Source organism: Dreissena polymorpha, chromosome 3 (assembly GCF_020536995.1).
Source record: "Dreissena polymorpha isolate Duluth1 chromosome 3, UMN_Dpol_1.0, whole genome shotgun sequence".
In the NCBI taxonomy this organism is placed as follows: domain Eukaryota; kingdom Metazoa; phylum Mollusca; class Bivalvia; order Myida; family Dreissenidae; genus Dreissena; species Dreissena polymorpha.
Genome location: NC_068357.1, coordinates 31,462,807 through 31,606,985, shown reverse-complemented (window position 1 = coordinate 31,606,985; position 144,179 = coordinate 31,462,807). Strand labels below are relative to the sequence as shown.

At 34.2% G+C, this 144,179-nt stretch overlaps 3 protein-coding genes and 2 long non-coding RNA genes across 6 annotated transcripts in view; 2 read left to right on the top strand and 3 right to left on the bottom strand.

The window, feature by feature from the left end:
• LOC127874735 (uncharacterized) overlaps positions 1-4,606 on the top strand; it is a 15,382-nt gene extending 10,776 nt beyond the window's left edge. The window contains exons 7-8 of the long non-coding RNA XR_008047074.1: positions 3,619-3,875; positions 4,159-4,606. This is a non-coding gene — a long non-coding RNA (uncharacterized LOC127874735). The remainder of the gene's footprint in view (positions 1-3,618; positions 3,876-4,158) is intronic.
• Positions 4,607-6,541: 1,935 nt separating this feature from the next.
• Positions 6,542-9,518, bottom strand: LOC127872959 (uncharacterized). Its single transcript, XR_008045855.1, has 4 exons — positions 9,397-9,518; positions 7,743-7,845; positions 7,048-7,081; positions 6,542-6,651 (listed from the first exon to the last, which is right to left on the bottom strand). It is a non-coding gene; the product is annotated as an uncharacterized LOC127872959 (long non-coding RNA).
• A 17,320-nt stretch (positions 9,519-26,838) lies between these two features.
• LOC127871325 (toll-like receptor 13) lies at positions 26,839-32,120 on the bottom strand. The gene is made up of 4 exons (XM_052414132.1): positions 31,970-32,120; positions 31,599-31,742; positions 28,262-28,480; positions 26,839-27,773 (listed from the first exon to the last, which is right to left on the bottom strand). The coding sequence occupies exons 2-4, from the start codon at positions 31,645-31,647 to the stop codon at positions 27,688-27,690; spliced, it is 354 nt and encodes a 117-aa protein (XP_052270092.1). The 5' UTR covers positions 31,648-31,742; positions 31,970-32,120; the 3' UTR covers positions 26,839-27,687.
• Positions 31,959-59,871, bottom strand: LOC127872131 (tenascin-like). Its single transcript, XM_052415456.1, has 4 exons — positions 59,824-59,871; positions 36,698-36,983; positions 36,330-36,509; positions 31,959-32,140 (listed from the first exon to the last, which is right to left on the bottom strand). Exons 1-4 carry the CDS (start codon positions 59,869-59,871, stop codon positions 31,959-31,961), a joined length of 696 nt encoding a protein of 231 aa, XP_052271416.1.
• On the top strand, positions 55,331-103,919 carry LOC127873539 (uncharacterized). 2 transcript variants are annotated; one of them, XM_052417421.1, is made up of 73 exons: positions 55,331-55,432; positions 55,975-56,043; positions 60,655-60,741; positions 61,500-61,553; positions 61,816-61,978; positions 62,138-62,298; positions 62,596-62,769; positions 63,229-63,391; positions 65,110-65,264; positions 65,790-65,946; positions 66,085-66,254; positions 66,411-66,557; positions 66,850-67,009; positions 68,177-68,337; positions 68,652-68,808; positions 69,191-69,354; positions 69,504-69,659; positions 71,991-72,147; positions 72,641-72,807; positions 72,960-73,121; positions 73,561-73,717; positions 73,920-74,077; positions 74,288-74,455; positions 74,698-74,865; positions 75,191-75,367; positions 75,739-75,906; positions 76,054-76,221; positions 76,354-76,530; positions 76,743-76,910; positions 77,562-77,729; positions 77,913-78,080; positions 79,092-79,271; positions 79,449-79,616; positions 79,759-79,926; positions 80,773-80,952; positions 81,080-81,202; positions 81,548-81,669; positions 82,041-82,358; positions 82,565-82,772; positions 82,937-83,211; positions 83,339-83,552; positions 83,924-84,166; positions 84,515-84,652; positions 85,500-85,694; positions 85,891-86,139; positions 86,531-86,723; positions 87,030-87,199; positions 87,536-87,685; positions 88,039-88,158; positions 88,776-88,901; positions 89,201-89,335; positions 89,456-89,569; positions 89,670-89,930; positions 90,262-90,384; positions 90,794-90,919; positions 91,151-91,276; positions 91,464-91,589; positions 91,857-91,934; positions 92,094-92,270; positions 93,763-93,882; positions 94,199-94,321; positions 94,501-94,620; positions 96,379-96,501; positions 96,769-97,029; positions 97,243-97,509; positions 98,056-98,168; positions 98,560-98,618; positions 98,759-98,898; positions 99,148-99,276; positions 100,265-100,412; positions 102,405-102,466; positions 102,642-102,712; positions 102,862-103,919. In XM_052417421.1, the coding sequence occupies exons 3-73, from the start codon at positions 60,690-60,692 to the stop codon at positions 102,901-102,903; spliced, it is 11,109 nt and encodes a 3,702-aa protein (XP_052273381.1). In that variant the 5' UTR covers positions 55,331-55,432; positions 55,975-56,043; positions 60,655-60,689; the 3' UTR covers positions 102,904-103,919. The 2 variants fall into 2 exon arrangements, with proteins under 2 accessions (XP_052273381.1, XP_052273382.1); XM_052417422.1 differs by having other exon boundaries at positions 82,041-82,362; positions 82,569-82,772.
• The last annotated feature ends 40,260 nt before the right edge of the window (positions 103,920-144,179 follow it).

Here is a 144,179-nt window from a genome sequence, read left to right as displayed (position 1 = left end):
ATAATGATACGATCTAATATACGACCAGTCCCTGTGTCTGGGAAATCTGCAATTGCACATTTCTTTGTCAGTACTACTAATTATCGTCGCTGTCAGAGAGTAAAATAAGTAAAAGTGAAAGTGTCAAGGACGTTTTAGTGATCCTGAGACCTCCAACCCACGAACCAAAAGTGTCAAACAGCGAGTCAGTGGCAGCAATATTGTCCAATGTTGTCCATGGGTAACAGAAGTTAAAGGAGGTAAGAACATCTTTACTTAACAAAACTTTTTATAAGTTTGTAGTGAAATCAACGCAAAATGAAAATCGCACGTGAATTATTATTAAAAACAGACAGATAGTGTGTTGAATAAAATATTAGACACTACAGATGATAACATTTAAATACAAGAGCATATCTTAATGTAACTTTATAAACATATACTAGACTTTAAAATAAAACAGTTATTTGAAAAAATAATCCACCCTTTTGTAGGTTGAGTGTGCTCTTTGTGTATTTTTCACATGTGCAGATCAGTGCATTCAGAAGTCGGTACTGCTCCTTGGGTACTTGACTAGACTGTCAATAATATACGTAATAACAAACGCAAATTGAGTTTTTGCTTAAGCATCTCTTAGTGTTAAGTCAATGAGATTAAACATTCGAATTTCAGAATAATTTTATATTTTGTTTGTATTTCAGACTGCGAGTAGGCTTAAGCACAATGAAACGGGGTAAACACAGAAAATTCTGCTCGCCTGAAGTCTGCTGTCCTCAATACTCTGGTGATGGTCAGCATTGAAGCACCTGACAATGAGGCAGTGAACTTAGTTATTTTATAATATAAAATATGACTTTAATATAATAAGTTGAGGAAAAATAAACAAACAATAAAATAAATTTTAATGCTTTCATAGCTCCAAATTGGTGTGTATTTTATACAGGAACATGTAGAAAAAAGTGGTTAAATAGCTCCTAAGTATTGTGTTTTGTGATTAAGAAAATGTAGAGATAAAAAAGATAGGTTAATGGGCACCCTTTAGAATCAACCCCCATTCCGCCATGTCTTGCCGCTGTGCTTGACCAAAATCCTGGGGAAATGCCTGTATATATATATATATATATATATATATTTATTTATTTATTTATATATATATATATATATATATATATATATATTATATATAAAATGGCTGAACTAAAATGTGATCAGATCAAGAAAATAGCATGGAAGGGTGCTGCGCCCTACCGTTAAGGCCTAGCTCATAGTTTGAGATCAACCTTAATTATTGTGAAAAATGTGTCTCTTTTTTTTACTCACCTGAGCACAAAGTGATTATGGTGAGCTTATGTGATTGCTTTTTGTCCGTCTCATCATTGTGCGTCCGTCACCAACATTTATCTTGTTAAAATTCTAAGGCAACATTTATTTTATGATCTTTATGAAACTTGGTCAGAAGATTTGTCCCAATGATATCTTGGCTGAGTTTGAAAGTGGGTCATGTGAGGTCAAAAACTAGGTCATAACATTTGTTCTAATGATATCTCGGCTGAGTTCCAAAATTATTCGGTGGGTTGAAAAACATAGCCGCAATAGGCAGGGCAGTATTCCTTATATGGCTTTAGTAAAATCTTGTTTACACTTTAGAAGTCTAATCGATGAAACTGGGTCAGAAATTGTGTATTTATTACATTTCATATGGTCAGAGTTTAAAAATGGCTCTGGTCGCCAGGTGGCGGGGTATTTTTTTTTTGTAAAATGGCTATAGTGAAACCTTGTAAACACTATTACTGTAAGTCACAGTTTGAGTTTTATATTCATGAGACTTTGTCAGAAGATTTTTTCAAATGATATTTCGATTGAGTTTAAAACTGGATCATGTTAGGTAAAAAAAACTTGGTAAAATTAAAGAAACAGATAGTTAACACTCAAGTCATATCTTGGACAGAACATTTGTTGTTATGATATTTTGGCAAAGTTAGAAAATGGCGGTAGTCTGCTGAAAAACATTGCCAGCAGGGGGTAGAGCAGTTTTAATTATATGGCTATAGTGAAACCTTGTAAACAGTGTAGACTTCACATTTTTAGTCATTTAGTTCCTTTAGATCTCAGATGAGCGCCTTAGGGTTTATGGCCGGCAATCTTGCTTATTTGTTTGTCATGATGATTTTAAATTTTTAAACAGATAATGTAAAAACTGAAAATCATACAAAACCCTATTATATATAACAATGTGTAGCTGTAATTTCATACAGAAATACATGCGGTATCATGTAGTTTTAAATAAGTGGATGCAATTCATGTGTAGTGCTTGTAATTGTACTGTTTACATCAAAATTATGTACATCATTGAGTGTCAAATTTAGTAAGACAAGCACATTTTGATTAAACAAATCTGGCCCCGTGTTCACAAACGATTTTGCAATCGAAAATCGATTTTAACTGACATCGATTTTCATTTTTGCCTATCAACTACAATGGAAATCCATTTTCAATGACAAGCAAAATTGATTTTCAATTGCAAAAAATGTTTTGTGAACATGAGGCCTGACTGTCTGACAGATTGGTGTGTCCTATTTGTTTCTACAGTGAAAAGGTTAATTTTGTTGAATAATACAATCATATTAGACTCCATCAAGCATACAAACTGTTCGACGATGAGGCCTTCCGAGCTCTGATGAATGCATTCAGAGAGAAAGCATCCGTTCCACAATCACCAATGTCTCTGTTTTCACCTCTTCGGTCACCTGTCTCTTGGCTGGCACAAATGCAATTTATTTCGTTCATTCCGAATAACCATAAATGGCAGTTAAAGAAAGTTAACTTTTCTCACAATGGTTACCCCTTTGTGACAAGAAATATAAACCAGCCTCAGCACGATATCAAATTCTATATTACTTCCATGATGGTTACCTGTCAGAAGTGTTTGATGTTTGCTTGAAACTTAAACACATGAAAACCCTACTATCAACCTCCACTGTGAGACTGTCTCCACCAGTGTCATCTGATTTAGTAGCTGATGACCAGCACCCTCCACAAAAACGATCTCGTAGAGAAGTTAAACGAAGGTTAAGGCTTGCAGATTTAGAAGTAAATATAAGGTCTGTTGACCCAGACTTCTCTCAAGAATCCAAAATTGAAAACGAATCGGCTTATCAACTATTTAAGTTTGCATTAATTACAAATGGTAATGTCATTAGGCGCCATTCATCAAGTTTCATATACATATTTGCAATGAACGATATAAGCTTGTCAACTGGCCTTTTCCAAGAAGATTCATATGTTTATCTCTCATATTCCAATGCTAATGAACATACAGACATGTCTTGTTCCTGTGACATATACTCGACATTGTTTCATTTGGAAACAATAAACATTCCTGGTCAAGAATTGGCCACTATTGATGTCTCCAGGGTCAAATGTTGCCATATGCGTCTCTTCAAAGAAATGATCAAACCTTTCATGAATTTGGTTATTCGAAATGTCACTGACCCTGTACTTCCAGAAAATAAATTTGTACAAAAAATGAGAGCTGACTTAGGAAAAGTGAATGAGTTGATTTGTCCACTTCTAACAAAGTCACAAAAATATGAACAGTATTCTGTATTTTACTTGACAACAGATTTCATTGTCTTTCAGGTTACTGCGATGCAATGTTTTCGTCTTCGAAAAGACACATTGTTTACATGAACAAAGCCGAAAACCTCTGCCCACATTTAGAAATATTGAAAAGTCATAAATATATCTGGGAAAATGAATTGCTCAATAGTGCTATAGCCAGTAGTTCCAATGAACAGGCCTGTGAAGATGATACTGAAGAGACAGAGGCATTGGGACTAGATGAGACGAATAAAGAAGACCTTACCGCACAACCTGTACAAGACCAAGATATTAAGGTATATTTAAATGAAGTGTAATTTTATATTAAACTAATATACTGTCATAACCAAAACTATAGCTGTTATTTGCCATGTTACTTCATTACCTTCAGAACTGACAGAATATTGACCATTATAATCATAGAAGCTTATCAATACATTGGACAAGTGCTTAACTATTAACTTTAGCAAATATCAGATTTTTCTAAAGTGCTTAACCGAAGGACCTTACTGGGTGATTCAGTTAGTGGAATGAGTTTGAGTTTTCTGTCTGATTATTACATCTGACATCTTTAACCAGGGTCATCATTTCAACCCTGAAAGCGGATTGTTGGAATATCCCAGCCTCAGCAAAGAATGGCCTCTTCCTGATGGTTGTGCCAGTCTGCGAGACAGCATACAAGCACAATCCCTAATTTGTGACAGAATGAACGGAAGGGATGGTGAAGGATTTCTGTTCACCAACCAGGGGGGCTTGGAGAAGCTGAGAGTGTGTTCGTTGCCAGCTGAATGCAGTTGTGGAGTAAGATGCACTTGCATTTTATATCCAATAACATACTCAAAAAGGTAAATATGGGAAACTAAGACATTATACATGTGTCTAAATGGTATTTTTTTTAAAGGGGATCCAAACTATCAAGTTGAGGGTTATATATACTTGCGCATTATATTCAGTAAAATGCATAGGAAAAGAAAACAATATAGTACAATTGACTTGTTTTTACTGTCCATTGTGTAGCATAACACATAATCGGATCAACATCAATGCAACGTCATGTTGTTTGAGTATTGACTATATTATTTAAATGTATGTTTATATCATATATAAATTTTGAATTAATTTGAGTTTTTACGTTAATATTTAAAACTACGATACTGTGAATTTTGAATTCAAACAGAAAGCTTTACTTATGAAAATGACCGATGTATTATAATTAATTATAATTATAATTATAAATAAATTAAATTTAATAAATTTGTGTTTGCACCGATAATCCATTTATTGCCAAGATCAACGTCAAATTTATATGATCCATATATTTATCTATAATATGTTTGATATAACAGTATATTGATTATCACAAAATTGATCCGATATCATAACAAAATGTTATGATATCCATGAGACACGTGCATTTGTTTGTAACTACAAAGCTATTGGCAACCATTTAATATAAAGGGGACTGTCTCTCATAAACAGACAATTCAGCTTAACATGAAGGATAACTTTTGTATCAGAAGATTTGAATGTTGCATATACTTTTTCATTTAACAGTCACTTTAATGTCATATACACAATTTTCTTCTTTTTTTTTTCTCATTTGATAGCCACATAAATATTACGTACACAATATTCAACTTATAGTCTCGTGAATATTACATACACACTGCGTATTGTTTTAGTCACTTGAATATTACATATAGAATTCTCATTTTAAAGGTCACTTTAATAATACATACACACTGCTCATTTTAGTCACTTGAATATTACATATACTTTTCTTATGTTACGAACACTGGAATAATACATATACATGTACAAAGTTCATTTCACTGTCTATTGAATATTACATGCACAATGACCATTTCACCACCACCTGAATTAAGCGTTTACAAATTTTATTTCGCAATCATGTGATTTAAATTTCCCACAATCTATGTAAAACATGTTCAAGTTTCAACCTCCTTATAATAAAACCACACAACGATTATATCACGCATGAATCTATGTTCAATAACAAACGATGGGTAAGCATTATTGTTTTGTGGTCATCTGCAACTTTTATTAGCACAAACTCCTCGTACCTGATTTAAAAAAGAAGTTTTTACTAATAAAGTCCTAGACGCGGAAGAACCCGGAAAACCCAAGCTGCTGACCTCGACGCTTGACACGGACGCAGAAGGCAGGATATAGGCTTTTGAACACAAGTGTCTTCGATGACTGCCCGCATTTGCTAAATTGATCAAAACACCAACGAGTACATCTGGAACATTACAGCAGCACTTGTTGGTCAACAAGCACCCCTCCTGGCGACCGTTATACGACGAAAGCTGGTTTGGTTTGGTTCGGACACATCACCAGGCACATCTCACTGTGCAAGACCGTGTTCAAGGGCATGCTGAAGAGAGATCGCCGTCGAGGCCGCCAGAAAGAAAGCTTGATGGGCGTCTCTCCCCATGGATGAGATACTCTCAGCAGCCAACAACAGACCTGATTGGCGGAGGATCTCGATGTCGTCGTTTCTGTTTTCCCCAACTGCCTGCCCGGTCAAGGGAATGATGATGATGATGATGCTTGAAACGGTAACACCATGATCATCCAGGCGTTTCAGAGTTCATTTATCAGAGATTGCTTCCCATGATAATCCAGGAGTTTCAGAGTTCCGTTATCAGTGATGGTTGCCCATGATAATCTAGGCGTTTCAGAGTTCCGTTATCAGTGATTGCTGCCCATGATAATCTAGGCGTTTCAGAGTTCCGTTATCAGTGATTGCTGCCCATAATAATCCATGCGTTTCAGAGTTCCGTTATCAGTGATTGCTGCCCATGATAATCCAGGCGTTTAAGAGTTCCGTTATCAGTGATTGCTGCCCATAATAATCCATGCGTTTCAGAGTTCCGTTATCAGTGATTGCTGCCCATGATAATCCAGGCGTTTCAGAGTTCCGTTATCAAAGATTGCTGTCCATGATAATCCATGCGTTTCAGAGTTCCGTTATCAGTGATTGCTGCCCATGATAATTCATGCGTTTCAGAGTACCGTTATCAGAGATTGCTGCTCACTCCAATGCACCTTTAAATAATGTGATAAAAATAATTGTTGAGTTAAGAGCTGTACGTTGGTACATAGACCACGATAATCGGTCTTATGCTGTATGCGGCTAGCGTAATTGCAGACCAGCTTGCGAAATGGCTGTAACGTCTCTTCAGCGAACATTTTCATTTGGTTTAGCTCATGAAAAGACTGCGCGAACTGGTCTGAAGATATGATGGTCGAATATGGCATATTTTTAAGACGAGACTCATATTTTATTTTCTTGACGTAATATGTCAAACAAACACAAGAGGCTATTTAACGACTGATTCATTATAAATCACTGTGTAAAATATATGTGTATTGTTCAACATGTTTAATTTTTGTCTTGATGCGAGATTATTAACAGTGTGAAATGGTAGAAGCACAACATACCGGCAGCGTAATAACGTAAGACAATCGCCGTTTTCTACAATGAAAACGTTGTGTACAATCATAACACTATTTTTATGTTGCAAGCATCAAACACCAATATTACGAGGGTGAGGTATATTCTTTAGTTTTATGTTTGCAAACTAAATGTGTGTGTTCTTATGATTTTTCAATTACACGTGTATGGACGCATTGCATGACACGTTTAAATAAGTGAATATTTGCTTGTCTTAAAACATAAATTCATCCATATTAAAGTAAATACCTCCGTATTATCAACATAGTTATAAATAACAATTTATATTTAAGATGTTATAGCATTTAAAAGACGAAAGAAAAATTAAGCATCTATACCACAGCGTGATAAATATGTATTTGCATTAAGCCCGCTTTTCACAGAGCGCGACTCATTTAATCTACCACGTTGTTTTAAGTAGGAATACAAACGAGTAGTTCGATCTACCGGTTTCTTGTGAAAAATTGACATGACATAAATTCTTAGGAAGTTAACTTTAATTAAAGGCCTTTCTTACAAGGTTCAAGTTCTAAAGGCTTCATTTCCAACCATAAGATACAGATGAGCAGCAAACAGCATAAAACCTGAACAGACTGCGAGTTTCTCGCAGGCTGTTCTGTCTTTATGCTGGTTGCACATAGCCATTTTCACTTTGCATCTGAGTGGGAGAGGGATAACTCACATTATTCTTCGAACACGTTTAACCACGATCAGTCCACCGCCCAGCGTTAAAAGGACACTTGCTGCAACTCCTATCCACATCGCGACACAAACATCTGGAGTGTCTGAAAATAAAATGTTGCCATAGCAACAATTACAATGACATCTAAACACCAATGTATCTTGTCAGAAGTTGCGTTTCAATAACAAAGATGTTCAACATCTAGTAAATTAGCTTCCGCACTATAAAACAGATTAATATTTATAAAAATGAGTTTCAGTAGCATGAAAGATGTCCAACGCCTTATTCACTATATATCATAAGCTTATGCTTTTAATAAATCTCCATTTTTCGCATATCGATCACAACAAAGATAGAAAACGCTTGATATGATGTGTGTCTATGATTATTAGATCATGTATACCTGCGACGATACTGAACGAACATGCATAAAGCCCCGTTTTCCCAAAGCGAGCCTCATTATAATATCTCAATCAAGTGTTTATAACAACGACTAGAAATAACTTCCGTGGTTTACAAAACACTATTGACAGAAGAAGTGAGGTGAATACGACGGCGATAATTTATGTCGTGTGCATATAATATTCCGGATATGGGCCTTATTTATGTTCCCATTTCTAACCGATAAGCCCCAAAACAGTATGATCTAAACTAGATAGCGCAAAAACGCGTACTAGTGGTTTGTTGAATGGGATATCAAATCATGCCAGATATATGTCTAAGACACAAGACAAGCAAAAACTTTCCCAAAAGGTAATATACATTGTATTCAGCTTAGTGAAATAACACTAAATAAGAAAACGTATTACCGTTTAAAGATCATCATCAATCTTTACAGGAAACGTAATAAGGCGCTGTAGCGCTTTTGAAATGGGCCGTGCTCTGTGAAAAAGGGGTTTGATGCATGTGCGTTAAGTGTCGTCCCAGATTAACCTGTGCTTTCCACACAGGCATATCAGGGACGACACTCTCCGCTTTTATGATATTTTTTGTTTCAAGAAAGTCTATTCTTAGCAAAAATGACGTAAAGGAGGAAAGTGTCCTCCCTGATTAGTCTGTGCGGACTGCACAGGCTGATCTTAGACGACTCTTTACGAACTTTCTCAGAGCGCATATATATTATTTCAGCCGAGTTCGAAGCAAGGTGAAGTCAGCACAGGCTCATCAGGAAATACACTTTCCACGTAGACGGAGTAAATAATTAGAAGAGACATCCTTTACATGAAAAAATAATAAATACGGAACGTGCCGTTAATGATCAGCCTGTGCGGACTGCACTTTACCCACATTCGTCAAGCCCAGTTTTCCAAGTGCGCGGCTCAAATAAACATGCTGCCCAAATTAGTCTAAAGTCGTACTGCGAGTATTTTTGTTGACATGTTTCGTTTAAAAAAGTATTCAAGCCAAACCTATATTTCAACTTGAACAGTGTTAAAATCAGAAGCTTAAGACAGAAACATACGGTTGCATAGAGGTGACATTCACTCCTCCTTTTTAAATTGCACTTCTCTTTTTTATATCTCGTGGCCTCGAGAGGAGTGCAATTTAAACAAGAGGAGTGTAGGTCACCTCTTTGCCACCGTAGAAACATCATATTACACCATTTAGGATTTTTTTTTATGCATACAACTTCTCTATACGGAAGCACAGGTACCTGGGGCACAAGAGCCGTTAGCAGACGCAAGCATGCGCAGAACACCGTTCCGGTCACGTGACTGCAGCTTAATCAAATATATATTATGTGGGTTGAGTGCTTCTAATACATAGGAGGTCAGCGTGTTGCTGAGGTTGACGTACGTCCCGAGACCTGAAATGAAACGACATGTCTCTTGTTGAGCGTGCAACTGTGGTGTGAACATGTATGCGTATGAAAAAAATTATAAGCCTCGTAATAGGAAAACTACCTCAATGAATGTGCGTAAAGTGTCGTCCCATATTAGCCTGTGCAGTCCGCAGGGACGACACTTTCCGCCCTAAGTTCCGTCCGCGAGATACTTCCTTTAAACGTTTCGTCCCTGAGGACTCTATGCCTAACGGACAGGCTAATCTTGGACGACACTTTTCACACATACCGGTACATTAAGCCCAGTTTTTCCAGAACGCGACTCAAACGCTTATCGGATGCCACAGTTGTGTGCTGATCAATTTTGACACATTTCAAATAAGGTTTTGAATGATACGTCTCATTGCTTTGTTGTCCACGACACCGCATCAAGAAAAAACGCACACATCAATTAGGGTTTGTAAACAAGTGATTATAAAATGTAAATGCAAAATTCGCAACTGGCTTATGAGTTATTTATCATGACAGCATATCAGAGTGCCGTTAGCAAAAAAGGGACACATTATATTTACTTTTTTTCTGATTCACTTTTTGTGAAGTATGAGGTTCAAAGCGTTGTTCAACCGGTTTAAACCTAGATACTTCTCATTGACCCTTTGAAGCAGTTTTTTTAACCAGTTTAAACCCCAACCTTTTAAATATTTTATGCCATATTGTATGTTTTAGCATGCATTACATGGGTAATGATCCAATTGCAATAAATAAATTACTAGCGTGCATTAAAAAGAAATTCTTTCCTGATAATGTTTCTGGTATTTATTTATTCCTTTATTCTACAAAGCAAGGCACTAAATTATAGTCCTTTAAAAACAGTGTCAACCGATACGACAATAGCAACATACCTGTGCAATTAGCACCCTGGTCCGAACGTTGGCAGTACCTAAGCACGAACTTGGATATGAAGTATACTGGTTCCACCTGGCCGCACGATGGCGTGGTCCATTGCACGAGAAGCGTTCGTGAAGGCATTCCATCTGACGTCACGGTCAGCGCCATTGACAGTTTTGTAACCGCTGAAATTAACCCATTTATGCCTAGTGTCTAGAAAGAAGGCCTTGGCAAACAGCGTAGACCCTGATGAGACGCCGCATGATGCGGCGTCTCATCAGGGTCTGCGCTGTTTGCTTACAGGGATTTTTGTAAGAAATATTCTAAATAAAGCATAAATATACTAGACATCCCTAATTTTGGAAATAAATTGACCCAGTTTAGAAGGATGGGAGAGTCCACTAGGCATAAACGGGTTAAGAAACGCTAATATATTAAGACTTTAGTTAATATAAGCCTCGCTCTGTGACAACGGGGCTTAAGGCATGTTCGTAAAGTTGGCCCGAGCAGACAAATCAGAGACGATTGTTTCCAATTAGACTAGGTAGAAAATACTATTTTTAAACGAAAAATTAAATGCAAGTGTCGTCATTAAGAAGCCTTTGTGGACGTCTCAATCTAAGCTTGGACGACATTTAAATCTCGTGAATTAGAATATGTTTCCTCAAATGGAGTATATTCAACTTTATTGTGTGATAAATTGGACACCACGTGACTCAAATGACTTAACTGGAAACAATTGAAGAATAGGTTACACATACATGTAGCTGATATTTGTTGAAAAAATATATTCCCAAAAATGTACGTTAAGTGCATTAAAAATAATAATCGGTCTATTGATCAATAGTAATTTTTATGAAATAGACATCTATAAATCCCAAGCAACTTTCGTTTTTACGCAAAAATGCACTAAACAAATTGTAATTCTTATTTATATTAAAACAATTAAAGCGTAAAACTTATAGATTTACCCTCTGGTTTATAATAAATGCACTTTCCCCACACTATGCCGCCTGTGTCATACGCCATGCCGACCCGGTAGCGGCCTATTTGGTAGTCCGAGGAGAGATGCAGACTTAAATGGCTGCTTGGTACAGTCACAATAGGCGAAAATTGCTGAAAAGACACCAACAGTTCATGTAAATTGCTGTAGAAACAACAACAGTTCATATGCACTGCTGTAAAAATACCAACAGTTAATATATATTGCTCTAAAAATACCAACAGTTCATATGTATTGATGTGCAAAGACCAACAGTTCATTGCTGTACAAAAACCAACAGTTCATATTCATTGCTGTAAAAACGCCAACATTTCATATGTATTGAACATCCTTCTTAATTTACTTGCAATCTTTTTCTAGCGGATGAGCCTTCATTTCAGTAATGACTTTTAAGTTTTAACGATTACGAATATGCGAGAATGCTTCCATTTTAAGTCAACGCATTGATAATTCCGCACAGTCACTTACATCACACTCGCCAGAAGTATCCTTTAAGCACTAATAAACACTTGCACGAGAGTCAGCTGTATTGCGCGTGTCTGTCACAGAGTGTGGTCCTGTCCATGACACGCTGAGACTAGAGTTTACGTCACGGTTCACTTCCGCGATAACCTCGCTGATAGGAAAATCTTCAAAAATGTAAACGATAAAAAATCGTCTGAATACTATGAAAGGGTATAAGCATAACTTGAAAGGCTATTGGTGCCTTCGGTCGCTAATATTCATTTTATTTTAGTATGAGCAATGCTCTCCCTGACTTCGGTGAAATATACATATTTATTATACTTAAGTATACACATGTACTTAAACAATGGCGTGTAATTATTGAGATTACGTATGATCTTACAATGAAATGTCGGCCATGTATAATTAACTTATAAAGTGTCGATCGTATATTGATCCTTTCTTCTAAGCCTATAACCTTCAATGAATACAAAAAAACACAAAATAAAATTCAAATTAAAAAAACTCTTGGAAACATGGGGCTCAATGCATGCGCGGACAGTGTTGTCCCAGATTATCCTGTGCATTCCGTACATTCTAATCAGGGACGACACTTTCCGCCTTGACTAGATTTTCACTATGAATATACTTTATTTAAACGAGTAATACCATTACAGCGGAAAGTGCATGACGTGATTATCATTTGCGGACTGCACAGGCCACTCTTGAACGTATCTTTGACGCACATGCATTAAGCCCTGTTTTCCCAAAGCGTCACTCACATGTTTTAAATTTTTATTCTGCAATATTACCTGAAGTGTTGATGTCAATTGGAGATTCATCCGACCAACCCGCGGAGTTCCCTGCTTGTAAGTTAACCGTATACCGCCGCCTGCACGTCAATGTCACGTGATAACGAAACACGTGACCTGGGACCGAGTATTTCGAGGAAAACTTGGAAGCAGAACTAGTGGTATTCGATACCGCCAAATTGAATTGCAGAATAAGACCGTTCTTTGCCTCTATCCGTATATCCTGCAAACAGGCTTCGAAGTATATGTTTGCTTCTAATTTCAATTTTATTTTTAAACTATGTTATACTATTTCTCAGATTGTATGAAAGGTAAAACGTACTTGCCTATACATATATTATATTTTTGATGGATAGATATTGACATGGCTTATATGCCGCTAAACTACGCTATTAAATGTACCCTTATATACATTTTTGCAGCTATTTCGCCATACAATTTTTTCCGCATACTTCGACTTGAGGGAATGAGTAAAAACAAAAGCTTCTTAAAATTAAAGTTGGCAGTCAATCAAAGCTGATTTTAAAACCATTTACTCTTTACCGACACGTAGATAAATCCTTAAAATAACCCTAAGGACAGCGTGTATCGCATTGCTATAGCTGATTTTAATCATAATGTTCGGCAGCTGAAAAACCTAGAAATGCGATACTTGTTAACCATAAACTTGTTCAAATTAACCTAGCCATTTTCTTGACATTTGCTTACGACGAGATGTGTTTAAACATATGAGCCGTGCTCTGTGAAAAAGGGGATTAATGAGTGTACGTAAAGTGTCGTCCCAAGATTAGCTTATGCAGTCCGCATTAACTAATCATGGACATAACTTTCCGCTTTTATGATTTTTTTTTACGGAAAGTGTCGTCTAAATAAAAAAAACTAGTCTATGCGGAAAGTGTCGAACTGCACAGGCTAATGTAGGAGGCACTTTCGCGCATGCTTTAAGAACCATTTTCCCAGATCGATGCTCGTATTCATCATGAAACATTAACCTTCCAATAAAGTATCACGTTGCATAGGCGTCTGTCGCTGTGTACAATGGAAAAACAATCGGGACATAACTCTGGCGCCATTGCCGGAGCTGCAATCAAAATGCAGACGTAAACAAGGTGCGCAATCTTGATGGGAAATCTCACAACTTACAATGTAAACTTTTCTGCTGAAACAATAGGATTTATAAAAAAAACAATGAACCTATGACTTTGTTATATAGGCATGAGATGACTTATTTATGTGGTTTTGTAATGTAGCACACGTTAAGTAGTTAAGTTACGGAACCAGCAGGTAATTGACTGGTAATTAATCTTACAGTGATGAACAGGAAGACATGGTTACATAATTGAATCGTTTTACTGCAAAACCCATTTACAAACATCCTAAACGCTCAGTGAATTTATTTTGTATTTTGATTAAGTGATATAAGCACATATGTCTCTGTTTTACAATCCATATCAAAACTTGAGTATGTAATTTTTTTTTAAATAAAATATTGTTCATATGTTGTTTCATGAAACGAAAACATTAAACGTAAGTTTGAGCCCTTACGTGCTTCGTCCGTCCTCGCTTCATTCACGCTGATGATGTCACTTGGGTGACCGTAGGGACTTCCGGTAGGGTCTAGTTTGCGACATGTCACCGTGAATTCGTATTTTGTGAAGGGAGACAATCCTACAACAACGGTGCTTATACCGGTTGTCGACCTTGATAGGTTGTTTTGAACTTCCCATATAAAAATAACAAATACATAATTATGCTAATAGTAAGGTATGAAATAAATAATATTATATGCCCCATTCCTACTTGCCCGTTCGTTTAACAAAATCATGCATCATATCATTGATATTTTAAGTTTCTATTAATACTTCTATGCAAATATATAAATGACAGATGACGTACCTATCCGGGATTTATTATCAGGTCCAATAACCAGTTCAAACAAGGTATGTCCGTTAATTCAGTAATGGTTTTATATGAAGCTAAATTGAGCAACGTTTTGGGAAAATCGGACTTAATGCATATGCGTAAAGCGTCGTCCCAGAAAAAAACTTTGCAATTAGGGACAACACATTCCGCATAGACTTAAATTTCGTTTGGAAGAGACTTTCTTTAAACGAAAAAATCAACAATTCCGGAAAGTGTTGTCTCTGACTAGCCTGTGCGGACTTCACAGGCTAATCAGGGACAAAACTTTACGCACATGCGTTAGACCCAGTTAGTCCAAAACGAGACTTAACTTATCGGCGATCAACTTTAGTTTTACCTGTCATTATACTGGTCAAAATACATTATGCTTCCAATGTGTTACAATAGCGTTACACTTACTTTCCAGTCTTTAAACCCATTCTTTCTGTACATGAAGTAATATTTTGCCTCCGTCGATCTAGGAATAGGCAGCTGACGTGGCCACATTACGCTAACGTTAACGCTGTGATTGTTTAATACGGTGACGTTAACCTCAACAACAGCGGGTGGCTTCTCTAGAATATTTATATCATAACTATATTTATTTATGTAATTGATATATTAAACACAATATTTGTATTTTTTAAAAGTAGTACATTGTAATTATGCACATACATATTCGCTTTTAATTATTTCAAGTTCGTTGTTATTAATTTTTTTATGTCTTTAAATTTAAGTGTTTTTTTTAAATTAAGTGCACATGAAGCCACGAAAAACCACGACACTTATCACCTACTCAACGTATAACGCTTAACATATGTGTTAAGCAAATATTTTCTATTAAGTTAACTACTATGTTATATATTCTATAATGATATTTTTCAAATAAAACATATATCGATACGAACACTTAACATATCTAACACCGTTTAAAATCGCTTATAATTTATGTCATCATAATAATATAACCCGTAATATTGGTTTGACCAACCACAATCAATCGGATCGATCTGCCATTGCTCCTCAAATATTGTCGTCTTGTTTTTCAGCATTACGTGCACGTGCAGGATGAATGGTTCCCGGAAATCAAGACAGTCTCCCAACGCCGGGTTGTATGCGCATGCACAGGAAGTAGGCGTGACGTTTTGAAATATGCCCCAGAAACCATCACTGGTCCTATGTTAGATATTAAGGCCGTTTATATGAAAAACCATAACACGTATAAATGTATGTAAACACTAAACGTATTTCATAGAACTTAACTTGTATTTTCTGTAAACAATTTGTGGCTTTTTGTCCAAGTGTCAATAACTGAATAATTAAACATTTGCCTGTGTTTGCCGCTTATAATATATAACAATAATTTGTGAAATCAAAACTATACAGTAGTGTTGTTGTCTCAAATTAACAAAGCTTGTCACACCTTTTAACAGGCTTGCTAGTATAAGCCCTACGAAGATTATATAGCTTGCAGCCTGCATTGTTTCGTTTCGTTTCGTTTCGTTTCGTTTATTTCAATATGCACATATTCACAACATGTGAATAGAATGAGCAAATACAGTTTATATAAAATAAAAACAGAGTCACGTCACTTACAGGAAACAACAATAAATTACATCTAATAAGGTGTGTGAGAAACATAAAACATGCAGGATGAAATATCGGTAAAAGTTTGTTATTTCTTATAGCCAATTGGACCAAGTTTATGAATAATAAGATGTTTACTTGTAGGTTATCATAATTAATTTATTTTAACTCGGATTCCTGAGTGTTTGTTTTTATAGTATAATGTAACCTTTTTTCATTGATTTAACACTTTAGTGTATTTTAACCGTTGCTCTCAATTAGGCGATACCGTCATGGATTGCGTGTAGTTGTATTGAAACACGTGTGTAACGGTTTTGTAAATCGGGGATTTAATCATTTAGTTACGTATTTTGTAACGTTTAGGGCATAATTTACGATGTAGCACAGTGGATTTGCTTGTAAGGAGTTCTTCGTGATTCAGGGAAAGGTATTATGGCTATTATTTTGTTAAGGTTGATTTAGGATCAAAGCATATCCAGACAATCAATAATCAAGCAAAGAGGAACATAATGTCAATTTTTTTCAGTTTCAACGCATATTTCTTCATTAACATAAAGGAGAAAGAGCATATATACACGTTAACATAAATACAGAAAATGTGAATCCATGGAACTACCCATTTGTATTTTAGAAGTGAAGTCATCGCAGCGCACTTCGGCTGAAAATAGAAGGGCATAGCATATTTTTCAAATGCAACGACGCGTATTCACTGTTTGGAAATAATTGACATGTGTAAGTTGTTTATTGTCATGTGTTCTCAAATGCAAAATATCGTCACCGATCGTCAAACTAAGATGCTGCTTAATTGTGGAAAACTAATATTACAATATTCACAACATCTTTATTCCGCAAAGTGCAATACTAATATGTGAATGTTCATGTACATCCTCATTATTCCGTGTTCATTATTAATCTAATATAGGAAAATTTACGCACAACTTTAATACTAAGTGTGCAACATTATTATAAGAATATTTACGCGAAATATCATTATTAAGTGTGCAATACAAGTACTATAAGACTATAAGATTCATGCAAACCTTTATAACTCATTTTGCAATATTATTATAAGAATATTCTTGCGAAATTTTATTATTCAATATTTTATAGTAATATAAGAATATTCATGCTCAACTTTCTATGAGAGTGAATAATTCAACATATAAAATGTATCTTTTTCGGAATTAAAGATATAAGACCGCAGGGCTCCAGATAATTTTTCGGGCAGTGAGGTATTTCACCACCTGTTTGTTTAAAGCTGGAGGTATTTTACCCCTTTAGAATTTTGTGTTGGAGTATTTCAAAATCTGAAAGGGTAATGAGAGGTAAAGTCTTAAGAACCACTCTAAAATATTATGTTCAAGAAGTATTTTTTAAACAATGGAATAGTTTTTGCTAATTTTTGTTAACTTGTTACATTTATTAAAAAAACGAGTCCAAAACCAGTGGGTATTATAAAAAGGAAAGCAGATACTTCCACAAACTTTGAACTGTGCATTATTTGCCAAGACAAAAAGAAAAATTATATCATACGAACTAACCCAACACCTGCATTAAGACAAAAACTAAAAGATAGCTATGCCCTGCGCCGAAAATATCATTATACAAATTATTTATTAACACTTGATAGATTAGAAAGATTCATAGACTCTTGCAATTGGGCAAGTAGTTCTGATCTAAAATGGCAGAAACGTTGTTACAGTGCCTTTACGTCAGGAACTAATATATCGCGCATTGAGAGACGATATCACGAGCTAAAGATCAGTCATACAAATGAAAATCACGATGAAGAACAATCAACAAGCCAACTTAGACGGTGATCAAATCCTCCAATCAGTTGGTCAATATTAATGTTCTGTCAGGCGGATACCAATGAAACATTACACGAAGTTCAACAGTTCTCCCGACTAAGTGCTGTTTTAAATCGAGTAAATTGTGATGATATAATGAGAGATCGTCTTTCGGGAATATGAGATCTTATGGCTGCTGAAGGCAAGTATTAAATCCGATATTTGAATGAATTCAAGCGGAGAGCAAATGAAAAGTCGTCCTCTGCAAAAAAACGAAGTTGACGCTGCTATGGAACATTTGATTGAACAGTTAGATGATGGACTAATGCATGGTCATGTGTTTGATATGGTTATGGTGTGGAAAACATATACAAATATTAAACAAAATATTGGTTTTCAAATTCCAGCTAGATACATTTTGCGTAGACCATCATTTTATTGTGACATAGAAGCAAGGCTCAGCGAAAAAGCTAAGTTTGTCCGTCCACTCAGACAGCATATGGCATTGCTTATGTACCCATATGACAGTTCTGATTATATGATAAGTCGTTCGTTAAACCATGAACCTGGGTCCGATCTATTTGCTTGCAGTTCGGAGTAGGAATCCGAGAATTTATCAGATGACAGAGAAAAAAGTAGCGAACGTGTCATGCAAGACACAAGTCTCTTTCGAGAAATGATCCATGTCTCTCTTCAAATAAGAAGTGACCTTGAAAAATCTCCCGAACATGAAGCAAAGTGGCAAAGTATCAACGGAGGGAGTGTGCAGAACAATATTCCAAATAGTTTGTACTTGTTTCTGGTTACTTTGTTTGGAGGTATGTCGGCAGTGGAAGAAATTATGAGTTCAGAAACATATGAAGAAAGTGACACAAATATTCAAAGTATTTTGAGTGTTGCCCAGAATATTATTTACGGTGTCTATGAAGGGAAGGAACTGACTTCTTAACATGTTGTAATTGGGCTAACGCCGCATCAAGCAACTCGCTCAGAAACACTTGCAAAATGGTTCCATGCAGCCAGTCAGTGTATTCCGATAGTTACAATAAGAGAATTTGACAATGCTATTGCTAATAACCCACTAGATAAGTACAGATAAAAAGGGTATTTATTCATTCGCGTCGGGTGTCTTTACACACTACTCGTGCGACAATATAGATGTATTCGAGTGAACCCTTGATGGAAAAATACATTTCACAGTTATGGCATGGCAACCTCAAACAGATGACCAAGAAACTCTAAAAGTAGAGTTTGTTGAAAATATTGATAGCACAAAGGCCATTGACAAAGAGCTAATGGATGTATACCAAACCATCGAACACTCCAACATGTCAGCAAATAAGCGTGCACCGCCAACATAAACCTACAAGGCTCTTGATATGAAAACTTGCACAATCGATACGATAATAGTAACAGATTACAACGTTTTGGCGTGGCTAATTTCTCGACAGTCATCATCTGGAAAACAGTCTGTACCGCTCTGGGGGGCATATAATGAAGTAACATATCAACAAAGTCAAAGTGTTACGAAACCAGGAATCCTACCTATGAGTACGACACAATCATCGTAACTATCATAAATAGATTTGAAGGAATAAGTATGCATGTTGGACAGAAATACACTGTTATAACTGCTTACCAGCCATTATACAGCAAAGGCAAAAAATTGTATGTTCAAATAAAAAACGTTTCAAGATTGTTATTTTCATGATGGAAGGACTTCATGTATGCTTCCATTTCCTTCGCGCGATCGGTCAACATATGGAATGTTTAGGATTGGAGGACATATTTTTTTAAGCAAGTGTATTTGGACGTAATGCTGCTGCTAAGGTTATGGATGGAAAGGCATATTATCGTGCGGTTAGGGGCCATATGCTTGCATATGAGGCGATTTTGAGGATAAAGTTAAGGTATGTTTGTAAGTGGTTAGAATCTAGGAAAGAAGAAATCCCAGAACGTGAACATGAAGTAAGACAGTTAGAGGTTGCTTTTGAAATGAAAAGTCGCTTGAACCAAGATGATATTCATAAAGCAAATAATAATCTTCTTGAGGCAGTCAAGGAGAAAAATATAGGTTAATTACTAGTTAAATTCGACAAAGAGAAAAGTAAAGTGAAGAACTTTTCTTTCTGGAATGCCTACCTTCATTTGGTTGACATCCTTATGAAGTTCATTAAAGCCCAAAGAATAGGCGATTGGCTGTTGCATAATGAAGCCTTTTCCGAGATGCCGTGGATAATTGTGTACGACCACACAAACTATGCCCGTTTGGGTCCTGTATATCTAGCAGAAATAAAAGCATAAGAAAATGCAGCACCTGAAGTGTTTCAAAGAGTTAATTGAAGGTCACGTTTTAGTCAGGCTGAAGGAAAAAGCATTAAACGGAGTACTTGTCGACCAAGCTACTGAGTGGATAAACAGAACGTGTAAAACGACAGGGGTTATTATTGGAATAACAAGACAGGACCAGGCAAGAGATATGATCTGTATTACATGGTTAGTAAGATCTTACGTTTCCAATAGAAACATGAAATTGTTCAATCAACATGATGATGACGAAGATATTGGAATATTCAAGAATAGAGCAGATGGAACTCGTTCGAGAGTTTCTTCAGAGAAAGAGTGCATCAAGAAAATGATGCAGCTCTTTGGTTCATATGATATATTTGGAATACGAATATTGAATATTATGAATATGAAGAGGAGAACAGACTGTTCTCAATAGCATCTAAGGACGTTGCAGTTTATGAAATCAGAAATGATTTATTAAGCTGTGAAAGTCTAGGTAAAAAATTACTCAAGGAATTTGCAGAGAAAAGGCTGAAAGAGTAGAATGTTAAATTTTATGCACCTATGCAAAAGGTACAGTTCAAAACATTTGCATATCTCTATAAGGAGACAGTCAGTGAAATGCAGAAAGTGACAAAGACTTTAAAGGCTGAAGGTAGCTAATGCAGAGACTTTTGAACGCAGCTAATTCAGGGAGAGCCGTAGAAGCAGCATCTTAACTAGAACAGGAACTTTCTGATGTGCCATTATCATTTGCAAAGGCTAGTGGGTAAATGCATAAAACCCTGACATCAAACATACTCCAAGTGCTTAAAAATGCAATGATATAGTAATTCCTCAAGTTGTTCCAACAACAACTGATGCAACATGTGCAATAATTGATGGACACGTTATATATACATAATACAGAGTTTAGGTAAGCCTAAGGCCTGTTAAACATTTGGACAATATGCGACTATTTTTGTAACATCTGTTTTAAGGCATTTCAGCGCAAACACTGCCCGAGTTGATGTGACTTTGATCGATACTTTGGAAGAAAATCTATCAAAGAAGTAACGAGAGTTAAGAGGAAAGAAAAGCGCCGACCTTTTAGGAAGTCCAAACGTTCCTCTACCGCAAATATGGGAACAGTATATCACACACGATGACAGTGGATTTCCAGGTGAAGTTGATTCAAAGTTTAGTACTTTTGATGCGACAAACCTATGTGTAAATCATGAGGAGGCAGATACGCGGATGATATTGCACACAAGGGACACTATTGATAGAGGCTACACGCGTTTAGAAGTATATTGTAGAGACACTGACGTTCTGCTATTGTTAATATACCAATTTGGAGCTGACGCCGAGGTATACATGATATCTAGTACAGGCAAACAAATAAAATGTTATCCTGTGCACACAATTTCTGAAAAACTATGTGGAAATGTCAGAAGGAACATTATGGGGTTTCACGCATTGACAGGATGCAACGCCAGGTCTGCTTTAAATGGAATACGTAAGAAAACCGCTTAGGTGAAGAATATCGCACAACCTGATGTACATTGGAGGGTGTTAGAAGAGATGGGGACGCTCTAGCAGTTTCTAAATTTCTGTGTGTGCTGTATAGATGTCAGGACCACGCACCAAACATTGACACATGTAGGTATCGGTTATTTTTAAAAGCCAGGAGGAGTTTGGATGTGTTACCCCTACAAATAATGCGCTTGAAATCCACAACCATAGCCACTTTCCCGCTTAGCCCTGATCAATTTAACCGTCCACGACGGGCTTACGGATTAGTGCAAGATACAAAGGAAGCTCCTCTTTAAGGCGAAAGCTCGTCTCTGATAAGCCTATGCGGGCTGCACCGGCTAATATAGGACTAAACTTTGGAACGCACATGCATTTAGCCCCGTTTTCTAAGATGCTCATATGTGATTTGCACTTTTTTATTGATCCGATGCATGATTGAGCATCTCTTTAGATGGTTGTTCTGAATAGTATCCCTATTATCTCTGACTAAATGTATCTTGTTCTGTGAAAATTCGGCAAAATGCATGTGCGTGAAGTGTCGTCCCAGTAAAGCCTGTGCAGTTCGCACAGGCTAATCAGGGACGACATTTTCCGCCTAAATTGGATTTTTGCTAGGAAGAGACTTCATTTAAACGAAAAATGTCATAAATTAAAGCGGAAAGTGTCGTTCCTGATTAGCCTGTCGGACTGCACAGGCTAATCTGGGATGACACTTTACGCACAAGCATTATGCCCAGTTTTCTAAGAACGCGACTCATATTGTGATGGTTGATAAGAGTCAATGTGTGGAAATAATAAGTCACATATTTCAAACATCATACAGATTTTGCAAATAACAGATAGCACATTCTTGCAAATAGTTCTTACGCTTTATTGGAAATAAAACAAGTGCACGATAAGAACAAGCGGTTTCATTTTACATCGAAGTTTGCAAGCTTACCCAACTTTTGTTTACGTATAACTCAATGAACAGGTTTAAAACGTGGATAAAATGGACATGCACGTATAAGCATTATACCATCGAAATATTCAAAATAGCTCATCATAGCTAGGTTAAGAAAGCTTGACTTGATTAAAAAATATGTAGATGATACACTTCTTTAAATAACCATAAGTGAAGTTATACACAGTTCAAGTAATTATATCGCTGTATTATACTTAAACCGTGTGCCATTCGGAAATATGTTTATCATTCAACTGTCGTGCCCGACATTGTCTTTTAGAAAAACTAAAGAAAAGTTATTGACTGTCTTCTGTGTTTTCAAAAACATACTTTACAAAGACACTTTAATTATGCGATTTATAAACCCGGTATCAGTATTAGATATTAAAGATGTCCCATTAAACATTATATTCAATGTTCAAAACTCAATAGTGAGGAAGTAACCCTTAAACTTATTTGTCCTATACAGTGTAAATGGAAATGTAAACGTATACAATAAGATACAAACACCTTCTCTCAGCCCTAAACATGTCAAAATATGTGAACATTTCCATTAATTTCTGATAACCTTAATGGATTAAATATTCCTCCCAAAATCAATATATTTGAAGGCATTTCAAAACCGCTCATAGCAATTTGGATATGGTTGAATATTGTAACCTTTACACGTAGCCCAAGGCTTCCGATGATTTGGCAGTATTGATAAGATATGAAAGCAATTTACTGTAAATCCATATCAAATTGTCAAACACTACAGTCACACAATGAGTTCGACAGAGCAGTTATCAAATCAATATAATAAACCTCCAGGAATACACTGGGGAGGGTAAATTTATTTGTGAAGCTATTGAAAAGTTTGAGAACTGAATAATGTTTCACCGTCATAATTGGAACACAGATCATTTTGAGGTATATAATTTCCCCTATATTTATTTAAATTATGTTATCAACTGAAACGATCAACCTAGCAGGATAATTTCTGTGTCATTATCGTACTAAAGAAAATTATGCTAATAGATACGTTTGCAAGTTTTTAAACATAGTTTTCACATTCCAACAATATTTGAAGCATATGAAGAAATGTAAGTATTCACAAACGCTCTCGTAAATATAACACGTAAATAGCCGTAAATCGGGTGTTAAATAAGTATTGTCGTATTAATTGAACGTGTTCATATTTTGCATCGATTGTTTTGCACTAAAGCATGGAAGCAAAACCAATGATTATGATTATTTCAAAAACATTTTTTTATAATTACTATTACTGTTAATATCTGCCTAAAAAACCCTCTTGGTAGCATAACAATAATAGTGCATGAAATATAATAGCGCTATTATAGTAAATTTTCTTTTTTTGTATACATTTGTTAAACATATTTATTCATGTTTCGATAATGGTTTTTCTACATTATAAATTCCAAGTTTTTCATAAGGATGATGATGATGATGATGATGATGATGATGATGATGATGATGATGATGATGATGATGATGATGATGATGATGGTGATGATGATGATGATGATGATGAGGATGATGATGAGGATGATGATGATGATGATGATGATGATGATGATGATGATGATGGTGATGATGATGATGATGATGATTACTATGACTGTTAAGTGATGACGTAAGAAAACGCTTCTGGGTGATCATGTGTATGAAGAAAAAGATGATGGTGGTGGTGGTGGGGATGACGATAATGCTGATGCTGCTGCAGCTGATGATGAAGAGGAGGAGGTTACTGCGGCTGTTGCGGTTGAAAGCGATAATGATGTTGCTGCTCATGCGGATGAAAATAAAGATGAGGACGATGATTATGATGATTTTGATCATAATGATGATAGTGTTATGATGCTGTTGCTGCTTCTTCTGCTGATCATGACGTTAATGATCAGAATGATGATCAGGAGTACGTTTACAATATAAAAAAAATCTGCTGTCCGGATTATGATAATTATGATGTCGCAATGAATCATTATCAGCTACCTTAACATCATAATTATCATCTACGTAATCCTCGACATCATAATTATTTGTGTGAGAGGAGAGTTATTTATCAAATACATTCATCAAGTAGCATTACAAGATTGTGTTAACATTGAAAACGAAACAACGTGTTAAACTCTTTATTACCGACCGGCACAATCAAATGAGTGGCTCGGCACGTGCCTAAAGAATAACGACTACTATTATTACAAGTATTTGCTCTACACGTTTATAGGCGATTCGATAAATGAGACATTTTATTGTCTGCCAATCGTTGTGTTTACATTATTTAAAATTTTAGATTAAAACAACAATAACAAAAATAACAACGTGTATTAGATTGAAGTCAGAATGTATTAGGAGACAAGTAGCACTTTTATGAAGAGACACTATGAAGAGATATTGATTTTGATCATGATGATGGTTTTGTTGATGCTGTTGATGCTGATGCTGATGCTTCTGCTCATAATGATCATAAAGCTAAGAACAATGATCAGAAGTAAATAATAATAATTGTTTTTTTATAATGATAATTATGATATTGCAAGAAATCATTATCAGCATAATTAACATCATAAACACCATCATCATTTTCCTCGCCATCATTATTATCTGTGTAAGAGGAGAGTTATGATCAAAAACATGCATCAAGTAGCATTACAAGATTGTATTCACATTGAAAACAAAACAGCGTGTTTATCTCTTTATTTAAGGCCGACACAATCAAATCAGTTTCTAGAAAATTTAGTTAAAATAATATTAACATCCGCAAATTAAACACTATTGCTAATATTTATTTTAACCGGAAATTTATCGACACGTGCCAAAAAAGTAACGACTTTTGCTCTACAGGTTAATAGGCGATTCGATCAATGAGACATGTTATTGTCTGTAATCAATCGTTGTGTTTACATTACATAAATTTTTATATTAAAACAACAATAACAACAACAATAATAACAATATGTATTTGATTAAAGTAAAAATGTAATAGGAGACATATAACATTTAAATGAAGAGACACTTATTAAGAAAGACCAAGATAAAATAAAATGCGTAGCTTTCATATCTTTTTATTATACCAAATGGATAAATTTATGTTTAACTCATTAATGTCAAGATATATTTCTGAATATAACAGTTTTTACGAAAACCTAAGAACACGAAATATAAGGAACACATTAAAAATATACATGTGTTTTGGATGCAATTCCAAAAATGTTTCAGGCTACCACTTCTGGGCCCTTTTACATAACAAATAATAACAAAAATAATACACACGGGGGTGTCACGGCTGATACTATCAAACAATCCATTCAAACAGGTCGTTTATGCAATTGTATCGTTTACCTATACGGCTTGAATACAATCGTGAGTATATATTTTTGAGTATTAAAAATACGTTTAATGGTCATTCTACAGAACGCTTTGAAAACAAGTATTCCATAACAAATCAAAATGAACCCACAAAGTTACAGGGTCGAATCAGAGACATAAAGATCATTACACTTGACACAGAGAATACAGAATTATAATAAGTTATTTTCAATAAAAATATGTTTGTGTCTTAATTCAAATGCTGGTTTAATACACATATTAATAATGCTCGTTTTAAATATAAAAGCAGTTTCAGCTTTTCAAAGATGAAACATTGGCTATTGTATACTTCATGTAAACGTTTAAACATAACCTTTTTGAGTGTCACTGTATCAACTAATAAACACTTCTCAAAATTAATGAAAACAAGAAAGTTGAGTACATTTTTACAAAATGCAATTCTGTTTAGAAATATTACTTAATGAACAAGGTACTCATCAATTTTTGTATTCTGCTAATATATGTAAACATAAACAGTTCTTAAATAACGCATTTTACGTCCAAACGTATAAAAGTAATTTAGGTCGAAATCGACATTCGAAAATTATAACAATATTAAGACAACAACAACTAATTAATTTAATTCGCAGAACTTGATGGATATGAGTTCCTATGTCATGTGCTAATTAACTTAAATAGTGTTTTTTTTAATGCTGCTATATGAAATTCATAGCCGGATTCATTTGCATTAATGGAATTCGAAAATAATTTTTACACTGTTGAGCAGCGATATTTGCATTAATAAAGGATCTCACAAATTTGTATGCGACGTAAAAAGTCATACACAGGCATATACACAAAACAAGTGTGTCTAAAACAAATACACATTTTAAACTGTAAAAAGAGGTAAAATAAATGTGTTTGTCTTTTTTTGAAGACGGTTAAAATAATTAATGCTTTTATGTACAACATATGGTATAGAAAATACATGAATAAGTCACAAACTAAAAGTTGTGTGTACACTGTGGTACCTGCACCGTAGATTGCAAGGCTTTCGATAAAGTTTATTTTTCAAATTGATGAAATGAATTATGTACTTTATCTATTGTTACACAATGACATTGACCCCTTTATAATATTCTGTAATGTTTTACTCTGATATTGTATTTTAATTATGTACAACCAATGCTCAAAATTAAACTATGTAGTATATTTGTTTTGTAAAGAATATATCATTCGTAACTATTGCCAAATAATATTGTGTAAGCTTATTTTATTAAAGTCTACCATACAGTACTCTCAAGGCAATTTTCAAACATCGATTTTGAAGATGTAGTCGTTTTTAATTTTTTTAGCCTCATTTACTAATGTTTTCGGTCCACAGTCATCATTCATTTCATTGTTAATCTCATTACGCCTGTGTTCGTCACTTACATGTTGAACGTCAAGATCTATTGCCCCTTCGCTAATAATGCTGTAAATTTCTTCAGGACCCAACCTCTCATTATCATTTATATGGTTATACACTTCTGTACTTTCTGAAACACTTCTTTCATACCTTGGTTTCATTGAGTCAAGTTCAAATGACTTGTTAAAAAAGTCTGAATTCTGATTGGTCGAATTTGTAAGCTGACTGAGTCCACCATTTTGAAACGAATTGCTCATGTGCTGAGGTTGCTTTTACTTTTTTGACATTGACAGACGTATTCGTTGCCAAAACTTATCAACCTTCTTGGACTGATCTCCCGGCCACTCGATGTATGTGACTGCAACAAAACCCACATAGAATACACTGTTTGCGAGAGGTATAACTGTATTATGAAACAAAAAAGTGTATGAAGCGTGCACAGTCACGCATTTTATGAATATGTCTTTACTAACACGCCGTTGTTGAATAAAAGTGTACATTCATATGCAAATAGACTTTCAGTAAATCAATTATTAAATACAAATACTTGTAGTAATGTATAGAAAAAACATAGTGGCACACAGCTAAAGACATACCTTTCCGGTGGATTTTTTTTCCCATCAAATCAAGAAGAATAACACTTAAATATATGATATCGCTTACGTCATTTGACGTAACTTTCTTTAGATAATAATCTTAAAAGAAGTTACATATCCAAAACACTGATCAATAAGTTAATACACTAAATGCATGATGCCGTATTGAATGATGTCTGTAAATCACTTAAATATAAAACACGCACGTAAACATCGACCTGGGAAAACATGCAGTAATGACGCAACTTACCAGAATCTAGACTACTTTTTAGGTTGGGGTCCATGGAGTCCTTTTGGGACGAGATATCTTCCAGAAGAATGGGGATTATCTTGTTCTTGCGCTCGAGCATCTTCTGCTGTGCCAACTGCCACTCCATCTTGGTGAAGTTTCTCGTGAGATAGTGAGGAGAGACGACCAGGATCGTGCGACGACTGTTCTCCACAGCGTAGATAATGTTGTTGGTGATCTCTGGTATAAACAAACAAAATAATTTAGCTGGGTGTTTAGAAATGAACAAAACAAATGGTAAGAAATGTTAATATCTGCATTAACCAGCATTTTTATGAATGAATTGCAAATTTTGAGTTTGTTGTGTTGTACTACGGGATATTAAATATGAGCTCTTTTTAATACAGTTGTGAATCCCGCTCAGAATAACATCATTTCTATGATGACCATGTGCTATCATTTCTTTCACATTAAACTCGGCTCCAAATGTAAACAATACATTAAACAGCCAGTAGTGATAATGCATATATTAACAAAAAAGGTTAACTGATCGGCAATGACGCTTAATTTTTTTATAAGTTGAATCTTAGAGTTAAATTATGATGGTTCATCTTCTTTGTTACATCTGTTAGCGCCTTTAAGCTTGTCAAATATAGATCTAAACATGTGTGATTCTGCATTCATCAAAGATCATCGCATATTTATTTAACTCTTTTGATAACATTTTATATTTGAAATGCATGTAACTTATATGAAAACGCGAATATAGACTATGTGAAAGGGATTTTAACGCATGCGCGAAAAGTGTCGTCCCAGATTAGCCTGTGCAGTCCGCACATACATGTGGCACATATATTCAACATAAGAGATTCGCTAGCTAATCATTTTAACGTTTGGGCAATATAAAATGAATCATTTATTACAATGGCGTTAAGATTCATGTCGTTAGCCCGATGGCTCGATAAGTTGAACTGACTTAACAAAATGTAATGTTATGACATGTCTCTAAAAAGATAAATTAATGACAGTTTACTACTAAAAAGACAAAATCATTGAAATTAAAGACGTATTTCCTTAAAATATTTAAATGTGTTGGCTTTGATTGAGCGCCCTTAAATGTGGCGGTCTATTTAGAATAAGATTTCAAATTCGTCTCTAGTTTGAATATTTATTAACTTTTTTACAATTTAGAAATAAATAATGATGGTTAACGTATATACAAAATAACAGGCAAGCCTCGCCTAAATTTTATTCTAAGCCTTGCTTGGAACTATCAGGCATTAATCTATTTTTATTTGTTTATCATACCTCTATGTCCACCATTTTATAAGAAATTATGAAAAATAATCGCTACGACGCTGCAATTTTTAAGGGAATGAATATGGTTTTAGATGTTTGGTGTGCTAATTATGAACTACCTGCAAACATTGACTGACTTAACAACTTCCTGTTGACCTGGTATAAAAATATATCAGGCAGATATCAATGCAGCGGTATGATAAATAATAATAGTACTTTCTGTTGTGATTTTCATTTCCTTTTGTGTTTGTTTTTAAATTATTTTATTAGCTTTAATACACCCTTATAAAACGTTTTTCCAAATTGGGGTGGTTCCAATCGCATCAGTATGAAAGCTAGGTAAACGTATAACAAGTCTAACTGGCCTAAAAAGTGAAATCGGAAACAAAAAAAGAGCTAAATAAACATTAAAAAGTCTGAATGAGTTGTTGTCATTCACGCGACATCACCTTACGGACAATGACGCGTGACAAGAATCTTTCGTCGCTAGTTATGCTCATTCAAGAATGTTTTGTTACATTGTATATACAACGTCTACGTACAGTGTTTTGTTAAGCTTTTCAAAACGTTTTTAATACATGGATTTGATCGAAATATATTTTGTGAAAGTTGTACGTCATTGTTTCTAGGTCAGATGGTCAAAATCGATGTTTATGTGTGCATTTCCAAGACTCTTCAGCCGCGTTAACATTTTTTTAATTACTCTGTTTATATATATTCAATTTCTAGCGCTGAATGTAATAGGAGCGCTAGTATTTAAATAATTGCAGAACATTATTCATATGAAATCCTGGATGTTGATTGCAACTGGCTGCGTTTTGTTGCTTTCTCCCTTCAGAAGAATGTAGCGCTTTGATGTTAACAACATATCCTTGATATAGACAACAATAACAAATATACAGTATATCAGTGGTCGTCGTTCCTGTATAAATCTAACTGTATTTGCTCTTAGCATCTTGCGAAAAGGAAATCGTTAACGTCAAAATGCGCGTATAACTGTTTTCTTTCTTGTTATCGTTAATTTCTACATTCTGCATATTTTCACAATATGACAACCTAATGATTTTTACAAATTCAATTATGTTTTGAAACCAATGTAAATGAGAAACGTTAAAAAAAACTCAAAGGACGATGATGCCGCCTAGCTCGTTTTGGTTAACTTGTGTAGAAATATAAACTTTTAAATGGCGCGCCTACGATACTTTGCATCAATATGTTTTGTTTATAAATGGACAGCCATATGTATAAGCTAGACCAAATGACTCTCTAAAATTAATCAGCAAAAAATATGTTCGCATAATGTGGATGAGAAACACTGTAACATCGTAAATAACAAGAAAGGCAGTGACATCAGAATATTTAGTCCCAATCAGGTATATTACTTTAACAGATTGACGTTAATATTTGTATTTGGGACGCAACTGATTATATAAAGTAAGCATTTAAAGAGACAGGACATTTTAAAATTATAAATAGATCTAGAATTTATATGTCAAAGGTGGTAGCATATGCAAATAACGTTTCACTCAGAGGAACGATAATTAACATGTACACTAATTTAAGGACGAAATAATTCGTTGCACTGTAGAAGCTGTTCACCATAATAAAACTGTAATGAAACCAACATTGGATAGTTTTATTCAAATTATGGTTTTATGTGAACCTGAGAACTATATGATACTTTTCTTGTACAGGTTTCGATGAAATAAATGTTCAGTTATAAAAAATCTGGATACTAGTAGCTGCCGAGTTATGTAGTGTACAAATATATTTAATCGTTCAATTTCTTAACATGCCATCTCGATACGATCCGGTGTAATTCGGATAAACAGTTAAAGGAATCTGAAAGGCAATCAATCATTTATTTAGGAAACAAGTAACTTAAAAATTAGCTCGTTTCATATGGCTAGTTCCATTCTTAGACTTGTGTCTTGACATGTCAGTTTTAAGAAGTCCAAGTGGAATAATTAGAAACAACGATCTTTTGACCCGGTTATTGACAAAACATGGAACAATGCTGTTTGAACCATTAATTTTACTGTCAGAAAGAATGTCTTACCATTGCCAGGAATAAAATCTTTATAATGGACGTTCACGTTGAAACCCATTTATTGCGTGAGTTTCGGGAATAACGTATGAATGAAGTAATCTTCATCCGGGGTATTAGAACGGTACGAGATGAAAGCGTCCCAATGCCGTTCGTCTGTCAGAGAAATATATAAAATAAGCTGTCAAAGACAATGATTGAAGGCCAAATAAGGAGATTGATATTCTCAAATCGTAACAGCGTTTTTTTATATTAATTTACGGTCTAGATATTTGATACAAGATAAGTTTAATTTAATGTATCTGTAATCTTTTAAATTAGTTTCAGAGTTTAATTTTAGTCATTTTTAAGCCGTATCATTCATTTCATTTTTCATTTATTACCGTCATCTTCATACGCTTGAAACAACCTGACAGCTTTCAGAACAACGATGACGCGCCGTTTCCATAGATACATGAGAAACAGTGCTGTTAGCAGCGTCATCAAGAGGATTGGAATCAGTATGACAATCAGATAGAACCACCAATGAACCTTCTCAACTTCTGGGTTCTTCACTGAAAAAACAACAACAACATCAATGTTTTGGTATTATTTGAATACAGGACACCATTTCCTCACAAAGTCTCAGGCAAGGTTATAGAAGGACTGTCTGAAGTAACAAAATTTAAATACATATTCCCATTGTTAAGCTGAAGGTGTTTACAAAATAAGAATATGTATACTAATATAAATGTTGGTTTGATCACATACACTCATCAAGTTAAGCTTCGTATCTTTCATAAAAATGACATTCTTGGAATAAAAAGTGAAAAGAAAGTATTAGCTTGTCTGTTTTGAAATAGACTTTTAAATTTGTGAAAAATCGGTGCCATAACGAAGCAAAAATGCATAAGACAAATTCGAGATTCTACAGATCTGCACGAGATCTTGTTTAGTCTTAGACATTAACATTTCATTTTTAGAGTGTCCTTTAAGAGCAATTAAACTGTTAATTACATTATGATACCAGCACCGAAATATACAAAACTAAACAAATGCAATAACAATGGGTTATCCAGGGTTTAACAATCATGTGAGAGTGATAAGCACCTACCACGAGTATTATTTAATTAACCCTTTACAACTTAGATACGTATTTAACCCTTTACCACTTAGATACGTATTTAACCCTTTACCACTTAGATACGTATTTAACCCTTTACCACTTAGATACGTATTTAACCCTTTACCACTTAGATACGTATTTAACCCTTTACCACTTAGATACGTATTTAACCCTTTATCACTTAGATACGTATTTGACCCTTTACCACTTACTTAAATACGTATTTAACCCTTTACCACTTAGATACGTATTTAATCATTTACCATTTAGATACGTATTTTGACGAATTTGTTGTCCCTTAGAAAGGTAAATTTAATTAAAGACATTTCTTACTAGATTCAAATTTTAAAGGCTTCATTTCCATCCCTTAGATACTGACGAGCAGCTAACAGCATAAAACCTGAACAGCCTGCGAGTTACTCACAGGCTGTTCTGGTTTTATGCTGGCTGCAAAAGCCATTTTCACTTTGCTTCTGATGGGGGGGGGAAGAGTAAAACATGTGTATAGAATAGGTAACTGATAAAATCACATTTATCGGTTGATAGTTTGTGGGCAATTTTGATAAATATTATCAAGAGCAAGTATTTGTTTATTGATCTATAAATGTGAAATACAGACCATCGACTAAAAATATCTCGACAAGTTTTACAAACAGTCATGTGGACACAAAGACATGGAAAGAAGGACTGTTTTTAGGTATACGCGTCATTTCTAATGATATATTTATCATTACTGCATTTGTATTACTACGATCGAGCAAATATTTTAATAGTCTGCTTTTCATATGTATGAGAAGCTATTTTGGCAAAAAGATTAAGGGATCATTAATAACAATTTTAGACGGCCCGATTAGAAGAAACCAGTGCACGTTTAACGTAACGTGCAAAACGAACAATTCCTGAATAATCGAATGACTGTCTACAATTAGGCGGCTACTTAATAAATATCGGTGTTTGTACGATCAAATAATCACAAAACTGTAAAACCCAATTATTGTACAAAATGCCGCGGGTTAATGACATGGATTATTCAAAGTGTCCGTGCACACATGAACGTTTGACCAGCATAAGTTGAAACTGAAACAAAAAAAGGCTTGAAACGCGAAACGACGCACTAATTTGAAAACTGTTTTCGTGTAATATTAAAGTAAATACGTTGTTAGCTTACATGAAAGAAATACACATTTTAATTGTTCACGCCTGTAAAAGCATATTAAATATTTCATAAGTAAGTTTTTTCATATTGCAGTTTAATGTATCAAATGTAAAGAAAATTGTTTAAACGCCCATCTACAGTTTGTGAACCAGTTCCGGATAATCAGCAGTTCCGATTAATTTGTATTTAATTGTCCAATATGTCCAAATACAAACAAAATAATATGTGTCTATGGTATACATAAGGTAAAGGAATAAATTAACAAAGTTTTAGCAAGAATGTTTTTGTATTATGCTTACAGGGGGAATAAATGAAGCAAAAAGGAAACCGGAACTGATTGAATGAGCTATGTTATGAAATGTGCTAATGGATATAGAAGGCTTTATTATTTTCAAATAAACATTTTGCTGATTGAAAACAAATGCCATGACAATGTTTTGAAATACTAATTGTGTAAGTCGAATGCTTTTTTATAATTTTCCGAAGGGTAAACTTTAATTGGTTATTTTTGACAAAAAAAACTGCATATGCTGTCTGGCCTAACCTGTTATCATACACAATAAAGTTTACCCTTTATGTTTACATCTTCTCACATTGAACTAAATCCCGAAAGAAATTATTGTAGTCAAAAGAATTAACATATTTTGTCGGGTTATTCTAAACTGGTTGACTGACTGTATTTGCACTGAAATATTGATGTCTGTTATGTTGTTAACACACAACGCAAATTTTCAAATACATGTGTGGGGTTCTATTCTTTAGATTTAGAACGGCTTAACATGACGGACATAGTATTACCCCCAACCCCAAAGGCGGCCAATTTTGAGTATCGTTATGATTATGATAACATTTGAACCATCCTATGGAGGAAAACATTAAATAGAGGGTATTTGTTGGATTTGGTGGATTATCGATTTAAATTCACAAGTGATCCATAGAAAATAGAATTTCGTTGGGATAATGACATCATTTCTTACAAAAATAACGTCATTTCACAGGAAACAGTGAAAATTATCGATAATTTTCACTGTTAATTGTCACTGTTTGAAACAGTCAAATTATCAGTTTTAATTTACTGATATTCCTCTATAAACCACCGGAAAGCATAAGATAAAATGTTCTATCGCAACAAACCTTATTGAAATCAAGTACTGAAAAAATATTGTTCAAAAATAATTCTTTCCAACACTTAAATATATAGTGTTTACGAACAGGTTTTGCAGTATTTTACGCAACACTTAACCGCAACAGTTAACTAAATTTTCAAACAACCCGTACCTACAAAATATCGTAGTAGTCACGTCACGATAATGGGCTAGCCATCGTCCCAAGACACGGACGGGACCAATTTAATGTGGGTTGGGCGGTAAGATGTTATATCTCACGCGAATAGATATACTAGGTAGATAATGATACATGGGAACATTGTTAATTGCATGAAAGTCATGCGTTACTAAATCAACAATAAATTTAAGTAGCCTTTGGCAACTGTGAAAACGAAGTGAACAGGACGATTATGTTTAACAGAATTAATGTTCAAACCAGATTTGTTTATGTTTGTCGACCTTATTACAAAATAATTTTATGTAATGCATGAAATTGACAATGTGTTATTAGGAAGCTCACTTTTATTTAAACGATCGATTGTATGTGAACTCGATTAAATTTTATTTTCAGGTCATAGAAAATGGACTAACAGAAGGACCGCAATATTGAAGAGCAAAACTAATCTGAAACAGCCATACCCATTTGTACGAAATTGATAAGTCGACTGAAGTTTCTTTTCATGTCTGTTGTAGTTACTGTACCGGTAATAGTAATTTGCTAAACATGTGTATGCATGTATTTGAGTATAAAACTGTTAATATTTTATACACTTCGTCGTTAAAATAAATAAATAAAAGTCTGACGCGACCCTATAATACGTATGCACCTGCGATATTTTTGCACTGGGACATTTCATAATATTTTACAGCGGAGACATTTAAATCAATGTAAAGATTGTCATTTTTACGCATCTAACCGCATGGAGTTGTTATACTATTAACAGTTAGGATAGTCTATACAATTTTACGGCTGTGACAATTCATGCTTTTTGGCTGATATTATATTGTTTAATATTTTTTGTAACCTTGTTAGACTATTTTGCCGTTGGTTATTATATGCTGCAGTTGAGACGGTTTTTACCCTTTTTCACAAATTATATTTTATTATTATTACAAATATGATATTTTTCATATTTTAAAGCTGGGACTTTTTATGGATTTTGCAGATACACAGATGTTTTATAATTTGTAGTCGGAAAAGTTTTGAATAATCTGCAAAAGGGTCATCAGTTTTGCATTTTTGAGCTTGGACATTTGAATGTATTTTTCAGCAGGTGTAGTTTCCAATATATTTGAGTCGGGGCATTTAACAATTTGCAAATTGAGCATTATTAATGCCTTTTGAAATGAATTGCGCAATAAAGACCGCATCGTACCTGGCGGATTGTATATCTCACACAGTGAACCTGTATAGTTCGCGTCACAGTTGCACCGCTCCTCTTTTTGCGTCACGTTATAATAGCACCTTCCGTGGGCGCCACAGTCCTTGCAACATTTGTGCTCACACAGCTGACCGGGCGCTACACCGATATCGCACTGACAAACTATCAGTTTGCCTGGGTGAAGCACGTCCCATATACACAATTATACATGCCCATGCATGACCGTTCTTTAACCGGTCGAAGGACGTAGCTTGAGTTGCAGGCGTCAAGGCGCGGGATAATCGTGGTCGATCTCTGACTCGTGGTCTCTAAGCCGGTTTGCATGCACATTACTTTACCAAATACTTTAACACATGTGTTACCTTGACCGCAGTTATCTGTACAAGAGATTTCGCACGTTGCGCCCGTCCAACCTTCGTAACATTTGCAGGTGCCCGCTTCATTACATGAGCCGTGAACGCAGTTACAGAAAATGTCTGGCACCTCTATACGGGTTTCACAATTTTTGCCCGTGTAATTCCTTTCACAATCACATCCGTCTTCCGGAATGATGCGACATGAGCCATGCGCGCCAACGTCCCGACAACATCTGTGCTCGCATAGCGGACCGGTAGCTCCAAGGTCACATTCGCAGCGTTTGACGCCTGTCTCTTAAATGCAGATTCCGCATTTACAACTCAAAAAAATCCCGCTACAGCTTCTTTCCGATTCGGGTCGTTTGACGTAATTTGGACTACACACACCGAGATGGTTCTGTGTTGACGGTGCATTAACCGTTGAAGTTGTGTTGACGTCATTGTGTTTGATGACGTAATATTACCGCACTTTCCTGATAAAACACGCATCTCATTAAACAAGTCTCCGTTGTGACACACTCTAAGTTAGCGCTACAAACATTTGGTATCATAGAGCACAGGTCAAATTGACATTTGGCAAAAGCCCGATGCGAAAAGAATACGCACTCTGAAAGATATAAAACCATACATTTCATCAAAATCGCCATTGTTATCCCCATTTTCAAATGCTATATCTAAATAAACAAGAACAATACTTTAAAATCAGTATCGTTGTGCACAAATTGTTTTAAGCTCATTACGTTAAGTTTACCACAACTCCTTTCTGCATGAAAGACACAACTGTGCGGTCCGTAGCGTCTGTTATTCTACTGTTCAAGTGTTTTATATTTAATAACTGAACATCCAATTACTTATTAATCCAAAGGCATGGGTGTAAGTCCTTCAAACACGATTTCTCGCTGTAAATAATATTCCGTCACCTTCTCATGATTAGTCCACCAGTTCCAATACCACGGAAAACGCCTTACTCAAGTATCATCATCCTCATATGTGTAACTCGATCTATGTGTCCACTGATTATACTGCAGCAACACAGAACTCAATTCCGATGCCTAAGCGTGTATTTATCCAGCATAAAGAACAAACTTAACACGAGCTCAATTCACATTCGAGCTGCCATAAAAAAATATTTCAAAGAAAACAACACAACTGCTTCACGTCTAAGGAACTAAGAAATTCTGAAAATATCTGTACAATTTACCGACGAGCGCTTCATAATAAAACATTTTCACGGAACTTCTCTGAGTCAGTAAACAACAGCATGTGTGTTAACTTTGATGACATGCATGTATTCCGCATTCGTCAAAGACATGAACTTTCGCAAGCAATGTTTTTGTGACTTCGAATTAAATCCCTGTTTGAAACTAATATCAAATGGTTCGAAAGTTGTTATTTTACGAGAATCCAAATAGTGTAATGAGAAGTCACTATTTGATGTTCATTCGTCCACCAACTTGGCAGTATTAAATGCGACTGAAATCAGCATTATCATTGCAATTGAATCGCTTATTAAACAATCATAACACAAACGAAATCAAGATTATGCACATGCCAGGGATAGGACTTTGCTAATGTATATTGGTTGATAATAAATCTAAAGGAACAAAGTGATCTTTGGTTGATATTAAAACAGACGTGTATATTGAATTGCGAGTAAGTCATGCGTAATTTTGTAACAGATGTATCGAAATAGCCCCTAGCAACTGATAACCTCAGGGGACCGTTTCTTAAAACTACGTACGTTCAAAAATCATGCGTAAGTGCAAAACGTTCAGTTTTTAGCGTTTCTATAAACTTCGTAAAGTTACGTTTACCGTATTTTTGCAAGTAAAGTTAAGTGTGCTCAAAGGCTAACGTAACTCAGTAATTTAGCGTAAATATGGCGGCGTATGCACCGATATTTCGGAGAACCGAACGTAGACTACGAAATCTACGAGCGCATCATTTTAGTTAATTTAAACCTTTATCTATATTAAGAACTTGGTAGGGCATGGAAAGATACTGTAACGGAAATCCTGCGTTGATTTTTCAGGATCTATTGTGTACGATTGTGGATTGGAGTTTTGCTAAAAGAGGAAATTTTACATGTTCGAATCGATTGTTGTTATGATTAGTTCGATTTTCCTTTTGACAATTCATTCAACTTTCGTTTTGAACAAGGCTTTATCCATCACAAGACGCCAAGTTGAACTCAACGAATGTGACGTTTGCTGAGTGATAGAATTGATTCATTGTAAACATGGGTAAAAGTATACTTTTTCTGTAAGAATTATGTATAAGTATAATCTACTTTTTTGTAAATAGTTGTATTTATATTATACCGCTGTGTCAATGAATGACAATTATACAGTAGTCTGTGCTAATATTAATTCAATTAATTTTAGCACAGATTACTGTATAATTGTCATTCATTGACACAGCAGTATAATATAAATGCAACTTTTTACAAAAACGTAGATTACTGAATACAATTTTGATTGATATGTCAACAGCGCTTCTTATAAATGTGTATACGGTTGTCACTTTATTGTTGAATTTGGCACATTTACAGTTTAAGCAGAAGTTCTGCATCAAGATCCATTTCTTTGGAAATAATGTCATGCATATCATTCTGTCAAAACTGCGTAAAATAAAATATACTGTAGAGACTGTGAGATACTATCTGTCGACATGTTAGCTCAGTTCAGTTAGATTGGTCTTTGTCAGCTCTGGTACTACAATTGTATTTTATTTCAGGTGTGTGGCTTTAAATACTCAACACCTTCATTGTTTTCGACTGTGTGCTTATGGATTAATTTAATGTTTGATCTGCATAACGCCTGCATAAAATTGTAAATGCCGTTATGTTTTTGAAATCGCGCAAAGCATGTGGATATGATAATCTGCTTAACGAGTATTTCATGGAAAGCGTTGATATCATAGGATCACATTTGTGTGATATATTTAATGCTATTTTAAACTCTGGGTATTTTCCCGATAAGTGGACCGAGGGGGTAATTGTACCTATACATAAAAAGGGGGATACGGAAAATGCTAGTAACTACCGAGGTGTAACACTTGTAAGCTGTTTGGCTAAATTATTTACAACTGTAATAAACAAGCGCGTTGAATCTTTTTGTAACGAAAATAATAGTATTTCGGACGCTCAGTTCGGATTTCGGAAGGGAAGATCAACTGTTGATGCCGTTTTTATACTCTTGTCGGCCATTCAAAAATATCTTAACCAAAATAAACGTCTTTATGTTATTTTTGTCGATATGTTTAAATGCTTTGACTCAATTTACCGGAATGCCGTTTGGTTAAAAATGTACAAATCCGGAATTCAAGGTAAATTGTTAAGAATCATACGAGATATGTATCAGAAAGTAAAATCTTGTGTAAAATCATGTAGCACCTATTCCGATTTTTTTGAATATGCAGTTGGCCTGAGGCAAGGTGAGGTACTCTCGCCGATTGTGTTTTCATTCTTTGTTAATGACCTTGAACTTTATTTACAAAATGAACCTAATTCTGGTTTATTAATAGACGATATTGTGTTAATGCTTTTACTTTTTGCAGATGATATGGCAATTTTTGCGAAATCGCCTGAGGAATTACAAACCAATATAAATCTTTTGCACTCATATTGTAAAACATGGGGACTTATTGTAAACACAGACAAAACAAAAATTATGGTTTTCAGAAAGAGGGGCAAACTGTTAGCAAATGAAAAATGGAGCTTCGATGGGAAAGAATTGATGGTTGTAGACGATTTTAATTATCTTGGTACTGTTTTCAACTACACTGGGAATTTTAAGCTGAATCAAGAATATCTAGCAGGTAAAGCTATTAAGGCATTGAATATACTACTGCAACATTGTAAAAAGTACGAACTGAAGCCAAGGATATTGTGCCAACTCTTCGATTCATTTGTTGGTTCTATTCTTAACTATTCAGCAGAGGTATGGGGATTTAAACAATCAAAAGAACTAGAGAGAATTCACCTTAAATTTTGCAAACGTATTTTAAAACTTAAAACTAATACATCTTATGCGGGCATATATGGGGAATTAGGTCGGTACCCTCTGTTTATTTCTAGGTATCTAAAAATTATTAAATACTGGAGTAAAATTATACATACGGATAATTTTATTATTAAAAAGATTTATGAGCAAGCCAAGGAAGATTGTAACAATGGTTTTACAAATTGGGTTTCTAATGTAAAGTTATTGCTGAATAATTATGGTTTCTCTTATATCTTCGAAGATGCTGACAATGTCGATTTTAAATCTTTTATCATCATTTTCAAACAACGTGTCATAGACAATTTCATTCAGGAATGGTCCCAGAACATGCAGACAAACCATGTTCTTACTAATTATGTCCTCTTTAAAAACATTTTCAACTACGAATCATACCTAGATTTACTACCAAGCAGCCTTAGAATGTTCTTTTGTAGACTAAGACTGTCGGTCCACCCCCTAAGAATACAAACGGGTAGATATGGTAGAAATAGAATTGATAGGGATCAGCGTTACTGTTTATTTTGTAATTCACAAGATATTGAAGATGAATATCATTTCATGCTTATATGTTCATTCTTAGATGAGATTCGCAAAAAATATGTACCAAAGTACTATTACCAACGCCCATCGATGTTTAAATTTTTGGAAATGTTGGGCATTGATAACAAGACCAAATTAATTAAAATTTCTATTTTTATTAAATACGCACTGAATCAAAGAAACACATTGTTAAATGTAAGTTCATCCTCTTAAATAATGAAACTTAAAAATTCTGAACTAACACAATTTATTTGATTAAAATATTCAAATGTTATATTTTTATAGTAAAGACCAGGTATACCGTATGTACTTTGCTACACACCGTATGTGCTGAAATAATATATTATAGGAAGTAATGTACTTTATTGTATACCGTATGTACTAAAACTATGTATTATATGAGTAACGTGACATGAATCTAAATCATGATTTGTTTTTTGTTATACTGACGATGTACATTGTGCAAGTCAAAATAAAACATATGTTCTGTTCTGTTCTTCTGTTCATAATATCATAAGACAAAACATGTGCATAGTTGTCTCTTTGTAAGATTTGTTTTATATTGAAAACAATAATACCGTTTCATTTTTGTGCCCATATAATTTGCATAGATATTTAATTAGTTGTAAATATATGTCATAACTAATGAATATTAAGAATCACTCGCTCGAATCATGTTTCAAAATAAGGTAACAATTCAAGTGTCTGTTGTTTCTTTGGCATGCAATGCTTAATGCATTTAATTTTGAATAAAATACTTGACGTGAAGCTGCTATTTTATTTTAAAAAAAATAATTAATGAATGACACGCTAAAGTTCCTAAGATATGTACTGCTTACGACGAGTACTTGTCAAACAAATTCAAACAAAATCCTCCCTTGATATATTTGTTTTTTTATTTTAATTAATGAATGACACGCTAAAGTTCCTAAGATATGTACTGCTTACGACGAGTACGTGTCAAACAAATTCAAACAAAATCCTCCCTCGATATATTTGTTTTAATTTAAATAGATCAAATAAAAGAAATTGCCAGTACCGATAAATACAATCTAGAACATCCCAGTAAAGAGTCACCGAATATCGTATTTCTTCAACAAGTGGCAATACAAGTGCAATACATTTTAGGTTTTAATTAACAACTCAAACGTTAAGAACTTTCGCAAATATATCACTGTTGATTTATTGACATACAGTTTAATAATGCCAATCATTTCTTAAGTAGCCTTACCCTACGGAGTTTGCCTCGACTGTTGACTAAAGTAGATCAATAAGAACGCCGACTGCATATGACCGAGTGTTTTTAAATCAATATTTGAACACAAATGGATAGGGGATATCAAATCATCATCATCATCATCATCATCATCATCCTCATCATCATCATCACCATCATCATCATCATAGTCATCAAATTGCTTTGAAGATTCCAGGCTTACCACATTAAATATATCTGACAATTCCACTGACATTTCAAAACAGTCCCAAACGGGCAAACCTAACCAAACCAACTGGCCATAACCATTCCGTAAAACCATGTTAGACTGTTTCGAATGTTAGCTTCATGTTCTGTACGACTTTGGGCGAGTTTTCACTTGCCTTAAAGTGGACGAGCTGGTCGTTTAAGGACGACATTTGCTCGAGATCTCTTCAACATTGACACGAACATTTAGACGAGCTCAGTCAATATATATATTTATATATTCCTTATGTTAATATATCAATCGCAGATATAATAACTGACTTCGAGAATGATCGAGTGTAGACGATTCTGCACGAGTTTATAAGCATATGTCGTTCGCGATTTCCAGCCCCCCCCCCAATGCACACCTAAGTCGAGTTATGCCCTAGAATGCCAACAGAAAGCTAAATTCTACGGGACGTGAAGACATGCAGAAGATGTTTATTCGAGAGTGCACGATTGTCATGAGACGTGCCCTCGCTAAATGTACGATGGGCATCGACAATATTGAACGGTTTAAAATTATCGCCGCTTCTTGGCGAGTTTAAGCAACAGAAGAATACAACACTGCGACATAGAACGACGAGTTGGCAGATTCACACGACACAATGCAAGTTCTGGCGAGGTACATTGACTCCACATCACGATTATCAGAGATCAGACAGACAGACGAACGGACGGACGGGGGAACGGACGGACGGACGGACGGACGGACGGACAGACAGACAGACAGACAGACAGACAGACAGACAGACAGACAGACAGACAGACAGACAGACAGACGGACAGACGGACAGACGGACAGACAGACAGACAGACAGACAGACAGACAGACAAACAGACAGACAGACATACTTTTTATTCCAGACTTATACATAGTATATCGTCTGAACACATACATTTACACAGAAAATGTAAATATTATAAGAAGTTATCATTTCCGTATCGTAAAATCAACAGTTAGGAATTATGTGCTAAGTTTACATTAATGACGATACCATTTTTGTAGTAGAGATGAGCAAATATTGACTATATTGAATATACATTTGAATTTAAAAAATAGATGTATATAGACGTGACTGAACACCTCAAAACGACCACAGTACGCAGTTACACACGGGTGAACGGTAAAACTTGTATATGCACCATTCAGTTTCTCATTTGCAGTGGGCTTATTTGGCGAATGTAAGAAAGTTCGGTTATTGAAACTATTTCCACTGGTATAAGACATTTATAATTTCAATTTGTACAAGGTAGCAATTAAAATTGATTGTTATTTCATTGGTTTATCTTAAATTGTGTTCGCCGAAGAAGTAGAAGTAATATGTCTTTTTAATTGAATTTGCTATAAGATATAACATATATATATATATAATTTCGGACTAGTACTTGAAAGTTCCCTGGGTACTCTTATGTATGCTACAATATACCCTGGGTACAGAAAATATACTGAAACATACCCAGGAATACCTAGGCTAAATCTGCTGTTGTTGGCTCTATTTTCAAATTAATAATGTTTCCGTTTACATTCTGTGAAATGGCCTCCGCGATGATTTTATCTCAACTCGTACTCAAAAAAGCATATTGAGTTCGGTTTTGTTCCAAGAGGATTTTGTTTCGTATTCAGAAGTGCGTTTGATGACATCAAATTTTAGGCAGGAATAAAATTCTGTACCCAGGGTACATTGAAGTGTACTTAAGGGTACCCCGGGTACTTTTAAGTAGTACGGGGCCAACAATGACCAATCAAGCTTCAGTTGTTTAAGCGCTGCAATTATTAACTGGAAGTAAAGGTCAAAGCTCACACACTTGGCAAACTTTGCGCAATGGTTATTGTAACAACTAAAACTTAAGTTATCTGAATATTTATAATGGCTAATTTTAAAGTAGGTTTGAAAAGTTTTCACTGTTTGAGTAAATATACTGAAAACATTTATTGAAATGTACCAAATATGTCATTTTATACAAAAACTGTCAAAACACTATGACTTTTAAACCAATGAGATTTGTTGTTGGTAAGTTACAGTTGAAAGATGCTCAAAGTAGTATTTTTAGCGAGGCTGTTTTCGGAGAGAGAAAACCCGAGCTATTGTCATAGCCAGCTAGTTGTCCAACGTCCGCCCGTCCGCTGTAGGCAATGTGCTAAAACCCTAAACGCCACACCCATTTTGAGTCACTAGGTTATAGGTCAATGTCACTGTGACCTCTACAAAAATATAAAATTCTGACAAGCTTTCACAGTCCAGCGTTTTTTTACCAATCCATGCATTTTTTAAAATATTGAACAAAAAATATAATATAATTATATATGTGAAGAAGCATACTTATGATAATTGCAAATGCCTATTGTCTCAAATTAGTAGAAGCATTCATGGACAATGTTAATTTATCACAGAAAAAAGATTCTCATTTTAAATGAATTTATGAGTAAAAATCTGTTGTTGTTTTTTTAAATATTTTGCACACAAGTATAAATATAAACATGTAAAAACATGATGTTGATTGTTATAAAATTATCTAGAAGTGCGACAAGTGAATACAAGCTACAGAGTTTGTTAATTCTTCTAAAACCATACTATACTACTGTACATTATCATTGATCAGTAAATGAAATGTTAAAAATACTACCTTCTTTACAGAGGCCATTGCTGATGTTCTTCTCATTATAGGACATTCCATTTGTAATTCAGTGACGCAATAAACATAATCAAAGATATCCTTCCAGTAAATTGAAATCCTGTCAGGAAACTCCTTGATTATGTTTCTGTAAATTCAGATGTGTAAGCTACAATACACATGCCTGTCTTCTCAGTATTTTCAATCCATTGTTTTCCAGTTTGCTCCAGCAATTCCAGTTTGAAATATTTCTGACTAACCTTCGTAAAAGATTTGCTTCAGTAAGAATCATCTCTTCTGTTTTAACAAAGAGCATATCCAGCACAACAAAGAATGGCCACACTTAATTTTAAAATAATCAAGAGATTGAACTTTTTTTACAGTTGACCCCTTTTTTCATCGCAATTTCGCAAACAAGGGAAAGAACTTTGCTATCTATTAGGTACTTCTTAAGGATAAATGTATAAATATTTAGTCTACCGAAAGTTTGTTAGAGAAAGCAAGTTAAATCTACTTTATGAATTTTTTCAAATGTTCTCTATAAGGTACGCGCAATCACCAGACTTCTGTTTAGAGATTATTCAAACATAGCAACTAAGTTTTACGCTACGTTCGGTTTATAGAAACGCACTTACGCATTCAGAATAGCGTACGTAACTTTATACGTACGTACATTTTCGTCCTTAAAGTTACGCATTGTACCAGAAACGGCCCCCTGCACTATAAATATCATACTTTTTTCAAACCAAATTGTGCAACACTTAAAGTGTTAAGCACACTTTACGCTCATAATCTAATTCGATCCATAATTTTACTTTAATATAGATAAGAAAAGACGTCGAATGGATTTAATACAAATATGTATTAAATACAAATAAGACGACCGGTTTTTCTCACAGGTGGTTAGCGTGTGGCTATGATATTATATACTGAAAACATCATTTTGAATGATAAGTTATAAAATTATAATGAAAAATCAACTTTTCTAAATAAATATTTCCCTATCAACCACCTGTGGGTTTTCTTAGCTCATCAAGATGTCCAATTTGTCACGGAAACACAAATTTCTTGTAACAAAAACAGTATACTATCACTCGAGGCTACGCAACTCGTGCACATACGTTTTGTCTATAACCAATCGTAAGATAAAATTCGAGCATACAGATAAGGAAAACAAATCCTGTATTCGTATAAATTGTGTGTTGGTGAGTATATATGTTTTAAAATATTTAATAATCCCAATAATTGTATTCTCGACGTAAAGATAACATTTGAAGTGTTTTAAATTCACTATTGAACGCACTGCACTGTATAGATACGCACCTAATTCAATAGTTCTTATAGCTGACCGTCTAAATAAATAGGAACACAGTCTAGATTACATAATTACATGTGAAATACTGCTACTCCAGAAAGCAATATTTAACAATGTAACACAATACAATTATAGATAATGATTAGGTATATACATTTGACCAATTGAGTTTAAAGAAAATGTCATGAATATGTTAACCAAATAGCAACGAATGTGATAAATAACGCTACTTCATGAATGTTTCAGTAGAAACCAATATTAAACTACATTCGTTTTGTTCAAAATTAGCATTAGTCTTCAACGGACTAAAATGGTAAGCAAGAAATTGCCAAACTATGCATTAAATTCAAAATTAGGAACAATCGGAAAATTACACTTTATTCAAAATCAGATCTTATGAACGACAGTTTATTTCATAACCTACTTGCCATCCAATATGTGTGTTACCTATAAAATCGTAAAAGGAAGGTGTAATTATAGTTTTTAAAAGCGTATTTTATTGACACACTTGACAGTTGGCGACAATGAATACACTTCAACTATTTACGTTTTGACTTCTCTATCCAAGGCAGGTATAACGTATTTATTATTACTACTTCCTAGTTGAGGTCAAAGTCTGTTAGTTTATAAAAGAAATCATTTTTTTCTTCACCACAATGTATTTTATTTTAGGCTATTGAACAACTTTCATACACTGCAACAAACGACAAGGCAGGCACACATGCAAATTTCCTCACATATACATGTACACAAATACGTATACATTGTGAAATAAACACGTCAGCATGTAATTTACAACACATATGACCATATGTTTAATAATCAAATCACAGCTGTTATAATTCATAGGTGTACATAACGCTTATCATACGCTGTTCTATAATGCATTAATGGGTCATTATTACTTATATGGTTCACTTGAACTTGTGAATACTAATGTTGGCGCTTGTTTTTATCTTTGAATTGATGACCGGCTTGCTATACGGTCGAAAACAAATAAAAGAACATTCGATGTTTTATAATTGCACGCCATGGTAATTGGGTTTAGTTTAATCCCACCAAGTATAATTCACAAGAAGCCATGTGGGATATAAAATTGTCCTTTAAACTACTTGTTGATGGCGATATAAAAATGTATGCGTTGAATATAACTAAAATGAATTTAACAATTTTTTATTACAACATACATTAAATGATTCTGAAATAGCTTGGCCTTAATGTTAACCACCTTCAGGTGGTATTTTACGAGTGAGAGCGCATAAACCTCCTTCAATATACATGTTTTACTTTGAAATCAATCTTAGTATATAGATAGCCTAATAACATATCCCCTAATCGCTGTTATTGATTTTAAATACGCACGTAACTGAGGCACTAACATTTGTAATATCTGATTCGCGCATTGCATTCCTCTTTTCATTTTCTGGATGCGTAAGTAATATATACAACAACAACAACAACATATATCTCGGCAATTAAGCTACAAATAAGCTTCTAGCCTACAATTAGATAAAGCAAATGGTAATTCTTCAGGTAAAGATTGCTGTGATTGTTAGTTGAATACAGAGGAAGAAAGATATTAGTATTACAGGTCAAAGATCGTGAATGCAATGTTAGTGCTTGATGGTCATTAAATATTTATTTGTTAACATAAACATAATATACCGAAATCGCTTTTTGGTATATTAAGAAAACTATTTAGAATATATAAATATTACAATAGTGCATGCTTTTGGCATATCGATATAGTAAAACCAATATTTCACATATACAATGTAGTATTAATGTTACCAATATTTCACATATACAGCATAGTATAAATGGTACATGTTATCGATGAAAAATGTTGACTAATGTACATATATATACATTAACATAGTAAAACTAGTATTTCACATACACTCTCAACAAATAAAATGATGTATGTTATCGATGCGAAAAGTTGAATAATGTACATATATACAGACAATTAGTTAAGTCAATTAGTAATTCAATTTTCATTGACGTTTGAAGCAATGATAATTTTTTTTTTTGTCAGAAAGTTACATGCTTACGAGTTCTTCTCTTAGTCTACTTGCATCGTAAATATATTTTGCAATTTGAAGAAGTTCACATTTATTTGTAGTTGACATGAGCGATTTAAATTTGGTTAATGTTGGCCATCTACAGTAATATGATTTGAAGTATTTTCTTCTTAGATGTGAGTATAGTGGGCATGTTAACATGAAGTGATATTCGTTTTCTATTAAATTTGTACAACATATTTTGCATTTTCGTTCTGCTCTCTCTATATTATAGTAACGTCCTTGTTCAATTTCTAGATTATGCGATGATAGTCTGAATTTACTTAGTGCTATTCTATATTTATTTTGTTTGATTATGTGCAAATACGGTTCAAATTCAAATTTGGTTTTAAAAATACAATATGTGCTAAGTCTGCCAGATTGATTAATGTTACTTAACCAATTTTGTTTAAATTGATCTAATATTCTAATTTTTATGCTCTCTAATGATATAGTAATACGTTCTTGATTAATCCATAAATTTGTTAACCCTAATTGTTCTAACATTTCTTTTATTTGTGACGCCCAATTGTTTTTGTTATAATTGATTCCGTTGTCGGCGTCGTTTTTCAATAGGAGATAAACTTGTTTTATAATACTATTTTCATTTAAATTTAAGATTTTTATCCAATATCGGAACATAATAATTTTTCTGTGTTCATGCATCGGGATCCTACCTAGTTCTCCGTATAATCCTACAAGATTGGTTGATGTTTTTACACACAATAATTTGCGTAAAAATTTTGAATGTATTAGTTCTATGTCTTTTGCCATATGATTACCCCAAACTTCAGCAGAATAATTGAGAATTGGGGATATTAATACATCAAATAATTTGAGTTTCTCTTCTAATTTAAATTCATATTGATTGAACACGGAAAATAATTTATGCATAGCTTTTGATGCGTGTTCTGAGATGTTCTTTTGAGTTCTGTTCCAGTTTCCGTTTTTAAAGAAATTGACCCCTAAGTATTTAAAGGAATTGACAATTTCGAGCTTTTCGTTGTTTAAGAAGAAATCTATATTCGTATATCTGGTGCTTCTTTCAAATATCATGATTTTTGTTTTTAAGGTGTTTATCTTTAATGTCCATGTATTGCAGTATATCTCAATGTCCTTTAGCATAGATTGTAACGCGGCGGGTGAAGTCGCAAATAAAACTTGATCGTCTGCATAGAGTATTAGAAATAACTTTATTTCATTGATGGAAAATACATTGTCGATATTCGAATTGATATTGTTTAATATATCGTTCACGAACATCATAAACAGTAGCGAAGAGCCGCAGTCACCTTGTTTTACTCCTTGGTGTGAGTATAGGATATCCGATAGCTCATTATTGTTTTTCACTACAGATCTGACCGTGGAATACATCGCTTTAATAGCATTAATAATTTTCGTGCTTATATTTTGTGAAGTGAGTTTTTGCCATAAGAATGGAAGATTGATTTTATCGTAGCATTTTTCATAATCGATAAAGGCACTATATAATTTATGTCCACTATGAATGACTTTTGCTATTATAGCTTGTAATAGGAAAATGCAGTCAGTAGTGCTTTTTCCTTTTTGGTAACCAAACTGATTTTTAATTATAGTTTCGTTTTTTTCTGTCCATTTTGTAAGTCGGTTGAAAATAATTTGCGAATATATCTTGGCAAGAATGTTGTTTAATGTTATACCTCTATAGTTTTTAGCTGAATTCGGGTCACCCCCTTTAAATATAGGTACAATGTAACCTAGTCCCCAGCTTTCTGGATACTCGGCGTTGTTGAACAATTTGTTATAAAGTGTGTAGAGGTACGGAGATATGATATCAAATGCGTTTTTTATAAGTTCTGCTGATATTTCATCTGGTCCACACGCTTTGTTGTTTTGTTGTTTAAACACTGCTTGATGTATTTCATTTAAGGTTATTTCGCAGTCTAAATCTGCATCGTTAATTAATGTATTTTCTGCATTTTCGTTATTAAAATTTTCATTTGTGGGTTGCGTTTCCCCTAATAGATTATTGAAATGTTCAAATAGGTCCGTTATCTGCAGATTGTTTTTCTTTTTCTTTTTATTTGTGTAGCTTTGTTTAACTGTCTTCCAAAATTTTCTAGGCTGGGATTTAGCAATATTTTCGAGTTTTTTGCCTTGGTTGATTTTATAAAGATATTTGGCTTTAATTCTAATTTTATTATACATAGTTCTCCGTTGTGAAAAATGAATTCTGTTTTCGTCTGATTTACAACGGTTGAATACATTTCGTGCATTATTGAATTCGCGTTTCGATTCATGACACTCTTTGTTAAACCACGGTGGTTTTTGCTGTGTACTGCGATTATGTGAATTCAGATTACCCCCTTTAAACGATTTACTAAAAACTCGCGTTGCTTGCTCATGCATGAAGTTCGTGAGCAGATTTACCTGATCGACCGTACCCATGCTATTTAAATCACGAAGTTTATGTAAATTTGCATTTAATGATTCTCGATAGACGTGAATTAAATCTTGGTTAAATATTAATTTCGTTTCCGTTACATTTTTCGCATTATTATCTTGAACAGTATCTAATATGCGATTTTTCAATTTTAATGACAAATACAATGCGGCATGATCTGAAAAGTTATTCCAATTTAGAACTTTAAAGTCATTGAGAATATGAGTATGTTCTATATTAATAAGTAAGTAGTCTGTGACGCTGAGACCTCGTGTTGATAAGAAAGTATATTGTCCCGTTTTATCGTTTTTAAATCGTCCGTTCGCTATAATGTGACCTGTAGATTTGCATAGTGAAATCAATTTTTGTCCGTAGTTATCTATAATGCGATCAGCGTTAAGGCGAACGTTTAGATTGTCAACATTTTTGTTATCCTGCACGTGGTCTCCCGTCACATTTAAGTATATATCATTGCTAATAATATTTGATAAATTTCCAGTCCTAGCATTGAAATCACCAACAATACATGTGGCCCCAAGTGGCCCATAATGTTCTATACCTTTTTCGATTTCCTCGAAAAAATCAAAGTCATGGCCTATTAACACTTTCGAGGTAACTGGTGGAATATAACATAAACAAATGAATACATCTTGGTCGGTAGTTAATATTTCACTGCTTATCTTTATCCATATTATGCCATTTTTATTGTGTTCAATAACTGATATTTTATTATTTAGTTTTTTATGAAAATAAACGCTAAGGCCGCCGCTATAACGACCTTTCTTTGTTCCGTGACTTTTGTTTCCGAAAAGATGGAAAGAGATGTATTCATTTATTTCTAGGTTAACATTCAGTTTTGAGTGTGTCCATGTTTCAGAGAGTAAAATTAAGTCATGTTCTGCAATAAAGTTTAAAAAATCTTCATCATATCATATCAAGTAATATATATTAAAATACGGGCGTATTGTTTGTGATTAAATCTTTAGTTATTATGACGTTCGGCTAGTTATCTTACCGGTTTAAACCACACATACTTACATTGTCCGATTCAAGGATGTGATCTTAAACATCTTAAACTTATATTTGGTGGGACATTATAAAGTAGTGGATATAAACAGATATTCTCTCTCTCATAATATTTTTAGTGTTGTTATTTGCTATATTAAATATCAAAGTAGAGTTGGAATCGTTAGAATCATTTATTTCTCTGAATAGCAGGAATATGCTGTCAATTTGTCAACAATACACCCATAATTTGTATATCAATAATTTGATTTGCGTAAAAAGGCAGTTTATTATTAACGGGCGGTAAGTATGAATCATAAAAGCGTTTCGATTAAATCTATAAATGTAAATAATCATACACTTTTTATATACACAATTTGTACAGACTTAAGCTTACTAGTATGAGGACAATATAAATTCGATCGGTCGCATTTATAACTTTTTTGTTTGGTACAGTCAAGTTACCAATATCGGATCACTACCCATAGCGGATCACTTTGATGTTCAAGACTGCGTATCGCGATAAATAGTTGACAATTGTAAGTGATATTTTGCACACATCATCTTCAATGCCTGTTCTTTAAAACGCATTGAATGAGTCGTGATTGGAACTACTCTTTGTCAAACATTTCGGTATGTTTTATTGACATGTATATACGACTTTGTTGACATCCGTCTTGTTTGCAAATCGAGGTTGAACATTGTTGGCGGCCACATGCTATAAATCTGTTGGGAAGTAAGAAGTTTACGCATTAAATTAAAGGCAATTTAGTAATCTTTCTGCCTGCAAAAGTCCATTTCAGTTTTGATTCGTGTTTAAGATTTTGCAACAACTTAAAGTAAATGAAGACTTAGGTCAATAACGGATCAAGCGTGATAGTATGCGTATTGATAATATATTATATTAAATTATATGCCAATCTTGTTGATTCTTACAATACATGATCTCAATCTTAATGTTTTATTTATGTTCGATTTTCAATATCGATGATTAGATATGATTCAACAATTTACATGGTTTATAAGATGCCCATAACTTTTCGATCTTTTTAGGATTTTCAACAAATAATTCACACAAGAAAACTATGCATAAAGTGTGGTTACAAGATCACAAATAGAAAACAATTTAAAAAAAATGAATATAATTTATAACTGGCAATGTAACATGGTCATTGTAAACAACACATTTCATGTTTCGACCGTTCAAATAGCGTGTTAGATGCCCCCTGAGTGGTTTCAGTCACGTGATCCGTTATGGCTACAACTGATCCGTTAATGAATGAATTATGCGGCGAAAAAAATGTATAACAAATACATTTTGCCTGTGTTTAAAAAAAGGCTATGTGCTGAATCAGTAAGCAAAGGTAATATTTAATCAAACTGGTGTAAAAGAAGTCTCAAAACATGTATTGCTTTACACCAGAACAACTTAATAACGCTACTGATCCGGTAATGGTAACTTGACTGTATTTTGTTCGATAGGAAATGAGTTGACAATTATTTATTTTCGGAAAGATTGAAGCGATTTTGAAATGGACAGATTAATAAATGTATGCTCATTTTTAGCATATTTACTTCTATGCTATTTAGAGGTAAAGCGTGTAATCTTAAACTTTTTTTGAGAGCTTATAAGGCGTATACTTATTTGTATTTGTATAGGCATTGGCTATCCAAATACTTCCTAGTTTGCGAAATGCGTCCCTACTTACCGCTATAAGTGTGGGAGATTAATACAATAATTATTGAAGTTGTTGAGCAATTTAAACCTGCGTCCCACATGGGTATAATTAACCACTCTTCATAGATATCAATAGACAGTGCTGTTAAGCCAATCAGAATATCGATTTTGATACAACGGCGTAGCGTCTTATTTTGAACTTCCTGTTCAATATATTAAAGCTTATAAAATTTTCTTTTGTCGTTTACAAATCGAGAATTTGTTTTCGAACGCACTCTGAATGCTGCAAACATTCACTATTATTATGCTTTAGTAACAGCCTTAATTAAAAGCATAGGCGTCTGCATAATATTAACATTTCACCGTTCAACACTTGTAATTACGCGTGTCTTCACATGCGTAGTATATATTGTTGAACGGTGAGTTGTTAACATACTATGAATGCTGCAAACATTCACATATGCGTAGGCGTCTGCATCATGTTAACATTTCACCGTTCAACAACTGTAATTACGCTTGTCTTTACCTGCTTAGTTTATATTGTTGAACGGTGATTTATTAACATTCATAAATGGATAAATATCTCATTTGATACTTTAGGCTAGGATGTTATATGCCTTCCGGAATCCATCATGCCAACTGGCGATGTAACACCTAATAATTTGTCGGATGTCGGCCATCCCAACATTTGGTTTATTTGGACGTGTGATCAAACTGACGATTTGCCAATTTTTCAAATTTGTTACATTAATTCAAAACAGAAATGGTGTATATAAAGCAGAGAAGAAACAATATTATGTCTATAGAACTAAAAATAAGTTTTTGTTGTTGTTTGTTTGTTAAAATGTTTCAGCTACAGAACAATACGATTATGATTGTTCATAACTAGACATTAAATGTATAGCAGTTTATTCTAGGATGAATATATTATTACATACTGACGTATATTAGGTATTTTGTAAGTAACGATGTACAAACTTACGCCTGATGCCCAGTTTCTATTTATTTCTAGGCAATTAGATACCTTAAATCAACATTTTCAATCTGAGCATTTACTTTATATTTCAACTAATGCATATGTATAAATAATGCAATTGTCATCATAATTCTCTAGAAGCAACGTTATAATATTTATATTGCAGCTTTGGTAAGAACGGGTTTTTTAAAAATTAATATTAGATATGAATTTCGATAAGTTATTCACCCCCTTAACATTGACAGTCAGACAGATAGACAGACAAACGGATGGACGGACGGACTTACAGATAGACAAACAGACAGTCAGACAGACAGACATATATACAGACAGACAGATAGACAGACAAACAAACATTATTTAAGACTTATACAACAGTACATCGTCGTCATACTCAAATATACAAAAAAAATAATTTAATTTACATGGTAAAAATATTATGTCAACAAACATCAGCCAGATTTATTTTAAAAACGCGCTTCGCCTTCTACCATTGGTCGCGTTTATCCAATCTCTATATCACGATAGGTTAATGGGATAGCAGTTAATTGGCGAAAAGTTATACCTGTATCGGCAGTCTTTGTGTTGGCATAGATAGAAGAGAGACGTTTTTATAGAAATATCAAACACTTCTCGTTGTATTGGAAGTATATGAAAATAGTGAGTCAAAACTGTTTGAACTTTTGGTATTAATCAGCGACATTTTTCAGCATTAATTTTGGTTCTTCTTGCCGTTAGGCATAATTCTATATTATGTACTTCAGATTATGATATTAGGATTGTATTATCAAATATTTTGGACTGATATTAAATAACAAAATCATATTGTATATATTCTTATTAAATTAAAATACACTTATGAGTATGGTATGTTTTATTGTCAATGTATGTAGAAAGCAATGTTTATAAAATACATCATATGATGACGAAGGGATCAAATAATTGCCGAAAACTAAGTTATGTACAGTAAACGAAAGCTCGAGAGACAATATAATAATTGTGCAACACCGTTGGGCAAGTTGAAGAGTATCCAGCGTCACATGGTTTTCTTACAATTTATTAGGCATATATTATGGTTCTGTTCACTAGTTATATACTAAAAATCATCGGGGCTTTCATGGTAGTAAACTTTCTTTGAATTAAAATCAGATCACATGTTCTTGATATGTACAACCTCCAAAACCGGTTTAACCTTATTTCAGCGATAATAATGATATGAATGATGTTTGCTGTGTACCTGTGAACAATCCTCTGACATAAAAATTCATGACGTAAGTTAATTAATTTTTTTATTCAGTTTTATTTGTTTTATGACATTTGTTTTAACAAATTCCTTTCCTTTTGACATGTACATTATTCAATTGGTATTAGCAAAGGACCGCAATTCTTTCATTTTATTATAATATAGTTGCTTTCCATGGTTTTATATGTGCACATGATTGGCAGTCCGTTAAGAACAATATAACATAGTTTATACCAGACAAAGGCAACATGGATCATATACATGCAAAGGTTTTGCAGAAAAGTAAGAAGATTTTTTGGTGCAAGGAACATCAAACAACAAAAACTTCTCATAATGGAATTGTTTAGAAAATGGCCGTTGTTATTCTAAACATTAGTGGGACATGTAGAAACATTTCAGGGTGTTCATTTTGTTTAAAATGTGTATTGCCGAAAAGCATAATATCAAACTCAACATCGCTAGTAATTCTGGAGATATTTTACATTTATGCACATGGCATGACGTTAAAATGAAGACATACGAAAACAATGTGATAATTCGATTCAATATCTAAACACGGGAATAGAGGAGAGTCTATGTTTTTCGCGTAAAGGTTTTAATTCAGCCTCCTTCAATTTAGACCTCAACCGCTTATGCAGTAGTTGGAGAAAACGGTTTCTTATATAAAATAACTGTGTTATTTTTTTATCAAACTCATTTTAAGCTTGGATTAGATTAAAATATATTCAATGATTCACTAGTTTTACCTCTTCTGATTAGATATTCCATTTTTGAGGGATGATCACGATTCGAATGTGCGAAAGTCATTCGCATTATGAAGATACCTAGTTGAAGCTCCGACATTTTCAGGTACCAAGTACGTCAGGTACTGAGCAGTAAGGGAATTATGCATTATGTAAAACAGTATCAGATTTTGTGTGTCGCGTTGATCTTAAAGTGGTTCCCGGTTAAGTTTTGTTGTAGCCCAGTTTAATGAAGTAATTTTTATGCTCGTTAAGCAATCTGCGCTGCTTCAGTGTGAAGTCTGTCAAGCTCATGTTTTTCTGCTAGAGTGCATGTTAAATATTGTATTAATGATCGAATACATAGCGTATAAATTGATTCACTTGATTTGCAGTCAAATGTTTGCGCATAATATTTATTCGACTTCATGCGTAATCTGTTATATATTTATAATGAATATACCAATTACAATCATTCGAAAGTAAATCATATCATATGATTTTGCTCACCACACTCGCCGGTGTAAACATTTTACGTTAGATACTCGAGCTAGGCGTAATGATAATATCCAAACATACCAATATATACCGATTGTATTTGGTTTGGCGTTGAGAAACGCGAAATATCACATACTTGTTTGCATTATTTTTGACACGTTTACACAACACTTCTCTTTTATTTGAATGTAAATGTCGTAATTATGCACCGTGATTTGACAAAACATTCATTCCGGCTCTATAAAGAAGACCTCCAAGTAAATCTGAGTAATTCTATACTGTCGAATTAGAATACTGTTGCATTACATGGTAGATCGTTTAATTTGATGCCAATTTTAACCAAGTGTAAGTTAATGCAAGCATAAATGTCGGATTATGACAAAAGCAACGAATGTTTAGCTGTCTTTAGGAGAGTGAGACATATTATGAGTAATAATAAATCGGAATTATTTAATATTATTATGAAAAACTTTATTTTTTATTTAAGTTAAATTTTAAATTTAATCATTTAAACGCATATTTTGCATTTTGGTCAGATTGTAAATGAATATCTAAATACGGCGTCTTCTTTGCAACTCATAACTGCTTTAAAGGGGCCTTTTCACAGATTTTGGCATTTTTTTTAACTTATTCATTAAATGCTTTATATTGATAAATGTAAACATTGGATCGTAAAAGCTCCAGTAAAAAATCAAGAAAAAAATTTAAAAAAGGAAAAGAACATTGCCCGGACCAGGTTTCGAACCAGTGACCCCTGGAGTCCTGCCAGAGTCCTGAAGTAAAAACGCTTTAGCCTACTGAGCTATTCCGCCGAGTACACATTCTTGACGTATTTTATACCTTTTATAAGCAATCTTCGTAGTTTCACAAAATTTAACGACAAAAACAGAACTCTCCAAATTATTCAATCGTTTCGCGTTGCAACGCTTTATAATTTTTAGGTTTTAAAATCGTCAAAAGATGCATATAATGGCTATATTAGAGCATGGTTAATGTTCAGTATTACTGTTTCCTCACAAATATTATAACTAAAACGAAAACTCACGAATCTGAAACAACTTTTTTCAATTTTGTCAATTTACCAAAGCGTGAAAAGATCCCTTTAACTAGAAAATACTACAAGAATACTTGTTACATATACAATGAATGCTCTTTTATTAAAATAACTAATCGGGTTGTGTTTAATCAAGCTTTAACAAACAATAACAGACGCAAATATTTTATTAGAAACTTTTAGATAATATGAATGTATTTTATTGAAGAGTAATCAATATTGTACATGTGTCAATATGATATGCTATTGGTTGTTCTGTTAATCAGTTTATGGTCCCATGACACTTTAACTGCAAATATGATATGTGTTGTCTTTTTAACCGCCGTCATACTGTAAATCAGTGAAACATCACAAAATGGGCTTAATAAATACCATAAACATTGTTTTAATATGGTACGTACATTTTGTTATTTTTACATGACTTATCTCTGTTTTATATACAGCTTAATTTAGTTTTATCTTTATAACGTTCGAATGGTTAAACTTTAGTTAAACTCGAAAAACAAACCTTTACCAAAACACGATTGTATCGATAGCTTTAGGCTTATTGAAACGCTATCGAGTCCGTTTCGTGGGTAGAGCCAGTACTTAGTGTCTTTGGGTGAGATCTTAAGACCGCCCCACAGTGCGAATGCAAACAGCGTCCTCCCGGTTACTTAGCGGACATTGTATGCACTACGCAATTAATATCTTTATATATAAGATAACAAATAACCTTATTCCAAACAATCATATTTGCGCCGTCTCTTCTATGAACAAAAGAAACACAAAGTAACAGATACAATATCGCAAAACAAAATGCGCAACAAACAAGCATCCTATAAGGCATCATAGTCTATTCATTATCAAGATTGGCAAGAATCCATAAATAGCATTGTATGATAAACGTGATTATAATTGGTAAATTATTTATTTATTCCAGTCATATCACAAACGTGATCGAAACTTTGCCGTATTGGGACCAAAACCAGATCCTTAGTTCAATTACAAAAAGCAAGCGTGAACACCCTTGCTTAGATTACGAAACCTGCTTTGAAAATGTGACTTTATTATACTCGCCTTAGATCACATAGAAGGGTCCGGTCCATTAACAAACACGGGAAACAAGGCTCTAGACAGTTTTCCGAAATGGCTGTATGGATATCCTTTTGAATACCCTTGAAGTCACATTAATGCCCAATCAACACAACACTTGCTCAGAACGTTTGAACAATACACATCTCGACCGACTTCGAAAAGGGTGCCGGTTTGTTGAAAAACATGGCCGCCAGATGGCGGAGCAGTTTTCCTAATATGCACGTAGTGTAACATTGTGAACACTCTCGAAATCACATCGTTTATCCAATCATAATGGCACCTTCTTAGAAGAGAATTCTAATGATATCTTAGCCTAGTTTTAAAAAAGTGTCTGTCGTTTTATAAAAAATTCCCCTCAGAGGTGGGGCACTTTTCCTCATATTGCTTTCGTGAAATATTGAGAAAACTTTACAAGAAAATATACTACATGTTTATAACGACATTTTAAAAAACTTACCTCTCCCTTGGTCTTGTTATATGGCAACTGGTAAGGCGACTTGATCATTGGAGGTGTTTTATCTATTTTGGCACCGTATGTCACAATATTGTATATGACTATTACATAATATTTGATTACATGCATTAAGAAAGAACACAGCATTTTAAGCGTTCAATTTTTCATGCATTTGCATGGAGATGAAAACCATATTATATAGGTAAGATAATGTCGCATTTAGTGGGCTCCCTTGTAGATATGGATAGTATAATGCAAAAATCAGAAATTTGTTTCTTTTCATAGATGTTTGAAATGTTTGTCGATGTTTAAAACAACATAATATCATTGTTTAAGAAAATAAATAAATCAAATCAAGTACAATTTATTTATGAAGAAGATTGTAAGCGGAATTTCCGTTCAGTCAATAAATCCAAATTTTACCAAATATATCAAAATATATAAGATATAATTAACTATGATGGATACTGGATGTGCATTTAATCAAGGCAAAAGTAAAAATAACATTATAACCAACTCCACAATCATATGCGTTTTCCGTTAAAGATTATTGTTACTTAACCGGTGTATAATTAACCTATTGTATTATGAAAAACAAACAAGATGTTTACATGTCCAACAAATATTTTGTATTTGAAATAATAATAAGCATAATTTTTTATATCATGAAAAAGATACAAATACGTGTACTCCATGTTATCCGATATTATTCGTACAGAAATATATAGCTACCTTTAAGAATGCATATTTTAAACCCCTCAACTTAGTATGTGTGTACACAATTTTCTTATTTAACGCACGTTTAACCAAGAATGTTTTGTTATTTCATGCTAGTTACAAACATCAACCGACAATTTGTTAAAATAACAATGAACAACCGAGAGTGTAGATGGCAGCGTTTATTAATAACCTTTGCGTTTGGTAAGTATTTACTTTCTGTGTTATCGTTAATGCTAATTATGTATTTCTATTAATGAGGGATTTGATGTTAAATTTCCTGTGCAAGGATGTCAAAGTTATGTCAAAGTTATTCTTTGTGTTATCTTCCATTTTCTGGTGGTTAAGTAGTGGGTAACGCTTTAATCATTTACATTAACAATTACAAGTTAAACAAGTCAATTATTTCAATCTAAATGAATTACATCAATAAAAAAAACATTAATGCGTTCATAATTGTTTGTTTCCTGTCAGCTATGCTGTGGAAGCATCAGATTGTTTGTGCAGGTATTTTTGTAGGTGGTCTTAAGTCGATGCATTTAAATGTGTGTGTGTTGATTTTAATCTCATAAATATTAGATACCAAAATATCAATATAAATGAGCTTTGGCTGCAATCATAATGCAATTCAAAAAGCATTTATCACAGTAATCCATTGAATACACGTAAACATAATACAATTATAATTTCCGTAATCTCAACCAGGCAATGTGGTCGTAATATGAAACAGTGTTTTTTAACATAAATTATACATATATTCAATAATAAAATTAATTTTACTTTTTGCAGATGATGTCCCTGTTATTATATGTGTGATTATTCCACTTGGTAATAGTAAAGTACTGTGTAAAAATACAGTTATTTTTTTTTTAAATATCAGTTAAAAGAATCAATTATCTCAATCGAAATGTATTACCTCAATAAACAATACTTATATGTGCATGATTGTTTTTTTATGTCAGCTTTGCTGGTAGATTTGACTGTTGTTTCCGAACAATCTGGAACAGTAAGGCTATGTAGGTATTATAAACTTCATACATTTTAAATAGTGCGTCTTTGTATCAGAAAAAACACGCCACACATCACTATAAATGAACATTGACTGCAAGTATTACCCAATTAAAAAAGCAAATTCGCAATACGCCATGTTATACTCGTAAATACAAAACAATTACTATTGCCGAAAGTTCTACCATGCAGTTTTTTTGTAATATGGAACTTGTTTTAGCATGAATTATATATGTTCTTATAAAACAAATTAGTTATACTTTCTTGTAGATAATTTTACTGGCAAAGACATCAGATTGGTTGGGGGAAACAGTGAGCTGGAAGGACGAGTAGAAATAAGCATTGATAGTATCTGGGGGACAATCTGTGGAGACGGCTTGTTTGACTTTACTGACGCAGATGTTCTATGCAGAATGCTTCATACAAATCTAAGGTTATTGTGTTACTATTTCCTTACTATGGTACTTTGCATACAGTTGAGATGTTCCATTTTATAAAAGTGATTGTTTTACAAATGTTAAAAGTAACTTGTATACTTACTTTGTAATAAAATTGACAAAATATAAATTGTAAATGGTATATCTCCTTACAGTGCTCTAGACTACTCCACAAATGGACAATACGGATATGGTAATGGCCCAGTATTTTACCGTTCGTTAGCATGTACTGGATTAGAAAAATCAATCCACAACTGCTCTAGGTCAACAGGTCAAACGTGTTCCCATTCGAGCGACGTGGGCTTGATATGTGCAGGTACAAACAACTTAAGTCTTAAATCCTAGTTATGTTGGGTTTCCCTTTTGTAATACTCTACCGCAAAGCTTGAGGGGTTTCTGTAGGAATGTCATTCGTCAATCAAAACAGTAAACCTCCTATGACCGTTGAAGGATTTCATTAACACATGTTACAAAAGTTAAGATTATAAAAACATTGTGCAGAAGGTATTAGTCAGTCACGCCGCCGGAAGATGGCAACTGTCATAACCATTTGGACTTTTTAGTTTTACTCTTAACATTTTTTAAATGAATATTAACTTCATGTCAACTGTAGGTTGTTCACGACTGACACAGCGGCATTATGGGTTGCTGGAACACGTCAATATTACAAGCAATGGTGACATATACACTGGCAGATGCAGCAACGGGACCACTTATTTCCAGTTCTTATATCAATGTTCACTCAACGGCACATGGGAAGAGTATGGTACACGATGTGGACCTTTAGGTATTTCATCTTTTAAACTGAACTATAAACCGTTTGTATATGTGTTCTGATCCTCAATGCAAACATTTTGTATTGTATCGATTGACACTGTTGTGTAAAAAGTGTCCAATCAGTGTCTTAAGGACTCCGGTTTGATATTTTAAAAAATACACAATCTCATGATATAAGATGCGTATTCTCATCTTTTGTCTAAAATAATAATGTAAATTGTTTACAAAGGATATGTTCACATAACCACAATGCTTGTTGTTGATATTTTTAAACAGACGTAATGCACAGATATAGATAAAACGAATGCAAACGTTCTTCTACGTAATTTGCAACCCTTAAAAATGTTTAAATGTCGCAGCGTGTTAACCAAATTCGGAAGGTCTTTATTTAACTTTAAAAACAATCAATAACCTTTCCGAGTTTAATCATGTTAAATATTTTTTTTAAGTCTGGCTAATCAATTTACAGCCGTGAGAGACGTGCGATTTGTTGGTGGAGTCGGCCTGTATGATGGAGGAGTGGAGGTGCTTGTTGGGGATACCTGGGGTCAAGTGTGTGGATACATATCGAACTACACCCGACATACTTACTCTGTCGGTGGACATGTGTTTTGTCAGATGAAAGGGCTACAGTAAGTATTAATTAATATGTTGATTTATAATGGTGTAAACTCAAATTGTTATTGCATCTGCATCTTGTTTTTTTTTTAATCAAAAGCAATGAAGCTAAACATTTTCACTGCCCGTTTAAACAATTACACAGTTTTATTGCTCATGTGTGTATTAACACTTATCGGTAAATCAAATTTGAACCATTCTTAAACTAAAATCGTACGTTTCATAGAAGCTTTTTTTATACTCCCGTGTACTCTGGCATCCGCCTCATTTTTATTTATATCTGAATGCTATACACTACAATTATACATGTTTATTATTTCTTTAATGCACGCTTATATTTTTATTTAATCCGATCGTTCAGTTGTCTTTAATGTAAAATTCACTATGAACCCGATCTCTAATAAGCATGTTTCGGTCTGAATATTTTTTTTAAAACAACGTCTCCGTTTCATCTTCAGAAAAAGTTTATGTTTACAATAATGACAGATTATTTAAACCCTTCTTATCAGTATGCAAAAGTATATCAACACAATGTGTCGATTTTTAATCTGCATGTACATGCCCATTACCGACACACACACTCTTACAATGTTTGTTTTTAAATTGATGTAAGCAAATGGCATAAACCGATGACCGTATCACATCATAAACCTGTTTTTGCAAATAGACTCTTGAACAAACTAAAACCCTGCGAACATGTGTTTTCATTAATATTCATATATAAGGCTTATGCTATCAAGAAAAATGTAGGATTTAAAAATGGTGTGTTAATTCTCGAGTTCACAAAAATTTAAGTATTGAGTTATCACATGTAAATGGGATTGGTTTCAACAATAACTGCGTAATGAGACTACGACATTTTAAATCAAAGAATATAGCGAATTTTGACCTGTCTTTAAGTTATCATGCGAAATGTTCACAAGAATACAAAGTATATATTTCAAGCCAAGTATTGAAAAAAGCTTCAAAAAGCACATGATTTTCGCCACTCATATCATAGATTACGTACTGAATACTTTGTTGTCACAACGGAGAACGCATCTTGGTAAAAACAAGACGTATAATAACTTAAAATAAAAAGGGTCAATCGTATCGACGTCTTTTAAGCATGTTGTTATATTAAAATATTGTTTAATCTTCTAGACCATCGAATATGTATTCCAGTACTCAAGGATTGAATTCCGTTACCATAATTGACGAATATTAGTAGATAAAAATTGTTTATTGCCAATATGTACATGTACAATTTGAGGATTAATATCATCGAAAATCAACTATATGTCTATAAACGATCCATGAACTTGTCATTTATGCTTACAAAATATTGTTTGCACCTGTGTAAGAATGTTTATTATGCGGGTTTTTTGGGGGGATTGGGGGAATTACAGTCCTCTGTTCACTATAATGCGACAATTGGTCATAAAAAGCCTTGGTGCATATTTCAAATTTCAATGTCATCATTACATTTATCCGTCTGTAAAGATCTGTATCGAAGTTTACCCATTAAACAAATGTTAACGGATCAAACATGATCGATTGCCTGTTTGAAATGTTTTTGAAAAAGAAGATTGTGTATTATCTTTAGTGTAATGCAATACTATTTTAGCTTATGAATTCATGGATCCACTACTTTGTCTTTTTTTAAATGCTCTTTTCCTTACAAGCATCATTAGTTACGCGATGCGCTTAAAAAGATATTATTTAAGATGATGCATATCCGATATAATTTTAGTTTGACATCTATTATCTTCACATGGCGATACAATAGTACAATGTCAAACGGTTTGATTGCAAACCTCCAATGTTCTTCAAATGCCACAGATGTAAACTTATGCAGCTATACAACAGTCTATTCATGCCAGTATCAATTAATGGTTGGCTGTAATGGTATGTAAATATTAATGATTATAATATAATTTAACACGATGTATCCCTCTCTTTTGTATATATAATATGTTTTATTAAATACGTTTTAAATGAATACTGTCTGTGGTATTACATATGTGCTTGTGATGAGAGATATTGTGAAATGTTTTAACATGTATTTGTTCAATTGTTTGTTCATTATTTAATCAGAAAAACAAAAAACCTTTAAAACCTTTAATATATCTATATTTCAACAAATTTGATTTATTTCATAATATCTTTACTCACAACAACACAACACTTAAAAGTGTTTAAGATTGCAAGACTACAATGAAACAGAAACAAACATTATAGTGTTGATAAATGTTTACAGTCAATTATAGTTTTTGATGTGTTTAACATTAGAGATTTATCATCTAATAACAATGCATGTGTTGTGTGGTGTTATTTGAAGATTCTTTGAATTTGAATTTTGGTATGAATAGTTGAGCACTACGAATGTGATTGAACACTGTTGGGTTATGTTGATATTTATAATGATTGCAGGCTTTCCTTTGAAAATAAGCTCAATTAGTTTGGTTGGTGGATCAAGTGCACGTGATGGTCTTGTAGAAGTGCGAATTGAAAACACTGTTGGCACAATCTGCCAAGATAATTTCGATTATAACGATGCACAGGTCCTCTGCAAAATGATCGGATCGCAGTAAGCTTCGAATGCACATGGTGTATCATTAAATATATATTCGTTCTGATTAAAATAGTTTCAATTATTTAGCCAACATCGAATGCAAAATGCAATTTTTTTTCTTTAAAAATTAATTATAAGCACTATGAATTACAGTGCCGCTTCTAATTTCTACGTTGACTATCATTATAACACCACCGGCCGCCTTCCAATGATACGAGACATTCAGTGTACTGGACAAGAAAGTCACATAAATAATTGCACATACAGAACACCGCACTTCGGCGACAAATGCATCGATGGCGCAGTAGCTCTTGTTTGTACAGGTATAGTACATGAAAAGTGTAAATCGTACGTGTATACATGCGAATACACATGCTATTTAATAACTGACAATGGCACTTTCCTGGTTATAAATAACTGACTTTAAGTAATAAAATGTCAAAATGAAATGTGTTTAAAACTAACTGTATACAATTCAGACTGCGGTCAAGTAAACGTTTCAAATGGGCAAATAACGACATACAATGACACGTCGAGAACGTTAACAATTCGATGTCATACTGATGACCCAGCCTATGTTCAATACATATGTGGAAACAACGGACTATGGAATAAAACTGCCGAATGTAAGCAAAATATTCACAATTATTTCAAGCAACGCTTTGGTATGTAAACGGTTAACACGTTTGCAATTTATTGTTACGAATGATAATAATAATAATACAGAATCGATCTTGAACAAAGTTAAATGCATAATAAGTTAAACCATTCGTAGTGTATCCCAATAAAAATTGTATTTTATCAATGACAAATATTAACATCATTGTTTCGCAAGAAATGTCGTCATTCGGTTATTTCTCGCAAAAATTGGTTATCGTTTGAATGTTATCAATACACATTACAATATTTATTTTAAAGGTATGTCAGTAAATATCCAAGACATTCGCCTAATGAACCAAGCATTATATCTGTATCAAGGCACAGTAGAGCTTAAAATCAACGGCACATGGGGGACCATCTGTGACGGCATGTTTGCGAAAGAAGAAGCAACCGTTTTATGTAGAATGCTAAATGCTAGGTAATTCCCATTTTAACAGGTTGATGAGACTTGTTAATGATGTGATAATTTCGTTCAAAAACGTATGGACCTGGAACATAACGAATACCCTTTCAAAAGAATGGCATCTATGGATCAATATGTCAAATACGTCGAATCCGGATAAATACAATTTTCTCTCGCCACTATCGTTGGCACTCTTCAACTTTTAAAGTTTCAGCTCACTGACGTTTCGGTAGCTTTTTAAATCATTTTTGCATGTGAAGGTCTACCACTACAAATGGTGGTCATGTCGGTATTCCCAAGTACAAAATAAAAGCTAGGCAGAACATAAGTCATTTTCATCATTTCGCTTGCTTTTCTCGCCATTAGAACTTCTGTTCTTAAATTTGTTCGAGTTATCTACAGTTAAGCGTTTCTAATGAAATTATATGTTATGTGCGCTGTTTGGTTATTACTTTCTGATCATTGTACCTACGGGTTTCCTTTAAAAATTTGTGTTTTAATTTATTTTCAATGGGTATTTCTGCAAAGTTCATATTTACTGTGTGTATGAATTACCTATCAGACCTTTTAGATGTTCATGGTAAGAAGTGACGTATACAAATGTTGAGACCACTATGATGTACAGAATCGGTTGACATTTCGTCAGCTTAGAGCCAATGTCATTCTTAAATGTTCAATATTTGAGTTTCTATTTAGCTTTCAGTTGTGTTTTTTTTCATCCGCTCCATATATCAATATTATTTCAAGGATTTTAATAACGCTTTGATCTTTGAGACCGTCTGAAGCCGGTCACGCCAACACTAAGTCCGTATTACACTCAGAAATTGGATGCTTGTGTCTGTATTTTCATGCCCTGATAATATTTATTTTTTTCAAACGATAGTTATCCATTACAGTCCATAGCTTTTTCATGTTCCATGTTTGTGAAGAAGCAGATTTAAAAATGAAACTTAACTGAAATAGAAACGGTTATATAAAATTGTCAGAAAAAAAGTCGCGACATATTTTAAGGTCACACGGATTACGGCTGTGGATATAGCTGTCCTTAAGTTTGGCGTGTGATAAAAGTTCAAATTAAAAATTCATTATAAATAGTGTTGTGTTATTAATAAATGATGAAACTAAAGTTATTAATACAAGTTCCTTTACATAAATATATTATTTACTTTATTGCTTCTGAAGTTACTATTCATACACGACAAATGGAGAGTACGGTCGAGGATCTGGTCCGATCCATATGGCCAGCTTACAATGTTCGGGTTCTGAGATGGACGTCGGCAGCTGTTCGTTTCACTCGCAACACAACTGCTCGCATTCAAACGATGTTGGCATTCAATGTACCTGTATGTATTTGTTTGTCGTTAAGGTCTATATTACACAGAAGGTTCTGTAATATTATTTATTAACACTCAATTGTATGCAATACTGATATTTGGTTAACATAGCTACATTCGGCCTAATAGCATACACTTCATTTAAGTATGTTTGTGTATTTAAAGATTGATAATGTTCTTTCTCTATGTTCTTTAATTAATGGTGATTGTTTGTATAATAAAATTATGTATTAAAACATGTACTTGATAACATTACATCCAGTAATTATCATCATGAGCTAAACATTGTATACTTTGTATAAAAAATATATTTGTCATTTTAGTTTCCAGCCTGAATGTCACCGATATAAGATTGTCTGGTGGTTCAAGCAGGTTCGACGGCCGGGTGGAACTGTTTGCAAAAGGAGTTTGGGGCTCGGTTTGTGCCAAAAATTTCTCTCCAGCATATGGCAAGATGCTTTGTCAAATGATGAATTTAACGTAAGTGTGATAAAAAATGTGTTTAATACAAAAATAATGTTTCTCCAAATAAGTAAAAGTCATATTCTGACGTTCTAACTGTGTTAAAGCCATAAAACATGAACTAGTAGATAGATGAAATTGTTCTTACTTAAATCATCATTTATAATGATACATGTCCACACACATAAATCGAAAACCACAGTATCAAGTATATTTAAAACAAAAACTAAAACGCAGGTAGTCCGCAAGCATAGGTATAATTTTAAAACAAAAGGTCACACGAATACAAGTTTGTGGAAAATGGATACTGTTTAAACAGTTCCAGTCATAAATAGTATTTTGATTGATGATTTTAATTATTAATTATAATCTTCTGTGTAAAGTTTGCGTTTCGTTACAGATATATTAATCATTACTGCTGTTCACTAAATGGAAATGGGGCGTTACTTCTGCATATAACAAGTTGCCCTAATACATCAAATCATATCAACAAGTGTGTGTATGAACCGCTACCACCGTATTGGCTTTGTTCGCCTTCAAACACGACGTCTTTGGTTTGCTCGGGTATTTATCGTTGTTTTATAAAGCTCACAAATTTAAAAATGCAAAACATCGGTTTATGCCGATTATCAATCAACTCTACATTTATATTATAGCGATAGTTTAGCTATTCAAAACCAAATAACATTATGCAACACGTTTTTTTTTATCAGAATGCCCCGCTCTGCTTGTGTCTGGTGGTTCGTTGTCATACAACACAAATGGCACCATTGCCACACTGACCTGCAATGCCGGATTAACTTCAAATATCACCACATTTGTTTGCAATGCAGGTCAGTGGTCACAACAGGCAGCAATCTGCCGTCTATGTAAGTACATATGTACAGTTCACCATTTTTTCTTTGTAAACGCACATTTTCGTATCAATATGATATTTCGCCAGGATGCAAGTTCAGTTTTCATTTACTCGTAATCAAGAGGATGGAATTATTCTATATTACCAGACTATAATAAAATATTCCTCAACATTATCTACATAAACATCATCTTAATTAACAGTATCACCATCAGTCAGTTCCTTATAAAAAATAACACATAGAAAAACTAGGAGTGCATGTTTGTAATTGACAAGACTTTTACAAATAAATGCAAACAACAATTATTCTGACGACCGTATGTCTTCAATGTGCATCAGAGATCGACCTCAATGGCCGAAATCTTTCTCATCGATCTAAGAAATGAAACAATACTACATGTAAATCAATTCTGTAGAACACGTCCTTGCACGTAGCATTAAACATGCATATGTGTTGCATGCAAAAGTACACTATTATTTACACATCAGACGTCAAGCCTAGACTTAAAATCATTCAAGTACACAATTTACCTTCACCATTTAAAAGCACAAGCCCACGGACGCTACGGCCAAAACAACAAACACGCCCCTCGCCAATGCCTAAAGCGCACACAGGATGCCTCGAATGTCCAGTCATCACACCAATTGCAAAGAAATCTGCAAAATAATCAGCTATTACAATATTGTGAAAATTAAATTATTTTCTAGAAAACCATGTAACTAACACCTGGGTACATTCATTTCGCACGTCAACACAATAAACAAGCATCAAATGCGTCCCGCACGCATCCCGGACATCAACGGAAAACAAATAAATTACCCAACCCACAAAATCCACAAACCCATACCATAACATAGTGAAGTTAATTCAGAAGTATTCGAATATAATATATATGCATAAGACGAACATTTGCAACAACTGCATTAAACCGACATCTGCATTAAAACAGTCACACAAAAACGAAAAGATAAGAATATCAGTTTTAAATTGTTAGAAAAGAAGAATAACTTGTTGCTTATAACTTTCAGTATATAGCAACAATTATAACAATTTGAAAAAATACAATAAGACGGATATTTAAACATTCTAAAAATTTAATAAAATTACACGAAGGAGTATCTCCAGGACGCGTGAGTCTAAAGTATGATACACATCACTTATCATTGCAAATCGCATTAATGCAAAATAAGGAGAAAAGAATGGAGCAGATAATTAAGAAACCATAGCTGCTTCCGACTTAGTTAAACATTCATCCATTTACCTCATCAGTAAAGGAATCGGTTCGTGTTAGGATCCCATCTATCATTAACTAAAACACTGGACTGAAAATATAGACTAAATATAGACTTTTATCATTCAATTTAACAAGTAAAGTAATGTAACCGATTATTTTAACACACATATATTCATTAAGGTGTTGGGGCGGGTTAATAACCTTTTTTCTGCTTCTGCCCCTCAAATACACACCTCGAATAGTAAATCAGTAGGTTTGAACCTCATAGAAAACCCCAAAACGAGAAAACTCTCGCTTTTGCGCGCAAACATCATTACTGCTTTCTCTACTAAATAATCTGTAAAAAAAATACGTTAACGTATTTATCAATCCGATAAAATTTTCTATCTCCCTTGTTCACAAGTCATTAAACCTACAAATCTAAACACATGTGTGAAATTTGCTTACAAAAAGCTAGTCCTGTCATACAACCGACAGTCATCGATATGTAACAAAAATTAAAAGCTGTCTGCACCTGTCCCATGATTGAACTCGGTAAATTAGTTCATGGTTATTAAAACTATACAATGTCAACAGGGTTGTGTATTATTTAATGAGTTTCTTTATTCAATACTGATTATCATACATGTCATAGGTGAACAAATTTCAAAATAAAGCAACTGGTACTTGAAATGCACGTTAACAACATTTCGCAGATAAGGGATCTTTGCCATCTTGGCAAGTTACTACTTTCAACCACTGCCGATAATATCCGGTTGTTTAGAAGAATATTCAGATTATTGTATTGATTGCTGTACACGCGGACAACTCATATTGCCAAACATGGTAAATATTCCAGACCAATTTGCAGGCAAAATAGAAATTCGCAATATTTCAATATTAAACACCTCTTCAGACGCTAAAAAATATTTCCAGCATTATCCGTACTCCAAACCGAAATGCACGCTGTAAATGTATATTTTCATTTCCGTTCGTTGTCCCACCAAGCAATCACTATATTTGATTTTATCACACAAACGCACTGAAGATTAGAAATTATCATATTGTGTTACTCTAATTGCCCATAAAATAAAAATTAAAGTGTTCTTTGTGTTTAAATATCATTGCAGACCCTCCGCTAAATGTAACGGGTGTACGCCTTGTAAATGGTCCAAGTATTAACGTAGGTAGAGTGGAAATAGCTGTGGACGGCATTTATGGAACCATTTGCGACAGCAATTTTGACTATGCCAACGCTGACGTTTTATGTAAATTGATGAATTCCAGGTAGTATTAGTTATAATTTTAGTTTTACAAGTTTTATTTGTATTATATTCAGTTTAGATTTTACTTTCGTCACCTACACACAATACTTAAACCACATGTTTCTGATTTATATCAAATATTAAAACTTAAGCAAATGGGACCTCATTTTTCATCATGTGATTTCTTAATCCGTTACATACAAACGCTTTACTCCATGTTGGCAAAATCTGAATAGCGTTTTAATTGCATTGGAACATTACATGTTGCAATTAAAACATGTAGTATGTCATTTATTTTTTATGGAATAAATGACCCCAAAAAACAATTATGAACTGACTTCATTAGTTAAAACTACATTTTATCAGTTAAATTGACAAATAGTATTCTGCATAATGTACTTTGCAACATAGCTTGACTGATGGTTTCATCTTTTTATCATCAATATATCTAAGGATTCGTGAAACTGGCAATAATTAAAATAATTGAAAACTTACTAACGATGATATTTTTATAGTTATAGAGCAGCGGTGTTTTTCACGGGTGCAAGGTATGGTGAAGGCTCCGGTCCTGTTCACGTACATCAACTTCATTGTGATGGCAATGAAACCTCTCTCAGCCAGTGCAAATACATAAAGAATGGCCAATGCACTCACAGACAGGATGTGTCCTTACTTTGCAACGGCATGTTACATTGTTTCTCATGACTTTGCAGTTATTGTACATTGTTTGACCTAAAAAGTTAACATATTGACGAGTCGGATGAATAATCAATGCGTTTGAATGATGGTGAATAATTATATATCGTATGTATGTATGATTTAATCAATTTCCAGAATGTGGGCAACCTGATATCGCATTTTGGGGCGTTGGGTACTTCAATTACAACGGGACAAGTTTGTATGCAAACTGCGAATATTACAGAACGTACGTCGGGTTGCTGCGCATGACATGTACCGACAAAGTATGGACGACAATTGGTGAATGTCTGGAATACCGTAAGTCACGATTGAACATATATAAGCCAACTTGCAAATATGTTGAAATCCGTATTGAAAACGAATTTGTTTTTAGTTCTTGTTCTGGGGTATTGTATTCTATGTACTGTACTGTACCATGCTGTGGGAACAATGAAGCATGTCCTTATTCAATCATATCAATGTACAGCCGAGATTTAAAACGATATTTCAACCATGACTTAGTCAGCTAAGAGTAAACTTTAGAACTCATATTTTATGGAGGATATTTAATTGTGTTCATTAATTGGAGTAAATTATGCAACGAAGAGTTCATATTTCTTTTGTATATACACCTATCTTTAATATTAAAGAACCAAGTACCTATTTTCTCCTCTGCGAGTATAGCATATGACTATGTCATCAATTATCAATAAGGCGTGATTGTGTATATAATTAGCAAACAACCGAATGGTTTTAGGTCGGCCACTTTCAGTACAGGATATTCGACTTGCAAATGGAAGTAAATCTACTAGTGGTAGAGTTGAGATCAAAGTATTAGACACATGGGGTACAGTATGCAGTGACAGCTTTGGAAAAGAGGAAGCTGACGTTATATGCAGAATGATGGGCTATCCGTAGGTTTAAGTTATTTTTTAAGTACATACGTTTTCGGTTACATTGTTATAAATGCTTAGGCAATACTTTTCACTATTTCTAGTACGGGAAAGTCATTTGTATTAAGTTTATACAAAATAAGCGTAAATCATAATTATGAAGCATTCGCTGTTAGGTAATGCATGATAAGGTTAATACACTTTCTCTATCGTTTCTTTCCAGTCCTGCTAAGACATTCCAAACATCATTGCACGAGGGAACTGGGCCGATTTTTATAGATAATATGGTATGTGGCGTGAACAATTCCAACATCAATGAGTGCCACTATGACACGTTCGACAACTGTAACCACAGCAAGGATATGGCCGTTACATGTACAGGTCCGTTAGACATTATGTATTGATATATAAAAAAGACAAAAAATGCAAATGGTTGTTACAATTAATTAACATTGCAGTTTATTAGAAAGGGATGCATGTAATATAACAATTGTATTGAAACACACCACACCATTATTAATTATTAACATGAAAAACAAGAAGCCAAGCTTGATATAAGTTGAAGATTCCACTGGTATAATTATGTTCCAGACTGTGGGGACCCAACGGTTTCATTTGGTGAGGTCAACCACACCTCTTCAAGCGTTGGATCTGTTGTAAGCGTCGTGTGTGAATATGGTCGAAAACTAGTCGGGGACTCAGTTATTGTTTGCCAAGAAAACGGAAATTGGACTAATACCCCATTTTGTTCTTTGATAGGTATTACTATCCAGTTTTGTATTTATCTTATTTAAAGAAGTAACAGTTAAAACATAATGAATTCCATTATTATATTGCGGTGATGTGTATACACCATTCAAAGCATTGCTTTATGAATAGTTTTCCTTAAAAATGTATGTTTTCTTACAGCCTTATGTCCTAAACATTCCGTTTCACACAATTCTTATTTAATGTAAAACAATGTTTATACTTATCGAATTCAAACTCTTTAAATATTGCAGATTGCGGTAATCCTACGCCAATTAATGGCGCCACCAACGGGACATCGCACTACCTCGATGCCGTTCTCCACGTGTCGTGTAAAACTGGTTTTGCTTTATCTGGAAATTCCATCATACGATGTCAGAGTAACAGTACTTGGAGTGATTATCCAGTATGCACCGTTGTGGGTAAGATCTTATCTTTTAAGTAAACAAGGAAAACGCATATGCGAATTTCGTATTTAACCCACGCAGAATAAAATAACACAACCACTGATAAGTGCGCCCTTAACAAGCAATCAAGGTGACGCAATGACAATTTCTCAGTATCGTTTATGAAAGGCTTTTCTTTATTATTTGGATATTCCGTTAAGAGGAAACCACTTTGCAACAGTTGCAATATTATCCGCTGTGTAATATCATTGATAAAAAAGTAATACGAAAATGGATGAATTAAAATACACAAATTTAAAGGGAAATGTAGATGCTGAATTTAAAATTTTCTTTTTTACAGACTGCAAAGAACTTAATATTGTCAATATGACGATAGACGTCGGTAACAAAACTACCTACGGACAGATAGCACTTGTCAGCTGCAAACCTGACTTCACTCCACGTGGTTCATGGACTGTGAGATGTGAAGCTAGCGGCGTTTGGAATTACACGCACGTCCCTCAATGTGAACTCATTCGTAAGATATTATTTCATTATTACATTTTAAATACACATGTTGATCCTTAACGTTTTCTATTAGTTTGATAAATATTTTTTCATAAAAAAACATGCTCGTTATTTTACCAGCCGTCCATCTATCAATAAAAGTAGTTATACACTCGTTTATCAGCTAATCTTGGTAATCAATTAACTAAATTAAAATGGATGATTCTGTACTAGCGTGCATATATGAGCTTCCTTTTGTAATGAAGTTAATACATTTGTAATACAAATACACATGTTGTTATATCCCAATACTTTTATAATCAACAATATTTGAATGGCATCTTTGACGATTGTATAAATACAAGTATTAACTTAAAATAATTATATTTTTATATGTAACAGACTGTGGTGTCGCTGCGATATCCAATGGAAGTGTAAACGACACAACATCGACAGTTGGAACTGTGGTTCATGTGGAATGTAACTATGGTCGACAACTGATTGGCGATTCGTTACGTGTTTGCCAACTGAATGGAGAGTGGACAGGTTCTTCCTCGTGTATTTTAATAGGTAATACTTAGATATTCATTTTTTAAAGAAATAATGTTAGTAAACGGCATTATTTTTATATTCAAGTATGTATCAATTACTATATGTAGCATTGACGTTCGGAAAACATAATTACATTCATTCCACAATCTTCTATTAACAATGCAGAGTGCGATGATCCAACCCCAGATAACGGCATCGTAAACGGGACATCACGGTTCTTAGACGATGTGCTTTCGGTGTCGTGTAATACAGGTTTCACGTTAACTGGCAATTCCGTCATACACTGCCAGAGTGACAGAACTTGGAGTGACAACCCAAATTGCATTATTGTTGGTAAGATATAATAATACTTATAACAAATATAACACCTTTCTTTAACACCTACCTTTGAATGTATTTCGAATCGTACCAATATGATAAATTGCTGAAGACATCTTGTTTGTTTTTAAATGGTCTACATTACAGACTGTGACCTCCTGTTAATTTCAAATATGATCATAAACATTGCAAATGTGACCACATACGGGCATATGGCAGAGGTCAGATGCAAACCAGATTTCACTCCACTTGGTGTTTGGACCGTGAAATGTGAGGCTTCTGGGGTTTGGAATCAAACGCATGTACCGAAATGTGAACTGATTGGTAAGTTGAATTGTACATGAGTTAAGCGTAATAATCAAAGTGCATAATTTTCCCATTAAAACCGATGACCATAAAACTATATGGTCAAGCTGACTGCCCGGTTAGCAGCATAAACTGAAAAATGTTCGGTAACTTTAATTCATTTCGATTTAATGAGCCTACCTTAGACTAAACTTCAAATTATGGCGATATAATGTCCCGTTATTTTACAGATTGTGGGGACCCGACGCCCATAAAAGGCTTAGTAAATTCATCAGTAACATCTGTCAATACAGTTGTTAGTGTTTCGTGTGAAAATGGTTATATAATGTCTGGCGATTCAGTCATCACTTGTCTTAGAAACGGCTTGTGGTCCGGCAACCCGATATGCGACCCTTCGGGTAAGTGACATGGCCAGAATTTCATATCGGTAGGAATCGAATGTAATGTTCGTAGCATTATTGGACCAAGCTTAGTTTATTTTATGTGCAAGAATTATTCATATTTCGGCAACAACATCTGAACAGAAAACATGATTCAAGATTTGTTATGTTAGCATATGTAAATTAGGTGAACGTTTTTAGTCTTTTTTGTTTAACGCAACACCCGAACCTACGGCAAATACAAATACGATATAAACAAAAGGTGGCAATCTTGCAATTAATTTATAATTTTCAAGGCGACTTGGTATATTATTTATAGAACGTGGACTGATGAGAACGTAAACAAGGTTTTGACAGTAATGTTAATGTTCAAATTCACTTTTAAATATTCTTATGTAAAAAGATTCAAACATAGTCCTTATTTGAATTTAAAACTTGATTATTTGCATGAACATTTGTATCATAAACTGAAACAAATGGGGGTTTTTTATTTTGAAATATAAAAAAACTTTCTTCGAAATAAATGAGTAGTTTTTTCAATCGGTGTTAAACGTGATTTATTTTGTTTCACTCTTCCAACGCCTCAGTATAAAAAACTCACAAAACTCAAATCATAAATATTTTTAAAAACTAAGGATTTTCCTTGTTTTATTTTGTCATTCCAAACAGATTGCGGCAGACCAGCCATACCAAATGCGAATGTGACGATAAGTACTTCAACGTCCCTCAATTCTACAGCTGTTATCAGTTGTGACGTGGGTTTCAACTTAAAAGGACCAAGTGTCATCACGTGTACTACAACTGGATGGAGTGATAATGTTACATGTTCACAGATTGGTAAGCAATACAAAAGCATCTAAAAACATTTTTTAAGTATGATACCGACTGGCACATATCCATACATGCAACTAAAATACATTACAAAAAACTAAAGAAAAGCACTGACCTCATTAAATTTACATATGCAATTATTTTGTATATTTATGCACACATGTTATATCCCTTAACTGATTTTCTTAGATTGTGGAAAGATGGATGTTTCAAAAGGAAGAGTAATCGGCACATATACAAATTATGGGGCTGTAATTGAAGTGGAGTGTAGTACCGGATATTTTATTCAGGGTGATAACAAACTAACATGCCAAGGCAAAGGTCAATGGAGCGATAATCCAATATGTGTCATTCAAAGTAAGCATTATATGTTCAATTTGAAAACTTCAAAAATATGAGTGAAATAAAGTTGTATTTTTCGAATTAAACGAGTCCATAAATGGCAAAATAAAATGCAATTTTAAAAATGCAAAAAAAAATACCATCTACTAATTAAATTGTAATTCGGTTGTATTAATAGTGTAAACCTTTCTATTGCTTTTGAATTACACTTAACCTTTTATATTTTGTGTCACAATATATATATATATATATATATATATATATATATATATATATATATATATATATATATATATATATATATATTATTTTCTATAATATTTTAAATTTTATATGCAGTGTATTGTTGTCATGCGTATGTGCTTGCTTTAATGTGAATATATAACTTGCTTTAATCTGATTACCTGTGATGCTATGTTTCATTATCATTTTAATCAGTGTCTTTAAAGTATTTTAATCGAATTCGAATGGCATTTGATAGGTTTGTTTTTTCGACGCGTCAACAATTTAATTCCTCTCATGTCTCCATCCACTGTAGTTGAATGGCAATACAATGGTACTGTACGTGCATTAGGTTTTTGCTTTGTGATTCGAATTATTATTTAATGATGATACCTTTTAGGTAGTTTATATTATTTACTCTTATTATAATAATTTTGTTATTTAATAACTCTTGACTAAATGTAAGTTCGAACCACATCAAACAAGTTCAACACATATTGCGTTCAATTATATTATAGGCGGCAACCCAAGTTGTATTAAGACTTTTCTATTTGCTGTGTGTTTCTTTTATGTGTCTTATGCTTGTGTGCTGCGTCACATTGCTTGATAAGTGGTCAAGTATCAAACAAAAAAAGACCAATGGCTTTATAAAGAATTTTCTCTGGTATCGATGCAATTGCAGTGCATTTTTGTTTATATTTAAGTGAATTTTTGCTGGAATTATACTGTCTCTCTAGATTATTGCAATTGTACTTCCATTTTACTTTAAAATATATCATTAATTGTATATTTTAATTTCTTAAGATTGTACCAACGTGACGATACCAACAAACGGCATTATACTTACAAGTCCTATTCTAACCACATTTAATTCATCGTTGCGTTTTCAATGTGAACATGGTTATCAACTCAACGGAAATGACATCTTGTGGTGTGATGCAACAGGCAAATGGAACAGTTCAGTCCCGACCTGCATTCGAAAATGTAATATATACTTCGTATGTCCATTTAACGTTTGAAAGCTATTTATGAAATATAATTGAGACAGAAAACAATTACAAAGTGTTGTAAAAAACTGTTTACGAGGCACATCAAATGTTATAACAGTGTATAAATCGATATCTTTCAAGCAATATTATTTTGTTATTTAAACCGTTGTAGATTGCGATGACCCTACTCCAGCGAATGGTGTCATTAACGGGACATCATACTACTATAATGACGTGGTTTCAGTATCCTGTAATAATGGATATTCGTTGTCCGGCGAACATATCATACAATGTCAGAGTAACAGTAATTGGACAAGCTATCCGACATGCAATATTATTGGTAAGCAAATTATAGTTCACTGAAACAGACACTGAATAGAGAAAAAGATTTGATGGCATTGAATATACAACATATGAAAATGATAAATCAAATTCCGTATGCATAATGAGTGAATATATGCTGTTATTTTATATTAACCTAGTGTGCGAGCAGATTGACCTGACAAATAGTAAAGTGACCGGAGCATCAACAAAATTTGCGTCAGTAATTGAGGTACAGTGTCATACTGGGTATGATCTCAATGGTGACGATAGACTTGTATGTCAAGCAAACGGTCAATGGAGTGGAAAACCAACATGCGTCATAAAAAGTATGCTTTTTTCTTTTCCTACGTTGTTTTTCAAATCATGTGTTTCTTAATTTTCAATATGTTGCCCGTAACATAGGCGATATGAGTATTGCCTCGTTTGCATAGTTTATGTATTTAGGTTACATATCAGTAAATCAGTGTTATCCCTTCGAAGTTCGTTAGAACGTATTGCCCATTTCTTCCAAATTAGGGTCTGTTCTGGTATAAAATAGATTTAGAAACTACAAAAACTATTACCTTTATTGGATGCGTATGCAACCGTTTACGTTTTTTCTGTTAAGACTATGTTTTTATGTTGTTTTTTTTACTGATTGAATTTACTGTTAGAATATTAGTCTAAATTTTACTAATCAAACACAGTTTTCTGAATGTGTCTGTATTCATGCAAAAACACTGCAATAACATGGTACGTTTCTTAAGCAGTTTATTTGTGACGGGGAGTATTCATCATTAAGTCTGCTAGTAAATATAATAATACTATTAATGTTTCTCTAGTCAATACATTGTTTATACCATAAATTTTCACATACGAGTAATAATGACCTTATACACGAATAGCTTATTTACAACAATGCGTGCCCAACATTACATTGTATAAACAGGTCATCCCGTTATGGCAATCGATATGTCGCGGTAGCGTTTGCATAATAGTTGTTTCTATCTTCTTAAATGGACGTCAACGTTAGCTGAATTAATACCAGCATATATCGCGGGGAAACCCGGAATTGCAAAAATCGTATATTTTTTCTTTCGCCTACCAATACAAATGCGTTACATTGTATCATATTATAATATGACGTTATCAAATTTTGAGAAAACTATTTCACGTTTTATCAATTGTTTTAGATTGTGGCAACATTACTGTGCCATCCAAGGGAATGCTCCATGGAAGTGCAATGGTGACAACATATAATTCTCTATTACGGTTTCGATGTGAAGAAGGGTATCTGCTGAAAGGAAATGACGTCATGTGGTGTGCAGCCACAGGCGCGTGGAACAGTTCTGTCCCAACCTGCATCCGGAAATGTAATTTGATTATTTTGAAACCATTTTAGACCAGCTAATCTTCTTGAATATAATCTACGGTTACGAAAGAAAGCTATCCTAAACGAATATGTTTATACTTGTAAAGTGAACTTATACGGTCTTTCAGCTAACATCGGAGGACTATGTACTGATGCAAGCATGTGTGGGACAATCAATGCAATATGCGAGAACAAAATATGCGCTTGTATGTCTGGTGTGGAAGACAAACATTCGGGCACATGCGACATCAGTAAGAATGTTTTGTTATCCAAAACAAGCAACATTCTTTATCTCATAAGGCTTTTGAGTTGAAATTTCCAGAAAGTGTGTTTGTGTTTGCTTTCATCTCTCACATTTTGCTACAGACTACTTTACTGCCTAAACTGAGGTGATAAATGTGCTCGCTTTACTCGAAAAAAATATTTATTTGTTTTGTTTGCTTGTTTACTACTCACTGGTTAAATAAAATTAAGATAAGAATAAACGAACAAATAATTATTGATTGAACCTATGTTCATGTTTACTTAAACTCATGGTGAGAGTGCAGTTTCCTTGAAACAATTTGAGGAGCTTTATGGTGTTGATTTTTTCACAGTGCCAATACTACCATTCGGGCAAGAAGCAGGAGATACAAGTCTTGGTCATGACCTATGCAGTGAACAAATTGTGTTTGAACCTACGATTCCAGTCTTCGACAAAATGAGACGGCTAATGCATGTAGGTCTATATTTGCATATGTGTGCGGTTTCTTCGCTTAAAATGTTATAAGTGTCTTTTATAAATTATTTCATTTTATGCAAACTCTTAAAAATCGTACGCTTAACATGTCGTTTATATCAAAGCACTACTTGACTTCTTTTACAAATACTGAGTATGAATTTGTACAATTGTTTGCCGGAAATAGTTTTGCAGTTCTTAAGAACAAGTAACGGAATAAAAGATATTTTAAACCCAAGCAGAAATCGACATACCAATCGAACAGTACTACCAGTCACTTATGGTCTTCGGAAGATTGTGTTTGATTTCCTTACTTTAGGTTGTAAATTATTTATATAAAACATCTTTCTAACGAATGTGTTTATATTTAGGTGTGTAGGAGAGGGTTCATAAGTTTTGATACAAAGTATCTTTCTGAAAAGCCTCAAATGGCTTCGGATGGCAAAGCAAATATCAACTTTCCAGTTGTGGCGGCATACTTTACAGAAATATATTTGGACCATTTATCAACGATCACTTACAGAACCTATGATGTCCTTAAAAATTACCCCTTTACACCTAAAGTTGCCGGAGAATTGGAATTACTAGAAAGTGTAATCAAGCGGGTGGAAAATATATCAGCATTTGATACAAGTTTTGTTTTGATAGCAACATGGAGTAACGTGAAACCATCATTTAATCCTTATAATGCAAGTTTTATTTTAATTTACTTTAGTATAATGTTTGCATATAGTCTTTTTAAGTATAAATTAAATTTGCATCTTAGCAATATAAGTTGTTTTAATCTCTGTGTTTCTGTTTACACCTATTTTTGTTTCGGAAGTCAGTCAGTTGTTTTCGAATAGACTATAATTCTTTTAACGAAATTGTTAATTTTATTTTTGACATTTTATAGACAGCAACGTTTCAATTGATCATAATTTCAAGCGGTGAACAGACCTTTTCGTTTTCAATATACGGACATAATTTAATGAAATGGAACTCGGAAAGGGAACGCATCCCTTTATGGATCGGCCATGCAGACACAGACAGAGAGATATACCGTTACATTTACTCGTTCAACAAAAATGCACTGAAATGGGATCTGCTACCGAAAACAGGAGGTAAACTGTATATGTCCTTCAAGTTGATTTGGAGAAAACTTACAAATTGCGGAAATCCAATTGATAGATTTGTCTGAATATAAAAATGCAAACGATTTATCAGTCGGTTAATAAATAAAATGAGTCCTAGATATCATGTTTCTTAAAAGAAAGTTATCTTGCAGGAATCCGTGGACTTCTTCTTAAAAATGTAAATAATAACAAAACAACAGTAAGTAACGACGCCTTGGACTGTATTAAGTGGTACAACAGAAACCTTTATTTGAAACAAAATATCCATGTCTACTCACAACGTCTGCCTACGTGCCCATGTGACGTCGGCCTGGCCCAATGGGATCCTTGGTTTTGGCAGATCCGCCGCCAAGTGCGTCTACCTGATAGCAAAGAAGTCGTCTGCGTGGACATGATATTACGCGAAAGTTACAAACCATACGGAAAGGTAAATAAATTTCAGAGATTAAAGTTATCCCACAATGTGTCATGGTATCTGAATATTGTAGTGTGCTATTTAAAGTTTCCGTAAAAATTCATTTGCGTTAATACTAAGATTTTTCACAAATTTTCAGTCGTGCTGCTATTACCGCTCGTCATTGACATTCGTGGAAATGCAACCCCTATCTGGTGGATTGTACTTTTCACATCCGTCATTCTCACCACGTGATCACGAGGTAAATGACGTCATCATGAAGGACAAATGCTGTACGAAATCAGACTACTGCAATCTCTATTACGAACTGCATCCAACAGGAACATGCTACACCGAGTCGCCGTTCAACTTTGGTAACACATTTAAACTTAACAAGGAAAAAACATCGTCCACTCAAATGAAAACAAACTTTATTACCTCTCTTCTGATTTCATTTTATATCCGACGATTCCTATTTATTTAATATCATGCCAAATAAGTGGATCCATATTAACAAGTCTACATTCATTTAAATCACTCTATCTTTACCATTCGAATATATATATATATATATATATATATATATATATATATATATATATATATATATATATATATATATATATATATATATATATATATATATATATATATTATCAAGTATAGATATTTTGTATTGAAAACAACAATTGATGTGTGGCTTTTTGCATTTTCTTAATTTTCTGGGTACGCTTGAGTGTATTAGGATCATTTTGGGGAGATCCACACATGCGCACACTTGACGGAATGAACTACACGTTCAACGGACATGGGGAATATGTGTTGCTGAGCATCCAGACATCAAATGTCACGTTTTCACTCCAAGCTAGAACGGAGAGGGCAAAGAAGGCGGACGGAAATATCTCGGATGCAACAATCTTCACTGCCTTTGCGGCAAGAGATCATACGAATTCATCACTTCATATCGAGCTCAATACGGCAAAAGATGGTAAGTCTACAACACTAAGATATGTGCGTTAACTGTTAACAACATTCTTATTTGGGATGCTGCGCGAAAGTCACTGAACAGATTGTATCCTTAAAGAAATGTTTGGCTTTTTAATAATAAATTATGTTTTAGCGATTGCATTTGTATAATATTGAAACACATATCACGAGAACATCTTATTAATGGAAATAACAACACGGCCACGTCTATTTTTCTAAAATTCTTCTCAATAATATGTGTAAACATTTGAACTAAATCTTTAAAACTATTTTCTTTCGTTCTTTTTATTGTATAATTTCCATTGACACGAACATAATTACAATTAATTTTTCTCGCATGTATATTCAGATTTAATCCTGTATGGGAATGAAATCGACTTAACGAAAACACTAAAGGACTTTGGAAACGATCGGTTCGCTTTTAATTCGCCAACCATGTCTATTTATGGAGTAGATGGGGTGTTGAGGGTATCATTTCTGGAGACAGGTATAGTCAATGCGATCACTCGGTGTTAATATAACATTTACATCTCTGTTAAAGTGACCCCATGTTAAGCCTGTATAAGTGCCAGTTATTGTTTATTGCAAGGAATGCATGACATAGAGGATACTTGTTCATGTCAGTGAAAGATCGTTTGTCATTTCACGAGTGATCATAGAAACTATACTTTCATGAGTGGCGCAGCCATGAGTGAAACTATTATTTTTCTATGATCACGAGTGAAAAAACAAAATATCTTACACTGACATGAACACATTTTCTGTTTCTTTTAAGCCCCTTTTTCAAGAAAATAATTAACAGCTGTTTCCCTTTCGCTGAAAAGTTACGCTTTCTCGGAGTTTCTCCAGACGCGTGCCTCAATACATTTCAAATCACAAAATGACGTCATTAGTGTGACGAAATGACGTCATTATACCAGCGAAATTCTCCAGTTAAACTCTTTTACAATGTTAATAAACGGTAAAAAAGCATTAAAAAAATGTTGGATTCGGTGGAATGTCGATTTTAATTCACTCGCGATCGTAGAAAAAATATATGTAATTATTTATGATAATCTAAAAATAGAAAAAGGAGTTCCGAAAATGTGTTCTTTTCACCGGTGAAAATAACTTTTTTTTCTTTTCACTGCTGTTATTTCACTGCAGAAAGTCATATTGTCTAATTAGGTATAAAAGAAAATTCAATATTATACAGGATTTGTCATATTGCTCGCTTACTGTAAATGCAGTTGTTGTGTCGCAAGTATTAAACGTAAATAAAATGTTTTTATTTATATTCGTATAAGATATTTATAACAACTTCATTTTTGCAAGTCGTTTTTGTCAATCTGCAGGGATAACGCTTGAAATACGAAAAGAGGCCAGAATGCTGTCATTGGATACCATTGTACCGAAAACATTCAACAACGTGACGAAAGGTCTTCTGGGCAATTTTGACGGCGACCCATACAATGATTTTGTATACCCAAATGGGAGTCTTCTGCATTTTAATGCAAGTGACTTAGAGATATTTAGATTTGGTCAGACATGTAAGTGATTCGTTTACAACGCTATTTTATCATGTTTGAACATTTTTACGTCAACAAAACTTTGAAGATGCATATAATAAACGAAATAATTTTATCCTACTTACACAAATCCCGGTATTTATTGTAGCTCGTGTTTACGTGTGTGGATTATTTTAATATAGGGATGAATGTTATCAAATGGGGTACTTCATTTCAGGGTCAGTGAACGACAGTTCGTCAGTTTTTATATATGAAGACGGCAAGAGCCATTCCGATTACCACAACGCTTCTTACGTTCCGCGTTTCCTAGATACATTTGACAAGGAAACGATTATTAAAGCTGAAAAGATATGCGGGTCAGTCAATGTAGAGTGCGTGTTCGACTATGTTTTCACTTTGAACAGTACAATTGCAAAGACGACCAGCAACATAAGTGAAACCATTAACATAAACGCAAAAGAAATAGGTAAATCGTCCAGATTTTTAGTCACATTATAAGTGTTGAATTTCTTTCGCATATTTCATTCACTTTAGATGAAGTTCACATTAAAACATATGTGATTTTAACAAACCAACCATAGAGTAAGTGCGTTTTCACATGAAATACGAGAATAGTTTTTTTGTATTTTAATGTGATGTACTCATTTTACAGCAACCATTTCATGCTCAACTTTAAAAACAAATAAGTAACCTATCACAAATATGAGTCGTTCTTACCAATGATAAATCATGGTATGCATTTTACGAGTGAAACTATTTACATTGTATAAAACTAGTTGTTATTGCTGTTTCGCTTTTCACATCTCAAAATTGAAAATGAAATCAAAACTTAAATAAACATTTCACTCTATTTTCAGCAAAAGTTGTGCCAACAATCAATAATACTTGTAGCGTTAATGCAACAGTTGGAGAACACATATCGTGTCAATTAAATCTTGCAGATGAATTAGATATCGCATTTGTAAAAAACGAAAGTAATAGAACAACATATAACAGAACGTCGAAGACGCTATATTTCAACCAGACAGATGACCTTCCACACAACATATGGTATAAATAATAATAAAACCCATTATAGACATTGCTAAAGCCTAACATAAATTAAAACCTTATAGAGGTATGGTAAAGATGCATGGATGCTTTGACAGCTGAACTCAATTTACACATATATTTACTTTTTTTAATTCCGTGATGAAAAACATGGTTTCATTTTTGAATGCTAAAATCACTACCAAGATAAATACACCATTACTTTTATTGATGATAATTACGTTGAAGGCATATATATTAGTTCTTCAAAACGTATGAATCACTGAATCAAGACAATGGAGTCAAATAGGTACATTTCAACTGTAGGTTCGTTGCAGTCAATGCTGATGGAAAGCAATCACAGCAACATACTGTTACGGTACAACTTTGCACTGGGTGCCATGGTAATGGACACTGCTCTACGACCGTGCGACAGGACCCTCGAGAGAATGCATATTTCAAGTATTCGTCATGCGTTTGCAACGCTGGATACACAGGTTAGTGAAAGCTGGATGAATAACAATAACAAATATTGCAAACTCTTAGATACTATCAATACCGGACGGACAAACATGTCCAAAAATGAGATACATTTGTTAAATTATGAAATTCGTGTATCATTAGGATATAGTATTTTAAGAAGAAACATCATATATTGTACAGGTACGTTTATTTTGCATTTAGATAATTTATGAAAAGTAAGTTTGTTTTATTGGTATATATTTAGATACTTTACTCGCGTGAATTACTGCGTTTACCATTATGTTGAAAACAACCCTCTGTTTTGGATTACATTAGCATTATATTCTTATAATTGTTTTATTCTATTTCAGGTGCTGATTGTGATAAAACATTAGACTGGTGTGCTGGAAGTCCCTGCACTCTAGGACGAAACTGTACAAACGTCCCACAGAACAATACATACTCGTGTTATCCTTGCCCAGCGGGATATGCTTCAGTGCCTAATACAAACGATTGCATTGGTATGCACTTTTTGTTTTATACATCTGCTTTCAAATTAACATTTTTCGTAATTATTTTATTGATATTCTTATTCCTGAAAAAAATAGGATCGTGGATCAATAGAAATAAATAGTTTATTTGCTTAAACAAACCGTAATCAACTATTTAATTATTGAACTGGCTGTTGTGATGTTTTGTGTGTGTAAATGACGATGTTTATGTTAACATCCAATAAGACCATTTTCAACGTAAAGTATGGAGTGTTAACAATCACCTATTCATGTATCATAGATTATGATGTTCCATTCGCACGTTTTGTTAAACTTGCTTTGAAATGCAAAACAAACTTAGGTAAAAAAATAATATTGTATAGATAATGACGAATGTAGCAGTCGTCCCTGCGATCAACTCTGTATCAATACTGAGGGAAGTTACTCCTGCGGTTGTAAGGAAGGATATCGAGTCGATCCAAGCAACGAACATACATGCATCGGTACGAGGCGTAAAAAAGATTTGATAAATATAATAAATTCGGTAAGGTCTGTATTATATATATAATGTAGATTTATATTTTTAAAAAGCCAAACACATAGGATAACAGAAATCACAAGATATATTTTATATACTTAATCGTTTAATGAAGTAATCAATCAGCTTCAATGAGTTTACATTGGAATAAAAGAAAGTGTCTCCAATATTTCACTCGTATAAAAATACAATTCCTGATGGTATTTAACCCATTATGCCTAGTGTACTCTCCCATCCTTCTAAATTGGATCAATTTATTTCCAAAATTAGGGATGTTTAGTATATTTATTTCTATATTTAGACTATTTCTTACAGAAATTCCTTTAAGCAAACAGCGCAGACCCGGATGCGACGCCGCATCATGCGGCGTCTCATCTGGGTCTACGATGTTTGCCAATGCCTTTTTTCTAGATGTTAGTTAGTTAATGGGTTAAGGAGTTACCTTTTGCTCTTTTTTTCTTTGAAGACAAATTACATTTTATTTTTATTATAAACATGAATTTTTGTCTAGTTGACCTGTTTTAACTCGTAGTTGCTTTTTTTATGCATAACTGCAATAATATAGTTTTCTATTTTATATAGACATCAACGAGTGCAACGAGGCTACTCACAACTGTACTCAGATCTGCGACAATACGATCGGCGGGTTTCTTTGCAAATGTCAGCCTGGTTTTACCTTCAATGTTTCAAATTTTACATGTTCACGAGGTATCCGTATTTGTTTTCTCTTTTTAATTGGAACATATACATATTTATTTGAAAAAAAAACACACAATACGTTTCTAGGAAAAACAAAGTATTACAATATGTGTGTGATTGGCGACAATTTGTTTGCACATAAAAATATATTCAAAGGCCGCAAATAAAAAGAAACATTAAACTGTGTGTGTTCATGCCTTTACGATTGTTTAATTTAATCGATATATTATATTATGAATGCACCATTAATAAACTATTTAAGTAACATAAAAGAAATATGTTTCAAAATCATAATTGCATTGTTACAGATGATTCTGATCCATGTGCTGCTTCAACACTCGACTGCAGTCGTACTTCGGGATGCACCCTGGATGTTGGAAATAATACCTTGTGCTTCTGTGATGCAGGCCTCTGGTTAAATGAAACATCGTTGCGATGTCAAGGTACGTCTTTTGTATATCTATTTTACGTTACATGCACATTCCGTGGCAAATGAACCCACAACGATATATTCAAGTATTTTAGTTTATGAACAAACACACGATAACAGGTTTTATTTGCAGATGTTGACGAATGCTCTCAACATATTTGTGAACAAGACTGCATGAACACTATCGGCAGTTTTCAGTGCAGCTGCATAGCGGGTTATCAGCTAGTAGACAAGGTCTCGTGTAAACGTAAGTATATGCAACCTAAACTTAAATGAATACTTGATAGATTTAACGAGTAATTGACAGGTGATAATTTTATGTGAATGTTTACCTTCGATTCTTAAAGCATGTGAGGTACCGAACTGGGGTACAAATTGTGGCCAAACTTGCGCATGTACCGGACGAGGTGCAGAGAGATGCGATCCTGTGAGAGGCTGCATGTGTTCCCATGGCTGGACAGGAAGTTCATGTGACGATGACGTGGACGAGTGCAAGGAGAATCCAAGAGTCTGTGGTGATACAAGAAAGTCCTGTAGTAACAACATGGGCTCGTACAGCTGTGATTGTATGCAAGGATACCAGGAAGATGCTAGCGGATTTTGCCGAGGTTTGGTATTTTCTAATTAAAATAAGTATACATCTATACAATTTTTTTTTAATATTACATTTAATTATAATAAGTGTTATATTATGGTTTAACATGCACATAAAGAAGGTTATTTAAATAAAGATTTATCGATTAACTATGAAATTTTACTTGCTTAAAAGCAAAACTTTGTCCCCATACTCGAAATTGCATCTTAAATAATATCCACAAACAAACGCATTCCTTAAAGCATACCTCAAACAATACACAATACAACATTATTATGTATTGCGTTATAAAGCTAAACATTTCTCTATGATATAACGTATTTGGATGCATATTGCTTGTTCAGACATTAACGAATGCTCGGATCCACGGTTGAACGAGTGCACTCAGACGTGTTTGAACGCAGAAGGAAGCTACACGTGTGGATGTAAATCAGGCTACACAGAGGTCAACTTGACACATTGTTCTGGTACATAATTAACGTTCTTTATACAAAGATCTAGCGTGGGTTGGAAACATTTTCTAGTGGCTTCATGTCACAGATTCAGTTCCTTATTCACATTTACCCTATAAAAGGTCCTTTGTGAAGACGGTACTCATTATAAAGTATCAAACAAATGCTAATTGGTCATCGCAAGTACTGTTCTCTACAACTCATTATACAACCTATTATTTTACGTTAACTGTGTGTGACAGAGTTGGGATTTACATGGCATGTGTGCTTCACGCATTCGGTCTGCTGTTGAACAGACTCATAAATTGACACTTTTCAAAAAAAGCATTTGATATTGTTTATGTATTCAGTGTCACACTGAGCATTTCTTGCGAAGTCAAAAAAACGATATAAAGTAGTCAGTAAAGCTTGTCTTCATTCTCAGATATAGATGAGTGCCATTTAGAATTGGCGGACTGTGAACAGATGTGCGAAAACCATCCAGGATATTACAACTGTTACTGTTATTTCGGATACAGACTCAACGACGACAGAGAGTCGTGTAGTAAAGGTATGATGTGTTCTATTAAAGCAGCGTATAAACGATATCAAACTGCAAACTGATTATTATGTTTTGTGAAGGAATGACATTGCCTCCAAATTGTTTTCATTTTATCGGTGTATTTATTGTATCTATTATTAATTTTAGACCATCTTATTTTTACAATAAAACATTACACATTTCTCGATAACATGTATGGTTTCTGTATTTTGAAAATATAAAATAGTTGATATCTTGCAGTGAAAGATTATTGCAAAGAATTCCGCAATCTGACATGTACCGGCTACTGTGTGGTACAAGACATGGTTCCATCTTGCCAGTGTCCGAAAGGCTTTAACCTTGCCTCTGATAATCAGACTTGTACAGGTAAAATAATCCCGCCGTAATTGTACTAGTTTCTGGTCTGGGTAAAACGAGTTTATACGCGTTAAATATCTTGTTTACCTTAATCCATTTAAAAGCGTTTGAACACGTACACACACATTTTGAAAAGGTAGTGTTATATAAGAATGTTACAAAAGATAAATATAATTGTTTATTATTGGCTTAACAGATATCAACGAATGTGGGGAGGAAAACAAGTGTTCCGAACAAGCAACGTGTTCAAATACAGTTGGCTCGTATGTATGTGAATGCCCTGTCGGTATGAAGCTGCAAAATAACAAACGGATATGTACAGGTGTGAAATATTGTTATCACAATTAAAATAAAATAAAAACTGAATAACTCTTTTTATACATGTCGTCACTTGCTTCTATAGTTACGAGTTTTGGCTACTCAATGTGTGAAAAATGGGCTGCTATTGAGATGTGTATACTTTTTACTTTGTGCAAGACAAATTGTTCGATCGTCGTATTTTTTATTTTGAAACTAATGCGTTTATAATTAAACCATTACACCGACGGTTTTTGGTTAGGGATAAAATAAATTATGAACTATTTTTAAGATTGTGACAAGTACCATTATGGGAAAGAGTGTTCGCTAACGTGTTCGTGCATCCATGGTGTGTGTAATAGTACCGTAGGTAAGTGTTATTTAAAAATTATTTTAGCGAAACAACTATTTTAATATATATTTTACAAAATATAATAATAACTGTTACTACCCCTGCTGTTTTGCTGCTTTCTACTGCTTCAGCTATAACGACTACAGCAAGCACTAGTACAATCTGATTTATTTGCAGGGTGTGTGTGTAACCCGGGCTTGATAGGGATAAGTTGCGAAGCTGATGTGGACGAATGCAAGGAAAACCAAGTAGTCTGCTACGAACCCAATACCCTCTGCGTGAACACACCTGGCAGCGCCTCTTGCGTCTGCAAAGAAGGCTACACGAAAAACATAGCATCGGGAAAGTGCGAAGGTTGGGACATTGCATTATTTTATTATAGACTTGTATTACGCCGATATGTTTATTTCACTTATTAAAAAAACAATACACTGTGACAATGAATTTACATTTTGACTTTCTTAATATACATTCTTTAAAAATGAATAAAACAGTTTTTTTGTAAGTTTTGCAAAAGAAGAACTTGATATCACTTTAGCAATATAATGACTACTTCAAACACATATAACAGCAACATTATAGTTATAAGATAAACATAATAACAACATCCATATTGTACAAAAATGAAGGTGTTTTTACACATAAGAAAGTGTACTATAGCATACGAAGCAATATTATTCATTGTGTTCATTTTATAAATAATAATGGAATAACTTAAGTATATGTAAGACCATACGCAATTTAAGCATCATCAAATCTATTTCCAAAATCAGCGCATGTTTGAAAACATTTTTGTAAATGTATCGTAAATATATAACCATTTGATTCGTTGCAATTGTGAGCCAACTCAAACACTCACAATAAAGAAACAATTATATATTTTTAATACAAAACTGCATTGTTGATCAAGTAGTATGTACAGTTTAAATCATTTTATGTGTATATTTGGCATTCTCTATAAAGTAGTGAATACGAACTATAAATTATCTACTGTTTTCTCGTTGGGTATATTACATTCTTCAACATTTCGAAATGTGCTGTGTTGATGCAGTAGAAAGCCTCCTTGTATATATCTTCCATGTTGTAAACTTGTAATACCCAGAGGCTGTTAGAAAAAGAACACTATTTTGATATGTGGTTGCAACATGTTTGCGATCTTTCTTACACAAAGTGTGTTTAAAATTTTCCGTAGTTTCATCGCGAAATTTGTTTAAAATATTTTTAGATGATTTTTTTCCCTAAACTAATATCTTTAAACCCTATCGCCCAATGTTATTTATAGATTTTTGGTACTTAGAAACTAGTGCAATAAAATTATGTGTACAGTATTTGATTCACTCGTCTTTGACGCTCGTTTAGTATGTGATAAATTCTGGTGTAAGTATGAGGGTCGGCTAGCCATAAAACTGGTTTAACACCAAAATACTTTTCGTTCACAGGCGGTAATGCCAGTTTTATTCATGTTATATTTTAGTTGGCTTTATGTTATTGAAGTATTGGTGGATAAGGACAAAATTATATAACCTCATACTTTCAGGAGTTTCATATACACAAGAATGAAAACCGCCCGAAAACGACCAAATTGAAAAAAAAATCGTTCGCAGCATGCGACTCTCAGCCGTTCTTTAGAATTATGGGCTCTCCCTGAGAGTCTTCGAATAAATCAAACAATTACGTTAATGCAATATTATACATTAGAATAAGACTAAACATTTAAGATGACCAAAACCGGTTTGGCTAGAAATAATGCTTAGAACTACGTACTGTTGTTAATCAACATTTCAAAGGCGTAAATAGTCATTTTAACTAAAGAAACGTACTGAACTAAATATTATGTTTTGTTTAGATGTTAACGAATGTCAAGCTGCTGACCAGAATTTATGTGAACAGATTTGTATCAATACACCAGGAAGTTTTCAGTGTAACTGCAGGACAGGATTTGTTGTCAGGAATGGAACGTGCTCAGGTATATAATTTAACAATGTAAATTAACCATTTTGTGTTAATGTGAAATTTAAATTGTACTATGTGACTGCGATGTACATTTAGATTCAATGTTTGTACATTTATTATGGTGTGTTTTTTTTCGACATTCATTGTTTTCTGCGAGTTTCAAATGATATTAACTTTATTTTTGAAAGAGACACCATGGTTTGTTAAAAAAAACACCAATGAATAATATTGCTATATTTTAGATCATACTAGAAATTCACATTACCAACGCTTCATACGTTTATTTATGTATCTATTTATTTTTATTTATCTATTTACTTATATATTAGATATAAATGAGTGCTATGGCGACAACAACTGTCAACAACAATGCATCAACACTCTCGGTAGCTATAAATGCTTTTGTGGAGCGGGATTTATCCTTGATCTTACGGACCGAAAATCTTGCATACGTAAGTGTAATATTTATATAAGTTTTTCAATGCAAATTATAAAGGTATGAATCTATTTTACTTATATTTCGCTATATCTTTTCGATTATTATTCAAATTAGAAACATTATTTAACGAATTGAAAATGTTACGCATATCAGCAACTACATTATGATAATGGTGTGTGTTGATTTTTTCAGCTGAGAAAGTGTGCACGGCAAATCAATTTGCTCGCTGCTCTGGAAATTCCACTTGTTCTGTTTCCAATGAAGAGGTTGTGTGTGTTTGTCCAAATGGCTACAACGGGACTAATTGTACAGGTACCAGATATTTACATGCATAATTCAAAGTATGTGTTTTTTCTTTCAATGTATAGTTTTTGATAGGAATGAAACAAGCTTGTGGTACAATAGTCATTTAAGTATTAAGTGATGGAAAATGTTTCCAACTAGTATATTTTATCTTTGATGTGAAGAAAATGTATATTTTGGGAAAAAAATATATAGAAAAAATTATGATAAGTTAAAAAAATAGTTTTTGGAGAGATGTCCTTACATGTTACATCGAGTATATCAATAAACAAAATGTTAGTAAGTGTGAAGATATCCTTGATATGCCTTTATTTTATAACCACATTTTTAAGATAGGTATGAATATTGTATATAATAAAAATATGTATGATAGGGGAATTAGATATATAAGAGATATATTGTGTACTTCTGGAGAATTTATAAAACAATCTGTTATAGAAAATCTCATTGGTTGTAAAATTAACTTCCTATTTTATGAAGGTTTAATCAGAACTGTGAAGGCATTTATCAGATTATCAGGACTTCCATTCATAAAAAAAGCCAAATATACATTGTGCATTTATATCATTTTACTTGAATAACATAGTATTTGGGGGTAATCAAAACAAACTTGTGTATACATGTTTTAGCTTTAATACAGAAATACCCAATTGCCATTCAAAATGGAATACACTTTTTAATAACGTTTAATGGACAAACGTGCATGCACTTGTTTTTATTATATCTAGAGACACATACACTCAGTGGTTCCAGACAAGGATTGTACACAGAATATTAGGAACCCAATATTTGTTATTTAAAATGAACATTGTTCATGATAATTTATGTTCCTGCTGTAGTGAAAATGAAGAAACCGTATTACATATATTCTGGGACTGCATTTTTACAAAGAGAATTGTAAATCATGTTGTAGAATTTTTAAGATCACATAATGTGCAAAAATGTACTGAGATTTCATGTTAAACAATGTTATTTGGTTGTACAAATATTAACATGACTGATATTAATATTCTCATCCTAGAAATTAAATAATATATATTTGTATGCAAGAGAAAGGGCCTATTACCTTCAATAATAGGGCTGAATAATTATCTTAGCAAAGCATGGGAAATCCAATCTAATACAAAATATATAGAAAAAGAAGTACTAAACTGGCAAATTGTTAAACTTTTTGTAGATCAATAGAATAGTATTATCGTAAATTGTTTGTTTGCTTAAAATATTAAATAACATTATTAAATTTGAACATTTGATTAATGTGTATAATTGTCTGAAGTCCAAACGTCTGATTCAAGTTTATAATTTTCTGAAGTCCAAAACTTTTCTTTTTTTCTATAATAACATGGCATTTTTCGTATGTGTCTGTGTGTGTGTGTGTGTGAACTGTATGCATGTCTAAATATATAAGGAATGCATAGATTTTATTTACCTCTATTGTATCAACCTATTTGAATTGTTAAAATAACGCTATTGTATATTAACATATTAACATGCAAACTAACAATAAATTGTGTATTGTAAGGAGGTGAATAAACGCTATAAATTAAAAGAAATAAAAACAATTAAGTATAGCGATATATTCAAATTGTGAATTGTTAAGCGGGATTGCATTGTAATGGTTCTGATATATTTAATATTATTATTTATGTGTGTTCAATTCTTTAACGTAAACTGGCTGTTTTGTATGTTGGTGTGTGTGTGTCACTAGTCCTTCACAAGTCCATGGAGAAGAATATAAAGGGACACAACTTTGCTCATTTGTTGCAGACCTTAACGAGTGCGAGACTGGCCGACATACGTGTAGCCAAGAATGCATCAATACTGTTGGTGGGTATAACTGTAAATGTGAAGTTGGACATTTTCTGCAAAACGACAATGCCACGTGTGCAGGTAGGTTTTGTTCTTTCTCCAGTTTTTGTATAAAACTCCATTTATTTGAAACATATAATAGCGTTTAAGCTAATGAGAACTTGGTATTAATTTCCCCAAATATTATTTTCCGCGTGCTATGTTAGTCAATTTTTTAACACAATTATCATTTCAGTACATCCTCTTGTATGTTCAAATGCAAGAGTATTGTGTAATTATGTGCAGTAGCTACTTACAAGTTAATATCTCTTTACTTTTTCATCGAAGGTTATGCGGTTTTTTTTTCAGATTGCATGAAATGGACTTACGGGGAGAACTGCTCTAGTAAGTGTGAATGCGATGTTACCAATACTGAAACTTGCTATCCAAAGAACGGAACATGCGCTTGTTTGAAAGGATGGCAAGGTAAAAAATGCTCGGATGACGTCAACGAATGTTCGAATACTACACACGTGTGTCCCACTAATTCACACTGTATAAACCTGTCAGGAAGTTTTACGTGCGAATGTAATCCCGGATACCTGAAACAATCATTTAGTCATTGTCAAGGTAGGTTCATCCAGATTCACTATTTCAACAAGCATGTATTCACGTTGATGGTAGATTCGCGTAACTGATGTGCAAATAATGTGGTAGAATTGGAAATGCGCTTTACCTCAACAATCGCATAGTAATTCTTTATTTACAAAACGTATGTACATACATAAGTAGGTGCTTGCATTGATCTATGTTGCTTTGTTTTTATTTCTGTTTCTTTTCCAGCATGTCCTCAAGGCCGTTTTGGCAAAGGCTGTACAAACACGTGTTTGTGTGATATGACACATACATCCGTGTGCAACCCAGTGAACGGGAGCTGCACGTGTGACGCAGGATGGACTGGCCCCGAATGTAATAGAGATGTCGACGAGTGTGCGTCAGCTAATGGCTCTATATGCCCTGCACATTCGACGTGCGTAAATTCACGTGGTAGTTACAAGTGTCATTGTAATCTGGGTTTCAAAACGAGCAGCAAACAAGATAGCTGTACAGGTGATTTTTGTTTATTTCTTACCAGTAGTTGTCGTGCACCCACCATAAGTATAATCGCAGCACCAAAACAGTTTTAAATGCATGCTTTCGTTTTAAAAAGCAGTGTAAGCGTATGCGAGTGCACTAAATCCCAAATATTTAAAACAGTGTAGTGTTTCATCATTTAATCTGTTGTGACAACATTTTTTACATTAACATCTACCTCTATTATATGTTTTAACGAAACAGATTAATGCATTCAACAAACTCTATTTGACGACAGCCTTTTGCGTGCTTTGCTTAAAATTGGACATACAGACGGGCGATTATTTGTTTCATTTTCGCTTTTGCTGATAATACATTGCAATGAAACCTAAAGTAGCCATTAGTAATACCATCCGTTAACGTGTAAAATGACTGTGGCTGATATTTAAGCGGAGATATTTTTTTATAAAATGTTTCATCATCATTAAACACAAACAAGAGATATGACATTCATACCTACACGACAGAAGGCCAAATGTGTGTTGTATATGTAAACATATTATAGAATGTTGGCCATTTCAGACAATTACAAACAAATTGACCTGCAGATCACACTGAAGATATCGAAAGGACAAGATGTTAGTTTTTCGTCAAACGCAACGTTTGCAGAGGTTGCAGACAAAGTTACGTTATCGGTATGTATAATATGTTCGATGAGATACTATTATTTATCTTGAATTTAATATTGAATCAATTAAACCCGGCGATCGCTATCTTACGTTAAATTGCACATTTAAAATATTTTAGTTGACGAATTTCCAGTAAATTTTTAAACTAACACCTTATGAAACGGAAAGTTGTGTCAAACTATGATATCGTGGTAGGCCTGTTTAAATAATGTAAAAACAGTGATAAAGTAATGGTTTCATAATTCGAGAGACAAGTTATTGAATGTGTTAAAATCCTTGTTTAAAATATGTATTAGTTTTATAGTTTTGAATATGGTGCTTAATTACTGCATAATGTATTGAACAGATTATACCGAAAATATATGTATTTTGCGTAAACAAAATTGTTCAATTGCAGCTTCGGATCTACGTGTTGCGGTTCATTACAAATTTCGGAATCGTCGTTAATACCTTAAGGTAGTCGTTCTGCGATTTCTTGCGTGTATTTTTATTTTGAATTGTTCTTGTTTTGAGATGCATCTGTCGAACACTATTTATATATACAACGACTTTGAAAAATCACTTTATTTCAATACTATTTGGCATTCTGTGTATAGGACTGGAAACATAGTAGTAGACTTCACTCTTTTCTACGAAGACACTGTCGATGCGTCAACACGGATAACATATGCTTTATTGGATCTTGCAAAAGGGACACAGATAAAATATGACGGAGAGACGGTTCAAGCGATATCAGGTGGATAAAATTAAGTTTACTGGCATTTTAAATATAAATAAATATGCTTAGCGCAACTCACCATGTAAAACGAACTAAAACGCGTTGTAATCAAGCGATTGCCACTAATGGGATCTCTCTATGATATACTTAGCAAACCTTAGCTGCTATTTAGCAGTAAACGATCTAACCACATTTCTACAACTGATAATACTGATAACAACGATTTAATTTAAATTAATGATGACTTGTATTTTATTGCATGAGTAGCACCACTTGCTTACCCCACCGTGCTATGTGGATTGTTCGAGAAAGTCAACGGTCGTTGTGAATATGGGACAATATGTGACGTAACAGACGACGGTGAACTCGCGTGCATAGCGGACATTGTGCCTTCAGGTACGCTTGATATTTTTATTTTAAACGTTAACGTTAACATGCATTTTAATGTTTGTTCATTAAAGCAAAGGTTGTTGGAAAAAATGACTGCTTATACAAGCAAAACACCATTTTATTTGAAAATGTGTTTACTACGCCATAACAATTCAGCGAATAATTCATCTGAATCGAAACGACACTCGCGACATTATTCAGCGAAATTTGTTAAAATTTATGTTTCGGTAGAATGCAGTATATTGTTCAAAAGCACTGTTGTGTTTTGTCTTCACAGTGCCGCGCTCCTGTTTATTTTGCTTACTTTGACGTACACTTCATGACGTTCTATACATAAGCGTTTCTACGGAGGAAAGAATAATATAATTTAACATTTTTTTACTTTATGTTTTCAAATAATGTTAAGATGACCATTGGAATTCCTGCAATGGGCAGAATATCTTACTACGTCATTGTTATTCTCTGTCTTCCAGATAATGACAAGCGGATCGTTGGTGGTTCTGTGACTGGGTGTATATTATCTTTTATTACTGTATACGTATTCTGTATTTCAGATATCGTGATCCTGTTTTGTTTATGTCGGTATATAATACTCTGTAATCGTCTGTCTTTTATATACTTTTAAGCTGAAGATTGATGTTTCTGCGACGTGCAGTACATCATACCTTAATAGAGTCGTCCTTTGTCTTGCAGAATATGTAAAGTTGATCGTTGATATTACTGTGTCGGACAGTATATCATTTTATAACTTTCTTACTGATACTATTTCAGCCAATTTCAAGCTGATCATTTCTGTTTCAATCACTAGCAATATACCCTTTATTTATATATTTTTTATTTTTCATTCAATTTCAAGCTTGGCGATTTTTGTTTCTATGACAAAAAATATTCATTATGTTTATGTAAGATTTATCTTTCAATTAAATTCAAGCTGGTCGATTCTGTTTCTATGACGAACAATATTCATTACATTTATGTATTGTTTATGTTACAGACACTGTCAATGTGAAGCTGATTATTGGTGTTTCTGTTTCGGGCGGTTTGCTTCTCGCTATAGGAACTTTTACAGCGATATGTATTGTGGTCAAAAGAAAGGCGAGGAACGCAAACAAGCATTCCAATAGGCTGGATAGCCTAAATCGGTATTCGTTTAGTTACATATTTGATGTTGAATGGTTTTTTACCACTATAGATACTTGTTTTGAGTCCCGCAAAAGGCAAAAATTGATAATTTAACTTTTCTTATATGCTGTTACACTTAAGACTTTTCCAAAGTTGTATTTCTTGATATCTTGAATGACATTTTCAAAATATGGATAAAACGTCAAAAGCCGAATAATTTCATCAGTAAAAAGTTCTACTGTCTTTTACCTTATAAAATGATGGGGTTAGTTTGAGTAATTCCTTTCTGATATTTGTTGGTACAAAGTACACACATTGTGTGTACCCTCTCAGTTTATTCTGAACCATTCGTTTCACATATTTAAATATTTTTGGACGGTTTTATACAAAAACTAGATCGTACTGAATTGCAATCCTTAGTTGAGCAATATAAATTATTTCGGGCTCGATCACTTTCGTTCATAAATGATGTACTAAATTCCATTTATCTGTTTGAAATAAGACTGACTTATAAATCACAACATCCTCTACTGTATCATCGTTAAGACATGTTCACTTTTGCAAACGTGGATGAAGCTGGAACTTAATGTTTTCGCCGTGAAATTTAAATAATTACCTGTTTTTATATTATATCAAGGATACATCATTGATAACTTTTTTTTATTTGTAGTTTTTTAAAGAAGCATAACTAGATTTAGTTTTGTATCGATTTCGTACAGATCATTTCAACACATGTGTGCTTACCGGTATATGTTCTTTGTTACACTTTCTTTAACTTATTTACTACCATAAATCTATCAATAGGAGATGATTGCATAGATATATGCACACAATTATTTCTTGCTCAATATTAATGTTAATTAATGTTAATATTAATTAATTGAAAATAACTGGTTCAGAAAATTGCGGAAAAAACATTGAGAGTATGCAACTTTAAATGTTTGAGAATCCTTGACTTTTCCTTAAATGTTTCTTTGAATTTGGATGCAGTGTACTCTAGTAATGCAAAATATTATGTTACAACCCTAAAAATATACATTTTCATATAGAGAATCTAATACATTGATGCATACAAGGGATGGCAACGAATAGCAAAATTGATATTCAACTATTCACTCATTGAAGTATTCGATTCGGTCATTCGGTATTAGATACATGTAAACAATACATCAATATTAAATCTACTTTTTGCGAACAAATTTGTTGCATACATTTTATGATAACGAGAAGCCATATACACGCATATACAATAAATATATCACAAATGTACACATACATACCTCAAAAAGCTACAAACAGACATATTTCTTTTGTTAAAAATTAATCCATATGACTTTTGATTTCTCGATGTTGCTAACTTGAACAAAATGGGAGCCTTTTGAACGGCAGATATAACAGTATAAATCATGTATATCGAATCATTTATGTCAAGTATTATTTCAAAAAGATAGACGCCGAAAAGCATTTGTAATACACGTAAGCAAATTGTACATAATGTGTTTGTTAATAGAAAGTGTTCTTGATGTCCATACGCAGTATGGAGTGTCGGTTGAGGAACTAATATATTGAAATTTTCAACATTTAAAAGTATTGTTTAAAATCAACTACATTAAGAAACATGTTCAACAACAAAAAAATTAGAATATGAAATTAAAATATTCAATCATTCAAACATTCGTTGTCATCCCTACCTTTAACGCGATGTAGATAACATTTTATAAGGTTTCGCTAAAATTAAATTGTAAACGTGCAAATACATGTATACACAACTTAAAACAAAACATAGCTTTCACGTGTTCAAATACTGATCATACGCTTATTGGTGTTGTTGTTGTTGTAGTTGATTACATATGCATGTATGCGTTTTTCATTAAGTCGATCAACAAATCGTTTACACGTAATATATCATATTTAATAGCAAACACTTCTCATACGTTGAAACCCCACTGTAGCAATATTAGGTGCATAATGATGACACATGCTAAATAACTGATGCTCTGATCTTCATTTAGATCCGATGGACACGGTGGGAAGGTATTTTTGAAATCGCCTTTCAATGAAATTCGCCTTGGAAGTAAGTATGTTCGTTTCTCATGGTGAGGTGGTACGCGTATTAATCTACAATTCAATATTCATCATCATTAAGTTTCGACCTATGCAAACATTAAAGGTAGCCTTGTGTTCTTTATATTGATTACTTTTTACTGGTAAATGTGAGATGGTGTAGAAATGTATATTCATTCTTTCAGATGAACCTGACTCCCCAAGGCATAGAACATGGCGATCAATGGCTCTAGAATTCAATCAGGATTCCGCTAAGGTACGTCAAAAGAAAGAACTATATACTATATAAACTATACTATAGGTATGTGTTTCTTGTGTGGCTTTATTATCGTGTACACTATCTTTATTCTTTCAAAGTATTGTACAAGGCGCACTAGAAATACTTTAAGTAGAACGTCGTTTCAGATTCCTAGGATAGTTGCTGACGACACACCAGGTTCTACATAGTGTTGATGTGCCCATCAAAAAAGCCAGGAAAGAAACCGAAGATAAATAGCATGTTAAAGGTATCCTCATTTCCACCGACTCAAGTTTAAGTGTGAGTATATATTTATATATTCGGCTAACAAAGCAACTGTAGACTCCGTGAATCCGAGAACACCACTGTTGTATAAAAGGTTTAATTCTTATCTATGGTAATATTTGTTTACCTTCTTATCTATGGTATTATTTGTTTACCTTCTTATATATGGTAATATTTGTTTACCTTCTTATCTAAGGTAATATTTGTTTATCTTCTTATCTATGGTAATATTTGTTTACCTTCTTATCTATGGTAATATTTGTTTACCTTCTTATCTATGGTAATATTTGTTTACCACATCCATAAATGCGCCTACTTAAAAAGCATTTAATAAATCAAACTTTTTTATAATTTGAAAATATTTTTATTTCATATTTGTGTTTTCAATATGATTGTGTGTGTTTTCTAATTATTTATACACCATGACACAGAATGTTGAAGTTCTAAAGAAGTTGTAAAATATTAAATAAAAGACTGATAATATAAAGCTACAAAAACTTAGTTCATACGGTTCGTATTTTTTTGCCATCCTTTTGTTCATTATTTATAACTTAAGAAATTTATTTTTAAATGTTATTTAACTACTAATGAAAATGACATGCACGTATTAAGTCGGATGTGTGCGATTTTATCTGTCCATCATATGACTTCATATTAATATATTTTTCTATGTTAAAAAGACTCAAAGCTTTGAATGTATAAAAACGAGTAATATCTTACATATCAAGTTTGAAATAAAACATTTGTTCACTATTGAAATTTGTTGCCGAGTAATATAATAAGTGTTGCCATTATTAACCCATTTATGCCCAGTGGACTCTCCCATCCTTCTAAATTGGATCAATTTATTTCCAAAATTAGGGATGTCTAGTATATTTATTTCTATATTTAGAATATTACTCACTACCATTCCTTTAAGCAAACAGCGTAGACCCAGATGAGACGCCGCATCATGCGGCGTCTCATCTGGGTCTACGCTGTTTGCAATGTCCTTTTTTCAGGACGCTAGGCATGAATGGGTTAAACTACGTTTGAAACTATGTAATATCATTCTCATGAAAACACGATAACATGTTTACTTCTTATGTTCTTATTAATTGATCTATCTGCGAAATGATGTATATATTGTATTTACTTCATTATGTTATTGTATGCGTATGTAAATGACGATGAGCTTAACATGTTTAAGTTTAAATAAACTATTGTGTTATGTTCTGTTCTGACAAAAAGCAAAACATGTCCATTGTTTTCTTACATACTTATTAATTGTTTATTGTTATGGATTGTTTACGTTATAATTTAGCAGAATAATAACTTTTTTGCATGTTCACACTATAAAAGTATATGTCACTTTCGAATCTTTTTAGTGTATATTAACGTTTTGTGATGATGTGTGTAGTTACGTTTTATTGGTGTTGTTCGCTTTGTTTAATAAATAATACTAAGTAGCATTATATATATATATATTATCTGTAAATACAATGGTTTTTTGCCATGCAACTAATTCTCTTTCGTGTTTCATAATGCTCATGATGATGGCTATTTATTGCTGTTTTAATTTGTTTTGTATCTTCGTATCGCTTACTTGTTTGTAGTAAATCATATACTATTTAGGTGTATTGTTTGTTTGTTGTTGTTTTTTGCTGATCACTACTGCATCCAACGTATCGTCGATAACATCGATATCTGATGACACTAAAAATTTCGTTCACAGAAATGCGCTTATATTGATAAAAAAATCCAATATCAGTCGAACTGCATTGCTCTCAAATTCATTTCTTGTCAAACTGGAAAATAACCTGATCCATGTTATTACAACAATAAGGATCGATGAACTGTGCAAAAGTACTGAACATCTTCAATTTAAAATTAATTTGACCGACTTTAATATTCTTAAATTTGTGAATATAAACCACTAGAACTGGGAGGGCTTCTTCACGAAATATTACCCGATGGCTATGGGCACTATACTTATTTATGGTCCGCGAAAAAGAATTTGGACATGTACCTTAAAAGATACCTTGTGCGCTTATATAAGTTCAAAGAAAGCAAAACTTACCGAAGGTATAAAATACAACTGTTTAAGTTAAATTGTATAAACCTGTTTGTACATGTTTTAAACACAGCAGTTTAACTTAAAGATTGAAACAGATTATCTAATCGGTTGAACATGTCGATTATTGCGATTAATGGAATAGCTGATTTCAACAATTTTGCCGTAACCACTCTACAACCATATCTTTTGATCATTTTTACGAAACCATTTTTTTATTATACCTCAGTCACAAATAGAGACCGATCACCGTTTGATCAGCGGGCGACGTATTTTAACGCTCATCAGGCTTGCGCCCAGCTGATGATCGCACGGACACCGGGTAACTGTGTAGCATCGCGCGGCGTCCGGATTCATTTTAAGTCCCACTTGAAATTTTACCCGATGGCGGTCCCGGAAAGGAATCGAATTAAGATCGACAAACGATCGGACGAGCAATGCCCGGTTATCGCCCGGCGATCGCCCGACATCCAATTCATTGTACGTGTATCGGCAAAAATCAAGGTAGTTGCAAGGGACATACATCGGCCGACGACCGTCTGATAGTCGGAGGGCATCCGCACGATGACTGCCGAACGCCGGACAGAGCTCGTCATAATACACGTACAACGAATCCGACGTGCATCGAATGGTTCAATGTAAAAAAATATATTTACCAAGAAATTACAAACGTGACTAAAATACCCCCGCACCTTTTTGCCACAAGTATAGCTGTCAAAGTGTCTCAAGTATAATTAAAAGTGATCAAATAAGTCAAGTTTCGATTAAATCGCTTAAGCAATACGAAAATATTTCTCACCGCAAACTAAGATGAATTCAATGTACTATGATCAAGTCATATAACTCAGAAACGTGTATAAGCATGAAAAAGTGTCTTACTAGTTACACTTCATGGTGATGAAATCCTGTAAGTTTATATTCAATGCCTTGAGAAAAGAAGAAGTAGCACGCACCACAAACATATACGAGTTTATAATTTTGTCCTAAACATGGCTGAGCCCAACGACACATAACTAACACATAACTTAGGAAGATGTGGATCACAAGGCATGAACTGTCTGGCACAACTACACTCTATGGTGTTGAAGTTTAAATACATTAGCTTGAGAACTGTAGAAGTAGTTCGCTAAAGAAACATGTACCATTTTGAACATTTAAAAAATCGAGAAAAACATAATTCAGGAACGTTTTAACCCATTTATGCCTAGCGTGTAAAAAAAAGGCCTTTGCAAACAGCGTAGGCATAATGCGGCGTCTCATCAGAGTCTGCGCTGATTGCTTAGAGGAATTCCTGTAAGAAATATTCTAAATATAGACATAACTATACTTGACATCCCTAATTTTGGTAATAAATTGATCCAATTTAGAAGGATGGGAGAGTCCGCTAGGCAAAAATGGGTTAAATTTACTCGGTTGAGGAATGTGGCAGTAAGTCGCACCACAAACGTTTTTACACAGAAAACCAATCAGAAGAGTGCTGACTCGAAACATACCCACTGCGAAACTTCGAGTTTTGGGTATACAAACTATGTCTGTCATTAAATCCGATATTTTAACAGCAATGAATTACACAGCCTTGTCCGATTGATCTTCGCATCATCTTTTTCTGGCTTAAACTATTATTTAAAATAAAATGAAATATCTTTATAAAAAAAGAAGATATTCGGCGTTGTTCTTACTCTGAAATCAAGGTAAGAAATTCATGTTTTTTAAGTTATTAAATTGAAAACAAAGGTTTGGGCATTTTTGTTTGTTTTTTTAACTTAAAAGTCCCATATCCACCGCATGAAATGTTTGTTATGAAAGGACCGTATATTCCACGACATAAAAGTGCTCGTAGATACAAATTTTACTATGTGATATCCACCCAAAGAAGTGTTTGTTATAAATTGCGCGTATTTTAAACTTCATAATAATGTTCGTAGATACAAATTTTACTACGTATGATCGCATCATATGTGTCCTCACACGAATCATTATGAATGTATTTCTTCGTCATTGAAACATAAGGTATGTTGATATTTGATTAAGACACCGTTTTCTTTCCACACATTCAAATAAAACTGTTAAATCCGCGTCATACGAAAAATGATCATATTGCATATGCAGCCAGCGCAGTGCAAGCCCAGCCTTCTCGCTTGCGCAGTCCGGTCATGTGGTACGCTTTCCTCTCTTAGCAAAAATCTATTTTGGTTTTGTGGTATCTCCTAAGTATTCTCCTTAGTATGCATATCCCGACAAGACTGCGCAGACTGGACTGGAGCTACGCTGACAGCTTATTGCCTAAGACCCATTTTCGCATGTCACGGATCTAAAAAAAATCTTATGACGTCTTCTAAATGGAACATCATACAACGATACTTTCCGATTGAAAATTGAAGTCACATTATAATATTTAAAACAAACTGGCAAATGTCGGTAGCCTTTTTCGGCTTGCAGGAGATATTTTCAGACAGACTGACCGCGTTACACATTTGTGGCTAGATTATTAAACGAGTTCCTTTCTATCATGGACACTATACTATTTCGGTGTTTTTTGTCAGACAATACAAGACAAATTGCGTTAACCGATAGGTTTTCATTTAATGTTTACCCTTAAATACGTGTTATTTGATATCTTCAAAGCAAAACTGTGTTCTCAACGTTCGGCGTTCATAGATAGTAAATACCGTCTTTCAATGACGATTTACTGACCCAACACTGACCCTGAAAGTCATGGGGCATTGGGGATTCATTAGGGTCTGCTGGCGTTATGTAAATGTCATCTAAGATGAAAAGCTAAGTTGAACAGCTATGCCGAAAACGTATGGATAAATCAATCAATTTAACCATTTTTAATATGGTTAATTATAATGTGCATATTTCTAAAATGTATCGCCCCGACTTTATTTTGTCACTTGGTGTCCACCCAAGCATTGTTAGGATTATAAGCATTAATAGATTTTCAAATCACTTGGTACATTCAATATAATTAATGTATATATGTCTTTAACGATGCCATCCGACTAGTACTCATCTATCCTTATATCGAATTTGAAACCCCTTACGTGTTTAGTGACCGTGCAAGAAATTATTACTGTTAATGTTGCTGTTGCTTTCGATGTTTTTGTTGTTTCCTATCAATATAAAACTAAATATTAAATTATTCGGGTATTGTTACATAAGGAAATAGTTACTATATGTGTGACTATTGTTTTGATAAAATGGAAGTCTAATTGCAAGCAATGCGCATATAGTTTGGGTAATGCATTGCTTCCGACCTCACGTAATAGCCAATTGGCGTTCATGTTTAAATACTATGGGTAACGATTTATGTTAAATATTTAGGAACTCGCGCATTAAATATACGTTCGACCTGGCAGAACAAGATGAGAGAGATTTAGATAACAGATGTGTTGATTAAAACTGTGTGCATATTAAACATTGTCTCAACTTTAGTTTGTTACTTAGTGCATTTCATAAAATAACAATTTTGATTTAATACATATGGCTTGTTTTGCTTATTTACACGTTTAAATTTTCATGTGTATATATAGAACATGTACGTGTACCAGTAAAACACGTGAACGCACATATTTTTAGCGATTGGGAATCCCCGATAAAACTATATTTGCAGCAAACAACAATATGTAATACTCATCACTAAATCAATTCATATCACGCATTTTATACCGTTTCCACTTCGTTGAATCAAGCGGGCAACATTTTGTGATGCTGCTTTGTTTTTCAACGTTATGTGGCCTTTATGGTCGAAGACTATTGTTTTGTAATTGTATAGTTGTTGAGTCCATTAAATAATAATAACTAAACATCGGATCATTATATTAGCAGTAGTAGTAGTTAAAGTAGTTGTAGTGTTGGTGGTGGTAGTGAAACTGTTTCGTTCGGTTAAACGGCTTCATGGAGACTAAAAAGATGGAAGTCAAAGACAAAACGATGGGTTGGATAGCTCGGTAACCCAAAGTCTCCGGACTTCCAACATAAAGGAGTTTAAAACTACATATTAACCCTGTGAAATAACTATTTTACTTTCGCAGGTGTTCTACTATATTTACTGATGATATGGAGAGATTGTTATTATTGTCGTTTGTCTATAGATATAGATATAAATGAATAATTTTATTAGCTTATTTGATAACAAAAATATACGTTTCCATAACGGTAATTAAAAACGACTTGTTATTTATTTAATTTTAGTTTAAATGTGATATATTTAACCCGTTGTTTAAAACCTTTCTAGTTTTCTATAAATAAAAATCCTTTGTGTTTATATTTTTTGAACTTGTCAAGATAGAAACTTCGGGAAACCAATCTAATGAGAAACAGGAGAAAATTACTCGTATTAGTAACAAGAAATATCTTTTAAAAAAGATATACGGCGTTGATTGTGGTTTGAGTTGGTGAAAGGTAAAGAGTTTAATGAATGAGATCAAAGATAGCGAATGTCTTCTTCCATGCAGTTCTTAGCTGCATCACACGGAGGCCGGGAGGTTACGCGGAGTTTTTGCGGCTTATTTTACAGTATGACATATGGCTTAACATATATCTATAGATACAAAACAGAGATACAAAACAAGAATGGAAGTGATATTAAAACATATAAGTCAACCGGCCACAAGCGAAGTATCCGTACATATGTTAAATATTTATACGCGCGTTCTTCGAACAAACCTGTTTTAGTGGTGTGTCGGGCATTGCTATTTGATTCGATTATTAACAGTATCGGGAATCATCGCGCTCATGCTTAACAAATCTGTCAAAATGGTGGAATAATGCTTGTTTAATTAGTCAAACATAATATTTATCATTCTATTGTTTAAAACACATTAAAAATCTATGATTGACCTACTAATATTCATTTAACTTATTTCTGGTCTAAATACAATTCCAGTTCACAAATAACGATCCGTTTACTGGCCGCGAACTGACCCTGATACCGTGCGGTTTGGAATGCAATGCATAAAAGTGAGGACACGATCCCACTATTGGAAAGACGGGTTGTTTAAAACTTTATACTTTTACATGTATAATGTTCAAATTCGAAAATAATTAAAAATGGTTAAGCCAAAACGAATATCAGGATAGGGAAAAATGATACACTAATGAATTAAAATATACTAGTACATAGGCGCAATATCGTAGTAATTACTCAATATGAGAACATAGCAGTAGTAGTAGTAGTAGTAGTAGTAGTAGTTGTAGTAGTAGAAGTTGTAGTAGTAGCAGTAGTAGTAGTAGTAGTAGTATTAGTAGTTGTTGTAGTAGTAGTAGTAGTAGTAGTAGTAGTAGTAGTCGTAGAAGTAGTAGTAGTAGTAGTAGTAGTCGTAGTAGTAGAAGTAGTAGTAGTAGTAGTAGTTGTTGTTGTTGTTATAGTAGTAGTATTAGAAGAAGAAGTAGCACTAGTAAAGTAGTGGTAGTAGTAGTAGTATTAGTAGTAGAAGAAAAGTAGAAGCGGTCGTAGTAGTGGTTGTGGTAGTTGACCTGTTTCGTTCGGTTTAACGGCTTCGTGGAGACTAAAAATGGAAGTCAAAGTCGAAACCATGTCCTTTTCTGAAGGCACATAAGAAATTATTAAAAATTTTATCAAAATGTAATGTAAGTTGGTTTGCAAGTACTTTTTTAAAGATTTTTGATGGAGCTGGTAGTATGCTAACAGGTCTGTAGTTTGATTTTTCTAGGGGGTCGTTTTTCTTGTATACTGGGGTTACCTGTGCCTGCTTTAGTCTATCCGGAAAAATTCCGGTATCAATAGATTTATTTATAAAATGTGTATAGAAAGGGACCAGTAACTGCGAACTTAATTTGAGTAGTTTTACAGATATTTTATCAATGCCTGTAGCTTTTTTAGCATTAAATTTATTTAAAATATTTGAAACTGTGGATTGTTCAACATGTGAAAAGTTAAAACAATCTTGAGAGATATTCTGCTCTAGAATTTTTTCTATACTAGGATGGTTATTTTCATCAAAAGTAAAATCTTTTCTGATATCTTTAGCAACATTTACGTAAAAATCGTTGAAAATATCAGCTACTTCATTATTATCTGACAAAGTTATTTGGTTTTCATTCAATATTATTTTACTCTGGTTATTCTTCGACTTATTAGACATATAAGGCTTGATTGTATCCCAAAAATCCTTAGATTTGCAGCCACCAGTACACCTTTCTTGAAAATAGTTATTTATAGATTTCCGTTTCAATTTTTTACAAGATTTCTGTTTTTACGATACTGTTCCCAAGATTTTGAACTTTTATCTTTAGTATATTTATTAAAATACATCTTTTTATTGAAGATAGATTTCTTTAATTCCTTATTCATGTAAGGTAGCTGAACAGGTTTTCTGTATGCTTGTTTAAAAGGAGCATGTTTATTCATAACTTCAACAACATCATTTTCAAATTTGTTATACACTGAATCTAAGTTTTCTGAATTACATGTGTAGCCGCCAATATTTAAATTACAAAGGTCTTCATTGTATGATTCAATATTAAAAGTTTTGAAACTGCTGTATGTGATTTTATGTTTTTCATTCTAAGGAACAGTATTGTTAATTACAGTACTTATCATATTATGACAGTCACTAATACCAGTTAAAAAATTGAGAGTTTTAATACATAGCTTTTTACTGTTTGTCAGAAAGACATCTAATAGGGATGGAGTACAACCCTTTTTAAAACATGTAGGATTCTAAATAATATTGGTCAAGTTAAAAAATTCTAAGATATCTGTTTAAAATTTGCTTTTGGTTTCACAGAGAAGATCATAATTTAGGTCTCCAATGACAGCATAGTAATCAAAAACACTAATACATTTATCTAAAGTTTTACAAAAGTTTTCTGAGAAATATTTGTTGTTCATGCTTGGAGGTCTATATACACAGAAAAAACACCATTTTGATTTATTTAAATTAACTCCATAAATAATGTTTTCTAGATTGTCCGACTCAAGATCTATACGTCTCCTGGATGGAATGTCTGATCGAATGTAGGCTGCTAACCCTCCCCCATTTGTGTCTCTATCTCTGCGTTCAAATTTATATCCTGGGATTTCAAAAATGGCACTGCGGTAGGAGTTATCTATTTTAGTTTCTGATATATATAAAAGATCAACAAGCTTTTCATTTAACACATCATATATTTCCAAGAATTTTGATTTTAGACTATTTATGTTTAGGTGAGCTACAATAAATTTATTTGAATGTTTTTTCCGAACGTCAGCAAGTTCTTCGAAAACAGATAAAATTGTATTGGATCCAGACGATGAGTTTAAGTCTGAGATTAGGGAATAATCACTAAAGTAAGAGTCCGAGAAGTGAAACCTTGAGCAGTCATAGCAAATCCAAGGGTCTGGTGATTCCGAGAGTTTTGTATATTCCGCCTTAGATATGTCGGCACATTTTATATGGAACCAACTATAACAGGCCTCACATAAAACTGCATGTTGGTTAGAGGCAACAGTTTTTCCAACGTGTTTACAGCTTGAGCTACCACATAAATATTTTTCCTTGGCAACTGGACCGGGGTTTTGGGCTACGTCGCCTGCTAGTAATAGTAGATAGAACCTGTAGCATGACCATAGGTTGACAGCCTTGGATCGAACCCGGCGTGTATGCGATAGATGATAAAACATCTCACTGTGTATGTTTACCAAAGAGTTCAGACTTGGAGCGATTTTAGTGGGTACGTGTCAATCATACTGACCGTGCTCGCAGAGAGATTGGCTTCTTCATTGGCTCTCATGTTATGAACATGTAAACCGTCGAAAATACCTGAATAGGCCGAAACGACTTGTAGAAGCAGCATAGTTGTTATTTTCATGGGTGCTGCCATTTTGTATATCTTCCTGATCAGATAAGCGCTTATACTTCCGGTCCAAGCGTTCAAATTGCATTGACTAAAGTGAAAATTTTGGAAATTCGTCAAGTTCAGCTTAAAAATCGTATGCGATGAATTAAAATGTTTCTGTAAAATGTTTATAAAGCGTTTGATGCATACAAAACTTCTTAGTAATCGTTCTTTATGATTTTTATTCGTATTTTTCTTCTAAGAAATTTTGTCGGCGCCTTCCGGTTGGGTTACATTCCACTTAGTGGTAGTGGTTGTGGTAGTTGACCTGTTTCGTTCGGTTTAACGGCTTCGTGGAGACTAAAAATGGAAGTCAAAGTCGAAACGATGGGCGGGATAGCTCGAGAACCCAAAGTCTCCGGACCTCCAACATATACGTGTTTTAAACTACATATGAACACTGTGGAGTAACAATTTTGCTTTGACAGGTTTTCAACTACATTCACTGATAATGTTTGTATTGTTATTATTTCCGTTTGTCTTCAGCTAAAAATGAATTATTTGATTAGCTTATTTGATTCAAATATATACATTTTATAACAATGATTAAGGACGACTTGTTTTACTTTAAATTTGGTTTAAATTTGATAGTTAATACGTGGTTTAAAGACGTGCTAGTTTTCTATAAATAAAAAGCCTTTTTATTTATAAATTGTTTAATTGTTTAGAAATACAATTCTGGAATCCCAACAAATAACAAACAGAAAAATACTCGTATGTATAGTACATAATATCGCAATTGTAATCAAGTATGTGTCCTAACTAAGTTGTTGCAGTCATTGTATGAGCAGCAGCAGAAGTAAAATAGTAGTAGCAGCAGCAGTAGGACTAGTAACCATAGAAGTAGTAGTAGTAGTAGTAGTAGTAGTAGTAGTAGTAGTAGTAGTAGTAGTAGTAGTAGTAGAAGTAGTAGTAGTAGTAGTAGAAGTAGTAGTAGTAGTAGTATTAGTAGTAGTAGTAGTAGTAGTAGTAGTAGCAGTAGCAGTAGCAGTAGTAGTAGTAGTAGTATTAGTAGTAGTAGTAGTAGTAGTAGTAGAAGTGGTAGTAGTAGTAGTTGTTGTTGTTGTAGTAGTTGTAGTAGTAGCAGTAGAAGTAGTAGTAGTTGTAATAGTAGTAGTAGTAGAAGTAGTAGTAGTAGTAGTAGTAGTAGTGGTAGTAGTAGTAGTAGTAGTAGTAGTAGTAGTAGTAGTAGTAGTAGTAGTAGCAGTAGCAGTAGTAGTAGTAGTAGTAGTAGCAGTAGTGATAGTAGTAGTAGTAGTAGTAGTAGTAGTAGTAGTAGTAGTAGTAGTAGTAGTAGTAGTAGTAGTAGTAGTAGTAGTAGTAGTAGTAGTAGTAGTAGTAGTAGTAGTAGTAGTAGTAGTAGTAGTAGTAGTAGTAGTAGTAGTAGTAGTTGTAGTAGTAGTAGTAGTAGACGTAGTAGTAGTAGTAGTAGTAGTAGTAGTAGTAGTAGAAGTAGTAGTAGTAGTAGAAGTAGTAGTAGTAATAGGTGTTATAGTAGTAGTGGGTTTGCTGATATCATAATCCGTAAATAGATGTATTCGTGTAAAATAAATATTACGATTTGTTTATTTGCAACTTGCAAAGCGTAAAGACTCTTTGACTACGACCACACGTTAAGTGCGCGATACTCGCTTGTGCAGATATGTGAATGCGCGTGGATTCCTGCTTTTATATTTGTTTGCGCGGTGCTAGTTGTTGTATGTTTGTGTTATTTGCATTGATCATACGCATTTATTGCATCTAGACATTGTTTGGTTATAAAAGCGCCAGATCAGAAAGCGAACGCACTTGTGTGTATTTCCTAGTTTATGAGGTACTTCAGCTCTTGAGGCTGCATTATGTGAGGATCCGGATTGTGTCCCAGCGCGACCTTATTAACTAACTAGAAAGTTGGGACGAATATAAATTATAGCTCATATGTTTAGCTATTCATTTTAACTTGAATATGTTCTGTTTTGATGTAGCCATGTGCTGTGGTGTGTGTGTAGGGGGGGGGGGGGAGTACTCGGAAGAAACCCCACCTTTTTGGTTCGGCAACCACCAACCAAACTCACATGCTCAGTAAATGGGCATTGAACCCGGGTCGCCGAGGAGATAATCTATGTACAAACCACTGCGGATTAGAAAGTACTGACATATAAATGTGCATTGACTTGCTTTTGCGCATAAAAAAGCAAGCCTGTTTTTGGCGTTTTACTTACTCGCAGAGACAGGCTTTTTCGACAAAAATAGTCAGTGGTTTAATTGTCAAGAAATAATTTGGATTTTAATAATCCCGAATTTTATGGGTCTCCGTTTTAAATGAATTGCACATTACAAATTGTCATGTCGCATTCTATTAACTTCAAGCTGCGGCATGCCTTTCGTCATGCTTAGTGCTTATCGCATACGTTTTGTTGATAAGTTAGTGTAATTACTTGAGTCATACTAATGAGTAATGTAATTACTATTGTAAAGTTGTAATGTACTAACGATAAAGAGATATAAACTTTAATAAAGCTGGTACTAAATGGTGCAATTTACAATTATAAAGAAACGACAGATGCAATGATGTTTCTAGTATATGAAACAAAGTGATGCAAAGAAGAACAAATGAGCATGGAAGTTGCAATATATACCAAAATGCAATTGAAATTTGTCAACATTTAGTTGTCATAAGCAATATAAATTGTTATTAAGCTATATGAAATTGTCATTTAGCAATATGAATTGAATTGTCATTTAGCAATATAGTTTGACTGGCGGACATTCCGGGGACATTCCCTTCCATAGTTTCTATATTTACAGTGGTAGTAGTTGTCGTATGAGAAGTAGTAATGACTGTTGTATTTGAAGTCTTTGTCAAAGCAATATTTTAATTTTCTGCCGTAGCTGAGATGTAAGTTGGTGTCGTAGCAGCAGTTGATGTCTTAACAACGGTAGTTGTACGGTTGAAGTAGGTGCTATCTTATCAGTAGAAGCAGCTCCTGTCGCAGCAGTATTAATTGTCGCTATCTAAATTGAAGTGTTGCTGTAATAGCAAAATTTATAAAACTTCGTACTATGTGGTACTTTCAACGGTAGTTGATATATATTGCTGATCGAGTAGGCGATTTCCTCAGCTAAATTGTAAAAGAAAGGTCAAATGTGGAATGGGGTGTTCATAGATCGGTAACCCATTACCTCCGGACCTCCCACACTGAAGTGGTCCGCATTTAGTTTATGAAGTACGGTCTTAGCTCTGTTAACAATATTCAGGTTTAAAGCTGTGAATACGTGAAGGCAACAGCTGCAGCATTTAGAGTCAGCAAATTCATTTTAAAAGTAATATTCGTCATTTTAGCCATGAATTATTATATTTAAAAAAGTATTATCTTGATAAATTATATCAATTAAACTATTTAAGCAAATATTGATTTGAATATCATCGTAAATAGGCCTAAATGTTAAAGTAATAAAATGAATCTATGTCTATTTATAGTAGGCACAATTTGCGAGCAATATCATTGGACACGATTGCAGTCGTGGAACAACGCTTTATGCCGGCGAAATAACGATTTTTCCGGAGATAGTCGATAATCAAATGAGCGTTCTATTTTAAGACTTGCCGGAGGCATGAACCTCTACGTTTTATGTAACTAGTTAGGCCACACAAATTTAAAGTATCGTTTAAGACAAAACCTGCTAAAATATACTGTGTGCTGCTGTGTTGTTTTAAAGGTGTAAGAAGATTACGTACACTAACACGACAGCGAAACTGTATAAAACGAACATGTTAGTAGGTCAAGTAAAATTAATTAGATCTACGCATATTATAAACACATAAGTGAAAATATCTGTCCCAAAACGCGGCTAGAATTGATTAAGATTGGAGATGTACATATTGCGTGTCACTTTATTTGTCAGACTATTTTTGCACAAAGAATTTTGTTTTCACTCCATATGTAAATTATCATAAGTTTACGGCGCTTGATTATTTTTATGACAGTACTATGAGTACGAAACAGAACTTTTTATGACATTTATACTGTATCGATGAAGAATAAAATTATTGATATAAAATATATGTTTTATAAAAATGAATTACTTGATATCAAAATATTGATTATCGATATTTGAAAATCTTTTCATCATATCAGAAAATCGGTTACATTGTCTGATATATCAATAATTCGTTTTTTTATGTATGCAGTTTACATGATTTTCAAAACAAAATCGAATGTTAAACATTATTGATTACATGTATATTGTTATATAAAAATCATCATAGACAATATGTGCATCACTAAAAGTATACCTAATTAGGTCACGTCTAGGAACTTGAACTGATCTTCGTGTTAAAACGAACGTGTTTTCAGTTTAATTTGGCATGAGTGTATTTATTTCTCTATTAAAAGTATTTTGCTTTCATAAAATTACTATAATTTTAAGTGCGGAGGTGGTAGCAAAACTCAGTCACATGCATGCATTATCATGGATTACGTTATGTTTTTCTATCTTGGTAAGCTGGTTTGCACATTTATGCCAGTAACTGACATCTGCCCAACTTGAATCAGAGGTAAGGGAGAGTGGCCTTAAGAGGTTTTTATGACCAATGCTCACTTAATGTATGTGACCGTTCCCGCGGTTTTGTTGTCCAGCCTGCTACCAACCGAGACAGCTTACAAAAGTAAAACTTCTGTGCCGATATAAATAAGCGGCAATGTGAAACCCCTTTACAAAACTTAAAGGTTTTGGAGTGCACATAAATATTTATTTCCACAATATTGTATTAACGATATAAAATCATAGCGCTGTAGGCGCTGAAGGCCTGGAGCTAGATTAAGTGTGCTTGGGAAGAAGTTTTGTCCGAATTTCTCCCTTTGTCAGAATTTATACGGATTGACCCTAGCGGTTGAGTGCAGAAGTTCAGAGACTGTTAGACAAGAAAATATATGTGTATATACTACAGTACATAGACGGTGGAGGACTGCACGATACTGTTGGGGGGAACGATAACCTTTTGTTCAACACTACAGATCTGGTAGAGGTACTTCTACATAGGCGGTGAAGATATACAGCAACAACAACAACAACATGACCGCAAAAACTGTTATTGTTGGCGTCAAATAAATCACTTCAATTTTCTCAAATAGCTTTTTATTACATATTTTATAGATCAGGAAAACACATACTTCCTTTGTAATGTGTTCACAAGAAAATCCACTTATCTCGATAAAGAACGGTGTACGGATTGTGTACTTTGTCAATCTCCACGTAGAGTTGTCGTTCCTTGCTCTAACATACAACTCTGCGAAAGGCTCAGCACGCCATTTGTCTATAGAATAGCTAAAACCGAACAAACGCATTCAATGTATATTTGATTGGATATTTAAGATCGCATGCATTAAATTAAGAAATATGACTTTTAAATGTACGATAAATCGTGCAAAAACTTGCGAGTTTAAAGGCAACTCTTTGGAACTATTTTATTGCCCATTTACGCAGATGGAATCATTTCTCGCACTTTACAGATGTCAACAATTGAACATAATGTTTATTGAGTGACGTTAGGAATTGCGTCGACGTGTGTATGTATGTTGGTTTCTTAACATCAAGAAACCATATCAATTTTATAACAATGAATTAAGACTGATATAAGATATCATGGTATGAGATGGTTTTCTTTAATGCAGTGAATGCAATGTAACCGTCGTGCAAGAGATTGTTTAGTATACTGTAACCTCAATGATGAACGCTTGGTATGATCATGACATGAATGAGATGCTTTCATAACAATAGTCCGTTTTGAGCCCAACACAGAGGTGAATGTAATGTAACCGTCGTGCAAGAGATTGGTACTTTGTCTCACGTAGAACTTTTCGCTCTCGATTTGCGCGCTCGATCTGCTCAGTGAAATATCCGGTTACTTCGTCTATATCCGAGAATGATCGTGAATATTTGTGGTTTCTTTTTTCATGTCTTTTTTTCTGGAATGTTTTGTTAACGCAAAATAAATAACAGTATTTCAAAATATGTTTATAAATACCAAATATAAGGTCTTCAAAAAATGTCTCAGAAAAAAAGTCTTACTGTCTCAGTAAACACTCGTACGCTGTGTAAATTATGTACAGTGTTGTTAAAATAATTGATTTAACAATCTCTGTCATTAAATCCATTATTTTCACAACACTGTACATAATTTACACAGCCTTGCCCGGTCGTTTCTCGCATCGTTTTTTTCTGGCTTATACTATTATATAAAAAAATATCTTAAAAAAAGATATTTTGGGTTTATGCTGACTTTGAAATAAAGGTAGAAAATTTATGTTTTTTATTTTGTTAATTGAAAACAAAGGTTTAGGTATTGTTGTTTTCTTATTTACTTAATAATCGTATATCCACCACATGAAATGTCTGTTATGAAAGGAACATATATTCAACGACATAACAGTGTTCGTAGTAAAAATAAATTTTACTTAAGAAATAATTCGTGTACGATATAGTTTGTTGTCGAATAACCCACGGCCGGAAGTCTAGATGCGTAGGGATTAAATCACTAGTGCGAAGTGGGACTCTTGTTTTAATAAAATGGAAGTCTAATTGCAAGCAATGCGCATATAGTTGGGGTAATGCATTGCTTCCGGACCTCACGTATTTGCCAATTGGCTTTCATCTTTAAATAGTATGGATAACGATTTCTGTTCAATATTTAGGGACTGGCGCATTGAATATACGTGTGGCCTGCCAAAACAATATAAGAGAAAATTACATAATAGATGTGTCGATTAAAACTGTGTGTATATTAAAATTTTTCCAAGCTTTAGTTTGTTATTTAGAGCATTTCATAAAATAACAATTTCGATTTTATAAATATGGTTTGTTTTGGTTAAATACAAGTTTAATTGTCATGTGTATATATAGAAAATATAATGTACCATTTAAACATGTTAACGCACATATTTTTAAGCGATTTGGAATCCCTGAGAAAGCTATATTTGCAGCAAACAACAAGATTAAAAAAGAATTGCCTCCTTCACTATATTAAGTCATATCACGCATTTTATACCGTTTTCCACTTCGTTGAATAAAGCGGGCAATATTATGTGGTGCTGCCTTGTTTTACAACAAAACAGAACATAACAGAATAGCTTACTTTTTACTTAAGTATGTGAAGCTCATCGTCGTAGACATACATATAAATAACAGCATGCGTTGAAAAACACACAAAACACACATCATTTTAAAGAATAGTTAGTCTAAATAAACACAAAATAAACATATTTCGTGAACATGTTTCGTGAGAATGTCACATGGATGAGGTTAATATATAGTGATCACACAATGTTATACGTATTGCTTTACAATTTGAACAATAGTTTTATAATTCTCACCATATTTTCTTTGTAAAAAAGTATTATTATTATTAGACACTACAGGTGTATAATAATGTTTAATAATATATAACATTTTGTCTTATTTGAAAGCATTTAAGACTAAACATGGCTAGTATTGTTAATACAGTTTTGTTTGAACTATTTAGTAGTTTAATAAACTTAAACATATTTAGTCGGATTATATAATATTTTGGAATTAATGCATTCCTAACATCATCATAGTACGGACATTTAAGAAAAAAGTGAAAGTCATCCTCGATGTCATTTATGTTACATATTCTACATTTGCTTTGATTTCTTTCAATGTTCTGGTGTCTGTCCGTTTCTATAGATAATTTGTGAGACGATAACAGTAATTTAGCAATAATGTTCCTATGATGTTTATTTTCAACAATATCAAATTACGATAATCTTTCAGATACTGGTTTTAGTTCCTTATATAGGATCATTGAGCTACTCGACGTCACACTGTGACATTCCAGTTAGTATATACTGATCTCGTAATCTGTTTTTGAATACCGGTATAAATTGATCAATGTTTACAGATTCGGGGAATAGCCATACATCGGTGAAACCGGTTTGGTTAAGAATGTCCCGTATTTTCGATGACCAATTGTTTGCATTATTTTTACGTTGAATTTCTAATCTTTGTAAAAGTGCAACTTGTTTAAGAATACAATGTCCTTGTTTAAGTTGCCTTCATCGTCGAAGACTATTGTTTATTAATTGTATAGTTGTTGAGTCCATTCAATGATACTAACTAATTATTGTATCATTATAGTAGTAGAGCAGTAGTAGTAGTTATAGTAAAATATAGTGAAATAGCTTTTTTACATTGGCAGGTTTTCTACTATATTCACTGATTATATGGAGAGAGTGTTATTATTGTCGTTTGTCTATAGATAAAAATGAATTACTGTATTAGCTTATTTGATAAAACAAATATACGTCTCAAAACGGTGATTCAAAACAACATGTTATTTATTTACTTTAAGTTTGAATTTGATATATTCAATCCGTTGTTTAAAACCTTTCTAGTTTTCTATAAATAAAAATCCTTAGCAAAACAAATGAGAAACAGAAGAAAATTACATGTATTAGTAAAAATAGTTTCGCAGTTGTAATCGAGTATGTATCATTATAAAGTTGTATTAGTAATAGTATAAGCTGCAGAAAAAGAAGAAGAAAGTAGAAGAACAAGTAGTAGTAGTAGTAGTAGTAGTAGTAGTAGTAGTAGTAGTAGTAGTAGTAGCAGTTGTAGTAGTAGTAGTAGTAGTAGTAGTAGTAGTAGTAGTAGTAGTAGTAAAATAAGTAGTAGTAGCAGTAAAAGCTGTAGTAGTAGTAGTAGTAGTAGTAGTAGTAGTAGTAGTAGTAGTAGTAGTAGTAGTAGAAGTAGTAGTAGTAGTAGTATTAGTAGTAGATGTAGTAGTAGTAGTAGTAATAGTTGTAGATGTAGTAGTAGTAGTAGTAGTAGTAGTAGTAGTAGTAGTAGTAGTAGTAGTAGTTATAGTTGTAGTAGTAGTATTAGTAGAAGTAGTTGTTGTTGTTGTTGTTATAGTAGTAGTAGTAGTAGAAGAAGAAGTAGTACAAGTAAAAGTAGTGGTAGTAGTAGTAGTAGTAGTAGTAGTAGAAGAAAAGTAAAAGTAGAAACGGTAGTAGTAGTGGTTGTGGTGTTTGAACTGTTTCGTTCGGTTGAACGGCTTCGTGGAGACTAAAAATGGATGTCTAATTTGAAACGATTGGTGGGATAGCTCGAGAACCCAAAGTCTCCGGACCTCCAATATATACGAGTTTTAAACTACGTATATGAACACTGTGGAGTAACAATTTTACTTTGACAGGTTTTCAACTATATTCACGTATAATGTATGTATTGTTTTTATTTCCGTTTGTCGTCAGCTAAAAATGAATTATTGTATTAGCTTATTTGGTTCAAAAAAATACATTTTATAACGATGATTTAGGACGACTTGTTTTTTATTCAAATTTGGTTTAAATTTGATAGTTAATACGTGGTTTAAAGACGTGCTAGTTTTCTATAAATAAAAAGCCTTTGTATTTATATATTGTTTATTTTTGTAGAAATACACTTCTGGAATCCCAAAAATAACACACAGAAAAGAATACTCGTATTTATAGAACAAATCGCATCGCAGTTGTAATCAAGTATGTGTCCTAACACAGTTGTTGCAGTCTTTGTATGAGCAGCAGCAGAAGAAAAGTCTTAGTAGCAGCAGCAGTAGTATTAGTAGCCATAGTAGTAGTAGTAGTAGTAGTAGTAGTAGTAGTTGTAGTAGTAGTTGTAGTACTAGTAGTAGTAGAAGTTAGTAGTAAAAGTAGTAGAAGAAGTAGTAGTAGTAGAAGTTGTAGTAGCAGTAGTAGTAGAAAAAGCAGTAGTAGCAGTAGAAGAAGTTGTAGTTGTTTTTGTTGTTGTTGTCGTAGTACAGTAGACTCTGCCAATACCGGACTCTCTGAATACCGGAACTCTCCCGATTCCGGACGGTCGGGCCAGTCCCGTTTTTTCTCCTTCTATTTCTTTGTTAAAAAAATGTTGAATAAACCGAGCTCTCTGAAAACCGGAAACCGGACGGGTATCTCCGTAAATTTAGTCATTTTCAACGTAAAATACATTGAGTATACCGGACGGTCTAAATTCTCAAGATGCCTGAGGCGTGAAATAACAATACCTAGTCAGCAGTGCGGTGTCAAACATTTTGCTCGCGCAATTATCGATAATCAGATTAAACATACCATAAAGGTGTCAAGTCGTTACCGCGCTATGGGAGTCCGATTAAGTAATGTAAAACAAACTGTGAATGTCTATAATAGACTCGCGGTAACACCAACAAGTGATTGACTCGATCGTTTTATTAATTATTTATTATCGCCTATGATAAACAATTTAATTAAAAAAATTAATGCATGCCGTTGCGACGATCACTTTCTTGTGATCTTCTTGGTTATTTTAAAAGATCTTAATTATAGCCATGTTTTTAACAAAAAGGAGAAATGTGCTTTCAAGCAAAGAGTGATCTTGGACTTTTTCGTGAAATCGTAAACTTCAAGAATTAGTAGGTTTTGAGAGTATGAATATCTTGAAAAATATCTTAAAAAATAATTATGACGTGGTTGTTTGCTTGTGTGTATATTTAATATAATAAATCGTGTATCTACAACAATCTTATTTGTGTCGTCACTCGCCTTTATGACAAATGCCACATACGTACATGTATAAAGCACAACGCTCACTTTGGGATTAATCAAAACAAGTCGGTATGGAATATTTTTTGCTTTTAATCGATTAAAAACACATTTTTTAAGAATGCAATTAACATCATCAGTACCTGTGTACAGTTATCACATGCTACATGTAAATGTATATGGTTTGTTTTACTTTTATGTGATTCTGTACACAATGCATACCATGTATATTTCGGCAATATGCAAACTCTTGGTAGACCGGAACTCTCTGAAAACCGGACGATCAGGCCGGTCACGAGACCGTCCGGTTTAAAGAGAGTCTACTGTAGTAGTAGTAGTAGTTGTATTAGTAGAAGTAGTAGTAGAAGTAGTAGTTGTAGTAGTAGAAGTAGTAGTAGTAGTAGTAGTAGTAGTAGTAGTAGTAGTAGTAGTAGTAATAGTAGTAGTAGTAGTTTCGAAATCTAAATAGTTTAATAAGGTTATTAACATTGTCTTAAGTATAATTATAAGGGGAAAAAATGTGCGAGCGACCACACTTGAAAACCATTTGCGAACGACCACACTTGGTGTACAAATTTATGCGAAGGACCACACTTAATTATTAAACACTCGTACGAATGCACGCACGCACTAGCGCGCGCACACGTGTACGCACACACACACACGCACACATATATACATACATACACATGCAGATACATACATACACATGCATATACATATTCACATGCAGATACATGCATAAATATGCAGATACATACGTACACATGTACAAACATACATACATACACATGCAGATACATACATACACATGCAGATACATACATTAACATGTAGATACATACATACACATGCAGATACATACAGAGACATGCAGATACATGCACAAATATGCAGATACATACATACACATGCAAAAACAGACATACATACACATGTAAATACATACATACACATGCAGATACATACATACACATGCAAATACATTCATACACATGCAGATACATATATACACATGCATATACATACACACACTTGCAGGTGCATGCATACATATGCAGAAACATACACATGCAGATACATGTACATACATACACATGCAGATACATGTACATACATACACATGCAGATACATGTACATACATACACATGCAGATACATGCATACACATGCAGATACATGTACATACATACACATGCAGATACATGCATACACATGCAGATACATACATACACATGCATATACATACATATACACGCAGATACATACATAAACATGCAGATATATGCATAAATATGCAGACACATGCATACACATGCAGATACATACAAACATACACATGCAGATACATACATACACATGCAGATACATGCACATACATACACAGGAAATTACAAACATAAACATGTAGATACAAACATAAACATGCTGAAACATACATACACCTGCAATTACATACATAAACATGCAGATACATACATACACATACAGAATCATACATTCACATGCAGATACATACACATACGTACACATAAAATTACATTCATAAACATGCAGATTCATACATACACATGCAGATACATACATACACATGCAATTACATACACAAACATAGAGATATATACATACACATGCAGATACATACATACACATGCATATACATACATACACATTCAGATACATACATATACATGCAGATACATACATACACATGCCGATACATACATACACATGCATATATATACATACACATGCATATTCATACATACACATGCTGATACATGCATAAATATGCAGATACATACATACACATGCAGATACATACATACACATGCAGATACATGCATACACATGCATATACATACATACACATGCATATACATACATACACATGCAGATACATGCATACATATGCAGATACATACATACTCATGCAGATACATACATACACATGCAGATACACACACACACACACACGCGCCCACACACACACACATGCTTACAATAACAATAACTGTTAAATTTGATCTTTTTCAGTATTTAAACAAGATGCGACGAAAAACACAGCTTTACTTTCATAGAGTCAAATTCAGAAGATCGAATCGTGGTCATGCTGACATGACGCGAGAACTGCATCAACTTGTCGCGAAAGATGATGTAAACGCCGGGAAAACTTTGTTGCCTAAAAAGAAATTCATCAACACCAAGATCTCGAACAAATCAGCACACCTATGCATGACGCCTTCGCGAACCAACAAACGCAAACTGACACCGTTGAAGTCTCCTATTAAGACCCCTTTCAAATCTCCCATTTACAAAGCAAGGGCACTTGGTAAGGGATGTCCGTCGTCAAGATCTCTTTTTGGAATCGCATCACAAGTCGATAGATTAATTGGTACCGATTTGGACGAAAAATTGAATGGGGTCAACGTTGCCGATGGCCAGACACTTGAAAATACAAACATTTTGAATAAAAGCAACAACGTAGTTGGTGGTGTACAGTTTCATAACAATCTGCAAGAGGTAATACGAGAAATGTAAACGTTGGTCCCAGAAGTAGTTTCAAAACTGGCTTAAACTCCTTATGCTATTCACTTGATAATTTTTGCTTTCTTCCGCCAAGAAAAATATAACGCCTTCCCACTTTACAATATAGCATTTCTTCTCTGGCTGGAAGTTGTTTCTTGGTATAATTGTGGCAATGCAAAACGAATGCGTTATTTGGACACAACACAGTTATTTTGGAAGTTAGGTTGGGGGATGTTTGGAGGGATATTCATTAACTTTATGTGCGGTTACAAAAATCAGCAAAGTGAAAAGAACGATGTTTCCAATGATCCTAAATGCAATTTTGATCCAGCTACATCTCGCATCAACTTCGTCGTACCAGATGTAAAGGGCCTTCGAAAATCAACGCCTTACACTGAAGTAACCGATAGAAAACCTGGGATTTATGGTGACATAATGGTGCATATGGGCGAGAGTCTGTTTCAGCAATCTGCGTGTCTGACATTTGATGGCAAGAAAATCAAGCAAAGTCTAACCACATATTCGGGGGATGTTGATTTACTTGGATTCGAGGATTCGACTTCACTACAAGAGCGTCTGTTAAATTTTGAGATGTTTACAAGCGGATACGACGCATTCATTTGTTACCTTCAACAATACATATTCTAGGAAAGTCCCTCCGTGAAACATCTGCCGGTATTGTGCAGGCTAGTGCCCTGAAAAAGAAAAAAACAATATGCCAAGGAAAAATTAATTGAAAAGAGTGGTGGAGGACTTGCCTGGAAAGAAAGCAAATTTTCTTACGCGATAAGTTCAGTTATAGGTTTTCTCCATAATATCGACAAATACTTACTTGCTGCAGAGGTGTGCACTAAAAGCATATGCTTATGTTAATGTTCACTCAACAACACACCATACATTTCAGATGTTAACATAAATCTAAGCGAGTGTGAGAATTATTTCCTCTAGGAATTCAAAAGGAAGACAAAAACAACACCAGACCCTTACCACAACGAACTGAGAAATGGTTTGAAATACGAACAAAAAGCAAAGGTTACGGGTAGCACGATACACAAGGCTATTGGTCTCGATGGTGTAAAGAAATTGAAATACTATTTTGAACTCATAAAATGTAACATACTGGAACAGGAAGGTAATGCAAAAACTAGGGAAAATATGCAGCATGGTATCATACATGAAATCAATTCAGTTGCAACTATTGTTACAAGGATAATGCCAATAATCACCCCTGGACTGGTGTTTTGTGAGAAAGGATGTGTACAGGTGTTTTATGAGGACAGCCAACCATTCTTAGTAGTTTCAACCGACAGACGTCTACGGCTAAACAAAGAACTTTCGTCCACCAAGGTAGCTGTAGAAATAAAATGCCCATTAAATGGTGTTCACACATTTTCCCCCGTCTCGCTATTATTTACAGTGCCAAGCAGAGATAGCAGTTCTCAACGTTGAATGGCTACTGTATGTAAGCTGGACTGAAAATGAAACTTGGGCCTTTAAAGTGCTGCGCAATGGTGATATCTTTTAAAGGGCCATGAAAACAGCTATTTGTCTGTATAACTGAAATGACACAAAAAAGGATAAACTGATCGTTCTTTCAAGATGTATAAAGTTACATAATCCAGAACAGAAACAAAAATACCATTGAAGCAGTTAATGCTGTCGTTAAGTGAATTAGCAGCCAATGTGTTAATATCGAAAACGACCAAACAGTCATTGAACAGAATGTATGCAGAGCTGCTTTGGCCAAAGAAATACAGTACATGGAAACAGAATGGTACAGTTCAAACAAATCTGATATTAGACGGGTTATGTGCCATCAAAAAGTAGTTTTACCAACCTGAATATAGCGAACGAAGATCGCAGCTGAGAGTACACTGCATTGATGCGACACATCTGTTGACACGCACACGACGAAAAAGCTGCCACAGAGAGCTGGCTATATGTAGCTAAATCGGGAAAGACAAGGCTTACACCGATAATGGCCGAGGAGGTTTCCGACCTGATGTCTGATTCCATGGCTGCAACTCATTTTTCAGAAGAAGTAGAACGTGAAATGATACATTTAGGGGACGAGAAGGCGGCCGATCTTTGTCGCGACATCAGATTGTGGTGGGCAGCAGAGGATACGGCCGGAATCTCTGCAAAGGATAGGGTGATTAATAGACTGATGCTTCAAAATGGACTCATTAACAACTACAATTTTGGTTCATTTCCCCCAGCCGCTATGTATATCAATGGATGGCCCATTCAGCTTTGGGAGGCGCTCATCGCTCACATCGACGCCAAAATAATTATCTTTTCATTATGTCATGGAGGAACAAACAACGTCAGAGCCTTCAGTAGCTTGGCTGGCTAGACTTTTTCTCCGAACTGACCTTAAACGACAGACGGGGGCGATGCACGGTGACTACTGAAAAATTTGGACGGTTTGTGGGTAATTCTATTGAGCAAATGCAGGCTCGACTTGACCAGGATAGGTAATTTATTTTTGTAGTCTGGCTGCTATAAAGCAAATTTCAATTTGTCAAACAAACTAAAAAAATATTGATATGAATATTAATTATTTATTTATATAATGTTAGTTTTATGTGTTGTTTGGTGCGATGATGTTGGAAATTCGATCGCTTGTCATTAATAATTTCAGGCCAAGCACAGCAAATAATCTAAGTGCTATACTACTAGGGCAGCTTGCGTGACACTTCTTGATATTTATTACTCTATTCTTTAAATTAGATATCCTTGTCTTGATGTACGATGTCGAATGTATCAACTAGTCCAACAAGAGAATTTTTCTTAAGTGTTATCCGCTTTCTAGGTCTATTGTTAATAAGCATTGAGCGTTGACTTATCTGATAAAGAAGCACTTAAAATAATTCTTTATTTTGCTCAAGCTCAATGAAGGGGACGGTGGTAATATATTCCCTAAATATAAGCTTATGTGTTCAAAAATCTTCATAATCGGCCCGCCTTTTTATACGCCCATTTGTTTCAAAACGGGACGTATTATAGTTTCACACTTGGCGGGCGGGCGGCGGCGGCGTCCACAGCAGTGTCCGCTCTCTAATTCAAATAGTTTTCATCCGATCTTCACCAAACTTGGTCAGAAGTTGTATCGAAACAATATCTAAGTCAAGTTCAATTAAGGATCATGTCGGGTCAAAAACTAGGTCACTTAGTGCATTTCAAGCATTTAGCATTGTGTCCAAAACCTATGAACTGGCGTATCTTGTGACAATTGGCACTCTTGTTTCAATTAATTGTTGTTTAGTGCCTTAATATACTTTAGTATAATTCAGTATATAGTCATAGAATATCCATGCATATAACAATATATTTTTTTATTATAGACCATTTATATACCGTAAGGAACGATCGCATAAATATCAACTGCTGGAGAAGTCCAAGGATTTATCATCAGAGTGTGACCAGAACTGTGCGGCATGCATATCTAGATCCAGAACAGTCGTTACTGATATTACAATCAAGTAAGTTAGTTTGACTAACTGTAGGCTATGAAAACAAACTTCGTTTTGTTTATCCCGCTAGTACATATATGGCTTTATATGCTCAATTCCGATCGTTATGACAAAACATATATCAAATGAAAACCGCGTGGATTGTTTAACTTCGAAATAGGCTGGCAATGTGTTTAGTTTGAAAAAAAATATTTTAAAGTTACAAATACTTAAATACGAGCCATATAAATTTGTTTCAATATATTTTATTATCACATTTGCGCTAACTGATGATTAAATTAATAAAGCTCAATATGGTATGTAATCTTACAGGGACCATTTCTTTAATCATCGAAAAGGGAGTAAGAAGAAAGGCGGAACCGTTGATATGGACAGAAACTCAATACAAAAAGGCCCCTTGGTGTTAGGTGGAAAAAGATAGAAGAAATGATTCCAAAATGCGTGTTACTTATAAAATGGGCTTAACAGACTCATCTAACTTTCATTGTGTTTGTGTTCAATACTAAAACAGCAAAACCGTGAATTCGAATGTAAATAATATAGATTTTATACCAGCTAAAGACATATTCATTAAAAGGTAAATACATTGTACTTATGCGAACATTTACCAACTGAATGTGCATTTGTTTCTACATATTGTATACATATCCCAGGCGTCAGTGGCGTTTGTGGATACGCAACTTATTGTTAAACTTGTTATACGTGTTAATATATGCATATTAAATTTCATAAATGAGGTGGAAGTCTTATAAAATATGCAGTTATTTACAATGGTGTTGAATGGTGAAACGAGTGACAATTGATATTTGTATCCTTTCTATCACATAACTGTACATTCATTTTATTTACCACAAAAACTGTCAGTCTAAAATGTATACTTATGTTTTCCTGAACACATCAAAGAACATAAAAATAATAGCACTGAGTGTAAATAATCATAAATCATCACATTAATGACTTCGCCATATGGAACATCAATTATGCAAGAATATAATACAAAAGCAAACCATCAATCAAATTGTGTTGAAACTTTTGACTAGAAGTGTTTATATAATGCCTGTATAAATCAGGTTTTTGTGTCATGTGACTCAGTTCTACTTCAAATGAGCATAACAAATTGTATTAACTATTTTAATTAATCAACAACATCGTTATCGTAAACGCATAAAAAACATTGACAAACGAAACATGAACTAAAGAACAAGGTTTTTATAAATGATTTATCACAAGCACCAATTTATAACACATACTAGCGCTATGGCACTAGAAAAACAGCAAACAACTCTTAAATGAAGATTAAAAATACCCCCGAAATGGCTTCTTTCAAGCAGGTGAAAAACAATGTTGATGCCAAAATTGTGTTCCGACTACACATTGATCACACACAAAGATTATATTAGATAATCGAATAAGTCGCCTAGTTTCATGCAGCATTACTCTGAATAAATGGGCATATCGACGGTTACCCCCTCTATAAATACATATATAAAATACAATGATTGTAAGGTATATACCACAAAAAGCAATACTATGTTGATGGAATCGTTAAGAAATGTAACAGCTAAAATATTTTTTAACCAACACGTCCTCTGTTTGATTAAAACTCACACTTATGGAATCCGATTACATCACATCAAAGTACAAGCATATTTACACGTCCGGTATCTACCGGCTTAGAGGTATTGCCATGTACATTACATTACTATAAGCTACTACAATGTTGCCGCAGTTGCTAAAATATCCCATGCACAACTGTGTATAATTATTGAAATATATATGCTTCTAAGTGACTTTCAACAAGATATCTACGTTTAAAGCAATAATTGTAATATTGTTTTTAACTGTATAAGCCGCTAATTGTCCCTGAAAAATAGTGTTGCATCCACAAAAATTATGTCTCGCACTTATACAAAGTATGAACAACAGAGCTATGAAGTTTCAGTTTGATGCACATAATTGTTAGTTGTTTAGTTCGCCTGTACAATGATGTAGGTATCGTGAGCAAGGTAAAACAAGAAAATTTACCTAAGTGAGAGGGGACAACTCTGCAATAAATGACATGACATACACCAAAACGAAGTATTGTATTAAGTATAAAACTCATTAACAAAGTTTCATTTTAATACACAACAAACTTTAGATGCAAACTTTAGTGCATAAAACAAAAGTAGACTTGTACATTATGTAGGTATGCAAAATTTGACTGCGCTCAACAGAAAATAACTCTGGCACCATTTAACGTCTTGCATTTCGCCATAGAATAAATTTATTTAACATCATATCTTATTACGTTTTATGCCGATACAACAAAACAACTAAGAGACAGATTTGCGTCAAAAGTACACCTGTGTAGCGTAACAAACAGCCGACTGACAGGGGTATTCCAATATTCCACACAAACTGTGTTTGGACGAGTAAAAGGACCATGTAGAAAATGAATGTAACTACACATAATTACTTCGGGGCAGTTACATCAAACACCGTACAGTAATTTTGATTTGCGACTCAAATCTGAAATCTGAAATTGTACAAGCTGTTCATCATTATCCATTCCAAATATAAACAATGGTGGGAATATGATGAAATAAATAAGTATACTGGAAATTAGTATTATTATACATTGCTGTGTTGCAATATTGTTTCTTTAAAATATGAATCGTATTCTAAATTTGTCGAACAATATTTAATGAAACGGCCGAACGGACAGCACAATAGAAATGCATGATAAGCGAACTGTACTTTTTGCGTCGCTTAATTACTGCTGTGTACTTTCTTGTGAAGAGACAGGCTACTCCGATGCCGGAATACTTTGTCACATTTCAAGCATTTCAAGTTATGTTCTTCGTTGTGCATATCTATGTGTGCCTTTAAATTGGGTTTCTCAGCAAAACAAAACGTACAAAAAAAATAAAGAGGAACATTTTTTCATTTTGATCAAAGGGATCTGAGCTATAAAGAATCAAGAAAGAAATGATTCATATCTTGTAATAACTTATTGTTGTAGTTGGCGTTTGAGGGTATTCATGGAAACTGATTGGCATATCAATCGATGACGAGAGCGTCTTTGACGGCTCGTGTACGGGGTCCTCGGGGTCATGCAACTTTGAGACAGACACCTGTTCATTGACCAAAACCCCAACTGGCGATGATTTTGAATGGCTGAGAAAGGTGGGAACCACTGACACCACAGGCACAGGACCAAGTTGGGATCACGAGATTGGAATATTCCTAGGTGAATTACGTTTTTACATTATATTAATTTGGAAGAATATTGTTTTAAAAACATATGAAAACAACAATTTTAAGGTCTTGATTGTAAAAAACGAATATGTCCTTTATTTTTATAAATAAGATTATTTATTTTTTAATGTTTTGTATATTTAATAATGTGATTTAAGATTTGATTCAAGATACATATATTTAAAGGAAATTTATCGTATGCAATATTTATATCTTTAAATATTTGTACCTTTTATGAATATTTGGTGAATTGTTTGCTCATTCGTTATAGATAAATTGACTTGTATATTCAAACAGTCATTTTACCATTGCCCCAGGTCACTACATATACATCAGGACGTCAGCCCCGCGAGTCTCCGGCAACAAGACATGGCTTATCAGTCAACATTCAACCCTTCCACAGGCGCACAGTGCTTCAGCACATGTACGGCAGCACTATAGGTATGTTGCAATTAGGTTGCATGGGTGTATGCAATTTATTTATTTGTTTTTAGCTCACCTGTCACAAAGTGACATGGTGAGCTTATGTGATCGTGTGATGTCCGGCGTGCATGCGTCCGTGCGTGCGTCCGTCAACAATTTGTTTGTGTAGACAGTAGAGGTCACAGTTTTCATCCAATCTTTATGAAATTTGGTCAGATTTTTTTTCTTGATAAAATCTGGGTTGGGATTTCATTTGGGTCATCTGGGGTCAAAAACTAGGTCACTAGCCGACTGACAGGGGTATTCCAATATTCCACACAAACTGTGTTTGGACGAGTAATAGGACCATGTAGAAAATGAATGTAACTACACATAATTACTTCGGGGCAGTTACATCAAACACCGTACAGTAATTTTGATTTGCGACTCAAATCTGAAATCTGAAATTGTACAAGCTGTTCATCATTATCCATTTTAAATATAAACAATGGTGGGAATATGATGAAATAAGTATACTGGAAATTAGTATTATTATACATTGCTGTGTTGCAATATTGTTTCTTAAAAATATGAATCGTATTCTAAATTTGTCGAACAATATTTAATGAAACGGCCGAACGGACAGCACAATTCAAATGCATGATAAGCGAACTGTACTTTTTGCGTCGCTTAATTACTGCTGTGTACTTTCATGTGAAGAGACAGGCTACTCCGATGCCGGAATACTTTGTCACATTTCAAGCATTTCAAGTTATGTTCTTCGTTGTGCATATCTATGTGTGCCTTTAAATTGGGTTTCTCAGCAAAACAAAACGTACGCCAAATTTATCACACGCAATTGTCTGCCCAGTTATCCGCCGCGTGTGCTTCTGCAGGTCAACTTTTGTAGGAAATTACTTACTGCACTTAGTAAACATGAATGCCTTCTCTTCGCCATGTACATGACATCTACAATTATAATTATCAGTACCATTAAATAGCATGTAATTATATAAGATCATACTCAATTTTCTTATTTTAGTCAAAATATTTTATTATGGGTCAATAAGTATTAATCATATGGAGTTAAGTCCAAGTCTCACTATTGCCGGTGTAGCCCCGGTTCATCCCGGTTTGATAGAGCCGGTCGACAGGCAACTTCCATGATGATCGATGGTTATTTTTTAGCGCGGTAACATATTCCCTGTGCTGCCCCGGTACTACCTCGGTTTACATCCCGGCAGAGTCCCGGTCAGCCCCGGTAGAGCTACGGTTTATCCCGGTGACGCCCTGGTCGTAGCCGGTAGAGTCCCGGTCGAAGTCGGTAGCGTCCCGTTCATCCTGGAGGCAATAACCGTAGCTCTGCCGTAATTAACCGGCTACAACCGTGGCTCCACCGGCACGAACCGTAGCTCTACCGGCATTATTTGGTGAACTGTAGCTTCTGGGACTCTGCCGGCATTCATCGGGGCTATAACGGCGTCATACCAGGACGTTGCCGTAGTTTTGCCGGGGTCAATAGCATCCCGGATGAGCCCCGGTTCTTGCCGGTGGAGCTACGATGCTGCCCTGGTTGTTCCCGGTGCCGCGCCGGTTGTTCCCAGTACGGACCGGTGACTCCCGATTCATCCCAGAGGTATTAAACATTTTAATAGTTTGCCGGTATAGCCCCGGTTGTCCCCAGTTCATCCCGGACGTTTCCGGTGGAGCCTAAGTTCATCCCGGTAGAACCCCGGGTCACGCAACGGGGCTCCACCGGCATCGCAAAATGTTAGTGAGTCTGGGCCTTAAACTATGAGTACTACAAGCTGCTTATTAAGCCGATGTTGATCCCATTACAAACATAAGCAAGTTAGACTTTTTGCATGTGACATGACATACTAGTTATGAAACACACTATTTTTGATAGGATAAGCACCCATCTTTGCTGTGTCGATTTTGTTCCTCTAATTTGTAAAATTTCATAAGGGTTAAATAGACATAAAAAAGAAGAACTTAACAGCATATTATTGTATTAATAACACTTTCTGACAAACATATTCAATATATGATTTACAAAATTATTGCACCTGTGCCTGTTCAGATTCGCCTTGCTGAAGTACACTTTATCGCAGCAGGTATAACCCTTCGCAGTCCCTGTGTGACTAATCTCATGCTGGCGCAGAGACGACTTGCTTTTAAGAACGTTGCCACAATAGCGGCATATTTGTGGGTTTGAGTCATCCATCTGAAATATAATTTTATTGCATGCATACATGTGTCAAGAATACAGTGTGTGGTCGTTTGCCTATAACATAACACATGTCGTCGGTCGTTAAAATAAAAAATAATATTACTGAGACTTATATTTAGTTGTTTTTGAAAGATAAACGCAAAATTAATTTTAAATCGCTTTACCAACAAACACAGGTATTAGTAAAAATGTGTGGTCGTCTACATCGTCGAGTTCGATAATTGTCTTTGAATGTTCTGAAATGTACGGCAGCACTATAGGTATGTTGCAATTAGGTTGCATGGGTGTATGCAATTTATTTATTTGTTTTTAGCTCACCTGTCACAAAGTGACATGGTGAGCTTATGTGATCGTGTGATGTCCGGCGTGCATGCGTCCGTGCGTGCGTCCGTCAACAATGTGTTTGTGTAGACAGTAGAGGTCACAGTTTTCATCCAATCTTTATGAAATTTGGTCAGATTTTTTTTCTTGATAAAATCTGGGTTGGGATTTTATTTGGGTCATCTGGGGTCAAAAACTAGGTCACTAGGTCCAAAAAATAGAAAAACCTTGTGTAGATAATAGAGCTCACAGTTTTCATCCAATCTTTATGAAATTTGGTCAGAGTATTTATCTTGATGAAATCTCGGTTGGGATTGTATTTGGGTCATCTGGGGTCAAAAACAAGGTCAATAGGTCAAATATTAGAAAAACCTTGTGTAGACAATAGAGGTCAGAGTTCTCATCCAATCTTTATGAAATTTGGTCAGAATGTTTATCTTGATAAAATCTGGGTTGGGATTGTATAAGGGTCATCAGGGGTCAAAAACTAGGCCACTAGGTAAAAAAATAGAATAACATTGTGTAGACAATAGAGGTCACCATTTTCATCAGATCTTAATGAAATATGGTCAGAATGTTTGTCTTGTTTAAATCTGGGTTGGATGGAATTTGGGTCATCTTGGGTCAAAAACAAGGTCACTAGATCAAAGTTAAAAACCCCCACTTTTGTAGACAGAATAGGTCACAGTTTTCATCCAATCTTAATACAATTTTGCCAGAATGTTAATCTTGATGAAATCTGGGTTGGGTTTGTCTTTTGGGTCTGAAACTAGGTCTCTAGACCAAATCATAGAAAACCCTTGTGTAGACAATAGAGGTGATAGTTTGCATCTGATCTTAATGAAATATGGGCAGAATGTTTATCTTCATAATATCTGACCTTGGATCGTATATGGGTCACCTTGGGTCAAAAATTAGGTCATCGGGCCAATTCTAGTAAAAGGTGAGCTATTCAGGGCCATCATGGCCCTCTTCTTTTATGTATCTTACGATATTATTTGTATTGTTCCTAAATGTTGGAGCCTCAAGAGATATGTAACACATGTCTTCGGTTCTAATAAACCAGTTACATGTTTTTCCTGTTGTTTATTAACTTATAAAATTTGAAATACATATTGTTTTATCTTACATGTTATTAAGTATTGCAACTTTATTATTTTTGGTATAAATTCAGATGCATTCAATGTACCGGGTAATTGAGGATGTTGAAATGTATGACATATTCCTTTTTTCTTTCTTTTTTTCCTTTGTACACATTCCCTTGATATTAATTTCCCTATATGCTAATAATATATGGTATTTTTTCATTAAAAATGTGACCATACATTACATAGGCTCTCTAAATGTCTACTTGAACACCACAACAACTCAGCCACAGCTCCTGTGGAGTCAACAAGAAAACAAGGGGGACAAAAAGGGCAGTTCCCCATCAGCGCAATTCCCTCCCTTTACACGATCTAATTAGAGGGCATTAGAGGCTCTTTTTACATTGGGAAAATATTGCTATTGAGGACTTTACAATGGTGTCTAATAACTAAGGATGTATGTAAAGTATTAGGTTTTATTTGCATATTTGTATTGATATTTGTTATTATATTTACATTTTTTTATTTATTTAAATAAGCGTTGTGTTGTTTATAGATTGTTCCCATCATGTTACTACTTATTCTTTGGAAAATTCTTGAGCGCTATTTATATTTTAAAGAATTTGCTTGGCTTTCTCTTCATATAAAAAACAGATAAAGCGATCAAATAAAAAGCTGTACAGTTTATATTTTTTTATCCCAATAATTTAAATCCCATATCTCCATGTATTTAATATAACATAATTTTGACTCGCGTTTTGCACACCAGCAACCTAGTATTCTTGTATGTAGACTTATGTTAAACAGTTCTATAATCCCCACTTCCATAAAACTTTGCAGACCAACCAGAGAGTGCCAATCCAGGCAACATCTCTTCAACACAAAGTCCAGCCACTAAACCCAGACCAACACCTTTTGGTAAGTAGAGATCTGAATCAGCTATTAAGCATTTTGGTGAGCAACAGCTTATACCATGTCTAACATCTCTCATGAAAATTGTTGGTGAGGAAAAGTTTGTACTATGTGAAATATATCCCATGAAACATCTAATAGATGATTGTGTCTTTATGTATGAATCATTACGTTTTGTCTTAAATTGACAGCAATTTCAGATAATGAAAATGCGAAATATTTTATTTCACAATTTTTTAAAGCTTTTTTTCATCATTAAAATACATGTAAATGAGTGAATCTGCTGAGAGATAAAATGGTATTAATACACACCTCCATGACTCCAACTGGATAAAAGTGTATTGAATTGCTGTCTTTATGTACATTCTTTAGAAATATTCAGATTTAGCGATATGGATGAATAATAAATTATATATTCAATAACTTCTGAAAACTTTTTGCATTTACAAGGTCGCTTAATTTAATTCATTTACAAATAACTTTTGACGTTATTTTCGTCAGTTTTCGTAGTTCCGTCAGGGAGGCAAAAGTTTGCCGCTGTCGTATCTTATTTACATAAATGGCATGATAGAGGAAATTGAAGAGAGTGGCCCAATTTTACAGGCTACCTAAAATTGCATTACCAAGTTTTAGTGAAGATATATTGTGATGGCTAACGCAAATTATGAACGTGCTATAGATCTACTGAAGGAAAGGTATGGTCAGCAATACAAAATCATACACGCTTCCATGCAGGCTCTATTATAACTATCTGCCCCGCCCAGTAAAGTGTCCAGTTTGAGAACTTTTCATGATAAAATGGAGACCTACATTCGCAGTTTAGAAGCTATGGGTCAGAGTCCGACACATACGGTAGTTTGCTAGTCCCAGTTGTAATATATAAGATGCCAGTTGAAATAAGGAGGCAATTAGCATGTGAAAAGGGAGATAACAGTTGGTTACTAGAGGATCTACGTCGTGCAATCATCAGGGAGATTGGAATCCTAGAAACAGGTTACATCCGTAGCAAACCGGTAGTAGAGGATTTCAGCGCAAACGCGTCATTTCATACAGGAGCGAAATAAAGCAAACCCCCCCCCCCAATTACCCAAAACCCCCAACTGGAAGTTCATCACACAGACCCTAGATAAAGTGCGCCTTTTGTGATAGTTACCACAAATCCCATGAATGTTAAACCAACCCGGTTGCAGAATTCCGTCTGAAAATAGTAAAAGAGAAACACTTGTGTTTTAACTGTTTAGGCACTCACCAAGTTGCTAAATGCAGTTCAAGGAGACGATGCCAATTATGCAAGCGAAAACACCATATGGCAATTTATAAATCTTGAGAAAAGGACATACAGACGAAAAACGTTGAGACTGCATCCGTACTTCATTCGTGCACGAGCCTTCCAGACAAGGATGTACTGTTGAGAACTGCCATAGCAACCATATCAGCATGTAATATACAGACTGAAGCTATCATATTATTCGATGAGGGTGCCCAGAAGTCGTTTATTACGGAACAATTAACCCAGGAACTTGAACTCCCCATACAAGGCACAGAACCTATATACTTATCATCGTTCTGGAGCACTAGCAACAAAGCACAGAAAACAGATGTGGCTATAGTAAACGTTATTAAAGATAGAGCCCAGAAGATCCCGATACGAGCATTAATAGTACCTAACATTTCAACGCCCCTCAACCAGAGATTCCAACCATCAGTGTCCGATTTACCGTATCAACAAGGTCACAAACTCGCCCATCCAGTTACAGGAAACTCCATATTTACAATTTCGATGCTGTTAGGTGCAGACTTTTACTGGGATATCGTTGAAGACCACATAGTACGTGGAAATGGACCCACCGCCGTGATATCAAACATCAGCTACATGTTATCCGGACCCATCCAAGCACAAAACTACCGAGCTACAGATCACGTGTTTAATGTAATGGCGTCATCTATGACAACGGATATATTAGAACGTGTTTGCAATCTGGAGAGTATGGGAGTTACTCAGAGCGAAGACAATATAGACAAGACCCGCTATTTCAAGGATTACCAGACCTCATCCATAGAATACGAGAATGGACGCTTCACTGCCAAATTACCTTGGTAACTAGACCACTCGCTCCTCCCTAGTAACTACGACATAGTGAAAGCAAGAACCGATAGTTCCCTGAGAAGACTACGTAGAGAGCCCCATCTACTCCAGCATTATGAAGAAATCATTGCTGAACAGGAACGTCGTGGTTTTATTGATAGAATAGATAACGATACCCCACCCACAGGACAACTCCATTACATTCCCCACCAACCAGTGACAAAGGATTCAGCAACCACACTCATTTCGATAGTATATGATTGCAGCTGCCGCAAATCTCCCCAGTTCCCGAGCTTGAATGATTGTTTAGAGTCGACCTTACCACCATACTAGTGAAATTCTGTCTCCATGGTTACGCCATCGCAACAGACATTGAGAAAGCCTTCCTTCATGTCGGATTAAATGAAGGTGACCGAGACCCTTCCAGATTTCTGTGGACAAGTCATACTACAAACCCCAACAGCCCATTACAAACTTACCATTTCAAGTACGTGTTATTTGTTGTCACTTGCTCGCCATTCGTGCTTAGTGCAACAATTTTGAAACATTTTGAAATAAACAAGCACGTGCCCTCAGCCAAGGTCATCAAGAAAGATATATACCTGGACAATTTACTTGCAAGCTTCGAGATATAGTCATATCTAACCTACTTCACAGAGTCCCGAAGTTTGATCCAGCGCAGGTATGAAAGTCCTTTCATGGACCTCCAACAGTGAAACGCTTAGATCCCGTGCAAAAGAAGAGAATGTGCTAGATACGGACGAAGTGAATAAGATACTTGGAATGAGATGGAACCCGGTCAAGGATGAAATGTCATTTGCTGAGAGAAATATCCCTATTCTAGATGTCGTTACGAAGAGAACCATTCTAAAATACTTATACCAGATCTATGATCCCCTTGGTCTACTTAGCCCCGTGTCTGTCAGTGCACTAATCCTCCTTTAAGAACTATGGAAAGCCAAATATGACTGGGATACCGCTTTTCCCGATCATATATGCGAAACCTGGAATCAGCTAGCTAAATCCCTCAACAGAGCTACAGATGTGAAGTTTTCCAGACAATTTTTACCCTCAGTGAACAGTGGAACCAGCCTTCATATCCTTGTAGATGCAAGCATCAAATCCAACAGAGCGGCAGCCTTCATTTGCGACCAATCACAATCTAGACTGGTAATGGCAAAGAACAGAGTAGCGCCACTAAAGACATTAACCCTACCCCAACTTGAACTGATGGCAGCATTGATTGGAGCCAGACTTTCATCCCACCTACACGAGTCCCTTCCCCCACAGAAAGTGACATTTTGGCCAGACAGCCAAATTGTACTCCACTGGCTAACTGCATCTAAATCATTGAAACGCTTTGTTCGAAACCGAGAAGACGAAATCCACCAGCTGACAGAGCAATCAGCATGGAAATATTGCCCACCCATGACAACCCAGCAGATTTACTGACCCGTGGTTTATCAGATGCACACTATGACCTTATTCAAATTCAAAAGACTTCAAAATACATCATGCACCAACATTAAAAAGCTAAAACTCAGACTGTGTATTTGGTTTTACCCATTAACTTTCAATTTTTCTGTCAGCTGGCATCCTGTGCACGTTTGACATCGGACCCTGTGGCTGGAAGCAGAGTCGCACGGATTAAATTGATTGGATTCAGAGGTCATGCAGCACACCTTCCGCCATGACGGGACCCACTAACGATCATACAACTAACATCAACACAAGTGAGTAAATGGCTCACTTTTTACCAAGCTTTCAGGGCCGTTTCATACATATGCGCCTTGTTTTTGGAAAAATGGGCTTAATACTTGTGTGTAAAGTGGCGTCCCAGATAAGCTTATGCAGTCCACACAGGCTGACCAGGGACCACACTTTATTCTTAACTGGAATTTCGTTAAGAAGACACGTCCTTTAAAAAAAATACACAAAAGCGGAAAGCCTTGTTCTTTGAGACCCAAGGTTGGATCCCCACTTAAAGAGTATTCACAAGATCTTTTCAAATCATAGTTCTTCCAAGAAGGAAAGGTGTCTTTATGAGGGTCTGGTTTTTGATGCAATCAATCTCATAACAAATTGGTTAAAACATAATATTTATTTATTTATTTACTGGACAGTGATGTATGAAGTGTGTTTTAACATCAGGAAAATTAGTTGTTTATTTTTGATGAAGCCCAAATTCGACACGTTGCCATAGAAGTTGTGTTGATATCGGATCTTGGTCAACAGTGATGTCTGAGTACAGTGATGAAAGAAAGCATGCTAATAATAGGGAAATTAGTGATCTCTGTTGAAATGTCTATTGAGCTTCTATTCAGAACTCTTCACAGAAAAAAGTTTAAATGTTGTTAAATGTTAAAGATACTTAAGATTAATGATTCCTTTTGCATCAAATTTTCATTGTGGCAAATAGGATATGGTGCCCATGTAGATATCAGGAGGTCATAAGTTTGATTCCCATTCTGTGATTATTTACAAGGAGCCCATGTAGATATCAGGAGGTCATTAGTTTGATTTCATCATGGGAACATTCACAAGGAGCCCATGTCGATATCGGGAGGCTTTTAGTTTGATTTCCATCCTGGGAAACATTCACAAGGAGCCCATGTAGATATTAGGAGGTTATTAGTTTGATGTCCATCCTTGGAAACATTTACAAGGAGCCCATGTAGATATCAGGTCATTATTTTGATCCCCATCCTGGGAAACATTCACAAGGAGCCCATGTAGATATCAGGAGGTTATTAGTCTGATTCCCATCCTGGGAACATTCACAAGGAGCCCATCTTATTAAACATCATAGGCCATTTTAAGCTCGACTTTTCGAAGAAAAATGAGAGCTATACTACTCTGCCCAGCATCGGCGTTGATTAAAGTTTTTTATAAAGTCAAATTACTTTAACACTATCAAAGATATTTTACTCAAATTTGGAATACTTCTTTATGGCAACAAGACAATTGTGTATTTTCAGAGTTATGCCCCTTTTAGGACCATGAAACTTCAAAGGTACATTGATCATGACTCGCAGATGACCTCTAGTGATTTTCCGGTCACTAGGTCAAAGGTCAAGGTCACAGTGACACAAAATAGAAAATAGTTTCCTGATGATAACTGAAGAATAATTAGGCCTAAGATCATGAAACTTCATAGGTACATTGATCATGACTGGCAAATGACCCCTATTCATTTTTAGGTCACTAGGTCAAAGGTCATGGTGACTCAACATAGTAAAATGGTTTCCGGATGATAACGCAAGAAGGCTTACGCATAGGATCATAACTCTTCATAGGTACATTGATCATGACCTGCTGATGACCCCTATTGATTTTCAGGTCACTAGGTAAAGGTGAAGGTCACGGTGACTTGAACCAGTAAAATAGTTTCCGGAAGATAACTCAAGAACCTGTAGGCCTAGGATCATGAAACTTAATATGTACATTGATCATGATTTGCAGATGACCCCTATTGATTTTCAGGTCACTAGGTCAAAGGTCAAGGTCACGGTGTCTTGAAACAGTAAAATGGTTTCCGAATGATAACTCAAGAAAATACACATTTCGGACCATGAAACTTCATAGGTACATTGATCATGACTTGCAGATGACCCCTATTGACTTTCAGATTAGTTGGTCAAAGGTCAAGGTCACGGTGACTCGACAAAGTAAAATAGTTTCCGGATGATAACTCAAGAAAGCTTACACCTAGGATCATAAAACTGCATAGGAACATTTTGAAATCTACATCTCTACATCAATGAGTCCCTGGGACTCACATATTTTGAAACAATGGGTCCAAACTGAAAACAATGGGTCCCATATTGTGTCTTTGTAAATTCGTTACAAATAATCTACTTAACATGATACGCCTAAGCCAGGGGCTCTTTTAATGCAATTTTACAGCTTAAAACTGAAATCGGTTTATAGCAAGTAAAATCTTTATTTGTTTTTTACTTTTAATAACAAACAACGAAACATTTAACATCTTAAACAGAGAACTTTTATTAACATCTTTAACAATTTGGACTTACTAGGGTTTTACTAAATTGGATGACTAGTGTTTATAATATTTTGGTCAAAATAAGCCCTTGCAAACAGTGTAACAAAAGACAATTTCTCCTTTGGTCAAAAGGTTTACACCTTCAATACAGATTTAGTGTAACAACACTCATAATGTATTTAAGGTGTATAGCCTTCTTCAAACTGACATGTCTTGAAAGAGTGGAGTGCTGTAAGTTTTGACATTTCGCTAATTTCGTCATACCATTAACCTTGTTGTGGTCAGTACACACAGAACAAAACATGTAGCCGTCTGCGTTTTTCTCACTAGGAACATAGCACAGCCAAAAATAGAGCCAGAGCCACTTCGTCTGAAATTTTCGATCGTTTTTATTTCCGGAAATTTCTTTAGAAACACCATTGTCATTGTAGTCTACACTGGGAGTGTCAGTCTTGGGTT

Excerpts from the sequence above, each read along its gene's own strand:
- LOC127872131 (XM_052415456.1), bottom strand. The coding sequence starts at position 59,871 with ATGATCAAGTCGCCTTACCAGTTGCCATATAACAAGACCAAGGGAGAG. Across the intron at positions 36,984-59,823 it reads ATAACAAGACCAAGGGAGAG|ACAGGCGTCAAACGCTGCGA; the intron begins GTAAGTTTTTTA and ends TGCATTTAAGAG. Across the intron at positions 32,141-36,329 it reads TGAGATATACAATCCGCCAG|TGAAGAACCCAGAAGTTGAG; the intron begins GTACGATGCGGT and ends TTGTTTTTTCAG.
- LOC127873539 (XM_052417421.1), top strand. The coding sequence starts at position 60,690 with ATGAACAACCGAGAGTGTAGATGGCAGCGTTTATTAATAACCTTTGCG. Across the intron at positions 61,979-62,137 it reads ATGCTTCATACAAATCTAAG|TGCTCTAGACTACTCCACAA; the intron begins GTTATTGTGTTA and ends ATCTCCTTACAG. Across the intron at positions 98,619-98,758 it reads ATCGTCGTTAATACCTTAAG|GACTGGAAACATAGTAGTAG; the intron begins GTAGTCGTTCTG and ends TTCTGTGTATAG.
- LOC127871325 (XM_052414132.1), bottom strand. The coding sequence starts at position 31,647 with ATGGGTTTCAACGTGAACGTCCATTATAAAGATTTTATTCCTGGCAAT. Across the intron at positions 28,481-31,598 it reads AGATTTTATTCCTGGCAATG|AGATCACCAACAACATTATC; the intron begins GTAAGACATTCT and ends TGTTTATACCAG. Across the intron at positions 27,774-28,261 it reads AAAAAGTAGTCTAGATTCTG|TCACATACATCGAGTGGCCG; the intron begins GTAAGTTGCGTC and ends GTTTTGTTGCAG.